At 37.1% G+C, this 144179-nt stretch overlaps 4 protein-coding genes and 1 pseudogene across 6 annotated transcripts; 2 read left to right on the forward strand and 3 right to left on the reverse strand.

Moving 5' to 3' along the window:
- The first annotated feature begins 3815 nt into the window (after positions 1–3815).
- On the forward strand, positions 3816–41772 carry LOC140171850 (uncharacterized). 3 transcript variants are annotated; one of them, XM_072195178.1, is made up of 11 exons: positions 3816–3967; positions 21236–21310; positions 23901–24033; positions 25538–25707; positions 26689–26715; positions 30498–30603; positions 31478–31648; positions 35902–35937; positions 36409–36523; positions 37157–37243; positions 39594–41772. In XM_072195178.1, the coding sequence occupies exons 1-11, from the start codon at positions 3912–3914 to the stop codon at positions 39716–39718; spliced, it is 1101 nt and encodes a 366-aa protein (XP_072051279.1). In that variant the 5' UTR covers positions 3816–3911; the 3' UTR covers positions 39719–41772. The 3 variants fall into 3 exon arrangements, with proteins under 3 accessions (XP_072051279.1, XP_072051280.1, XP_072051281.1); XM_072195180.1 differs by lacking the exon at positions 3816–3967 and adding an exon at positions 18411–18546; XM_072195179.1 differs by lacking the exon at positions 26689–26715.
- A 6788-nt stretch (positions 41773–48560) lies between these two features.
- LOC140171851 (uncharacterized) lies at positions 48561–69992 on the reverse strand (annotated as a pseudogene).
- Positions 69993–72261: 2269 nt separating this feature from the next.
- LOC140171852 (uncharacterized) lies at positions 72262–111941 on the forward strand. The gene is given in 12 exon segments (XM_072195181.1): positions 72262–72684; positions 72687–73712; positions 75071–75114; positions 75601–75705; positions 76226–76315; positions 77444–77622; positions 80096–80291; positions 84711–84891; positions 86056–86247; positions 88894–88992; positions 108172–108656; positions 109444–111941. Coding segments are annotated over 12 exon segments (3216 nt in total). The 5' UTR covers positions 72262–72299; the 3' UTR covers positions 109678–111941.
- Positions 111942–126714: 14773 nt separating this feature from the next.
- Positions 126715–130694, reverse strand: LOC140171053 (uncharacterized). Its single transcript, XM_072194230.1, has 2 exons — positions 127176–130694; positions 126715–127056 (listed from the first exon to the last, which is right to left on the reverse strand). The coding sequence occupies exons 1-2, from the start codon at positions 130692–130694 to the stop codon at positions 126715–126717; spliced, it is 3861 nt and encodes a 1286-aa protein (XP_072050331.1).
- A 4464-nt stretch (positions 130695–135158) lies between these two features.
- On the reverse strand, positions 135159–144026 carry LOC140171854 (monocarboxylate transporter 13-like). Its single transcript, XM_072195182.1, has 4 exons — positions 143803–144026; positions 139161–139301; positions 137459–138268; positions 135159–135405 (listed from the first exon to the last, which is right to left on the reverse strand). The coding sequence occupies exons 1-4, from the start codon at positions 143966–143968 to the stop codon at positions 135272–135274; spliced, it is 1251 nt and encodes a 416-aa protein (XP_072051283.1). The 5' UTR covers positions 143969–144026; the 3' UTR covers positions 135159–135271.
- Positions 144027–144179: the final 153 nt, after the last annotated feature.

Here is a 144179-nt window from a genome sequence, read left to right on the forward strand (position 1 = left end):
AATATTTTTTTAAAAATACACCGGTATGTACCGGTATCTTTCTAAGAGTACTATTCAGATAAAAAATGAGAGAAGCTTAATTAACAAAATGGGAGTATTCGGATGTATCCGGTTACCGTCAGCATTGCATTAGATTTACATATCGAGGGTTGAGAGCCAGAAAGCCTCAGGCCTCAACTTGCTCCCAAGATGAGCATAAAGTCGCCAGGCCACTATAATTTGTATAAACAGGATAAACATGATAAAAGATACAGTCCATATTTAACCATGATAAAATTCAATAGAAAACAAATGACATTGCAGAGAAATATTCATTTTTAACCTGTCACATTATTTTAAACTAGCGGGATACCCGCGCTTCGCGCGGGTCCCCGCTAGATGAGTAAATGGGAGCGATCACTAAAACAGGAGGAATTACTGAAAAGGTAGAATCATTGAAAGGTAAATTTTATTTTTCTAAACCTGTCCCTTCTTGCATTTCCATTTTCTTTTCAGTTTCTTCTGCACGGGCCTAGGTTGTTTCCATTAAAACAAAATGCTATTTAGCTTGTTATTTTCCGTGTCCATGTTATTTATCTATCTAGGCCTAACCCCATTCCCATTTATTTTCTAAATCTATCCTTTCCCTTTATAGCTTCATTTTTATTAGCTGCTTAGCTTGTGATTTCCCGTTTCCTTCAGTTGTTATTTATTTTTCTTATTTTTCCTGATTAGTTTCTAATTTTAACTTCTTTTTCCCTTAATTTTCCTGATTAGTTTCTTTCTTTCTTTCCCTCTTTAGTTTGCTCCCGTTTCATTTAGTTACTGCAACCATAACCCGTATAATAGGCCTACCCGTACCTTTTTTGTCTTCTTTTTCTTTTTTTGTTTTTATTCATTTAGCTCCTTTCTTTCTCTTCAGTTTCTTTTGCATAGGTCTATTTTGTTCCCATGCTGCTTAGCTTGTGATTTCCGTTTCCACGTTATTCATTTATTGAGCCCCGTTCCCATGCATTATTTTAAAATCTACCATTTCTTACATTTCTCCTTTTAGTTTTGGCTTTTTTCTACATTTTATTCCCATTTGTCATATTTCCTGCTTAGTTTCTGATTTCCCGTTTGAATTTTATCGATTTAATTCTGTTCTCATTATTTTAGTTTTATTTATTTATTTATTTATTGATTGATTGATTGATTGATTGATTGATTGATTGATTGATTGATTGATTGATTGATTGATTGATTGATTGATTGATTCTTTCATTTTTAGCTTCCTTCCTTCCTCTCGTATCCTCACGATTTTTTATCATCTTGGCGGGTAATCTCTTAACCGAATCCAGTACCATGCATATAATCCACAACCCGACCCATCCATAGGCCTACCTTTTCAGTTTTGTCTTCCTTTCTTTTCTTTTCAATTTCTCTGGCACGGAAAGTTGGTGCATATTATACACCCCGTATGTGCGCGTCACATTTCTCAGTACGCCGACGTACTAACGCCAACGCGCTGCTGACAGTTAGTTACGGTAGGCCCCTACGCGCTACCACTGAGTTTTGACAACAAAAAAATCCCGGGAAAAAACCCGGTTTTAACCATATTTTCACTGATTTTGAGGCCAATTATTGGTCTTGACCGTTTTGAACCAAATAAAGTGCAATGCTTTCCCCGTATATTCTCCCGTATGAATTTGGCTGTAAAACTAAACGAAGATTCATAGGCCTAGAATAAATAATAAAATTCACGCGACGTAGCCTTAATCTCTTGCCTCCCAACTTCGGTGCAGTGGCGGAAAATGGGGTGCGTAGCTGTGCGTAGGGGCGAAAAGCTCGTAAGATCATTCTTAAAGTACGCGATGTTGTGCATTTAGATAGCCTGAATCATTTCTTGGCCACCTCGCAGTTGGCAGAAAACAGGGCAATATTGCTCTGCGTATGGTTTTGTAATGGAAATATTATTACGCGGTTCACGTTGTCCTTATTACCCACAATGCCACTGCATGCGATTTTGCATAGCAACACGACAGTTTTTTATGTTATTCTCTTAGTTACCATCAATTGGTGCAAAAACTAACCTCAGATGGTTTAATGGCAATATGTACCCGATCAATGTACGAATAAATCAGAGCTGAAAGTGAAAGCATCTCTGAGTCTATTCGCGCACAAGATTTAGCGACTTCCTTTTATTTATATAGATGAGAAAATTTCCCGGGAAATTTTAACATGATAATCCCACGGGGTTTGAAGTTTGATGGAAATGTTATCTGGATGGAAAGCGCCCAAATGCCGGTGCAAGGGCGGAGCGGGTCAGGGTGCACAACACTTAATTCTTCCGTATTTGGCATAAATCTAAAAGTCCAAAGCTCACTACCATTAGCAAGATATGCTGTGAACTACCAAATTGCAACAGTTTAAAATAGTTACCAACCTTAACAACTTAAGATTAGCAACAATTTAAACTGTTACGATTTGGTACCGGTAGTTCACAGCATCTTGTGAATGGTAGTGAGCTTTGGCAAAAATTACATTGATCATTTCATAGCGAGTGTGTAGAGGAATTCAAATATCAAAATACCGGTATGCGTTTGTAGGTCCTGTGGTTCTTGAGTTATGTTGTAAAGAGAACTGAAACAACAACACTTTTGTAAAACGTACATAACTCATTAACAATAATAAATCAATCATGTTTTCAAAGTATATAATTTGTAGAATGAATTTTTGCAAAACATCAAAGTGTTATTTTTCAATAATATATTGATTTAGATACTGAAAATCGTTTTTTTTTTGCTGTTTCGACCAACAGTACCTCGTCTATATAATTGTCCTCGTATATATAATTGTATAAAAGTCTCGCTTTAAAATAGCACCTGAGCAAAATAGAGGATCAGCCTCTCTGAGAGGACATTTTTGTTTCGGCTATACCTATATATCTTCAGAATACGAATTTTGTTCTTTTTATGAGCCTTTAAGTGCCTAAAATGGCCCAAAATGAGGTTATAGCGCCTGCACCCCATCAAGTTTGAAGTTTGTAATAAAATTTGCTCAAAATGCTAATAAAGCAAATGCAATGCACTAGTTTTCGAGAGGGGCTAGGCCCTATACATAATTATCTTTTATGTATTGTAATACATCATCTGTCATGTATGGCTTTACAAAAATGAAATGTCCATAGGTGCTCTCGTGAGTACGTTGTGAATCATACTTGTTTTTATGAAAACGATGGCCTAAGTAGGGCCTCAATATAAAAATCTGAATAGAAATCAAAAATGAATTGATTGTTCATTTGGTGGTGGCGGAATAATATCAAGGCTGGAACTAGACATTTCTTTTCGTAACACGCATGTGGTGAAATCAGTTGATTTTTTTAGAAAATGTTTTTTTGAAATTCGAAAGGGCGTTGTTCAGGTGCCCGTATCTCTAAAGTTCAACTTGATTGGCTAAGAAAAAAACCACAATTTTTTATTAAATTTCATCGTTTACTCTATTTATTTCTAGTAAATTAAATTACTCTATATGCAAATATTTAGTGGTGTGCCCCCTGTAATGCGCCCAAACGCGCCCAAAGCATGTGTTTTCAGCTCCATTCAGTTGGTGTTTGTTCAGTTAATTAATGAAAATAAATTATATTTATTTTATGAGCTTTTAAACAATAATGATAGCGTTTGTAATTCTGGAGTTAATTACATATTAGTTTATGTTAATAGGGATGCTATTGGTTTTAAAATATATAATTTAAAGAAGAAAATAGGTGTTTTTTACAACTATACTATATAATCTTTTCTCATCAACCGCACTATCAAATATAATTGACGATAAAAATAGAGCAACAAACACAAAAAACTTTCTTTATCTTTCACGCTTCAACAGGAAGGGTCACGTTGTTGTGTGCACTGCACCTATAAGGAACTACCAAGGTACACTACTGAAAAACAAGAATGTCTGCAAACGGATCAGGAGAACCTGAGACGAAGAAGGCAAAGTGCAATGTTCCGTAAGTATTACATTCTGATTCTAACATTCTTGAAACCCTCGGTTGAAACCTTGTTTGCATTTGTCTCATCATCATGTACCAATACCTTGTTATACACTAGTGCCGTACTATTACGCTGACTTTCGTATTCGGCGAGGATGTCGATTTCGACGAGGATGTCGATTTCGACATCCTGGTTTGTTTACAAACAGAGAGGTAGACAAAAGACCGTTCCGCTTGTCCAAACACTCAAGTATCAGAAGGATGGTCCACAATAGCGTGATTCACGTAACATGAATAGGGATTAAAAAGCTGTCACGGACGTAGAACCATGTGCTTCTAGACTATTGTCCAATTTGCCATCAAGATTTCATATGGAAACAGTTCAGACCCAGAACAGGATCATGTCAGAAATTAATATTTTGTTCTGGGTCTGATTATTCGGACTAGTTATACACAATGTACATGGTATATCTGTGTTTACGAATGAAGAGCCAATGGTGGATGTACCAAGTCATCACAAATATCCACCAATGCCAGATTTTGAAATTTACCAAGATGGCGTTCAAAAGCTGCTCGGTGACCTAGATGAAAACAAGGCACCGGGCCCGGATGGTGTCCTGCAAAAAATTTAAAAACATTTGCTAAAGAACTCACACCGGCGCTTACACACATCTTTAAAAAATCAATGTCTACTGGCTCACTGCCCTCTGATTGGCTAACCGCCAATATATCACCTATATTCAAAAAGGGTGATAGAGCAACTGCCTCAAACTACCGCCCAGTGTCTAGGTATCCCAGGTAAACCTATTTGCTAGTCAGCCAAATTCGCCGAATATGTCAATGTATATTTACATAGAAATTTAAATCAACTGGCCGAAGAAGGAAACCTACATAAATATGTTTTCTATACTTCACTTGACCCAAATATATGATTTTTTTATGGTGATAAGACAATCGCACATGGAATTTTAGCGGGATTTTGATAGCAGTTCCATTAAAAAAAGCTGCTATCATAATGAGACTAAGATCTAGAAACACCCCAAAATGCCGTTTTGGGGAATTTTGCTAGCTGAATCTTTTTGATGAAAGTCAATCTTTGACAAGATGTAACTTTGCTACGGAAAGTGCTATGAAAAAAAAGGTTGTCAGTTTTGGCTTTGTTTACTCAAGGGCTTTAATTTGATATATAAAATGATGCAGTTTGATGGCAAATTTGAATTCACCTACATTTTTTGTAGCATACCTACAGTGTCATTAACCCCTATATGTTGCAAGTTACTCGAACACATTATCCACAGCAACATCATAAACCACTTCAATAAGCATCATATTCTAACCAGTAAACAACATGGCTTTCGCCAACACCACTCGTGTGAAAGTCAGTTACTCCTCACAGTCGATGACCTTGCTAAAGCCCTTGATGACCAAATGCCTGTTGCCATGGTCATCATGGACTTTAGCAAGGCCTTCGACACAGTACCACACATGAGATTACTTCACAAACTTCAAAATTATGGCGTTACTGGAAGGACACATACATGGGTGTCAAATTTTCTCACAAGGCGGAAACAGAGAGTTGTCGTGGATGGCGATCATTCACAGTGGGTGTCGGTTAGATCGGGCGTTCCCCAAGGCACCGTCCTCGGACCGTTGTTGTTCTTAGCGTACATGAACGACCTCCCGAATAACATCTCGTCGGAGGTCCGTTTGTTCGCGGACGATTGTGTAATGCATCGGCCCATCCACGACAACTCTGATGTTGAAACCCTCCAGCAAGACCTGGATAGACTGGATGTCTGGCAAAAAACCTGGCAGATGCAGTTTAATGTGCAGAAATGTTTCACCCTAAAAATAACTCATTCTAGGAAAAAACAGACCACCAATACAAACTTGGTCAAAATACTCTTCAAGAAACAGAGACTCATACTTACTTGGGTATTCACCTCACAAAAGACCTAAAATGGGATGATGTAAATCACACCGTTGCAAAAGCAAAAAGAGTGCTTGGAGTAGTATGTAGAAATCTACATCCATGTACAACTTCTCTAAAAGCTCTGGTGCGACCGCACCTTGAATATAGCTGTTGTGTGTGGGATCCTACGACCAAAGAACTCATACAGAAGGTGGAATCAATCCAACGTACATTGTGTAAGGCAGCAAGATTCGCATGTCGAGATTATGGTAGAACAAGTAGCGTCACGGAGAAAAAACACTACAATGGGATACTCTCCAAATGCGTCGGCAGGCAACAAGGTTGACTATGCTACACAAAGTCAACACAGGCCAGGTTGCCATTCCGGCGCAAAAGTTTCTCACACCGGTCGTCCGCCCCACTCGTCATAACAACAGTCAAGCCTACTTAAGACCAAGAGCAAAGAAGAACTGCTATAAAGATTCGTTCTTTCCAAGAACAATTCATGAATGGAACGTATTGCCTGAACAATTAGTAAACATCCCAGTAACATCCACTTTCAAGACACAAGTAACAGACCATCTGAGAAAAGAACAAGAATAAGCAACCTACACGCCTCACAACCCTTTAGCGCTTGACTTCAACCTTGGAAGCGTTGCGAAGTATTCGTCAAAGTCAAAGGTACATGATTCGGCAAGTATATATCAGCAATAGCGAATAAATGGTGGTTTTTTACTCTGTTCAAAACGACACATGTACACCAAATACAGCCCCCGAAATGGTCTACTTTTAGCGTGCCTTAACTCCGAAACAATTTCTTCCGTAATCCAATGGTTCCAACTATGCCTGGTCGAGCACCCTCACAGACCCGAACGTAGCGAGGGTGCTTGGTATGTCCGCCATGTTTCAAATCCATGGATGGCCAGCATAATGGCCCGCAAATTTAAGCTTTATGAGAAGCCTGTTTTAGTTGCCAAAATGAGAACACAGAGTGGCTTATCTTTAACCCACATTCTCAATCTCTCATGCCAGAGGTTTAAATAAAACGATCCCTAACTAATTATCAAAAGATCGTAAATGTAATTTCTTGAAAGCGTGCGGTAAACGATTTGTTTACAAGTAACAATCCTTGTTCCGACACCGATACCGTTCATTCGGCTTCATTCGCAAACCACGTGATCACTCAGGTGAACTAGAATTGGACGATCGATTATGTGAAATTTTATCCAGGTTACCGGGCCATGCTTAATGGCGATACTCGCGTCTTGGAAATATTTTTCAACCACGTTGCAAAATGTTCGGAAATACACCATCAAGGCGACTCGATCGGTAAGCATCATTAAAAATGAGCTAATTTGCATAAATGCTAATTAATTATGCAAATATGCAGATTAGGGGGCGGCTTCGCTATATAATACTTTAGTACATATTAGAAACACTTTGACCAAGTTTCAGGGCAAAATTATGCAAAATAAAAGTACCCTGAACATTTATGCATGGATTTTTAGCAAAATATTGGCAAAAATTATATGTTAATGAGCTTCTCCAGTCATTTTAGCTCATTAACTTTATTGATTATTGATAAAAACAATAAGATACAAAGAAAATATAAATTGATATATTTTGAAAACCGTATGTCCGATTGACTCCAAACAAAAGGCATATTGATCAGTGTACTTTGCTCTACTCAATTAATCTGTTTAAAACATGCTTAGAGCACTTTTATAATGCCTCCATAACCACCTTAACCAACTATATCGCTTTTTAAAAAAGTTTTCAAGCAGTGCACTAACTGCACTTACTCTAAAAATGTTGCTTTATGCCATAAAAGTTCGCCGAATTCCATTAAAATGCAGTTCCAACTTCGCCAAAGTGCAGAATTCAACAGCATTGCAACCACAAGGTCGAGTGAAAAAGCAATGCTTTACTCAATAAAAACTGACATTTCATTTCAAATGAGTTCAAGTTTAGGCCAAATATCATTATATTTATTGAATTACTGGAATATTTTGACTATAAAACATAATTCAATGTCAATAGTCGACAGGTTGGTTTACATTTTTCACATTTTCGGGCGTTTTGAAAGCTTCTATAATGCCATTTCTCGCTTTTCAAAATTTTGGATCTCGTTTTTTACTTCAAAAAATTGCGTAATCAGGATATTCTGATTTCACTTATTTATAATGTGTACGAACGTGCTCCATACAAACTCAAAAGTTTCATGCAAGGTGTTATTGCTGACAATAGAAACATTTTTGCAACGTCATTAAAAACAGGTATGTACTACAGACGTTCTTTCGCTGAAACGTGATACAGGCTAGTAAGGCAGTCTGTTGTCAACCATGCAACAGTCAAGCAAACATTAATGATGATATTCATGCACATTGGTTGCACTGACTTGCATGCAGAGTGAAAGTGAAACCATTGACATTGCACAGTGTAATTTACCCATTATTTATATATTTTTTTAAAGTTTTTTTTTTTTCGGTTTTGTAGTGTCCCTGGACCTAGACCTAAATGTTAGGATCATTCATGGTTGACCTAAAAAAAAAAAAAAAAATTTTTTATGTTTTTTTATTTTTTTTTTAGAGTATGACATGAATACAAAGTATCAATTTTCATATTAAAATACAAAACATCTTGAATTTTTTTTAAAATTTTTTTTTTTTAGGTCAACCATTTGGGGATAGACTGCTGCCCTCAGTCGTCAACCGTCTGGATTGACGACTGAGAAAACTACGTGGAAAAAAAGTGACGGATTTTGCAACAGGATTCCTGTGGCATAGAGCATGCGCAGTTGTGTCTAAATTGACCTTTTGGGGATTTGCCATTTGGTCTAATACCATTTGGTCTAATATCCATTTCGTCTACATCCATTTCGTCTAAACCCATTAGGTCTATATCCACTACGTCCAATAATCATTTGGTCCTATAACCATTTGGTCCAATAACCATTTGGTCCGATAACCATTTAGTATAATAACCATTTAGTCTAAAACCATTTAGTCTAACAAACATTTAGTCTAATACCCATTTGGTCTATAACCAATAGGTCTAATAGCCATTTGGTCTAATACCCATTTAGTCTACAAACCATTTTAGTCTTACAAGCTTTTAGTTTATTAATAAATATACGAAATTGTATTAGACTAAATGGTTATTAGACCATACGAGTATTAGACCTAACGGTTATTAGACCAAACAGTTATTAGACCAAACGGTTATTGAAGAAATATTAGACCAAATGGTTATTAGACTATATGGTTAGTAGACACACCGGTTATTAGACCAAACAATGTTAGACTAAATAGACATTAGACTGTATGATTATTAGACTAAGTGGCAATTAGCCTTTCTGGTACAATTGAATATAGACTAAACGGGAATTAGACCAAATGGTATTAGACCAAATGGCAATAGACCGACCTTTTGACCGAGTTTGTTGTTTTTAGAAGTTCAGAGCGCGATCTTGTCACAGCGGCGCGGCACAACGACGCTGGCACACGGCGCCATAGTCAGTTGCGCTTCTGACGCGCACAACCAAAGTCGCATTGAATAGTTTTCAGAAGTCCGTCATGATATGGACTGAAAGATAATCAGTCCATGGCAATAAAGTGAGAGTGCATACCCTAAGGATTGTAGTAAATAAATTCAGCAACATCAATACGGATGAGACTGCCAAAATGCCTAACATTTAAGTTGTTAAAATTAAATGGCTTTATGTTCCGAGCCATGATAAAATGGTCTAATTTTCAGTCTTTTGAGTGTGCAATTTCATATCTAATGATGCAAGACCCTAGAAAAGTTTTTGATTCCTTATTAATATTGAGTCCCATAGATTAAGAATATATAGTTTAAGGCCATGTGTTTTGAACTGGTACACTGATAGCCTGGAGCCGTGACATTGGCGCGAGATTTTTATACGTTCTTGCCAATTTTAGTTCACATCATGATACCCTATATAGGTAAAATACATATCAAATTAAAGCTATTGATGAGCTCTTTGAATTGGTACCATAGGTTTGCACATACCATGTAAACTGTAAAAAAATGACAGGGTGGAGCCGTGGCTCCCACACGGTGGCTCCCACACGTCAAAATTTAGATGGGATTCTGCTAATTTACCAATAGCTTGTTACCTACCTGAAATGATTTAACTCAGCTAATTTAACTTTCATTTCATCATTGGCATGTGCATTATTAAAGATAACTGTATAATTTAGGCCTATAATCAGTTTATTAAAGTTTAGAGGTTGGGAGTTGATGGAGCCCTGGAGCAGAATTACGACTGTTGCCTTGCAGAAAGGCAAAATGTTCACACCGCAAAATTGGTAAAATCATGTCGTATGTATTCTAGTTGGTGAAATTATTAATTAATACTTTTTATTATATACTTTTGCTTGTCCCTATAGTAAGTTAAAAGCAATTAAGTTTTAGAATTGTTTGGGCTGGAGCCTTATAGTCTATAGGCTTACGTGATATTTTTCAAACTTGTCATTTTTTTGGGTAGATTCTTGGCAACCATGTTTAAACACATCTAGAAACTTCACTGATTAAGAAAAAAATGGGTGCCAGTTTTTCCATTAACATTTAGAGCATCCATTTTGAATTTCAAAATGGCCGCCAATATTTTTGGAAAAATTACCAATTAACCATAACTATTCATCCAAATGTCATACAATATTTATTATTTTTTACATAAACTCACATAAAGGGGTCAATGATTTATTGAAAACAAACTAAGCACACTAAAAACACTCTAAATAGCAAAAATCCAAGATGGCCGCCATATTTCAAGCTTTTGACGTAAAATGCCATAACTCTTGAACCAATGGACATAGGAAAATACTTTTGATGACTAACCATATGTTTTGGCATATGAGGATTCCAAAAATAACAACGTATTTATGATTGGAACACTTTTAGTATATATATTCCAAGTAGAGTTTCTTCTACTGATTCGGAGACGTGCCGCAAAATAAGGCCATGAAATATAATGATAAGGTCTTGAAATATAATGCTGTGTCAGACATAATCCTAGAACAAGGCAAAAGTTCATAGTCAGCAAAAACATATGCATCCAGCGATGCTGAGGTATTCATCAGTGCTCGGGCCCCAGTTCTTTGTGTAGAAATACTCGGAGGCTCGTTTCTGACTAGAGCAGACGAGTCACTTCTGCGTTGTGATGTTTACTGCAGAGCTACCTTCGTGATGATGTACAGGAGAGGTGCGGTGGATGAACATGAACATAACTGGAGACGGATGATAATGCTGACCAAAGTTCAGTAAAAACCTGGTGAAGCTTGACTAGTAGTACATAGCAAATAATAGCTTAAAAGTACTGTAAGTAAAGTAGTGGCGGCTACGTCGGCATGAAAGGTTATATGAGTAAGGTTCCAAGTAAGGTTTCTTCCACTGATATGGAGACATAATCCTTGTCCTTGAACACGGCAAGTCTTCAACAAACACAATTATGATAAAACGATTAGCATCACTAAACTCATTAAGGTCTGAAACTGGGACACGCTTCAAGACAAAAGAACCACAAATAGACTATGTTACTCCACAAAACCATACAGGGCTACCTGGCCCTGCCGGTGGAACACCTACTCAAACCAAGCCTACGTCAATCTCGGCATTCTTACTCTGATTCATACCAGATAATCAAATACTCATATAGATTTCCCCAGAACTGTAATATACTGGAATCACATACCCCAATGAATCATTCAAATACAAGACTCAACCAGCTTCAAAGCAGCTGCGCAAGAATACCTAAGCAAAACTAAAGGAAAACAGCAAGCATCCTTTCATGCGCACACCCATTCCTGCACGTCTTGTTCCACCTAGAGCGTTGTGCAGTATAGTGCTCGGGCCCAGTTCTTTAAAGCAGAAATACTGGAGACTCGTTTCTGACTAGAAAACATTTGCTTGAACATGTTTTCTAACACGAGTACTAAGCTTGGCGTCCAATCTCACCATAAAACTTTACAGTGGAATGATCTACCTCTTGCCGTTAGAATGTCCATCCACCCCGCTTCCAATTTTTAACAAGTATGTTAAAACTCATCTCTTTGTTTAATTGTTTGCTTTCCATTATTATCTTGTTCTTTGAATTGTTTTTTCTTCTTCAAGTTTTGTACGCACTTTGAGCGTCCTGGAAAAAGTGTATTCTTTAAATGCTATGTAATGTATGAATCAGAGGCGTCAACGTTACTGATTAATTGTTCCTAATTGTCATTCTAACAATGATCTTGTAGATCTTCACCAATCAATTGTGGTGTAATGTTCATACAGCTGTCGCCTTCCCCACCACATTTGCAAAGTTTGGTACAGACTATATTGTTTCCTCTGCATGAGCACCTTCTCGAGCACTTCAGTTTCTCTCTGTTACACCTGACGAGCTGAGAAAGAACCATCAGGTTGTCTAGGTTTCGCCACCCCAAGGTCAGGGTTCAATACCATATCCTGGTGCCAGATATTAGCCTGGACATGGGCACGGCGTATATGTTCAACCCATGCTCCCTGGGTCGGTGGCAGTTTGTCAACTCCTTGTTCATCTTTGAGTTGCTCGAACAAAAACAATTTGAGCATCTTTGCCTGCCCAATGTTGGACAGAAAAGAGAGCAAAGAAACTCTTCACATCCACATAGAACTTCATCGGATGGTTCTTCTCCTTTGCCAAGACCAGCTAGTGCTCTTAGAATTGCGGGGCTGCATGGCCTTCAGGAAAGTTGTAAAGCATTCCTTTCTCCCCTTCTCTTGGATATGTCCTGTCGTATCACAGCCTGTGAGAGCATGCCAGTTGATCAAAGCTGCTGATCTCTCTGGGCCAAGCTTGTCATAATAGGCTGCAGGAAGACTTTGCGTTGTCTTTCGTCTGTTCCCAGGATTAGCACCAAATGGTTGCCAAGTAGTGGTGTTCTTCGTAGGGCCAAAAGTAGCACATCTGTGTCTTGTGAATAAATGTGGACATTCATCCCATTGCTTGCAGCTTCTATAGCATAATAAATCATAAGAGTGTCCGCCTCTTCCTGAGTGCTGACACTGGTCATTGTTTCACATTCATAATTCGTCATGACTCCCTTCCGTGTTGCAGTCATAACCTTGACGTAACTGTAGCGGATGAGCTGACGGGAAAGGTAGAGAGTTAGCGAATCCTTTGTGCTGCTGCTGGCGAGAAACATCTTTTTGTCCATGCCATTCTCCTCTGTTGCTAGGATACTCTGTTGAACTTCGTCAGGGATGATCTCCTTTGACATGAGTTTGAACATGCAGCCTTTATATTCTGAGTTCTCGCTACCAGCCTCCGTTTGGAATAAGTTGCAGGGCACTAACACTGCCTTCAGCTGTGCAATGGAGCGTTCTTGGCGATCAATTTTTGACTGAGAGAGATGATGCTGCTGTGGTGGTGCAGTTGTGTTAGTAGTAGCTACAAGTTGTTCGGTCTCATTAGAAAGCCGTGCCAGCTCCGGAGCAGTGAGACAAAACTTCAAGAGCGTTGCTGGAGATGTTGTTATTCCAGAGATCCCTCTTTGGCGTTTTGTTGATTTGTTGAGGTGTTCCATCGCTTGATCAACACCAATTAGTGTGAATGGAATTATGGTTGCTAGTATTTACTGCAAACTCGCCGTCGGTGAAGCTATGCCATAGTTCTGGATCAGATGTTTTTATGGCAGCCATGCGTGCGATGAACTCTGGAATGCTTTGAGCATAATCTAGCCTAGAATAGGCAAAGAAGTTCTTGCAAAGATGCTCCAGTGATGCCAAGTAGAGGTGCCAATTATATACCTTCCCGTATAGCCCTTTGGAACTATAACAGTGTCATTACCTGTCGCATGTACATCCTAGCCCATTTATATTGGGTCTGTCTTACGATTAGCGTCGAACTCTCGTAGCTGTTTCTCAAGATTCAAGGATTCTATCTCCATTAAGAATGCCTGGTGTGCTTCAGCAACGCCTGTTCTATCTCTGCATGCTTCAGTCAGCTGCTTAACGTTGGCTTCCAGGGTGTCACGTACAACGGGGTGATCCTCAAGGAATTCCTCCAACCAGCGATTGAAGAGAACCTGATATGATCGCTCTGTTGTAATGAATGCCATTTAAAATCTGTGATACAGTCACGCTACTCATGCATCGTCAAGACCGCTACCTTCAATTGTCCTTCCCAAGCAGCTAAGTGCACAGATCACTGTGTGGAATGCTCCTGGGCTGAACACCCACTTGTTCTTGAACTCTGGATATAGATACTTGAGTTTCACAACTCTCTTGCATAAATCCATGTCTAAAGTCACAACGATATTACTGCTTGCTCTAGACACAACTGCGTTCAATTTAGTCAGCTGATCCAAGGCAGCAACTAACGTGGGCCATTCGGTAGTAGTCCACAGTATGCCAGCTACAAGATGGGCGTATGTGATGAGATGTACGATGCTTCACAAGTCAATGACCTTGCTTGGATGATAGCTCGTTACTGTAACAGAGGAAACTTCGTCAACAAACATCAACTTACCTGGCGTTGAATCTGAAGTTCCAGATTTGTTCGATTCAAGCACAGATGAATTTGCAGAAACCACCCAAGAACCTGAAGGATTGGTAGCCAATCAACGCATTGAAATGCAACAAGTGCATTTGTGGTCAGCTTATAACTCGCTCCTACACACCTCAGATGATGCGGATGCCTTGCCAGTAATCCCCAAATGCCAAAACATATGGTTAGTCATTAAAATCATCTTCATATGTCCGTTGGTTCAAAAGTTATGGCGTTTTTACGTAAAAAGCATAAAATATGGCGGCCATCTTGGATTTTTTGCTAATGTAGAGTATTTCTAGGGGTATTGTTTTGTTTCCAATGAACCGTTGACCCATTTATATGAATTTAGATTGAATATAGTCAATATTGTATGACATTTGAATGAATAGTTATGGTTAATTTGTAATTTTCCAAAAAATTAGCGGCCATTTTGAAATTCAAAATGGCGGCTCTAAATGTTAATGGAAAAACTGGCACCCACTTTATTCTTAATCAGTGATGTTTCTAGATGTGTTTAAACATGGTTGCCAAGAATCTACCCAAAAATTTGCTTTCTTTGCACAAGCCAACAGACTATTAAATGCGAAGAAAAAGAAGGACAAAAGTGCTGAGCAAAATTTGCAATAAAAAATCAAATCTGAACTGAACACTCTGGTAATTATTTTGGCAAAAATCACAACAGAGTGAATGTGACACTGACCTAGGCCTAGTTTACCATGTGTAAGATCAATAATGCCACCATCACAGGCTATGTGGAACCCTTTTGTTCCATCATATTTGGAACAGATACTGAAGAATTTGATGATGACAATATGGGCATTTCTGAGGAATTGATAAAGAGACAATGATGCGCTTACAAACTTAATTTGGAAAGACTCTGTTGTAGCACTAACGCCATCATCAGATAGTAACAGAGAATATTTTCTCTTTCATGTTACATCTGATGGTGTCATCACTCATCAAACTAACTGAAACTATCCATGTTTCAGAATATGGACACACCTAATTTCCCAGTGCAAAAGTTATTGAAGGCTATGGGCTCTATACTAAAACCACCAGAGAAGATTGCTTTTATAAGAAACTTATGAAGGAAACCATAGTGCCCAAGGAAAGTGTTCTTTATGTAGGTGTGGATTTACAAAACAGAGGAAATTCACCAGAGTTGTACCTTCTGAAGTCCGTAGATGAATGCAAGATCATGTGTTCCATTTCCGTGTAACATACCGGTACTAGATTCTCTCTTTAAACTGCCCCATTATTACAAAAGATTGTTAAATTTTCCTTTATCAATCAGTTAGAAAACATTGTACATGTGTTTTTGTGCAAAATTGTGTCTTGTAACATAAATTGTAATTATTTGTACATGCATTATCAATATCATTAAGAGTTTGAAAAAAATTTGTACATTTTTATGCGTTCCGACAAAATGTTCGCGCCATGGAAAATCTATAGCAGGTAGCATAGTAAAAGTACACATTTTCTGAAAGCTCTAGCTCTATAGAGCTCAAATATAATGTTCTTTTTGATGTGGGGTATAAGATCAACAAAAAAATATCACACAAAATTCAGAAAAATTTTCATAAAAAATCTCACTTTCTTCTTGCAATATCTCCCTAACCATTAGCCCCCATAAAAACAATGTCATTTTTGGATTCCTTGTGAAATTTCCTTGCAGAATATGTATACTTTTCCTGTAGTAGCATACACAACCACTGAAATAATTAGTTTCAAATGAAAATTGGCGTATTTCTCGGAACAGAAAAAGTGAACTTTTCATGTCACGCGAAAATCTACCAGTTCAAAACGCGTGGCCTTAAACAAATCTACCACCTATCCCACATTGCATTTCCCCCCCCCTTGAAAATGGTTCATTTTTGGTCAAAAATGGGCTGGAGCGATATTGGGTGTAATTTTAGCAAGATTTTTGATGCGATCGCCTATCATGATCAGCTGTGTTTACTTCCATTGCTTTACACGGTGTCATGCTTCAGCGAATCCGACTAGATTTTGAATGCAATGGTCTCTAGCTTAGAATGTGCTCTATCGGTGAGCAAATTCTTGGCTAGACTTCTCAAGCAAAACTGGGGGGCCCTGAAATTTTTGAGACCTGAAAAGGGGGGCCCCAAAAATTTTTGCAATTAATTTTTTTGCATCAGCCCCCCCTAACAAGTGTTTGTGAACGGTCCCTTCTTGTTTATATTGTATACAGTACTGTACACAGATAGATGAATTGATAGAAAGTTCATACATACGCGCTATATAACAGCAATAGGCGGGCATAAAGAATTATGCCTGGCTTTCTGGTCGTAAACAAGCCCGGGGGGCCACTCATGATGAAAGTTGTAAGCATCAGCATGTAGCGTTGGGCGATATCGCGCCCTGCGATATATCGCGATATTAAATCCTTATCACGATGACGATATGTAGAAAAAGTGACAGGCGATATACTTATACTTGGGTCTCCCATCCCGCTTCTGTCCACAGCCGACTTAATTTTCAATGCGTATGAGGGCAGCAGTCTAATTGTCTCCCATCCCGCTTCTGTCCACAGCCAGCCAACTGTTCATGCACAATATAAATGTTTTGTAGGACTGTATTGGCTAGAAATTTCTTCTTTGATTTTAAGCGATTATTACTTCGAAATGAAATTTTGAGAGGAAAGTCCACAATTCTATCAACCCACATTAGAGTCCGAAGTTTTCCGTTTTACGGAAAACAGAAAAAAATCAGGGAATCGGAGGTACAACACGGAAAATTACATTTTTGTATGATGTGACAAAATTTGTTTAAAAAGATAAGAGAAATAAATGTTAAAAACAATCATGAGTTCTGTGTGTACATTTTTATTATAAATATATTGTTTAATAATACCGAAATAAAGGTATATAGGCATGAACCCACTATATCCCTCCAAACATCGTAATAGGCGGCCTATTATTGTGAGAATATTCCAATCAGAGCATATCGCGATATTGGACACTTTTAATGACATTAATATCTTTGTGTATACATTTTAAGCTTTATTCATGACACAGATTTACAAATTCTACAACACGGATTACAACACGGAAAATGGATTTTAGAAAACGGTAAACTTCGGACTCTACATGAACGGCAAGGCAGCACTCTGATTGGAACTGACTGCGAGATCCTTGACATCACCTGCGTCTGCCCCACAATTCAAATGCCGTAATAAGCGGATAATTGAATATATGAATTTTTGCCTCCACTGTGGATCAAACCAGGGACCTTTTGTACCAGAGTCCAAGACCTTTAAACCACTCTACATGCCAGTCTCACATGTGTGTCCTTGTTTGCAAGTGTTTACAAATGCACACATATGTACACACATAACAAACAAGGATAAAAAGAAACATAATTGCTGATGATCATAACAAGATAAAAAATTGGAGATCTCTTTTTGTATGAAGATTTATACATTTCAAAACATTACATCCAGTAGCGTAGCCAGGGGGGGGCAGAGTGCCCCCTGACAAAAAATGAAAGAAAAAAGTGCCCCTCTGACAAAAAATGAAAGAGAAAATCAGGAGGGCAAAGGAAAAGAAAAAGGGCACAGAGCCCCTTTTCTAGCAAAATTCAGGGCCAAAATAGTATAAAAGACAAAAATTTTCAGGCTCTGCCACACATTGTAACAATAAAGCCCCGCTTAGCGGATAATAGGCGAAAATAGTGTAAAATACCTTTTTTTTTTTTCAAGCTTCTGCCACATCATCATCCAATTACGGCCTTTTCGGAAGCTCGTAGATATACAGTCTCTATGTATTGTATGATACAACTGCAATTTTTTTTCTGGGCCCCGAAATTTTATTTTGCCCCCCCTGACCCAGAAAGCTGGCTACGCCCCTGATTACATCTTTCAAAATCATGTCTCTCCCTCCCTCCTCTGATCAAAGTTACTAGAGGGGGTAGTTCTGTTTGCCTGTACTATATAATATTACCAGGTGCTGGTTCAATCAAAGGTCAATCCAGCTCCCATGTATAATGCATGTTCATACTGGTATCATCAACAGCTGTGCTATGCATAATGCTTCTAGGCATCAGTAAGAGTTGCCGATTGTCAATGATTGTATAGTCTTGGTACAGCTTGTGCACTTATAAGTGGCACTGAATTGAAATCAAAATGCCAGCCAGGTATGTATGTTGCATGAATTTCAATCTAGGAACCGTCGGAATTAACTTAAATTGTACTTGTTGATACATGGTACTTTGAAGTACTGGCTCTGTATGATACAATTTAAAGCCCCATTCTGTGAAGTACAAGTTCAACAGACAACTTGTGTATAGAACGGATCCAGAACTTGATAGTATACGTAGCATTAAATTGGTATGTGATTATATGTACCTGATGGGATTGTATTGTACCTGGGATTGTACCGTTATGATTAAATTTCATAAAATGTAGCAATTAAGGTTGACAGCTACAACAAACAGCGTGCCAAAAAATTGCTTGTCCCTCCTCTTGGCATGCCAAAAATTGCCTGTCTTGGTCTGCTCAAAAAACTTCGCTCCACCCCCTCACCCTTGCAAATGCCAATGGAAAATTTTGCATACTGGTATTTAAACGTTTAATACTGCTGTGTTTTACTGCCTTTTTAGAGCATATTTTATTTAAACAGTGTCAATATATGTGCCAAAAGCGTGCTTGACCTTCCTCCTTTTCTTTTAAGTGTTAAAATTGCTTGCCCCCTTTTTGGCTTGTCAAAAAATTCTTACTTTCAGCCCCCCCCATTTTACCCTCCACCAGGGCTCATAATTATTGAACAGCCACTAAGCCGGTCGGGGCTAAGGCGAGAGTGCTATAACAAGTTACACCAGCTATATAAACCATGTTGCGCAATGCGCACATTTGCAAATTTTTATGTCATAAACGTAATCGTAGCCACACATGAAAACTGAGACGAAAATACCAAAGGTATTTTCGTCTCAGCATGAAAAAGAGTAAAACACATACTTTTAAAACAGTGGCGTGTAATATCACTCCCCAACGGATTTAGACAGTAACATTTTGCTTGATATTCAATAAATACACTTTGGAATTCTAATAAATAAATTAAGTCAATCTTGGCCAGCCCCCCTGCCTGTACATGGTGTTGTATGCGAAGTACGCCCTCAGTTTGATGTTGCATGTATCTTAATCATATCAAGGTGTGATATCTAGGTATTAATCAACATGATCAGTGCACATGTTTTGCAGGTGACCTGCTGTATGTCCATGATAAACAAATAAAGCATTTATCTGATAGCTGATTGAGTCCATTTGTCTTGTTGCACTGGAAAGAACTGGGTGTAGTTGTGCATTAGCTCTTATTAGAAGCATTGATTTTGTTGGAACTAGGAAACTATATAACACATAATTCAGCCATGCTCATCAAAAGGTATGTCAAATTATAATTGATAAGTGAAATATGGTTTCAATAGGTAGATGCAGATAATAATTGTATTTTCCGTTGGTGGCAACATATGCCAGTGCCAGCCACATGATCAAAATTGGTCGAGTAATTAATACTGTGAAATGTGATACACTGTATTCTAAGCTGTTGCGATGTGAAAAAAACGTTGATCATTGACATCAAAATAAAAACATTCAAAACATTGACCATTTTTGTGACAAAATGTTGGTTAGCTAGCTAAGACAATTGTTAGTATATGGTTACGGCCCGGGGGGGGGGGGTACTCAGTACAAATGACCATACGGGGACGTGCCGCAAACATGGGTAGCATTTTCAGCCTTCTGGTATATCATTGACCCTTTTTCAAAGCCTATTTTGGTATATGAATGGGTCCTTTTTTCAAAATTTCTCAATTTTTTCGGACAACAGCCCAATTTTTCCGTAATCGAGCCAAAATTTTCCAAATTTTCCCAAAATTTTGGGAAAATTTGTAAAAACTCGACAATTTTGGTTAAATTTGGCGAAAATTTTGACTTTTGGTATATAAATGGGTCCAAATTTTTTGATAAATTGGTATATTTATGGGTCCACTTCCAAAATCTCAGCGGCACGTCCCTACCAAAACCAAACTTGAGTACCCCCCCCCCCGGGGTTACGGTATAGACAAATCCGACGAGCCACATTCCTACACCTCACTGGGGGCCATTTATCCATTTTATGCGACACCAGTATCATAGGCGTGCAGCGTTTAGCGCTCCCGTGACGCGGCGCAAGTGCTACGCGCTCTGATGCGATAGTGGGCGTCTTGGACCGCAATCCAAACGAACTATAATCTAGTTTGACGCGGATGGCCCCAGCTATGGCCGACTTAATCCTGATTATCACTTGGCTTGTTGGATTCGTCTATACATGTATACCAAGACATACATTGTAGTTCAGAAACCCGATGTGTCATCATCATCACCAGTGTTCGAAATATGCCTCAAAAAGTTACAGGCCAGCCGGGCTTGACCTTAAAAAGTTACCGCCCAGCCGGGTCGGCAACTAGATGCCAGTCAGAAAAGTTACCGGCCAGGCCAAAAAGTTACAGGCCAATGGCCGGCTGACCGGCCCTATTTCGAACGCTGATCATCACATAGTATGTTTAACCCCATGAGAACTACCTGCTGATTGGTCAGAATGGATGTTGTTTCAATTTATTGAACCTATCAGTGATCTTGTAAGAATAATGCCATCATTTAAAATGAATGAGGTGAAATATTTTCAAAACTGTATTCTTATTGGCTATTCAACTGAATATCTCTTGTCATCAACCAATCAAAGTTGTTGTTAGAAAGGCAGTAGTGCTCAGGGGGTTAAATTTAATATGTCACATTGCAGTAAACTAACTTTGCTACTTTGTTTCTTTCTATATATTTTTCCATCTGCAGGGAAGGTGTATTACTGGGCATTGGAAACCCTCTGCTGGACATCAGCGCAACAGTAGATGAAGCTTTCCTCAAAAAGTAAGTTGCTTATTCCAAGAATCACCAGTGTTTGCAGATGGTCCGTAAAGTTAACATCAGGTGATCACTAAAATTGTTGTAAAATGTGTATTCATTTGTGATGCAGTACTTCAAAATGGGGGACTTTGCAGGTGAAGTTAATTTTGAGTTTGGTATTTCTGCTTTAAAAGCATTATAATTGCAAGCTTAAAATGACGCTTCAGTTGCTCAAATTGATCAAATATTCATATTTTATAGGTGGAAAAAGCATCCCAAATTCTAATTATTTTCTATTTTAATATATAGCTTGAAAAGCACCTTGCCACAAAAAAAGTCCCTCCTTTTTCTTTTAATATGCTGCATCACATTTGTATTTATTGGGACATCCCCAGTTGGAAAACTAGGGCTCTTTATGCTACATATCCCCCCCCCCCCCGCCATCATAAAATATCGAAAATTAAATTAAAAAGAGGGACACCATGGTATGGGGGCAGTATTGAACATACCCCAGATATCATTAAAAAAATATCAAAAATCTGCTATTTTAGTCCATATGGTCATGTTTTTTGAGGTGGGACCCAATTGTGTCACATCTTGCAATTTGTCAAAAATCAACTCCTTTTTTGTATTTCTGATTATATATCAAAAAGTTTTCACCCGAACTAGTAAAAGTATACATTTTTAGAAAGCATATATTGTCAAGATTGCAAATCTGTAAAGTTTGAGTGGATATACAGGGTGTACCAAAAAATATACAGGGTGATTCCATTGAAAAATACCGAAAAAATTAAATTTCTTTACCACTCCAATATTTCTACATAGTATATTAAATTGGAAAATGAACTTGATATTTGGAATGTACATAGTTAGTCCTTTCATTAAATATATAGTTTGCACTATATTTGTTAAGCCCATTGTGTTATACAGGGTGTGAAAAAAAGTTGTAAATTAAATTGTTTAATTAATGTAAAATTTCCGTAAGTGCCATTAAATTTGGAAAATATATTCAAATTAGTTTACAGAATTGCTATAATATCAAATTTAAATATCCAATTCCTATATAGGGTGTTCCAAAAATCAATATACAGTGAATAATTAGTATTAACAAAGGTACATGTACATGTAGGCATATGTACACTGTACATGCACAATTAGCTTACATCAATAAACTATTTAACAATAACCAGAGATCAATATGTCATCAGATTAAATCCTTTGACTGTAATAATCTCTTTTGAGAAGATTTATTTTATATTTCAAGATAAAACAATATTGAAATTTATTTCATATGCATGCATGCAGAATTAAAGCCCATTGTATTTTATGACCCACATTCCACTGCATCAATTAAAAGCTTGTTAAATCCTTAATTACTAAGTTTATTAAGATTAACTAGGCAATTATAGCTAAAGAAAGTTAGAAAATAAGATTACATTATGCAAATGCATTTTTACTTCTACTAGGCAACAAAATGCATACATTTTATTAATGAACTTCAACTTCCCATTGGAATTACACAGAGCTCCTCCGCTTCCGGCTCCTCCACTTCCGGCACCACCCCTGACTAATTAACTTAATTAAGCTGTTGTAATTAATTAATACATTTGTTTAATTGTATTTGTTATTAATTCATTAGATTAATAATTTATCTTCAAATTAAGACCCAAACCATTTGTTCATGATGAATTTGAGCAAAAATATAGGAATAAGTAGACAAAATGATTTAGCAAAATGTGACAGCACCACCTTTTTTAGGGTCCCAGTATAAAAAACATGACCATATAGTTAGTTGGAAAAAAATTAGTCAACTGTGTGCTGTGCATCCTCATGGTTGTCACCCAAAACAATGGGTTGGATGTAGAAATGTATTTTTGGTAGAATGATGTAACATCTTTGATAAGTATATTTAATTTGCCAGGTAAGATACACATAATAATTTGCACATCGATAAGATGATTAGCAGTGTTAACAATTGCTGCAGCTTAACAATTTAAAATCTTTCATAGCATTACCAATGACTCTGTAGCAATTATAGGGAACAAACCAAAAGTTTAATGACGTCCTATCAACAAAATCTGTTCAGTAGGAAGCTGACATAATCCACTCCCTGAATGTAGTGTGAAATTTATGTTCAAAATTCCAACCCGAAAGATCAGCTTTGACCAATATTTTATCTAGTTTTTGTTACAAAATTTTTTTAGAAAAATTTTCATATGATGGCCAGCTTTTCCTCCCAGCTACATACAATATATCATTACATTTATAAAGTTTACTTCGAGGACTGTTACATGTCAAAATTACCCATTTGTAATATTTTGCCGTATTATATCGCGAAAATTTATAAAAATTAAAATTATTTAATATCATCAGGACATTCATTGTATTCAGAATTCAATTTGATGTGTCTGATGTGCTCTCATGTCCCACAAAAATACTGTGCAAACATTGCTAACCAAAAACACAAGTCGACCATACAATAATGAATGCTGATTCAATGCTCACAGTAAATACTAGAGCAAAGTGGAGTTGGGGGACATAGCTCAAATCAAGTTCAGTTATAATTTTTCAGCAAAAAATAATGATAACTTTTAAACTTTGATGTGTGTTGCAGGTATGAGCTGGATGCAAACAACCAGATCCTTGCTGAGGACAAACACAAACCAATGTTCCAGGAGCTGGTAGATAACTACAAAGTAGATTACATACCAGGGGGAGCCACACAAAACACAATACGGGTGGCATCTGTAAGTATACCACCATCCAATATGAGGTCAATATAAGGAGGATAGTCCAATCTTCTTCCAGGTGCAGAAACCACAAAAAGAGTATACCGTATTGTTTGTAATAAACGCTCCCCCTCTAATAAATGCCCCCTCCAATTTTTCCTTGAAAAATTGACTAAAATGTAGACATTTTCATGCCATATCTTGTGAGTAAGTTTAAAACTTGCATCAGTCATGACAGTGATGATCGCTATTGCATGGACAAAACCTATTATGACTCAAACTTCCATCCATTTCATTGGCTAATTAAGGTAGAATGTCACCAGATTCTTGCTTGATGATGCACTTACAGGTGTAATTTTGTTGTATTTACCACAAAAATGTGATTTCTGTGGGCTGCGCCATGGTAGTAGCATTAGTGTAGTTGTAAATTCCTCCTTTCTACAGGAGCACCATTGGGAAATTAAAACCGATTTTTTAGTTTTTTTCATTGACAATTCACTTCCAAGAAATGCCCCCCCCCCTTTGAAAAAATGCAACGCCCCCGTGGCATTTTCAAATAATACGGTAATAGCATATTTCCATGATAATAGATCAAAACTTTTGAAATTGTTTCGCCAAGGGGTTGACAGTGATTCGCAGATTCTCCAAATTTGGCCAAATTTGCACGCTACGGTATGCTATACAGAAGTTGCCGGGAATCACAAATTTGGTACCAGCATGGGCGCCGCCATCTTGGGAAAAGGGGGTCTGGCGACCGTCGAGTCGACGGTCGCCAGCACCCCCGAACGCGCCCAGCAGCTCCCAGCACCATGACTACGCGTAACAGTACGCGTTCCCGACTGTCAATCATCAAGGGTCAATCACCTCGAGCTTGACAACGATATCTGAATAGACTATTGCCAAGTCTTACGTGTAGGCGCGAAATTAAAGTTAATTTTTGTGAATAAAACAGTATTTTTCTTGTATAAATCTTGGTCTGGAGAGTGGGATTGTTGGTCGATTTGATGTATTTAATAAATTAAGTTAATGGATGCGCTAAAAATATTATTAAAAGTATTAAAAACAGCTATTCAACATTTGAAAAAAATACGCTGTTGCAGGCTTGAAAAGGTCTAACGTTGCAGCAAGCCGTGATTTTCATGGGTAATTTTATTTCTTGAACGCGGAGCATGGGCGCTATCCAGCCGGTAGAAATCGCGGTAGTGTTCCAGGCCTACGCGATGGCAGGGTAATGGCGGCATCCATAGTTTTATTACATTTATCTTCGAGTGACGCTTCCCAATCTTTATTTATTCCCTGGTTTCGCCAAGAGGTATTTCTATTATTGCATATGATTTCCACCAATGGGTGCAACAGTAAGCATCCCCTTCATGTCAGAGGGTGCAAGATTGAACAGTCAAATCCTGGCAAAAACAACCAATGGGATAAAGCGATGTATCACGAGTGACGTCATGGCTACCAACAGAATACAGGAATTAAGATTTGTAATTCATGTTCACAACCCTTTGTTTTTTTTATGCAGTGGATAAACAATGTCCCCAAGATGGCATCTTTCTTTGGATGCATAGCCAAAGATAACTTTGGTGACATCCTGAAGACGAAGATGGAAGAGTTTGGCGTACATGTGGATTACCGCTACGATGAAAAGGAACCGACTGGCACATGTGCTGTAGCTGTCACAGGCAAAGATAGGTGAGATGAGTATACTCAATTCTTGTTGGCAAGTTAATTCATTAGTATTAGTAGGGTATACATGTAGGCAGGCTGCAGGACAATGGTAGTTTTGACAAAAAAATTGAGAGTGAATGTACATATTGATAACTTTATTATTTTTTAAACACTGTACTTCTAATTCGCTGGCGAAGTGATGTTATAATCGGATTGACTACCATAGCAATAGGGTAAAACAATTTTTGATTATATCGCGCTGCACTAGTACGTTCACCTGGTACCTCTGCATTGAACCATATCATGTTGATCACTCGCACCTGTAAGATTAGTATCTTTGAAAAGAGCGGTATTGTATTCAATCTATGATTGCAGACATACACAGGTGATGAGTGCAACCTGCTTGTAGTGCAACGTGATGTAAAAATTGTTTTACGCTATTGCTATGGTAGTTATCCGATTATTACATCACGTCGCCAGTGAATAGGAACAAAGTAGGTAAGTGACAAAAGTGATGGTGTCCGATGCCAGGTATCTCATCATATTCACAAAGCCAGACCTGTACCGTATACTTTAAACAATGCTGCGCATTGTGAAGTATAAACGGTAAGATCTCTCTTGCAGCCAGTAAATATTGTGATGTTTTGTGTAGACATTTCTCAGTATTTCCAATTTTTTTCCATGTAATTTTCAGGTCAAATTATTAGCTGCTTTCTTTTCAAAGTTTTATTGCTGCAGCAATTTTTTTATTGCAGTGAAAAACACTGAACAGCTAGTTTGCATTGCATTTGTCGCTATGGCAAATCGCACACAAAATATCAAATTCTATACAGGCCATAAGAGTACATAATTTATAATGGATTTATTTTAACTTGGAATCAATGTACACTGAAATTTATAGACACTGAGTACAGAAAATGAATATCTTTACATTGAATCTTGTAACATTTTCATGTAAAAATCTGTTAAGAATTGATATGCTAAGGTTGTATTGAATCATTGCAGGGCTAAAGGAGTTGTAAGAGGAGCTAGGTAATGAACTGGCAGTTTAAGTTACTATTAACTTATGGTTCTAGCATAGCCCCACCTTTAAGGTGGTACTACACCCCCTGATAAATTTTGTGACTGGTAATTTTATGTATATTATAGGGGCAAGGAATCCAATTACTTCACTAAAATTTCAGTGATTCAAGACAAGTGGTTCATTATATATATGTTAAGAAATTAGGTACATTCTAGCGGTACAGTCTCTTTTTTTATCATCAAATAACATACAGCTCGTCTTGAGTCTCTGAAATTTCACAGTAGTAACTGGATTCCTTGCCCCTATAATATACATAAATTTTGTTACAAGTGTGTTTTTGAGAAAAATGCAAAAATAGTCACAAATTTATCAAGGGGTGTAGTACCACCTTAAATGAACTGAAATTAATGTGTCTGAACTGAGAAAGGTTAAAGTATTGTAACATATCACTTTCAAACAATCACACTATCAGGTAACACAAGGAGTGAATTGCACCAAGTGATGCATCTAAATAATGGTATTTCACATTCAAGTTTTAGAAAGGGGGTTTGTATGGAAATTGGCAACTTTTGTGCCTACATGTAGAATTCTATCCAATTGGGGTGGGATTATAATTGCGAATGGGACTAGACTAGGACCATAAGGTGCATGACTTCATTACGGGGCAAGCATTCCTGTTTCATTTTCATGGGATGTTTACAGGGTTGTAGCTACAGTGGGCGGCGGTGGGCAGCAGAGCAGTTTTAGAACCCACCATTCAACTGCTGCAATTTTGGCATTGGAGCCCACCACTCACAAGTCCAAAATTGCACAATTTTGTTGAATTAGACAAGAATTTGATCAATTTTGACAACAAATGGCCAAATATGCAAGATTTTCACCAAATGCCGCCCAGCACTAAAAATGTCCTAGCCACAACCCTGGATGTTTAATTATAAACATCTCAAAAAAAGTAACTAACCCCCTTAAATAATGACCATTATTCAAAAACGAGTGATTGTATTACAAATCTGTAAAATGCGCTGGAAGCAGAATTTATTTCTGCACATTGTGACATCGCATTTGTAGTAATTGACTAAATATTGACGTCATTTAAATCAATGTAGCCCAAGATTTGAAAGTTGCAGTAAATTCTATTAATTTTGCATTCAGTGTAATGCAAGGAAATCTGAGTGTTTTTGTATTGTAAAAATTTGTATGTAAGTGCAACTTTCAAATTTTTATTGTTTTCTGAGCTATCGTATCAAATGAGGTGTCAAAATGTGCAGAAATAAATTCTGCTTCCAACGCATTTTACAGATTTGTAATACAATAGCCCTTTTTGAATAATGGCCATTATTTAAGGGGGTTAGTTAACTTTTTTGAGATGTTTATTTCAAGCTGTCATTTTTAATACCAAGGTTGTCATTATAATTAACAGTAATTTACTCATAATGAGTTTGTTTCTTAATTTTTCTTGTCTATTCAGCAAAGAAATAGTAACGATATTGATTAAAATTGTAACATGTTGATTGATTTATTGATTGATGTAGGGTATTTTAAGCACTACCTAGGCATGCCATTGAAGTGAGACTGCAGTGTTTGAAATGCAGGATTAATTACATTATAAATACTAATTTAACAAAAAGCCAGCTGACCGTTATACATTTTGCCATGCCTTGACATTAATCTGAAATTTCAGGGGGGGGGGGCTGTTGCTATTTGTGTGTTAACATTGGCCATAAGGGCTTGGATCATGCTCTTAATTAACCCTTCATAATAATTTCCAATCTGTGGTCTCTTTGAATCACTCTCCATGGGTAGCCTGTGCACATAAGTATTGATATTCACAGCAGCTGGGTTTGCAAGGTATAGATAAAAAGCTCCATTTAAGCATTACACCGTCTTTTTAATTGTTCTTATCTCAAGTTCTACATGTAGGAGGATCTTAAAATAGATTGTCTCATAGTACATACCCTAGGGGTGCCTCCAGGACAGGGGTTACATACTTGCGCGTCCTGGGACCCTGTACTTTGTGTTTTGAACGGTTTGGACCCCTTAAGTTGAAATTAATCACCAGGTCCGATCAAAACTGCATGTGGACCACTTAAATTTTAAGATGCACGGAAGCTTAGATTATGTAAATCCTTTGCACAGTTGCTCATAATAAAATTTTGTCATTGTTGATATAAAAAAGGAATCGATTATAACACAGAAAACCCAAATCTTCCGAATAGAGCAATCCAAAATCATGAAAATAACTGGTTATTTCAGTAACAATGCAATAACATTGATCTTCGGACCCCTTAAAATTCTCATTCTGAAGGAGGGGGCTCCAAGGGGTTGGGTTACAGACATGGAAAGACAGATAATGACAACCTTATACATACCCCCCAAAGCCAGGTTATCCGCCTATTCAAGAACCGCTACAGCCAAGTATAATCACACTTGTAGCACTAACATACCAGTAGCCGCAGAGAATATTATGGTGCAGCTAAATAGTCCACCTACATAGGACTAAAGTATGCATTCTTAAACACTTGAGAACGTTCCTGCAATCTCATTGGTTCTTACCCGTGTGATATGACACGATATCACACGGGTCAGCGCGTGTGCATCAACGCGATACTCGTGCTCGCTATTTGAACCAATCGGAGGCGCATAGCAACAACGGGACTGATCGATTTAAAGCCCTAGGTATAGTTCTTTATAAAATGTAGGATTTAATTTGATTAAAATTTATAATACTTATGATATTTCTATTTGAATTGAAGTGTTTAAGAATAAGAATAAAGGTATTGTTTTTAGCTGCTGTCGTGCATCTATCGTCTCATATAACACGGGCGACATCATTATTTTTTTGGCGTAAAACAACTCGGCTTCACCTGTTGTTTTACTTAAAATAATGATGTCGCCCGTTATATGAGAAGATTCAAGATATATGCACTAAAGTGGCTAAAACCAATACCTTTATTCTCTAAGTATTGTGTAGATACCTTGCCCTGCACAACCATAGTACATGTATCTAACCCTGGCAATAATAATTATTCTACCTCCTCAAAATAGTAGTCCTTATCCTAGCCCTAATACTTGTATCATGCTTTTAAACATAATGTGGCTGGCTATGTATATATTTCAAAATATACTGTAATCTGATAATAAAAAAGTATGGTCTACGAAAATTAAGTGTAGAGTATGGTACGATAAGTATTCAGCACCAACCAACCACTATTCCTGATTATTGTATAAGGCTGCGATCACATAGAAGTATTACTTTATACTGTATTCGCTATACGATATACGCTCATTCGATCAGGCTGTGTTCACATAGTATATACTCCTATGTGAACTCAGCCCGATCAAATGAGCGTATAGCAAATACTGTATACAGTATACTTCTATGTGATCGCAGCCTTAGAAGAACATGCCTGGGTCACACGGTGCTACACACTAGCTTGTTCAGCAAATGAAGTGTCGATAGACAGTGAGAATCCCACTTCTGTCTTTACGCTGTAAACAGCACCAAACAGGCAGACTGCTGAAGGACCTTGGGGCTTGAAAAATTTTTAATTACCTGCGAAGCAAGCGAAATTTCCCATAATTTATAGCATGTTTTTTTATACAAAAAAGACATAATTTCCCTCTAATACCAGAATTTCCCTCCAAACACCACCATTTCCGAATTCCCCACTTTTTCCAGCCATGAAGGACCTTCCCGAATACTATAACAGTACAGTCGGTTTGGAAAACAGATAAGAATTGAAGAAACTTTTGACCATTTTAAGACATTTTTTTTTCTGTTCATTTGCAGGTCATTGGTGGCTAACTTAGCGGCAGCCAACTGTTACAAGAAAGATCACTTAGTGCAGCCCAAGAATTGGGCAATGGTAGAAAAGGCAGCCATATTTTATTGTGCTGTAAGTATATTGTTACCATAGACGAAAGAGATACAGACCGTGTGCAATCAGTCTCGGCATCACCCGATAATGAGGGCCGATTGTTCCATGAAATATGACAGACGAGACTGCTACGCAATTACTGTGTATTTTCACGGTTAATCGCGAAAGCATGCAACACTCTACCACGTATGTATACGCGAAGGCACGCAACACTGAAGTGACAGTTAGACACAGCACGATCGAAAAATCGGCCCTCATGAATATGCAAGAACTCACATCATATACAATGCACAGGGACATTGACTGGTTGTACACGGTCTGTTACTCTTTCGTCTGTGATTGTTACATCCTGTGTTCTTTCCTGTGATCACCACTGGTACTTGTTCAGATTTAACAGGGTTTTTTACATCTAGCTGCAGTCCACCCTTAAATGGTGCTGGTCTGAAAAATTATTTCAGTGTCTATAAGGTGCCAAGTACAGCTCATGTTACACCAGAGAGCATAGGACCCCAGAGCTTTTAGGGCCATTAAATAAGTGGGCACTGAAACCCGGCAGTATAGGGCTAGGCCCTCGCAAAGTGTGCTTATGCTCCAAATGAATATGTTGCTTTAGTATAACTTAAGGGTGCCTTGGTAAAAAGAGTGGGCTGGAATTAGAAAGGGTGGTGCAGAATTGAAAAGGGTGATGCAGAATTTAAAAGGGTGGTGCAGAATTAAAAGGTTGGTGCAGAATCTAATAATTATTTCTGACCTTCCAGTATTGACAGGTTTATTCTGTTATAGCCATTAGTATTTCAATTCAAAGCAATTAATGTTGTGTGTTATTTTTACATTTTTTGAAATGTTGGGTTCGAAACTGTTAAATCAAGTAAAATTTGTTGTTGCGTTTCAGGGTTTCCATTTAACAGTTGCACCTGATGCCATGCTAGCCTTAGCTGAACATGCCAAAGAAAACAACAAGATATTTAGTATGAATTTATCAGCACCTTTCCTCAGTCAGTTCTTCAAGGATCCTCAGATGAAAGTGCTACCATATTGTGATTATGTTTTTGGCAATGAGACTGTGAGTATACATCCACATGTTAATACTTTCAAAATGTATTTTACTGTTGTAATGTTGTTTTTCTTTAGGCTATGTCAATGCTATTTAATATACAGACCACTTGACATCACTGTTTATCAACAATGACCAACTGAGACAATTTTCACCAAAAATCATTGAAAATACTCAATTTTGCAACAACAAAAAACACCAAAAAGCCTGATTTTTAGTCCAAATTTCAAGTATTTTTGATGGAGTTGGTCAAAATAAAAAATAAATAAAAAATGGGTCCTAGATATTTTTATGTAGTTTTTAAATAAGAATAAAAAAAAAATTTTACTCAAGAAATTTTTTATTACGGTGACCAAAAAATTTCGCAAAAAAATGTTTTTTTGGATTTTCACCAAAACTGAGCATTTTTGTCCAAATTTGACCTCACCGATGGATTCATCAAGTTATTTCTTTTCTAAATATGTATACTTTTATATACTTCAGACCAGGCCTTCTCAACTAGTTTATTTGAAGCGCCAACTGGAAAATTTCTGTGAGCGTGAAGTGCCAAAATGTTTAAGGCGCCTGAGGACTTTTTGAGTTAGTGCTTGGCGCATAGCGGTACAGTGTAGTGATGAATTTTATCGGGGTCCAGGGGCAGCGCCCGAAGCTCATGGATTTTAAGGTGTTTTTTTAAAGGCCCAGATTGAGTATTTTCACCTCTTCTTTGTTCAAGATTTATGTGAAAAAAATATTAAGATTAATGTGCGCCACTTCGACTGACTCCAAGCGCCACAAGTGGCGCACGCGCCGCCAGTTGAGAAGGCCTGCTTTAGACCAACAATTTAGATGTTATGAGACCCCGAACTTTGCATAATTCCAGGGTTACGAACACCCTTAATTGGCCCTAAGGTAGCCGTAAACCCAGATGGTCTAGGTACACATGGAAGCTGTATTCAAAATATCAAAGGTTGTTTCAGTCGGCATACAGAACATGACCTTGATTTCACATGAAAGGTTATGTAACACCCGAGACAGTTTATCATCAGGTTAAATGATCCAGAGATAAAGTGTATAGCGAGAAATTTCGCGAGGGTTTAATTTCCGTGAATTTTTAACCCCACGAATGTATTTATTACACATAGTACTTAATGTGAATATAAATGCGAATTAAACACCCGCTAAACTTAGAGTTTCCAGAATTGATAAAATTGTGAAAAATGAACCCAGTGAAAATATCCCACTATGAAGTATGTAACGATGCATGAAATTAATATAAGAATATGAGTTTATTTTTAATTCTGAGTATGATTCGGATCAAATATTACTGCTATGAATATATATTTTTGCTGAACCATGAAATGGTATCAGCCTATATTAGTGTATGTTACTTACTTGCTTACTTACTTCCTTACTTAGCAACCATTTGGTCTGAAATGGACATATCTTTAAATGCCATGAAGGTATGAACCCCCAAGTGGTGTCAAATGAAAGAGAAAGGAGTAAACAATGTAATAAAAATATTTCCTAACGTCTGAGGTCATCCAAGGGGGTCACAGGGGTCAAAAAAGGTCATTTTAACCGAAATGCTCCAATTGAGCTGAAATTTATATGGGTAACTTCACAATAAAGGGACATAAGCTGTATGCTCAACTTTGTGAGATCAGAAAAAAAATAATAAGATCATTCTTGGTATGAAGTTATGTTTTTTATGTTTGTAGTAGGCAGATCTAATAAAATAAACAACTTTATATAAATTGTATGTCTCGTTTCTTTTTTATAGGCCTTCAAAGTCGGAAAATGGGCTATTTTGAGCCATAGAATTCTGACACAAAAAAGTATGGTTTTATATTTGACTGGGGCATTACTATAATCAACCATAACTATCAATTTGCTGCATGCAAGTTATGAGGTATGGTTGTACCAAAAAATGTTAAAGTCTTGTAGGGAATTTCATAATGCTTCAGGGAGAAAGCACAACTGAAAGAAATCAATAACGGTCGAACATGTGTATGTCAAATAGTTCTCAAAGTTAACAACAATAAATCTTCCAAAATTCATCACAAACTTGGCCTTTTAAGTAATAGTCTAGTTAAATATGCCCTATTTTACAAAATAGTGGGATTAATTTGGGCAGTTAAGTCGCTAGAGGACGTTGGCGATTCGTCAAACTTCGTATGTCAAATGTATGTCAAATTTTTGTTCGACCGTGAACGAAAGAAATGCCGTCTAAAAATAGACACGGGAATCCCGCAGCCTCGATCTGAAGGTGATGCCTGAGCACTTCCTGGGCGGGAGTTACCACGTACCTTTTACACCAGTAGCAGCCTACACTGCCGAGAGACGAGGCGAAGTCTCTTGTATGTCAAATTTGTTACAACCGTTATAATCGTTCAACCGTGAATATGTTTTAGTTACCTTTACAGAGAAATATGTAGTGTGATGTGTTTTACTTTGCAAATTACTGTAATCCATGAAAGAAAGTAATGTGATGTGATTCTGTGTTGTGATATTGAAGGAAAACATCATTAAAAATTGTATGTCAATGTTCAACCGTTATCACATACAAATTTGATAGTAATACACTAAGGCTGCAACATACTTTTTGTGCACCAATGCTTGGGTTGAATGTTTACTTTGCAAATTACTGCAATCCATGAAAGAAAGTAATGTGATGTGATTCTGTGTTGTAATATTGAAGGAAAACATCAATATAAGATCATTGAAAAATTGTATGTCAATGTTAGAATCCGTTATCACATACAAATGTGATAGCAATACACTAAGGCTGCAACATACTTTTTGACTGTTGAATGTTTTTTTTACAATCTAGAATGTTTGAAGTATCATAAGAGGTACTTTTTATTGGGACATTTCCACAATAGAGACATAAAAAAAATCTTTGACAGTGTGTCTGAAAATTACTCAAATACAAGTGAAACTTCATTGAATATTAAAATATGCTGTAAGTCCAGTATTTTTTATCGTTTCTTATTGATGGGATTGGTAAGTGAAAATAAAACAAATTAAATTTACCCAGCAAACACTCTCCTTTGTGTCTCTTTTACCACCATGTGTATGTCAATGTTACAACCGTTATAACATGCCCCTTGCTTGAATTAAATCAATGATAACCAAAATTGGGAATGATAGACTATGTTGTCATTACTATTTTTTAAAGTACAATAATTTGCCACTTGTTACACAACAAATCAACTGGAACAACTGAATTTGAATTTTTGATAGTCATGTCAGGATTTCATGTCCCTTTATTGTGAAGTTACCCATATGCAATGATCCTTATGACATTCTAAACATGTTCAAAATATTTTAAAATTCAGTTAAGGTCATTAAGGGGTCAATAAAGGGGTCAAAGGTCAAGTTTTCAAAATGGTCCAATTAAGCTGAAATTTAAATGCAATGATCCTTATGACATTCTAAACATGTTTACAACATTATAAAATTCATTTAAGGTCATTCAGGGGTCATAAAGGGGTCAAAGGTCAAGTTTTCAAAAACGCTCCAATTGAGCTGAAATTTAAATGCAAAGATCCTTATGACATTCTAAACATGTTTAAAATAATTTAATATTCATTTAAGGTCATTAAGGGGCCATAAAGGGGTAAAAGGTGAAGTTTCCAAAAATGCTCTAATTAAGCTGAAATTTAAATGCAATGATCCTTATGACATTCTAAACATGTTTAAATATTTTAAAATTCATTAAAGGTCATTAAGGGTGATACATGTACCACAATATACTGCCAAAGCCCATGGTTCAGCTATGGTGCGGTAACCGCTCTAGTTGCCTCATGTATACAAAATACTACTTGATATATGCACTGTTTGTGCATTCATCCCACGTGTTGTGATGACGCAATCATCCCAAGTGATTATAGGCACAGTTTTGCTGGCCAGCGAAGCCCAACACCTGTGGCAAAGTGTATGCGAGGGGTCTCGGGTTCGAATCCCACCCAGAGCCAACAACTTACTTTGTTTTCTCTTTTTATTCATTCCTTCTTTCCCTTCCCGTCGCCAAAAAGACCTTAGGCGGTTAGGGTTAGAACACAGATTTTGATTTTGTTCCTTCCTTGGGGTTGTCGATCACTGTTTCTTTAATTCTCAACCGATTTCAACAAATCAGAGCTACAGGGTACATGTATTGGCTGTTGATTTTAATTTTGACATGTTTGTCTTTGTTCAGGATATATGGGGAACATAACTGGAACCACAAATATAGACTTGCCTCTCCTTTAATTCTTTTTCAATTTCTGTTCATTTTACAGGAAGCTGCCGTATTTGCTAAAGAGCAGAATTTTGGTGTAAGTAGACCTGTCATAGTAAAGATGTCAAGTTTATATCAAAGTGGAGTTTTAGGTGTGAAGGTGTTTAGTTAAGACCAAAAACATAGTTGGTGGTTACCGCCCCAGATCGCGGAAGTCTGTTGTGTATTCTGTTATATGGGCCACTGGAGCCATTTAATTCAATGTAAGGTAGATAACATCATGGGTAACAAGCAGACCGCTACATAGAGTGAGCCTTACATGGTACAAACATGGGATCAAATGTTAGACTGATCATGCTCTTCTGCAGATGGTACTGATATTACTAAGAACCATACACCTTAAAATCTGTTTACTTATTAATTCTGTAAGGGGATGGTCAATGCTAGCCTTATTGGCCTTTTGATCATCTCCACAATTGTCATTGTATTATTTTATGTTTCAATGTTTTTGATTGTGAAAATAAAGATACATTCATCACTCATATGTATACATCATTTAATATTACAGACAGAAGATCTCAAGGAAATAGCCCTCAAAATTGCTGCACTTCCAAAGGAGAATGACAAGAGACCTTGTGTAGCCATCATCACTCAGGGAGAAAAAGCGACACTTGTTGCACAGGGTTAGTACATGGCTGGAATGTCCACATCTTTGTGGTTTCCTTACAACAATGAAGTCTCTTTACCTTTCTTTTATATCATGGGATCATTTTCAAATACTAACATTACTGTCATGGTCCTTGGAAGACTATGTAGCATTTTGATAACAATATACTGCTCCAGTGTTAACATCTCCTGGATTGTAAATAATCTGGCTGTGAATTTTGTTCATTTTGAACAATTCCAAGTAAAAATGAGGTGATTTACTCATGTTTTTAGTGACGTTTCACCACTACACTAGTGGCTTCATAAGACTGGCAACTCATCACATCTGACTGATTGCTTTTATAGGCAACAAGATGCACCGTGGAGGGCGTGATGACCTCGTTTTTACTTGGAATTGTTCAAAATGAACAAAATTCAGTTGATATCAGCATTCCTAATGAACTTGTTCAAAGATAATCTGGCTGGAAACAAGATGATCTTTGGAAGCTGGGAGTTGGAGAAAGACTTATAATTACTGAGTACAGCAGGAGGAAGAGGGTCCTTATGGTTACGACACCCATGGACATCTAACAAAACTGCCATGCTAGTAATACTTATCTATGAAATCAAAGCCAGTGAATTGATCAAGTATTTATCCTTTCTGCTTGCAGGTGGTAAAGTTCATGAGTTCCCGGTAATACCTATCAAAGATGACGATGTTGTAGACACCAACGGAGCTGGAGATGCCTTTGTAGGAGGTATGTGAGCATGTTTATTTTCCCCCCATTTGTTAAATGAGATGTGCAGCCAAGCAAACACAAGTTGGAAGCCGACTATATAAATAAAAATGACTTCTACATTTGTTATGATTCAGAGATGCCAATTTTCCGATTTTATTCGGAATCCAATTTTTTCAGAATTTCAGAAATTGTAAAAAAAAAAAAAATAATAATAATTTTTTCGGTTTTGGAGTGTCCCTAGACCTAGAGCTAAATGCTAGGATCATTCATGGTTGACTTATTTAAAAAAAAACTGTGTTTTTAATATGAAAAGTGATCATTTGTATTCATGTCTAGACTGTCCCACAGTCTGGGTTCCATCTGTGGGTAAATAATTAGAGCTAAAACCACCACCTCCTTCACTCCAAAGATTAAAACAACACACCACTAAGCCCTAATGATAAATGACAACAAAGTTATAGTGCTCCTAGAGCACTGTGTGTCGACAAAAACTCAATTAATCTACAGACCAACTTGTTTATTTTTTTTATAATAGCTCTCCTAAACCCAGACTGTTCCGCTTTGATAGTAAACTCCCTTCCAAATAATTATCAAGCTATGTAACGTGACTGTGGCGTCAATTATGATAGCCCCGCCTCATTGTCAATTCAAATATGGTAGGCACATAACATGCATGACCCAGTTCTATTGTCATTTTTGCTGCGTTGGTTATGATCAATAGACTATCAATGAAAACATATTTCAAATATCGCCTTGCTTGCTGAGATCTACATTGATTGGTCAGGCTAAGTAGCCGCTTACATAAACGCCCGCACAAACGGCAAGACAGTGAGACCACGGATGTGATATATAGAAAACTTGTCTGACCCAGAATCGGTAAAAGTGAACTCCCACAAAATGCTGGGAGCTGGAAGGCAACTTGCCTACACATTGGAAGGGTCCATGTATCGGGTTTATTTAATGTTGTATAATCTACATTACCAGTCGTTCTCCATGGACCCGAGGGAGGGTCTAATTCATGTCATACTCTATTAATGACTTCAAAATGCATTGAATTTGTATCCATTTTGAAATCATTAATAGAGTATGATATGCAAATTATCACTTTTCACTATAAAAACACAAACTGTTTGTGTGCACATAACAGAAATAGGGTAAAGTTTTGGCTACCCTAGTGTCTCCAGTGCATGAAAGTCTGTATAGGTTACAAGATTTTTTTTTTCATTTTAAATTACTGGATATAAACTCCTCAACAAAAGTTTGGAAAGTTTTTTCAAGCATCTGTATCTCCAATTATTTGTGACATATTCATATCGTGTTGCATATCACTGGATAGCTACAATACTCCCCTTTACAATGACACCCCATTTGAAACCATAACATTTTTCACGGCTGAGTACATGCCTTGTGAATGTAGTGGGGTCTCAAAATGAATTTGCCAAATTGGCCATTATTCTGTGCAGCAAGCTGCAATCCCATAGCTTCACAATCTGGGACCTAATGCAATCCTCCAAGATGACACCACTCGCCCCACATAGCCACGGTAGTCAACGACTACCTACAGAATATGGGAGTAGAGTCAAAATGGCCTGCCATCAGGCCAGACCCGGGGGTTAGACCTCAACCCGATTGAACACTTGTGGGACCAGCTTGGTCGTGCTGTGCGTGCCAAAGAAGCCCATAGGCAACCACATTGAATGAGCTGCAACGAAACCTTCTCCTCATGCTGCTCACCGACTTGGAGGAGAAGGTGCCTGACTATTGTGGCTGCTTGTGGTTTTTCCACCCGCTATTGAGGTTAGTGGCTAGCTTTGTTTGAGCACAGAATAATGGTCAATTTGGGAAATTCATTTTGAGACCCCACTACATTCACAAGGCGTGTACTCAGCCGTGAAAAATGTTGTTGTTTCAAATGGGGTGTCATTGTAAAGGAGAGTATTGTAGCTATCCAGTGATATGCAACACGATATGAATATGTCACAAATAATTGGAGATACAGATGCTTGAAAAAACTTTCCAAACTTTTGTTGAGGAGTTTATATTAACCCCAACTCTGTAAAATCTTACAAGCTAAACCAATGCACATACTTGCATCCCATGTGATGCGATGATGCAATTAGCCTAATAAGTCCTATATATGCACGGTTTCATTTTGTAGCAAAACACCCATGGCTACTGGTTGGCAATGGCGTGCTCGGCACACGATGGGCACTCTGTGGTTCGAATCAAAACTGAAACTATCAACTTCTTTTTGGAGGCCGCCTTTAATATCCGATGGCCTAAAACCACTTTTATCGGTAGGGTTAATATGATTATGTGACGTCTAAACAATCACAAATATCCCAAATATATTTCTTTATCTCCATAGGATTCCTTGCTCAGCTGGCTCAGGACAAGAGCTTAGAAGAATGCATCAGGTGCGCCCACTTTGCAGCAAACTACATCATACAGAGAAATGGCATCACAATGGAAGGAACATGCAGTTATGAATGAAGCGTGTACTTAGGAATATGACCTGCATCTGGGGATGATTTGATTTGCTCTCTTCCCATAATGCACTGTGAATGGGGTATTACACCCTAATCAGGTTGTATTAATAGTGGCAATTGATGTCTCTATACTGCAATGTATTGTGGGGTGGAATTGCACCAGAATGAGATTGTGTGACAATACATAGTTGCCATGGATTTCCTTTTTTGAGTAGTACTTATCATATTTTGATAAATAATTTTAAATTTTAATTTCTGCTAAGCAGAATTCTTATTGTATATATGGTCACTACATGAAAAGAGGATTTTGTCACAATCTTCCAGCAAAAACCTGCAAGGTATAGGGGACCTTTAACCTGTTTCTGTTACTCAGTGTAGGTTTTGTACATTGCATGGAATTCACAGTGCTTTGGGGGAACATTGCAAATCATCTTAGGGATAGTTATCTGATACATTTGTATATACACCGCAGGATTCTTGGTAGTTTGTTAACTAGCCCCTCATAGGAATCCTCTATATGACTTACATTGTTTGTACGCACAAAAAAACAAAAGTGACTGATATGAGTACTGTCGGTACATCTTGGAAAGGTTGTCCAATTCACATTTTACCCATTTATTAACCACTAAGCTCAATTGATGTATGCGTACCTGTTAACAAGCATTGCACCCCTTCCTTCGTTTTATACATTGTATAGCTAAGTGTTGGTAAATGCTTGTTTGTTCTTTTGATGTACTTAAGATTGGTTCCATTTCTGAACTTTCAATCTGCAGAAGGTTTTGTCTAGATTGGTTTATCCCAGTTGAAATCCAAACAACCTATGGAAGACGTGACCTTAATCTCCCACACAGGGAGTGTGAATTTCAAATGGGGTTACCTGCTTGGGTGACTCCTGTTGAAATCTTTACCCCCTGTGTGGGAGATTAAGGTCATGTCTTACATAGGTGTATGGATTTCAACTGGAATAGCTCATTTCTTGTATTGTGAAATTGCCTTTACATGTCAGCTGTTGCAGGAGCTGTAGGTCAAAGAAATGGTCAAATAAATGGGTGAAAAGTACGTTATATGCAGCTGTTCGAAAGTTGAGAAAAACAAACACTTCAGAAACATGTATTCAATAATGGAATTCTTTGTAAATCCAAAAACAGGCTGTTACCATTTAATTTATGGTAGTACTTGAATGACATTTCATTTGCAGAACATTCATTTTCACGCTCAAGACAGCTACAGCAGAAATAAGGTGCAAATAAAGTGGGTTTTTTTAATGTATATGCTATGTAAGGAAACTCAAAATGTTGGATTCAAAAACAAGTGATGTACTTCAAAAACAAGTTATGTACTTCAAAAACAAATTATTTACTTCAGAAAAGAAGTCATACTTGCAAAAATATCCATTTTGCAGGATTGGGCTGTTCCAGTTTACCATACACCCCTTATTGAAGACCTAACCTTAATTTCCCACACAAGGAGTGTGAATTTCAAAATGGAGCTACTTCAATGGATTACTTCATTTGAAATCTACACCCCCTCTGTGGAGGGAGATTAAGTTCATGTGTTCCATATAGGGGGTGTATGGATTTGAGTAGCCCATTAAATGAGGAAATTAATATTTTTAATACATTAGCATTTCATTTAAACAATGTTTATAAAATGCAGGTTTTCAATTCCTCTTTACATCTTTATTGAAGCGGTAGTCGGGTTACTTGTAGTCCGCTTTTTATATTTATTTTCTTATCTGTTTATTTTGAATTCTTATAAATGGCTATTTCACTGCTGCAAACACACTTTGCTATAATTTTTATTTAGAAACTGAATTTTGCACACATTGATAAAAAGACAAACCTTGTTCAAGCCGTTTATCCGCCAAGCAGGTTTCAGTTCATGCATATTGTGATTTGCCTGTTACAACTCTACTTCAAAAGTCAGCCTTTTGTCTAGGTTAGCAGAACAACCCCAAAATATGTGCAAATTTTGTATTCATGTGCATAAGTTTTAAAAAAACCTTTTGTCAAATAGTGTGCACAACTGGCAATAAAAGTTATGCAAATCATGTGTGAAGAGTTGTATCATATTTGTCTATAATAAGTCTTCTTCCAGGGTCAAATATAATCTGGACTCAAAAAGAAACTTAAAATTTTTTCACATGGTCATATCTTGAAAATCTGTCTATCAAAATGAACCAAAATTATATTATAATTACACACAGGATTGCTTCAATACTCTACTCTAATGACATGTCAATATCCAAACGGTTACCTTACTGGCACAACTGAAAAATGCACTGGCATGGAACCGCTTGCTGTATCACATGTAACAGGCTGGAAATTTTAGCAACATAGAGTTAGTTTAAAGGCATGTGACGAAGTCAAAACCAATGAAGGTCATGAGTGTCAGTGTATTTTGCTGTTATGTCAGTTGGGCAGCTGATTTTTTACTGACATGTTTATAGTAGAGTATTGAAGTAATCCTGTATGTAATTATGGTTCATTTTGATGGACAGAAGTTTAAGATATGACCTTTTGAAAAATTATAAGTTTCTTTTAGAGTCCAGTTTACTTGCATAGATGTTTAGAGAGTGTTGTTGAATGTAATGAAATTGAAATGATTGTTTAGTTTGAAAATTTTTGAGAAGCAGGAAGCCCTTCTTGCATTCATTCCACCTAATCACGGATAATCACACAGCGGTAGGTGTTGCCACATTTAGGAGCATGTGACAAGTTTAAAATCAGAAAATTTCATTTCATTACAATCAAATAGAGGAATCAATACGGCTAGGTTGGTGTATAGCTTTCTATTTTCCTGTGCATCAGTGGTGCAATAGAATAAGTTATTCTACATAGGAATACTGAGGAGCAGATTATAATAAACACACAAAATGAAAAAACTTGTCTTTTAGTGAATGTATGATTTGATGTGTTGGTTGTAACTCTTTGAAAATGCACATAAATGAGAAGCCTTTTTTGGTAATCGGATCTAGTTTGGAAAGAATTACAGCCGAAGTTGCATTTAACTTGTTTAAGGTCGTGCGTTATGAATTGGGGTATTGGAAAAAGTGGAGGCGTTACATTTTTTTCATTTTATTCAGGATGTTCTGTCCTAGATCTCAAGAATGGAGAGGGGTACTGAACTAGTTTTGGTCTCATTTTGTTGCTTATTTATCGAGCTCAAATTGTGGAAAGAAAGAACATCACACTTTATTTACTTCTTGAGATATTGCAGTTCCAATGATGTGAAGCCAGGGGTGGAGGATCCTACGGTTGAGGATCCTACGGTTGAGGCATGTGTTAAAGTATAGGGAATGTTGATTTTTAGCGCCTCACAAATATATTTTTTACTGTAACTTCATAACCCAGTAAGGTATTGAGATGGATTATGTACCATTGTTTTGGTATTTATGTCTAGTTTGAAATGTGACCAGTTTTACTCCAAGCTAAGTTAATTTGTTGCAAGTGTGCTGCATTCTGTGTCATGGGTTCTAGGCTTTTCCTATACGTTACTGTGTTAAGTATTCATTTATGCTCCGAAATGTTCCAAAGGTCATATTTCTTGAAGGAGTTACCCTACTGCTGTAAATGTTTACATTTTTTGGATGGAAATTTGATGAGGAATTCAAATATGCCATTGTTTTTTGTGTAGGTCATGAAGGAAAAAAAGTTTTGATTTATTATGAAATAAAAATCATAAAAATTATGTACGACTTTTGAACACCCTGTATCTCAGTTGGGCAACATAACTCATCATTACAAGTTTGCTTTTTTTGGAAGCCTACAATGTTATTAGCACATCTAAAAAGGTTTCAGCAGAACAGGAATTTTTGCTAGTAAATAAGAGAGGAACAAATTTGTATACTTTTTGAACCAAAATTTAACTTTTCCACCCTATATGACATTTGTGGCACCCTGTATATTGACCAATTGTTTGTACATGTGTATTCCTGGTACCCTAAGCTTTACAGTGATATATAATTTTATAGGGTTTTGATGAACAGTTTATGAATTAGATCAGTCTAAGTACAAAAACATGCAAATTGTTCAATTTTTTAGTATGTAACGCATTTGGCCCCCAATTCATGGCGCACGACCTTAATGCATGAAATGTTTATTATTCATCTGTGGTTTCTTGATATATGAAACAATTTGGATCATAGAGCAGCACTTGGTATAGCCAGGGGACAACTGCCCCTTCCTCCCTCCTGGATGCTCATTTTACCCCCTTGAAAGTTTCATTTCCCCCTGGATCACTGCCGTACATATGTATCTACCTAGCCTTCCATTCCCTATGAAGTTATGCCTATAGCAAGGACAGTACTGTTTATGATATTATTCATACTAAACTCAACAAAAGTTTGGGAAGTTTTTTCAAGCATCCATATCTCGGATTAATTGTGACATGTTCATATCCCGGTACCCCAGGTCAACATAAAAAGTGGTAACCATGTGTGTTCTTCCTTTTTTCAAAACCCCCCTTTTCACTGATTTTTCATTGATTTTACCCCCTTTTTTTGCCAAATCACTGACAAAATCAGGGTAAAAAATACCCCCTTTTTCAAGGTTTTCAATGAGAAGATTTCCAGACACCCCTTTTCAATGACTCCAAATATTTGAATATATTAAGTACAAAATGTGCAAGTATGAACATTACTTTGATGGAGGCTGAAGACTCGGGCTGAAGACATCGATCGAACGAACCTGTGAAATACCCTTTTTTTAAAATTTCATGGAGACAATGCTCAGAATACCCCCCTTTTTTCGCGATTTGGCAGGTCCATGATTTCAGTCAACAAAATACCCCTTTTCTGCGAAATTTAGAACACACATGGTTACCACTTTTTATGTTGACCTGGGGTACCGGGGTTCATATTGTGTTTTATATCAATATATGGATAGCTACTTTATTCCCCTTTACATGACACCAATTAGAAACAACCACCTTTTTTTAATATAGTGGGGTCTCAAACAGAATTAACCATTATTCTATGCAGCAAGCTGCAATACCATGTCCTCAACAAGCTGGGATTTAATGCAATCCTCCAAGATGACAACACTTGCCCCACAGAGCAAGGGTAGTCAATGACTACCTACAGAATGTGGTAGTACATGTAGAGAGAATGGAATGGCCTGCCATCGGCCCAGACTTCAACCCGATTTAACACTTGTAGGACCAGCTTTGTCATGCTGTGCATGCTAGAGTAGCCAATGCAACTACATTGAATGACTTGCAACGAATCCTGGTTGAAGAATGGAATGTCATCCCAACGTGTGACCAGGCTGCATGAGCAGCAGGTGCCTGGCTGACGTGGCTGCGTATGGTTTTTCAACCCGCTCTCGAGGTTAGTGAATATTGTTGTTTGAGCAAAGAATAATGGTAAATTTGGCACATTCTGTTTGAGACCCCACTACGTTCACAAGACGTGTACTTAGGCGTGAAAAAGGTGATTGTTTCAAATTTGGTGTCATAAAGGGGAATAAAGTAGCTATACATTGATATACAACAAGATGTCACAAATAATCTGAGATATGCTTGAAAAGACTCCGCAAACTTCTGTTGAGGAGTTATCTACGTTTTTGTGGATAGATGTCAACATTTGGGGCAAAAATGCAAACTCCCAAATTTTTCAAGGGATCGGCACACATTCATTACCAAAAGAATTGCAAAGATAGGACAAAGGTAGCTGGGGCTCGCAACATAAATAATGAGGGGGGATACTTGTGTACATATTGGGAAGTGTCGCTCCAATGAGTCACTTTTTTGCAAGAAAAATTTGGGTCCCGATTTGAGAAAAAAATCCCAAAACAGGTCCCAATGTGAAAGGAATTGTCAATAACTGTTAAATCAGTGGTTTTTTTAACATGGAGTCCTGGGTTGAAAGAAAATGTCAAAAACTGTCAAATCGGTATATTTCCATGAACTGTCAGCTGAAATTGGTTTGGCTTAAAGGGGGGTAACCCTATTGGTTTTGGATATGGATTGTCTTTAAAATTACATAATAATATCAAATATCTCCCCCTTTATGCTGCTTTGTGAAAAAACGAGAGCATTTTCACCGTAAATGTGAATAAATAGCCAAATTTGCAATCCAATACCTTGTATACGTGAATTGCATTCTGGGTAGGCATGCAACAACAACAATTCCCGTTCAGTATGATGAATGCTGACATGCTGCAATGCCCGGCCCGTATTGAACGGAAAATATTTGGTTTTTTTGGTTTTTCGTACCGTTTCAGAAAAAAGGAAACAAAATATATTTCCCCTTGCAATATGTACATTTCAAATGAATATAAAAAAGTTTGGGTTAAAAATGGAGAGGAAAAAAACCTTCCGATACCGGGTTTTGAACCGGGTACCTCTAGGGTAAAAGAACGGTAGCGCTAGCCAATTGAGCTATTTCACCAACTGAAAAAATCAAGGAATTGTTTTAATTATATACGGCGGACCGTCTCCTCAGCACTTAGCGTAGTCTCGAGCCAGACTGTATGTGGCTATCGGCGAGGATCGACGAGTGTCAGACCGACGCAAACTGGCTGTGTAGGAGACTACACTTAGCGTGAGTTCGCTTTTTCTCTTCCCATGATCCGAAGTAATTTTTATTGTTTACAAACTGGTTTACCTGTAAAAACCGCTGTGATTCATGATTTCTCCGAAATACATCGACTTGGAGCGTCAAATTTCAGGATAGTAATGAGAAAAATAGTATCTATTATGTGATACCAAAACCTCATCAACAATGAAAAAAATCGGGGATGATGCTGTCGATCGGGTTACGGACCTTTAAGAACCCACAAAATTGTCAAAAACTACCAAATCAACCATGTTTTTAGGTTAAAAATCCCTAAACATGAGTAGGTGTTTCAGAGTTCCAGCAGCACATCCCTGTCAAAATGTAATTCGAGTACCCCTCTGTCAAAATGTGATTTGAGTAATATTTGCTACACATGGCAGCTATTGCACTTACCCACTTCTGGCACTGAGCAGTCGATATAGCCAAAAATGATACAATTCTTCAGACATGATTTGTATCTACATGTAGTTTCAAGTCCACATGTATTTTATTTGATTATTTCAGTTACCCTCAATAGGGTGTATATGTAAATATACAACACATAATTTATGACATACGATGTGTCATTAAAAAACATGTCTTTTTCTTGAATACAATTACTAATACATACCACATAAACACTTCCAAAAAAGTAAGTTCCCCTTGACATTTGACCGAAAATACTTGGGTTAAAAAAAAATAATGCGACGTCTCAAAACCCATGGCAGTTTAAAAAACGAATGCGGTATGAGTCTTTTTCCTGATTTTTTTTTTTTTTTTTTAAAGATTTTTTTAAAAACAAATTTCTGAATTAACAGCATGAAATTGTGGTTGATTTACACATTTGAAGTACAATTGTTGGGTTCAAATTCTTAGTCAGTGTTGGTATGATATTAAGCCTGATGTGTGCTATTTCATAGAAAGTGAAATGGAACAATACATCTTTCACCAAGTGAATATATTTTGAGGTAATACAAACTAAAATTGTGTTAGGAGCATAATTCCCTGCACATACTCAACATACATACCGTGTCTGACCAAGGCGCTGAGGCTTGTAACATTGAGTGGCATATGCGTTGTTTGGATGATACAAACTATCACACGGCATGAGTCGTTGATAATAGAACTATCAAATGAATACTAACCAATGATCTGTCTAGAATTTATGTATGAGCGATACAAAAATTTAAACATTATTGCTTGTAACTAGTACTAGTAACACATCATTTTAATACAAATTTACACATATTATTCTTACTTAGGTAAAAATTTGCAGAAAACTTTTGAAGTATACTGCAGAGTTGTATTATACAAATCACAATACATGTATATATGAACTGAATTCTGCTCAGCAGAAATTGCCAGCAATTTTACGTGATTGCTTGTAACATTTTGTGTAACAAGATAGAATATTTCTTTTTAACACATCAACAGTTTAAAACAAGGTTCATATTAAATATGATAATACTCTTCAGACATGATTTATATAGACACACATAAAAGAATAATTATGACACGATCAAGGAAAATGAGTCCGATGTCGCTAATATTGATTTTGAGATATTGGCAAATAAAGTCTGAAAATTCTTTTGTTTTATACTGTTTTCAGCGATTGACAAATTGATGTAATTTTGCAAAGAAAAGTCGTATCAACACGGGGTTTTCGGTTTCAGAAAGCTCTAAATGTCTTCTTTAGAAACATATGTAAAACTCATTTTCGACCAGGGTCGACATGTGACTCATTCCCCTTGATCATGTCACAATTATTATTCAACAACTCTTCCTATACCTTTGTACAGGAGCCAACCGTTGTTAAACCGTGATGAACCCACACTTTTACTGTAGAAGCGTATCGCCGAAGCAGCGAGACTACGCGTTCGCGAGAGCGCGTAAAATTCGTCATGCCTGGAACCTTTGTGCGTATGCCATCAGCTTACAAGTTGAATTCAATATTTTTCAGGTAGCGGCTAAACATTGCCGTTTTATTCTGTAGTTTTATTGCTGATATCAAAAGAGAAATCATCGAAGTTTTTGTAAGGCTGAGTGGCAATGATTAACTGACATTCCTCGTAAAATAATCGTGGATTATACGATATTTAGCCTCTTTTCGTTGTTGAAAGGGATTCAATCATGTTTCACTGTTGTTCATCACCGTTTAACAACTTCGCGTCGTCCAGCAGCGTCTGCGTGGTTTACTTAACTCGGGCAGCTAAAGCTGCCCTCGCAAATAAACCACGCAGACGACGCTGACTGCATCGTTGTTAAACGGTGATGAACAACGGTGAAACATGATTGAATCCCTAAATCTTATTCTAATTCCTAGGCAAAATGCTAGGCGTCAACGCCTTAACCAAGGTTCAGCCTTTTGCCTTTTATCATTTTAATTACCAACTGTAAGTTTAGATAATTGAAAAATTTCAACTTCCTTTAATTTTGGGTTTATCCTGCACAAAATTAGCCTAGAACAGAAATCTTCTATGTAAAGATTACACAGCTGTCTATCCCAAGCTGCTTAATTCCTAACTACTGAACTCATAAATATCTTACACCCAATGTTGGCAAAAAATCATGATAGCAAATTGTTTGTCTTGACATAAGAATCAAGAAAAGGTAGAGTACTTGCCATCTGAAATGTGTGTTTTTTTACTTGTTATGTGCAATGGAAGTCAAAGGGCAACACCCATGGCCAGCCAATGACTGTTGACCTCGTTCACCCCTATCTTAGTAGGTTAATGCAGTAGATATGCTAAACTATTCTTCTTCTGATTCCTGTCAGGAAAACAAACAATTCGTCAATATTTTTATTTAAAAAATTGGAGGAAGATGAAAATTTTAACCTGTACAATAAATGTGACATTTTAATTTGAACCCAAAATGAGGTTTCTGTAGAATATAGTTCATGATAGGTTGCACATTGAATAAACGATATGTTTTTGACATCTATTTGATCATTAATAATTTGTATAAATAGTTTCTTTCAAAAACTTAGATAATTTTTACATTTTACCCCTCCCTGAAAGGAAAAGAAAGTGATACAAAGAGAAGAGAAAATAAAAGGGATAAAAAGAAAAGAGAAAAAGTATAAAAAAAAAGAAGTTATAAATTTAATATTTTTTATCAAAATATGATTAGCACTACTAGAAAATGGAAATCCATGGCAACTATGTATTGTCACACAATCTCATTCTGGTGCAATTCCACCCCACAATACATTGCAGTATAGAGATGTCAATAGCCACCATTAATACAACCTGATTAGGGTGTAATACCCCATTCACAGTGCATTATGGGAAGCGAGCAAATCAAAGCATCATCAGGTGCAGGTCATATTCCTAAGTACACGCTTCATTCATAACTGCATGTTCCTTCCATTGTGATGCCATTTCTCTGAATGATGTAGTTTGCTGCAAAGTGGGCGCACCTGATGCATTCTTCTAAGCTCTTGTCCTGGGCCACCTGAGCAAGGAATCCTATATGGAGATAACAAAAAAGACATATATTTGGGATATTTGTTACAACAGAGATACAGCTGATACCTGTTAACCCCATGAGAACTACCTGCCTATTGGCCAAAAAGAAGTTTTCATTATCAATTGTCCCAATCAGCAACATTGTTAGAATAATTTCACCACGCAAACAAAAAAATTGGGGTGAATTATTTGCAAAGCTCCATTCAGATTGGTGATTAAAGTGTGAATATCATGTAATTGACCAATCAGAGGCAATGTTAGCTCGACAGGTAGTGCTCAGGGGGTTAAAGGAGGATGGTCTGATCAACAACATCATCCTTAGGCCTAAAAAAATTGTTTGATTGGCGTAACATAAAAAATATTTTAGGGTAGATAGGTCGAGATTCTTTTTTTTTTTTTTTTTTTTTTTTTACTTTTTAAGCTGTAAATTTCGTTTGATAAAGGCTTTGGAACTTTTTTTCTTCTTTTTTTTTTTTAAATTTATTTATTTTTATTTATTTTTTTTTTTATTTTATTTTTTTTTTTAAGAAGTTAGGGTCGGGCCTAATTTTAGGGTAGGTTGGGTTGCGCCAATCAAACAATTTTTTTTAGGCCTTACTTTATCCCGTCCATCATTTTGGTTAGTTGGAATCTATATGGAAAGCCCATATTTTCTAAGGCTAAGCTTAACAAAATATTGCATATGGCATGGTTGAAATCTTTGCCTTTTAGAACAGCGCATAAATGGATAATGTATACATCTGTCATTTTGAATAATATAGTTGGCTTCTAATTTGTTTTATTTGAATGTAATCTCATTTATAACTAACAAAGAAACAAAAAAATGCAACAAAACAAACCAAAGGCCTAAAAAAAATTGTTTGATTGGCGTAACATAAAAAATATTTTAGGGTAGATAGGTTTAGATTCTTTTTTCTTTTTTTTTCTTTTTTTACTTTTTAAGCTGTAAATTTCGTTTGATAAAGGCTTTGGAACTTTTTTTTCTTCTTTTTTTTTTTAAATTTATTTATTTTTATTTATTTTTTTTAATTTATTATTTTTTTTTTTTAAGTTAGGGTCGGGCCTAATTTTAGGGTAGGTTGGGTTGCGCCAATCAAACAATTTTTTTTAGGCCTTACTTTATCCCGTCCATCATTTTGGTTATTTGGAATCTATATGGAAAGCCCATATTTTCTAAGGTTAAGCTTAACAAAATATTGCATATGGCATGGTTGAAATCTTTGCCTTTTAGAACAGCGCATAAATGGATAATGTATACATCTGTCATTTTGAATAATATAGTTGGCTTCTAATTTGTTTTATTTGAATGTAATCTCATTTATAACTAACAAAGAAACAAAAAAAAATGCAACAAACAAACCAATCAACATTGCATACCTCCTACAAAGGCATCTCCAGCTCCGTTGGTGTCTACAACATCTTCATCTTTGATTGGTATTACCGGAAACTCATGAACTTTATCACCTGTAAACAGAAGGAAAATACTTGGGTCAAATCACATACTGGCTTTGATTTCATACACACATATGTGACCGTACAGCTCGAATGAGCCGTAAATTCCCCAAATTGTATTCTGAGTTATAGTGTAAAATGTGTATGCAGGTCGTATTCATCGGCATCTCTAGCTGGCGCAACATCTATCTCATTTTGATAGTCAAACACCAATCAATAATCCTTTTATTGAAGAGGATAATAAGCTTCTACCTTAGATGGCAATTTTTAATAGCTCTGGTCTTTGTTAGCTTTGCCTAAATCCTGTTCAAGTGGTGGGTTACCAGGCATTGTATTTTGTATGGGTGTGTATAACCAACAATTAACAATGAGAGAACTTTCTTCAACCTCGCTGACTTGGGGATGATTTGATATGACCGCCAATTATCAGGGCTGTCAACCCTCACGCATTGGCTACTTTCTCACGGTCTCACGCCAAGGTAGTATAATCTCACACCTAGGTAGTAAATCTCACGCAAAAAGCTGGAAAATTAGTAAAATCTCACGCATCGTCATGAAAAATTTGTTGCTCCTTGTCGCAACTTGTCGCAGCGGTACAGGCTCTAACTCGCAATCAGAGGGTTGTGAGTTCGAGCCCCAGCGGCCACATTGTGAAAGGAAAACTAAATTCTGAATGTCCTGTAGAGTAATATTTATAGTCTTCAAATGTACATTACGGTCATTCTACATCTGTTTCAATCTGTTACAAGAATTCTACATGTAGTATTTGAAAATCTAGCTAACCTTGTGTACCAAGTGACAGTTTATCTCCCTGGGTGATGATCACAACACGAGGTCTCTTGTCATTCTCCTTTGGAAGAGCAGCAATTTTGAGGGCTATTTCCTTGAGATCTTCTGTCTGTAATGATACACAATTAAACATACAGGATCAGCTTTGATACATTGACAAGTGTAACATCATTATGTGCTCCAGGGATGGATAAAGCTTTTGAATGGTGAGGGTACATGACAGAGCTCCAGGGTGGTACCACCATGTTTTTCATCATACCGCCTGAACTGTTAACATACTTCAAGCCTAAAATGTCACTGGGGTTATGAGAAAATATGGCTTTCCACCTGATACCAAAATCAGCATTTTGATTGGGGGTAACATGGGGGATGAAGCTGTCAATCAGGACACACACCTTTAATATAGGTCTGTCATATAATTTTTTTTATCTTTCATGCCCCAAACGGGGCTTTTATTTCCCTGTGCTCAAAGAGGAAAAAAAACATACATAAAATACAACAAAGACAAAACCATACATCACATGAAATTGTTTTACATTACATTGATCAAGTAAATATATTGATGAAATACAAAAAGGTATAGTTTACATTATATACATGTTAACATATACTATGAACTATTCGGTACAGAAGGTTTCCAAGACACCCCACTTGTTTATAAAGTTTGACATGTTATTATCAGTGTTCGAAATTTTGGTTGTCCGGTTGCCCGGGACAACTAAAAAAGTCGCCGGACAACCAAAAATACTGATTCGGTTGTCCGCCGGACAACCATAAATCTAGCCAAAAGTCACATTTGTAGGCCTACGGACAACCAAAAACTTAGACGGACAACCAGAAATTGTAATCTGGTTGTCCGTGGGACAACCATTTATTTTTCCTAAATTCGAACACTGGTTATTATAATGTCATATAATGATACAGAGATCACCAGGCTGAGTACAGGATCATGGCTGACCTGTTAATGTTTCAAACATTTACATGTAGAGTATATCATAGCACCATAACTTGGACATTAAAACATAAGGATCTGATAATAACAAGCAGCTATCATTTGCTCATATTTACCCCTGGTGACCCTGATTTTGCTTTCACATAACTGATTATGAAACCACTATTGATCTCTGTTTTAGCCTAATGTGGGTGCCTACATGCTTTTGCCAAACATTTGACAAACATTTTGCGATCAAAAACATTTACCAAACGTTTACCAAATGTTTGACAACCGTTTGATAGGCCTATTTTGTACTTACACCAAAATTCTGCTCTCAGCAAATACTGTGGCTTCCTGTAAAATGAACAGAAATTGAGCAGGAATGAAAAGGCAAATAACCTTTAAATATCATATGTCTATAATAGTATATTCTTCTGGTTTTCACATCCTGATGAACCAAGATAGACAACCATGACACCTCAAATTAAGGCGTATCACATCACAAATTTACATTGCCTGTTGAAATGTACCTTTCAGTGGAGTGAAACATTTAGAGAATAAATGATAGGATTTTGTCTTTGCCTATCAATATCGTGTCATAATGGATGGGCTGGCCAATATTTTGAGTAGTGGATGCCGCGTAGCGTATCCACTACGATAAAAATATTGGCCAGCCCATCCATTATGACACGATATTGATAGGCAAAAGACAAAATCCTATCATTTATTCTCATTCTTATTCAGTTTTAATGTAATTTTTGCGAGAAAAACTGCCTTTTTCAGACAAAAATAAAGTTACTTTTGTGAGGACATCCCGTTGTTTTAAATGAACGAAACCATCACGAACATCTAAGCCGCCAATCGCGTTCTTAGTTCTCGCGACGTGTATTACGCGAACGCATTATCGCGTGATCATTGAGGAGCAACAAAGCGCGCCGCCGTTGCGTGGCGGCGCGCCTGACTAATATCACTATCAACTATTGTGAGATATTATACACCAGAAAACCAATCAAATTACGTGAATTCTTTACAAGACGCACCCATTGAATAAGAATGAGATATAACATTTTAAACAACAGGCACTCTATTGCACTTGCACTTCATATTGCCATTCTCAATATGACATTGCATCAACTCAAAATGTTGTGATGCAAACATAATTTTGGGGCCTGTAAACCATCCCTTTGTTAAAGGCCCATTCAGTGATTTGCTCATCCGGACGATCGTAAAAATCATCAAAATTCAGATTTTGGTACCTTTGTCATCGTCATAGATGTGCAAGCATATATAGCCTGTGAGTGGTTCAGCCGAAATGTATTTAAGACAAAATAAGACATTTATACGAATCTTTAATTTACTGGCTACATGTATTTGAATGGGGCTTCAACTTTGTTAGTATACTGCTGTTTTCATTGTTTTTTGCCAAATTTGCCATTTCAAAAATACCAAATGACAATTTCAATGACTTATCCTTCACTTTTAAGCAATTTATAAACAATAATTTTTGTACACTTGCGCTGGAATCACTGAATGGGTCTTTAAATAGCGACTGCATCATGTTGCAATACCAATTGTGTTGCAGTGCCAGCCTCTCTTTTGCCATGAACTTTTCAAGATATGGATAATTTTGTAAATAATACCTTGATATTTGTGGAGAATTGCTATTCTTAGTAATGGACTAATTAGTTTCCTGCCTTACACAGGATTGAATATGGATTATCATTAGTTAGTGATTAAATAAACCTATTTTAATAAGTACTTTCAAGGATTTGAAAGTCCACTTAGTCCCAAGGTCAAATACCATGAAATTAAGAATTCCAAAATTTGATTTTTTTTTATGGGAATGTCATATCTTTAAAGGCCTACATTGTATAACTCAAAAACATGCCTGGCGACTTGTTCTGGGTTTTGTTGGAGCTGGTCACATATATCGTCAGCTTGCTACGCTAATTGCCTAAATCATCTTATGTAATTTTGAGAACAAAGAACAAAATGTGGTTTAAGCATGCATTGATTACATAATCACCCTAATTATTTTAGATTATTCCTTTTTATTAGTATCATTATCATTTGTTCTTGAGCAAAGATTGATGCTTGAACCATATTTTGTACTTTGTTCAAAAAATTACAAAAAATGACTTGGGCAATTAGCGTAGCAGGCTGACGATATACTGTTAATGCTTGGATTTACACTTACAGTTTCATTACCAAAAATGTAATCACAATATGGCAGCAATTTCATCTGAGGTTCCTTGAAGTCCTGACTGAGGAAAGGTGCTGATAAATTCATACCAAATATCTTGTTGTTTTCTTTGGCATGTTCAGCTAAGGCTAGCATGGCATCAGGTGCAACTGTTAAACAGAAACCCTGAAATATAACAACAGCGCCCCGGCCGGGCAACAAGTTGGTAGTTTTACATGTAGGCTACAAACAAATCTTATGTCTTCAAATTTTCCGCAGTTTTTTTTGTATTTGTTCTTGTGTGCATTTGTTCTTGCGTGCATTTGTTCTTGCGTGCATTTGTTCTCAAAGCTCACATATCCAAACCATGTAACCTGATTTTTATGCAAGTGAGATATTGCAAGTGAATCATTCTCGGAAATGTCTGATAATACGAGATTAAAGTTTGTTCGGTTTATATAAGGCAGAAATGATTCGGCTTTTGTTACTGCGCGTGTCAATAAAGTCCCAACTCATGCTCGCGTAAATTCACATAAGCTTGCGCTAGTCACGCATTACCCAATTCACTTCTAGCGTACGCATTGCACCCAACAGCGTGCACGCCATTCTACATGTATATCAATACACAGTGTTATGAGTCTTACTTTTTCCGCCTTATAAAAGCCGAACTAACTTTAGTATAGATGAGTTGACCTCAAGGTTTATCAACAAAGGCAAGGGACTGGTATATCTTTATGCTTGAGTGAGCCCCATGCAACCACTCTACAGTTCAATAGTTTTATTGTGATGTGGCAGGAGTTTTAAAAACATGAGCCCTGAACAAAATATGATGCGCCCGCATACTGCCAGGCAAAAAACAATGGAAATTGTGATGATGCGTGCACATACTGCCAGGCATTGACATCATAAGTCACCTCATCTATATTTTTGAGTTTTTCTCCTCATGGCTGTTGGTAAAATTTGGTTCAACCAAGTGGACCTATTTCTTTTCAGTGTGGATCATAACAATCAGGATGGGACCTTTGAGATAAGAAATATTACATAATTCAAAGTACACTTACAGCAACATAGAATACAGATGCCTTTTCTACCATTGCCCAGTTCTTGGGCTGCATTAGGTGATCTATCTTGTAGCAGTTGGCTGCGCCTAAATTAGCCACCAATGACCTGCAAAAGAACAGCAAAATTATGGCTTGAAATGGTCTAAACTTTCTTTGATTCTCATTTCCAAACAGATTGTGCTGCTAGTACCATATACCAAACTAGGCATAGTTAACTTAGCAGACCACACATTTTTGTATCAAATATAAGGTATATTTTGAAATGTATTATTTACTAGTGGAAACCCAACCAGCCACTTTAGGTTAGGATTACAGTACTAGGATAAGGACTTTTGTCCTATAACAGGTGCACGGCTGTTTGATGTATATAGAATTGGCTTCATTATTAACTAAATGCAAACTATAGATGGCGCTATTTATCCTAAATCATATTTCTTTATTTGCAAGGGTTAGGTGATTAATACCGCCATTAAAACAGCTGGAATAGGTGAAACAAGCAACAAGGACATTTTATAAACATACCGTAAAACCCTGTCTACAAGCATATATGGTGTTTTTTATGAAAGCTAAATTAATTCGAAGCAAGCGTAAATATACCAATAAAATAGATTAAAATAATACTTGTTTGTATATGCTTGAATCCGTAATTTATGTGCTCAAACTCCATAATGGCGCCTGGATTAATGTAGCTTTCATCAGAAGCACTTTATATGCTTGTACACAGGGTTTTACAGTATTTTATAAAACTATAAAAGGAATTATTTGTATTAAAAGCTTGAAAGGGTAATTTCCAGTAACTAAATAGCGCCACCAATTTTGTCATTAAAGGCCCTTTCAGTGATTTCACAGGAACATTAAAAAAATGGAAATTTGTCAGAGTTGCTTAGAAATAAAGAATAAGTCTACAGAATTTCATTAAACCACTTTTCCCTGAATACATCGACAAATTAGTCAAAAACAGAAGTTTTAGAAAGGTTTTCTACTTCAACTCAGATCGACTCGAGAAAATCGAGATTTTCGATACACTGCGCCACCAATCCATCTAAAAACTTGCCTACCCGACGCTCTTCCGATCTACCATCCGTAGATGCGCAGTGTAAATTGATTTAAAACAGACGCTTAATTTTTGTAGTAGAAAACAAAATAAGCAATTAAAGGTCACCGAGGCAAACTAACGGTCAATTCAAATATGAAAAACAGTTAAAATTGTGTATTTTGTTTAAAATAGTAGCTACTGATGTAGTAAGTAGTAGAAACAATACATAGCAACGCGTGTTGGTGCAGTGGAGAGTGAGCTTCTTTCGATCTCGAGTCGGACTTTTTGTACTGTCAGTATCAAAAGTCCAGAATCATGCAAATGCTTTATTTTGTCTTAAATACACGGCTTTCGACCGAACCACTAGCAGGCTATGTTAGCACATCTATGCCAATTACAAAGGTACCAAAATCTGAATTTTGATGATTTTTACGATCGTCCGGATGAGCAAATCACTGAATGGGCCTTTAAATGATACATTTTATATCCAAAAAAGCTTTAAAAAATACTATAAAAGTGAATAATTTTGTAAAAGAGGGGAAATTAAAATTGAGAACGACTCAAAAGCATCTGTATACATTAGCACAATATCACTTTTAGCTGTTTAAGCCTAAAATTTGGTTGTACATGTTTTGTTTGAAAAACTAATAAATGATCCCATCAAACAACCGTGGGTGCAATTCCTTAACACATCACCCTTTAGTTTCTTTTTCAAACTGAATTAAGGATGTTTCATGCTATTAAAGTCAGTGGCTGTGGTTAAGCTTGTAACCCGGGGTGGGGGGGGGACTCCCACTTTGGAGGTAACGTATATGTAGGGCTGTTAAGACCCCTTTTTCACAGTCGCTGTCACCCAAAGACCCCATATTTTTTTACGAGCACAAGCTCTGTCACTGCACTTAAAGACCCTTACAAGTTGAACAGCAACTTTCATTTATCACTGATTTTGTTAATTATTTTGAAAAAAAGAAATTTGAAGTCATTTAGAACTAGAAATTTGAAATTTTGAGGTTTCTGTGGTACTGTTTTGGATCTCACCCAAAGAGTCCATTTAATAAAGAGGTCATGTTCTCACCTAATGACCCCATATTTTTACATTTTCCTCTCACCAAATGCCAAAAATCATGCTCTCACCCAATGACCCCATATTCTTTACATTTTGCTCTCACCTAATGCCCCTTAGTGCGAAAGTGCCAGCCCTACACCTATATCCATTTCATATTGAAGTGCCCCCCCAGGCTTGTAAGCGCTGAATTTTCTAGATGCCGTCCATTATGTGGTTGACAGCAGCAGCCATGTCATCACAGTACACGCTTGCCAAGTATGCAGTGTGTTGTAGAGCGTATTACACGAATGAGATAACTATGGTTACAGTTTTGATCTCGCCTATATGTGACCTGCTACCACGAACTCAGCGTAAAGTCGCCACTCGCCACAATTTTATACTCATCTTGTTGAGTTGGTAGTTTGAGATATTTGGTCTGAGTAAGTTGATGTTCTTTGTTTGCCGCCACCTGTACAAGCCAGTAGTATTATCCTTCGTGAATGGCCCATTGTGCCCCCATTCACAAAGGAGATACAGACACACTTAGGGACCGATCGTTATTTACGACAGGGGGGGGGAATGGGTGTTTTGGCAAAAATATCGACAAAAAATTTCGCGTTCCCCCTCGCGTCCGCTCAAAATTTTCGCGTTCCCCTTGTTTTCCCAATTTTCTCCATTTAAAATTTAACAATCCCCCTCCTGGTTCAACTAAAAATTTCAGGTTCCCCCCTCAAGACCACAAAAAAATTTCGTGTTCCCCCCTAAATTTACCCATTCCCCCCCCTGCCATAAATAACGATCGCTACATGTAGTGGCTTTAATAGGTGAGTGAACACCAGCGGAGCTGTCAGGGCATTTTGAGTGACTAACACCTTGTGACTTTACGCTGATTTCGTGGTAGCAGGTCACATATTTGCCTGTTATCTCACCTATATTTGCCTGTAATAGCTACAGCACAAGTCCCAGTCGGTTCCTTTTAAATGGTCAGTGGCGGTAATCCACATGTACGCCAAACTCTTCCATCTTCTTCTTCAGGATGTCACCAAAGTTATCCTTGCCTATGCAACCAAAGAAAGTTGCCATCTTGGGGACATTGGATATCCACTGTAAAAACAAATGTTGGACATACTCACACCACATCACACCACCTGGGCAGCATTTTAGAGACATTAAGGGGGTACTACACCCTTCGATAAATTTGTGGCTATTTTTGCACTTTTCTCACAAACTAATAACACACTGGTAACAAAATTTATGTATATTATAGGGCAAGGAATCCAATTACTACACTGGAATTTTAGTGACCCAAGACAAGCGGTTAGTTATTTATGATAAGAAATGAGGTACCGCTAGGATGTACCTCATTTCCTATCATATATACTGAACCGCTTGTCTTGAGTCACTGAAATTTCAGTGTAGTAATTGGATTCCTTGCCCCAATAATATACATAACTTTTGTTACCAGTGTGTTTTTAGTTTTGAGAAAAATACAAAAATAGTCACAAATTTACCACAGGGGTGTAGTACCCCCTTAATGTTACAAAATCTTAACAAGTCATCTTTCAGCACTAAAATTTCAGAGTAAAATGAGTAAACAATTTTGATGTAGAAAAAGTAGGGATGAAGTTATAGACTGGATTATCCTCTTTTAAACTATTAATCTGATATCGATAGAATGGTGCTATACTTACAGATGCCACCCGTATTGTGTTTTGTGTGGACCCCCCTGGCATGTAATCTACTTTGTAGTTATCCGCCAGATCCTGGAACATAGGTTTGTGTTTGTCCTCAGCAAGGATCTCATTGTTTGCACCCAGCTCATACCTGAAACACACACACAGATGTAAGTTTATCAACTATATATTGGGCTCAAAAGAGCATAATGGATCAAAGAGTCAATTCAGATCAGGAGGAGGGGCCCGGGGGCGAGGAGTGATGAACAGAGACGAGGGGGTCTACAATCTGAGTCATGTTTATGATCCACTTTTGGAGACTATGAGTAAGACTAACATCACTACCGGAAGTGACATAACTTCCCGCCAGTCATCAGCTGTTGGATCATCAACAAGCTTCGATAAAGTCAGCGGTTCACTGACGAAACTCTTCACTGGTTTTGACCAATTAAAAACCTGTTTATTTAATTATATCTTCATCTTCATCTTCATTGGGTTACACGGCTACAGAACAATTGGTTCCATGATGCCGCGGGGTGCAGACGAGCAAATTAATTGCTTAGGGACGCTTTAAATTTCTCCAAGGTTGGTTGCGTGGTGGAAACCAGGGGTAGTCTATTCCAATCACGAATAGTTCTAGGAAGGAAGGAGTTCTGATATCTGACAGTTCTTGTTTCAATAACTTTATATGCATCTGCGGTGAAGTGCCTACTGGAATGATTGGTTGGGAGATTCTCCTTGTGGACCAAGTAAAATTGACATAGTCTGGCAGTTTTTCTTCTCTCAACCAAGCTTTCCCACTCCAGCTCTTGAATCATTTTGGTTACACTGGACCGGCGATGAAAGTCGCCAACAACAAATCTAGCAGCTCTCCTTTGGACTCTATCTATTAAACATCTGAATATATTTGGACTGGTATGGGTCGGTGACTGCCGCCGCATATTCGAGGTGAGGTCGAACCAACGCCTTGTATGCTTTAGCTTTAGTTTCTTTGCTGCACTGGTAGATATTTCTTTGAAGAAGCCCGAGAATTTTGTTGGCTTTGCTAACGGTGCACTGGTAATTTGAGTTCCAGGTGAGGTCTTCAGCTATTGTGACGCCAAGATATTTGTGTTCTTGAACTTGAGCAAGGGTTTCACCAAGCATGGTATAATCATGGTGAGATTTGGTCCTCTTTAACCCAACAGACATGGTGTTACACTTTTTGGGGTTAGGCGCATGAAAGTCGATTCCGAGTTTATCGTCCCCGCCAGCGTCACTTTTGGACACCAAAAACACCAGCGTCAAATTTTCTAAAATGCCAAAATAATTCATTATTTTCAAAGTATCAGTGTTTTCACCAGTTTTAGCAATTGGAAACATATATTTATGTTTGTAAAACATACATTTTTGTATAAATTTATAACTTGGAAGCAAAACCAGGCTCTTTTCTAACTTTTCTAGTCCCTACCCATATAAAAACATGTTTATAAATAACATGTATGAGTGTGGCTTTAAATCAACACGCACTTTAGGTCAATAATGAAATCTGATGAAATAATGAAAAATGAAAAATGAAAAAGTCACCTCACCAACCTGGGAAAAAAAAGGGACGATAAACTCGGAATTGACTTTCATGGGCCTTAAGGTCATCTGCCACTTGGATGCCCATTGACACACATGATTTAGGTCCTGCTGAAGCTTGATACTATCCTGGTCATTTGCAACCGTTGTATACAAGATTGCATCATCAGCAAATAAGCGTATGTTGCATTGAAGACCCTCAATATTGGGCTATTTGTTACGTTGAACTTTAGATATGTTTTAAATTTAATTTATGTCTTTTAAAATACCCGCGAGCATGTCTTATACCTGTTGGCTTCATACCGTGATAAATCATTATTTGGCCCTGCGCCCTCAATTTCACGAGTATGTCACATGACTCTCATTTCTATTCATAATTCCCGCTACATTTTATTAGCAGTTTAATTCAATTGATCAAATTCACTTGCGACTTAACATCTTACAATATCAACGTGAAAAACACCAGCGCCGCTTTTACATGGTTTTATGGGAAGCTAATTGTGTATTATAAGCATAAAACCGATAATTTATAAGATGGGGGAAGCCTATGAAAAATAATAGGCCCATCAACGTTTAAAAGAAAAGTGGTGTCAAAATGTGTTTTTAATCGTACCATCTGAGACGATATTTGTGTCACAATTTTATGTGATGTGTGATTGTGGGGCCGATGGAAGAAATCCGACATCATCTGTTGAAACCTAAGATCTTGAGCCGAAAGACTTGATTAGAAAACGTAAGTTCTATAATTTTTCTTTGTGCAATAATAACTTTTGGAAATATTCAGAAATGTGAAATTATTCATTTGACAAAGCCAATATTTGTTAAATGAATAACATGTAAATAAAACCAGTGTTTGGGTTAGGCCATAATTTCATTTTTTCTAATGTATGTGATATCAGGCGGGGACCTTGATCTCCTCAAATTGTCGGAAAAAGACAATCCCGAGATATCGTGTCTTGTAAATTTATTGTTATCCAAATCTTTAGTTTATTGTGAAAATTTGGGATTGTCAAAATTTGTGTGGTTGTCAAATATTTTAACGTTTATTATCAAATATAATTTTCACGTAAATTATTTTCATATTTTCTTTTATGTGAAATAGTCCGGCATGGTAAAACAGTAGGTTTTCCATATTATTGTAATTAACGCCGGAAATATATAAAAGTAATTTTTGATGTATTTATATTTTATAATGTGAATTATGTGAAACAAATTCCAATGGCGTTAAAATTAACAATGACCTATTGTGAAGTGATATAATACTAGCATCGTGATTATGCAAATTAATAACTTTGTTTTGGTCTTAGCCATTCGAATATGTTTTATGTTTAATATAAAAGTAATGATTGGTTCTTTTAATTAAAAATCATGCAGTAGTTATTGAAAATATTTTGTTGGACATGTTTAATATTATCAGATATAAAACCCTAAAAGTATTATTTATTATTTGCAAGTTTGTTATCAATTTTATTTATTGCAGCGTGTCTGGGCTGACTATAACTCGAATGAATGTGAATAACTGTAAACTGCTGCAAATGGATACTTATGTAACATAATCGTCATAATGAAGGAGAATTAACCAGTATACAACGTCATCAACTACGCATCATTATACTAATTGGATAAAATTACAGGACTTGACTTTAAGGTTGTTAAATTTTTAAATATAATCATCATCACCTTGCTTGAAATTAAATGGAGAAATTGAGTCATCGATTGGAATATATGGACTGAACTTTATGTTAAATCATCAATCTACAATCAATCATCAATCTATCAATATGTATATGTGGCTTTATCAGTATTAAAATTACTATAATTATATATATTATTTTGTCTTGATATTGTTGTTGAGTATAGTACTTATTGTTTCAGGTATTAATATAATTGTTTTTGTTTGAACTTGGTCTCTAACTTGGAAGTTCAAGTTAGCAATTTGGTGCCGAGACCCGGTATTCATTTAAAGTTACCTGAAAATTCTGTGGTTCTAAATAAGTATCGTGACGATTCAACAACAATATTGATATTGTTTATTAATTGTTTATAAATATCTCACATTGTATTTTAACATTATAATTCTCAGGTATTCAACTGATGTACTGGACCCTCTCGTCGGCCAAGCAACACACATCCGTCGATTATTTTGCAGTCATGTGTATCTTTTACAGTCAGCTCAGATACGGATAGTTGGTGTTTTACAAAAATTAAAACACTAGTAGTGTAAGATTTACCTTTTTGACACCATTATTTTGTTTATCGCGGTTGTATGTTATAAATAATTGTCGCCAAATTATTTTCGCGATCAACGCATTTTGCTGTATATATTTACCTAGTTTATAATTATCATATTTCGTATAGCGCGTATAAATTTGATCGTGCATCATCAATATTTATTAATGGTTGTTTGAATAATTTTCGTATAACAGTTTTGTTATTTGCTCTGCGTAATTTAATATTTTGTTGTTATATCTGTTCTTATCATGCTCAAAATGTCTGCCGAATATTATAAAGAATATGAGCACTTCATGACTTTAGGAAAGGAATTGGGTTTGGAAGGAGTTGATTTACGAGATTTTGTGATTCAAGAGAGAAAGAACTTAAAAGAACAGCGATCAAGAAAGAGAAATTAGAGCAGCTGAACGCAGCATGAAAAAGAACAACGCGATCAAGAAAGACAAATTAAAGAAGCTGAACGCGCACATGAAAATGAACAGGTAAGCATGGCGCATGAAAGAGAACAGACCGCAGCACGCATGGCATATGAAAAAGAACAAGATGAAGCACGAAGGGAACATGAAAAGGAAATGTTTGAAAAACGCTCTAAACATGAAATAGAAATGAGAGATACCCAAATTGAAGAATCAAAACGCGCTGATGCGTCTAGACTCACTGAACTTGAACAGGAAGAAAAAACTTATGCTGTACAAGCACACATTGCAGATGCTACTTTAAAAGCAACCGAAATTGAAAGTGCTGCTAAACAAGAAGAACTAAACACCAAAAGTTCAAAATTAAAGAAGTACAAACCTTTAAAACTTCCTAAGTATGACGAGACCAAAGATGACATGGATGCTTATATCAATAGATTTGAAAGGTATGCTAAAGCACAAACATGGGATGAAGCAGATTGGGCCCTGAATTTGGGAACATTGTTATCTGGAAAAGGGTTGCAAGTTTATGATTCACTTACTCCAAAAGATGCCGATGATTATGAAACTTTGAAGAAAGCACTTTTGCAGCGTTATAATCACACTGAAGAAGGGTTCCGTGATAAATTTAAAAACTCCAAACCAGAAACAAGTGAAAGTGCGGAACAATATGTCACTCGCATTTGTAGATACCTTCAAAGATGGATTGAATTAGCAGGTACAGTTAATTCTATCAATGATATGATTGATTTATTTGTCAGGGATCAATTTTTACATAGTTGTCCAAAAAGAATGGCTAGTCATATCATTGAATGTGAACCAAAAACTACAGAAAAATTAGCCAAGATTGCTGATCAATATATTAGAGCACATGGAGGCTGGTTTGAAAACAAAGGGTTTGAGAACAAAGGAAAAGGTAATAATAAGGAACAACAGACAACATCAGATCAAAATACAGGTTTGATTAAAATTGCTGGTCAATCTCAACGAGTGAGTAAATTTTCTGGTCAAACCAACAGGCCAAACTTTGGTAACAATAGCAGAACAGGTACAACTCCGATCACGTGTTTCATATGTGGCAGAAAAGGTCATAAGGCAAATGATTGCTATAAAAAGGGCACGCTTGCTTTTGTTTTAGATAGTGTGGAAGCGCAGCAAAACTACATTGAGCACACTCAAAATACATGTGACCATAGAAACGTTGGTGGTCAAAGTCAGCCAAATTCTTATCAATCCAATAGTCAACCGTCATTTGCAGCTGCGATGTACAGTAATCAACAGCAATTGAATGATACTAGTCAGGGTTACCATAGTCTGAGTTCAAACAATGGCATTGACAGATCTACTCAGTTTAATGGAAGCAACAGCAGACCTAGAAGTACATGGCAACATAATAACACAGAACATGGACCAAAGCATATAACGCTAGGACTATTATGTTCAGAACCTGATGGACATGGAGAAAGAGAACTCAAGCCATTGAAGGAAGGTAAAGCAAATGGTAAGACAGTCCAAGTATACCGTGATACAGGATGCGATGGTATAGTGATACGCAAAAGTTTAGTCAAGCCACATCAATATATAGGTCAAACAGATACATGTTATCTCATAGGTGGAACTCAAAGAAATTATCCAGTCGCCAAGATAGATATTTCGTCACCTTACCTTGATGGAGAAGTTTATGCATTCGTAATGGAAACGCCAGTTTACGATTTAATAATCGGACAATACCCAGGTGCACGACATCCTGATGTCAATATTTCATCAACCAAGACTGTTGGAGTACAAGTCGATTGGTGCACTGAAGAACTGGAAATGGAAGAACATATCACCATTGCAGAAGAAACAAATTCACAGAAGGTAGATTGTTCAAAACCATTTAAGCAGTTGTTAGAAGTCACGTCAGAGAAGGAGGAAATTACTCCAGAAGTTATACACCAACACCATACCCAACAAGAAGATTGTACACATGAGAAAATAAGAACAGAGACGTCTCATCAAGAAGGTGAAACCATGGACACGCAGATTGTCGACAAATACATAATTGACTTGCAAGACTACACACAAGAAATATGGCAACCAACAAGTCAAGAACTAAGTAAAGTCTGTGTCAAGCAACGCATCCACTACAAACGGAAGTCTCGAAATAGAACTTTCCAGCAGAGTAAGATATTAAAAAAGTGTCACTACAGACCAGAAGTTAATAATGCTCTGAGAAAGGACATAGACGATGAGACTAGATTTGAAGCAAAGGAGTCTACAAAAGATGGTCATCAAAGGTACACAGAATGTTGGAGCAGATTTCATGAGCAGAGTAGTAGCCGGTTAAAGCATGGAAGCAGAAGTAAAGTAAGATTCATGGAACCAGATGTAAAGTAAGATTCATGGAACCAGATGTAAAGTAAGATTCATGGAACCAGATGTAATGTAAGATCCATGGAAGCAGATACTTAGATAAATATATTATATATATTTACCTTAAGTGGGGGGATAATTGTTACGTTGAACTTTAGATATGTTTTAAATTTAATTTATGTCTTTTAAAATACCCGCGAGCATGTCTTATACCTGTTGGCTTCATACCGTGATAAATCATTATTTGGCCCTGCGCCCTCAATTTCACGAGTATGTCACATGACTCTCATTTCTATTCATAATTCCCGCTACATTTTATTGCGCAGTTTAATTCAATTGATCAAATTCACTTGCGACTTAACATCTTACAATATCAACGTGAAAAACACCAGCGCCGCTTTTACATGGTTTTATGGGAAGCTTGTGTATTATAAGCATAAAACCGATAATTTATAAGATGGGGAAGCCTATGAAAATAATAGGCCCATCAACGTTTAAAAGAAAAGTGGTGTCAAAATGTGTTTTAATCGTACCATCTGAGACGATATTTGTGTCACAATTTTATGTGATGTGTGATTGTGGGGCCGATGGAAGAAATCCGACATCATCTGTTGAAACCTAAGATCTTGAGCCGAAAGACTTGATTAGAAAACGTAAGTTCTATAATTTTTCTTTGTGCAATAATAACTTTTGGAAATATTCAGAAATGTGAAATTATTCATTTGACAAAGCCAATATTTGTTAAATGAATAACATGTAAATAATACCCGTGTTTGGGTTAGGCCATAATTTCATTTTTTCTAATGTATGTGATATCAGGCGGGGACCTTGATCTCCTCAAATTGTCGGAAAAAGACAATCCCGAGATATCGTGTCTTGTAAATTTATTGTTATCCAAATCTTTAGTTTATTGTGAAAATTTGGGATTGTCAAAATTTGTGTGGTTGTCAAATATTTTAACGTTTATTATCAAATATAATTTTCACGTAAATTATTTTCATATTTTCTTTTATGTGAAATAGTCCGGCATGGTAAAACAGTAGGTTTTCCATATTATTGTAATTAACGCCGGAAATATATAAAAGTAATTTTGATGTATTTATATTTTATAATGTGAATTATGTGAAACAAATTCCAATGGCGTTAAAATTAACAATGACCTATTGTGAAGTGATATAATACTAGCATCGTGATTATGCAAATTAATAACTTTGTTTTGGTCTTAGCCATTCGAATATGTTTTATGTTTAATATAAAAGTAATGATTGGTTCTTTTAATTAAAAATCATGCAGTAGTTATTGAAAATATTTTGTTGGACATGTTTAATATTATCAGATATAAAACCCTAAAAGTATTATTTATTATTTGCAAGTTTGTTATCAATTTTATTTATTGCAGCGTGTCTGGGCTGACTATAACTTCGAATGAATGTGAATAACTGTAAACTGCTGCAAATGGATACTTATGTAACATCGTCATAATGAAGGAGAATTAACCAGTATACAACGTCATCAACTACGCATCATTATACTAATTGGATAAAATTACAGGACTTGACTTTAAGGTTGTTAAATTTTTAAATATAATCATCATCACCTTGCTTGAAATTAAATGGAGAAATTGAGTCATCGATTGGAATATATGGACTGAACTTTATGTTAAATCATCAATCTACAATCAATCATCAATCTATCAATATGTATATGTGGCTTTATCAGTATTAAAATTACTATAATTATATATATTATTTTGTCTTGATATTGTTGTTGAGTATAGTACTTATTGTTTCAGGTATTAATATAATTGTTTTTGTTTGAACTTGGTCTCTAACTTGGAAGTTCAAGTTAGCACTATTCCACTTGATATTCATACTACCCTTGTGAAAGATTTTGGAAATATCTTCAACAGGGGGAGTATGTTTTTCAAATGTAATTTGTCAGGGTTAATCACCTTGTATACTCCCCCTGTATTTATGGCCTTACCTATCTGTCACAACAGCCTCAACAGGTGTGTGAGTATTTCAAATTTGGAAGTTACCAAAATAAATTCTATTCAACCACCTCCAATATTGTGCTACATGTGGGTTTCTGACCAAATTAACCTCATATTTGGCCACTTTAGCCTCAAAAGTGCCCATTTTTGTGTGCTTCGCATGAATTTATTCCACTTTTGCACCATATATCTCATCAGTTTATCTTCAATATGGTAAAATTCTTTGCATGCTTTTGTACCATAAACTAATTGTATAGCTAAAAGGTGCTGGATTCACTATACTTCAAAATAAAAATATCCCTACTCATCCCACCTCCCCACCCTACCCCCCAATGTTAAAATGAAATCTACGCCACTGGATTCTTGGAACAAGCTGAAGCAACTTACTTTTTGACAAAAGCTTTGTCTGTTGTTGCACTAATGTCTAGCAGTGGGTTTCCTATGGCTAGTAATACACCTTCACTAGTAGCAAAAATAGAAAGATACAAAAGTACTGTTACTAATACAGTAACAGTGTTAGACTACATCATGTAGTACAGACAATTTGAAACAATTTTATACAAAAACAATACTGCACTGTCAGATATGAAAAATACTGAAGCTGCAGATGATGACCTTAAAACAATATTTAAGCTATACGAGTGGATATTCATTTCATACGTAGTCATGGTAGTGGTATGAATTTAAGTTTTAACTTCAACACTAGGATATCTCTCACTGATGATATCATGATTGACAGTATTAGTCTTTTTAATTTGGTCTTCAATTATAGAATAGTAAAGTGTCATTAACAATAACATGATTAACATAACTAGGCCTAAAATCAAAAATGGGACAAAAAATTGACAATAGAATTCTAAATACTAAATAGAATTCATATTTGTTGTAAATGTCGGGGAGTTTACATGAAAATTTGACTTTCCCCCTCACACTAAAACAAAGAGTGGCTACGCTGCTGGGTCACAGAGAGTAGTACTGTAATAGTGCATTAGAAAAACAAAATCATGCACCAGTTGTTGCTGTCACGGCCACGGCACATTCAATGCAGCTCAATGCCTGTGGTCGCCCCGTTACTTCCGGGTATACATGAACCAGACACTTCCGCTTCACGCTTGATGTTTGTGTACAAATGTCTGACATCACGTACACAACGGTAACAGTTTGCTCCTCGTTTTGTTCGTTGTTCGGACTGTATAACTGGTAACATTGTTGTATCTTCACTACCTAAAAAGCAGAATCTATTATAATCTCACGGTGGCATGCGGGTGGGTATCGAAGCCCAGTTCCGAATCGGGGTAACGTTGAAAATGATGTTGTTGAAGTTGCAAACCCGTGTCATCGTTATTGACAATATTGGTCGTATTCTAGCATATAAGACAGCCATTTTGATGCTAAGAATACTGATTATCTTGTACTAAACTACTATCATCAAGTTCCAAAGAAATGTAGAGTCTTGATGATCAACTTCCCCGGGTCAACTGTCCATGTTTTTATGCTCCTTCCGGGGCTCCTTCTTCGGCCAGTAGTGTTTATTTTTGTTTTGGACGGGTATTCACCGGTATCACGTGTGTAGCACTTTACACCACCATGAAGAGTAAGTTATTAATATTAATTAAGTGACGTCATCACTCACTCGAGGGCGACATTTTTTTTTTTTTTTGCTCAAATCGCAAATCGGTCTGAAACTTTTGAAAGGTATTTTTTGTACATTTTTTTTCTAACTAGCCCACTTAAGTGAACACGATTAAATTTTCCTGATTTCTATATACCTGCCATTATTTGTCTTGTATGTTCATTATGTTTCCATAGGCCTATTTATTCTGATGCTGCGTTAGACTATGCCATAGTCGAATTTTATTAAAAATATGTTATTATTAGTCATGATGAACCCATTTCGTTGCTCAAAATTATACTGATGTTTATTAAAATTAAAGTATTCACTAGTAAAATGGTCATAAAGAGTTAAAAATATCAGATGATTAGTGACAATAAAAGTAATTGAATGCAACACTACCTTGCATATTTAGGCCTATAATGGCCCCCGGGGGGTACTCAAGTTTGGTTTTGGTAGGGACGTGTCACGTGCCGCTGAGATTTTGGAAGTAGACCCATAAATATACCAAATTTTCAAGAAATTTGGACCCATTGATCATGTTGATATACCAAAAGTCAAAATTTTCGGCCGAATTTATCCAAAATCGTCTTAGTTTTTACAAATTTTCCCAAAATTTTGGGAAAATGTTGAAAATTTTGGCTAGATTAAGGAAAAATTGGGCTCTTTTCCGAAAAAATTGAGAACATTTTGAAAAAAGGACCCATTCATATACCAAAATAGGCTTTGAAAAAGGGGTCATACCAGAAGGCTGAAAATGCTACCCATGTTTGCGGCATGTCCCCGTCAGGGTCATTTGATGGTGCGTCCACATCAATATTACAGTACATAAAAAGTTTAAACATAAAAGATAATAACCATCACAAAATAAGTGGACTGCGCACTGTGAAATTTGTCCGCAATCGAGGCTAAACTGCAATTTTTGATCATGTGAACTCCCTCTGTTTGTTAGCTTCCTAGACTTCTCCGTAGTCCACTTGCCCATTTTGCATACTCTGGCTATTACATTTAAGCATAAAACTCTGATTTATAATTTATATTGATTTGTGTGCAACTGATATTCACATCTGTATCTGATCTTTTCAGTCACCGCACTCCCTCTGTTTGTTAGCTACCGTAAAATGGGGTAACTTTGGGCACTTTTCAGAGTTTTTAAACCACTGCTTCCAAACAAAACCAATTATATTGCTAATTATCTCTTTTTTATGACAATAGGGTTCCCTTCTACACCTTGAAGTTGAAAAAGATTTTCTAATAATTTTGTATTGGTGCCCTAGGGGTTCAAAATAGTCTGACCAAAGTTACCCCGCATTTGGGGTATACATTCCATGAAGAAAAAAAAAATGATCTTCGCTGTATAAGGGCAAGTTGTTGTTTTTTATTACATTTGACCCCTTGCAAATTAATTCAGCACACATCTTTGCTCATAAATATCGATTTTTATTTTTTCTGAAAAAAATGTAAACAAATACTCATTCATTTTTGGTCAAACAATATCGCTGTACAAAAATATGACCATTTAAAAAATATATTTGACCGACCAAAGTTACCCCGCTGACCGAAGTTACCCCACTTTACGGTATCAATAAACTGGTAGATTCCAAAATCAGAATTGTTCAGTATTAAAGTGATCCATTATAATAATGCAAGATAATGTTGCATTCAATTACTTTTATTGTCACTAATCATCTGATATTCTTAATTCTTTATGACCATTTTACTATTGAATACTTTAATTTTAATAAACATCAGTATAATGTTGAGTTCAACGAAATGGGTTCATCATGACTAATAATAACATATTTTTAATAAAATTCGACTGTGGCATACTAGGCTATGCTATGACTTGGCATTGTGAAAATAATTGTCATTCAGTGTTTATTACAAGTTCAACCTTACAATTCTTTTTCGTATCATTTGATCTTGTGCAATAATTGAATAAACAGTATCAATAAAATTTGAATTAAATAAATTTCAAAATAAATATGACACCCATGCTACCTGCATAATATTTTGATATAAAGGAGCTCAAGCAAAACACACAAGATTTTTGACACTTCGCTGGGATTGGATCACCCTGGAAGTTCAAACAAAATATCATAAACAACGGCGAATCGCGAAATGGTATTCTGAATTCAATTCAATTCAATTCAATTCAACGCACTGTGAACTTTGTCCGCAATCGAGGCTAAACTGCAATTTTTGATCATGTGACCCGTCCTCACCCTTTCTTGATGGCCGAGAAACCCGTGTGTGTGGAAATGAACGGGGATACCAAAGTCGGCAATCAAGGGTCCACAACCGGTCCAAAACAACATAAACCATCATCTCTTGCATCTGAAAGTGTTGATGATCAAGGAACAACTAAAACATTGACAGAAATTAATCAACAGGACTCTACAGAGGCTTCTGAACTTGGTGATAGTACTAGTGAAGTACTGCGAATCCAAAATGGCCGTCTTATATGCGAAAATACAAGCAATATTGCAAGTGACAATGTCGACAATGATGCGGACTTGCACCTTGCACAACAACAACATCAAGTTACCGATTCGGAATCGCAATTATTGGACTTCAGTAACCAAAACCCTCATGCCACCGTGAGAATTACAATAGATCCTGCTTTTTAGGCAGTGAAGATACAACAATTTTACCAGTTATACAGACCGAAGAAAACGAGCAAACTGTTATCGTGTATGAAAACCATACACAACATCAAGCGGAAGTTTCTGGTTCAGGTAACCCGGAAGTAACGGGGACCGCAGGCACTGACGGTACCGTGACCGTCTCAGCAACAGCGGGAACAGTTGAAAATCATACCGTTGATCAAAACGGCACTGTCGTATTAGAAACTAGTAACAATGTCCCATTTAAAATTGTATCTTCGTGTAGCGATAAAACAGAAATAGGAGAAGGGGAAGCTGTAAATGTGATAAATATTCCAGAAACCGGTGAAAATGTTTCGGCTGGATTTGCATTGGTTAATAATCTCATAACGACTGAAGACTTGGTGACGATGACTTCAGACTCTGATGTAGTCAATACTGCTGGCCCAGCCACAATCATTCCTGTTGCTGTTAGTGTCGCAGAAGGACTACAAACTCAACAAGTTATAGCTCAAGTTGAAGCCAGCACAGACGACGCATCAAACTCTGTTACAGTTCTAAACGCAAGTTCTGCGACATCTGCAAGTGACGCACAAACTGAACCTCAACTGAAGCTCGCCGATGAAACTGCAGCTGCGGTTACTGAGATTGATCTGGGTACAGCGAGTTCAGCATCTGGTGCTTTACAACTCAATATAGCCGGCAGCGCTACCACAAATGCCGGTCAGCAAATTGTGTACATGGTGACAAGCCGGGACAAAACGACAGGCTTGATGCAAAGATTCCGTGTTACCGTTGACCCAGAAAGTGTAACTCACGTGCCAATTGGTGCAATAAATTTAGGGGGTGCATTGCCCGGACTTGCCATTGGAGCTGGTGGTCAGATTATAGCTGGTGACCAGGTGGTTACGGATGTAGGGGGCGCTTTGTTGGCAAGCGATGGTTCATCAGTAGGTGTGGGTGCTTCTGCACCAGCTGGCACAGCAGATGGTGTTCCTGTTTCAATTCAAGTTACCAATAGTGAGCCCTCGGTCGCGGCAGGTACATGCAAATTATCATTTATATCAAATTCATTTTTTCTATCAAAAATATACAACAAAAAGGCCAAAAAAACAAACAAGTTTGTTTCCTGTATCACACACATTACGTTTTTGACGGCTTATTTTGCGCATAAGAAATTTTTTTCACTTACAAAGAAAAAAAATCGCAAAAAATCGCAAAAATGATACAAAACACTAAGTCTCTAAGAGTAAACATTTACACATCGCACAACAAACTACATGTAGTGTAGTGAAACTACTGGAGAAAACATCACACATGTTATACCTTTTTTGATCTGCAAGTTGAAAGAGGTTCATAAATTTTCTTGAACATAATGAAGAAATATGTTTTTTTGTGGGTGTCGTAAAAAAATAGGTGTTTTTTTTTTTCATTTGAAGACAAGGAAATATAAAAAAAAATTAAAAAAACGCATTTTGCATTTGACTTTTTTGACCTGCTACAGGAAACAAACATGTTTGTTTTGGCCTAATCAGAGAAGATGTAATAATAATCTCTGATGGACAACAATAACCTACTGGCAGGGCTGTCAACTTTTTGGAATTGCTTGGCGTGAGACAGCTCTAGGCGTACCGGGATTTGCCGACTCCAATGTTCATTTTGTACCATGATTATTTGAGCCACGGCGCCGAGAATGTGAAAAGCAGGGGGGGTAGGAGCAACAAATTATTCATGACGATGTGTGAGATTTTACTCATTTTCCAGCTTTTTTGCGTGAGATTTACTACCTAGGCGTGAGATTATACTACCTTGGCGTTAGAAAGTGACCCAATGCGTGAGACTCGCGGCCAATGCGTGAGAGTTGACAGCCCTGCCTACTGGGGATGTTGCACCCCCTGTATAAATTACCAGTACACAAAGACAATACAGGGAACTGTACATTGTAGCCATAAACCTTTTCAAATACCGGTATTTTTCAAATGAATCATTCAATTTAAATACCATATTAAAATTTTGCACTGGTCATAATATTTGTAAACACTAATAACCCAATGTGATGAACAACTTGGAAATGACTATAACACATCCACAAAATTAATAATTTATTAGTACTATTAGTCCAAAAAAAGAAGAAAGTTTGGTAAAAAAAGCTAAGTGCTATTTTTTTTTTTTTTTTGTGGAGTAAGTGTTGGATTGTCATCAATCATTGTACATTACTGAGCACGGAGCTAGTGCTAAAAATATCAACTAAATTTGAATTCACATACCAATATGCACACTGGTACCTGAGACCACAGATATGTGTTCCAATATCTGTGCTGAGACAGACTTTGTCCTCTTTTTTTTTTTGCCTTATTTTATGTACTTGTAATCTTCATGTTTTCCTTTTTTTATTCCAGCTGCATTGAACATAACAGCACCAGTACCGAAGGATAAATCACAGGTAAAGGTGTTTTGACTTTTCTTACCAAAGTTTTGGGGTCAAGAGAAAAGGGCGGAGTGGAACGCGACGATGTGCCTAGATAAAGTTTCAATTGGTTTTATTATGCAACCATAATATTCAGGGTTGTAGCTATATGGTGGGTGGCAGAGCTCACCACTTTACAAAGTTGATAAATTGGAATAGAGCTCACCACTCAAAAAAAAATTTTAATTGTATAAAACATGGTAGGTGTTGGCACCAACACACAATCACACATCTACTAATTTGTACCAAATTTATCCTTAAAGTGTCCACTTTCAAATGTCGAAATCTTGCAAAATGAAGCAAATTCTGTTAATTCCCACTGAGTGTAGGCTGGAGAAAGGGATAAGGAAAAAACATGGTGTAGGTTTTGATATGTTTTAATATTATTTTTACAGACATAATGAGCAGCAAATTATTTTTATACTCTGTTATTACTTTCAAGTTTCTGACTTTTTTTTTCAGACTGAAGTTTTACATTGTCCAGAAGAAGGATGTAATGCCACATTCACTCAACGCATCAAACTCAAACTACATCAACTCACTCATGCTGATGATAGGCCTTTCAAAGTAAGACATTTACCTGAACAAACCAAAGGAAAGTGCTTTCAAGCTAGAGCGAATGCTTGTGATTTGAAGCTGAGGCCAATGAAATTAGCACTGCATGATGTCACTGTCTCGCAAGCGATTTTGTGTAAAAATATACTTCCTTGGCAGCACCTAAAATTTGCACGAAATTGCTGCAAAAAGTGGACATTTTTGTAATTTTGGGTTTTGGAAAGAAAAATATATGGGGGGGCAGATGTCCCGGATGCCTTTTAATCAGTCAAAACTTCCTTGCCCTCTCTTTTTGCCCAACGGAGAAGGGGACAGATAGTTATTACACAGCTCCTTAGTACTTAGGACTGTTTTTCAACATTTTCAGGTGGCAGAACCAGGGGTTCAAGCTTTCAAAAGTGGACTAAATGAGCCAAATTTCCTACTTTTTCCAGAGATTTTCGCAGAAAGATATTTAGTTAGATTTTGATACCCTTATAATATTACTAAGTTGCTAAAAATGTAAGTTAATACTTGTCATTGTTTTCTTCAGTGTGAGTATGAAGGATGTGAATGGGCCTTCCAGACATTATACAAACTTCGGAGGCATGAGGCTGGTCATACAGGACTTAAACCATACCAGGTAAGTAAGTTTATTTACAATTGGTCAAGTGATGAGGTCACTTTGATCAGGGCTTTGATTTGATGTGTACAATGTACAATTAAAGGTGGGTAACCTGATTTACAACCTCATCCCCCCCACTTTACCCCATCAAAATGCAGATTTTGATATCATATTTTTCTCATTAACATTGAAATTAGGCCAGGGATGTAAGCTTTCAGGATTTTTACAGAATTCAGGTTTTTTTGTAGTCCAGATTTACGCAATTTCTTTTATTTTCAGCCTGTTTTGGGGCTTTTTAGCCCGAATTTACACGCTTTTCCTCAATTTTCAGGTTTTTTTCTTCTGGCTTACTTGCATCCCTGTTAGGCATTCCAAATCAGTATATTTCCGAAGATATCGTCAAAAAACTGTTGAATTAGTCTAAAATGTGCTACTGTCGAATTAGTCTAAAATGTGGTATATTTACCACATTTTAGACTAATTCGACAGGTTTTAATGATATCTTCGGAAATACACTGAGTTGGAAAATAGGGTCTTTCACTTGAAATCAATGTATTACATGATCATGATGAGAAAAATAAAAAATACTGTAGACTACCAATATCACGCTATATAAATGTCAGTATAATTCCATAAGGAATTAGTCACATTTACAAAAAACATTTACATGTTCCTTTTGCTTGAATGCTTGAAAGGGACAACATTAGATACGTACATGTTGTCAGGTAAATCCAAAATTCAGTATTCAAGTTTATACGTACATGTGCTATTTTAGTGCTTTATTGTTGAAAAATCCATCAACTATGGACATATACAATGCCAAAGATATGGTTATTTTAGTATGCAATAAACTAACCGGAACGGTATAATAAATGAAATGGCAGCCATGTTGGGGGACAGTTCCAAGATGACAGAGAGACAGGAGACAGGTCTCAAGTTCGACTCTACAACCATTCATACATATCACCTGTGTTTTACTGTATTATCATGCGAATTACAATGTGGATGACACTGTCATGAGTGACGTTTTCTTGCATACCCTCTATTGCTCAGAACCAGTCATAACAATAAAATACAAAGGAAGTTGAGCACTACTATTGGAAAAAAAAAAAAAAAACCCAACTTGTTCTGCTTTTCTGTCCTCAGTGCTGTCATGAAGGATGTGCAAAGACATTTTCAACCATCTACAACCTGAACATCCACATGAAGCTGCACAAGCAACTGGAGTATGTGGCCTGCGAGGTGGAAGGCTGTGGTGAGGTGTTTCCATCCAAGATCAAATTAGAAATACATCAACGAAAACATTTTGAGGATAAACAAATCAAGTAAGTGCCAACTAACTTAAAGGAGTATTTCGTGATCCTAGCATCCTCTATTTATGTCATTTTTCATTAGATATCCACGAAAAAAACCTATTCCCAAAATTTCAGTTGATTCCGATTTTGCGTTCGCGAGTTATGCATGATTATGTGTATAACACTGCTCCATAGACAATGCGTTGTAATTTCGTTCTGGTGCACCAGAACAAAATTCAAATTTCACGATATCTTTGCTAAACGAATTAATCTGCAAGAAATATTTTGTACATAAACATTACATTTGTATGTAGCCAGAGGTTTCCAGTGATATAAAAATCTCAACTTTTTTTTTGAGAAAAGTGGGGGGATGAGGCTGTGGATCACGAAATGCCCTTTAAAATAAAAAATAAATGACTACACATCAGTTTTTTTAGGGTGTTGTGAAAAATATAACATTTTGCTCTTGGGACCGAGGAATAGGTACATATACATTGTACATGTATTCCGAGGTCCAAGGAAAATAACTGCATGATGCAAAGTCATAACTAACCTTATTCATAATCATTACTTCTCAGCAGTTTTTTATTCCATCTAGATATAATATTATCATACTTTTAAAAAAAAATGAATAGATGACCCACTTGGGACCATCATGCAATGTTCAGTTTACATTGTAGAATCTATATTCACGAGGTTGTGAATATTGCAAATTAAATTGCCATGTCGCCTCGCCTTTTCAATGGAAATCCAAGGCAATTATCAACTTGCCCTAAAAAAGTTGACGTGCCCCTTGAGATCCTTAGTTCAGCGCTGATGAGGTCTTAAATCCAAGCTAAAAGATGCAGCTAATATTGGTTGCTGGTTCCAATTATGAAATATCTGTCTTTATTTACAGGGTTCGTAGCGGTCATTAAATTCATTAAAAGTCAGTGAATTTGAAGCAAGGTCATTAAAAGTCAGTAAATTTTGTAGAAAAGTAAAAAAAGTCATTAAAAGTCTTTGAAATATATTTGTATGAAGGAAAAAATAAAAATACGATGTATTTTAATAATTATTTTATTTAATTTATCCCGACATTTATCAATGCTACCAGCATAGTCTTCAATTGCCCTATTCCATAATCATATCCCGTATTTGGAGCGTTCAGAGCGTAGGTTGATGAAGCGATATTTTATGTCCGCACGCCTCTGAGAATACAGTGATTTTTGTAGTGTCCGCTATGTGAATCAAAACGGTCAACGGGTAGTGTTGCCGGCTCGCAATGTTAGCAAAACATTGTGTGTGACTTCACACGAAAAACACGAAGCTTTGTGTTAATTTGTTTTAATAAATAAAGCACGATGCCTGGGAAATGTCACTTTCAAAAGTCGTGGAAAGATCAGAAAGATTTCAAAGACTGGTTAGATGAAGGACCTCAGCCATTTGAGGCACGATGCCGGATTTGCAAGACTTCTTTCAAACTTGGGACGATGGGAATTGGGGCACTGAAAAGTCACATGGGGTTGAATCGCAAGTCAACAAGATGTACAAACAATACTGTTCAACACATCCGAGGTATGAGATTTAATAAAAAGTCATTGAAAAGTGTATTTGAAAGTCATTATAAGTCTTTGATTTCACTGTGGTCTTGACACTATGAACCCTGATTTAGGATATTATACAAATATTTACTGCTCATGAGGGATCTGGTGGAATCTATTGGTCCCCGAGGTGAACTGGAGACCGTGAGCCTACTATTTTCCTACCAATAGATTCCACCAGATCCCGAATTTAGAGCAGTAAATATTTGTTTTATATCCTTCATTAATATATTCTTTGTTCATTAAACACATGGCATAGGCATAGGCATAAATGTAGGCTAGGCCTAGGGCCTGAGTCAAAACTACGCTGGCCTTGCTTTGTTTTGATTGAATGCACAAAGCACGCACACAGTTGAGTGACTAAAGCTTACCGTGAAAACGTTGTAAGCTGTTGTAACCTCTACAATACCGCCGTGAAACGAGTAACCATGTTCTTTGTTATTTCACCATCAATATAAGATATTGATCCTGATGTAAACTCAGATTTATGCCATTAAACCGCCGTATTTTAGCTGCACTTCTGTGCTGCTTGTGTGCTTCGCAAGACAAAACGAATTGCAACACATTAATACCCCGGAACCGGTACTGATATCCCGTGTATGTGGCGAGTTGCACTGACCACTAGGAACTGCGACGCGGTTATGAGGTCATCGCGCTCGGGGCCGCGCTCAGAGGGAGATAGTAAAACTATTTCCCCGGGAGATAGTACTTTGAATAGTACCCGTTCCCTCCTCAATCGGCTTTTTAACAAGTTTGCAAAACTATTTTTGGTCACATGATACTCGTTTAACCAATTAATGAACGAGAATATATTAATGAGGGATATAAACATATATTGTACAGGAGTGAAAATAACTGAAACCGTAATTCTTTTGTAGTCTATATTGTATGTCCAAATGCTTTTTTCTTGCTCATCATAGGTGTCCTTTCCCAAACTGTGGAAAGTCATTCACCACGTCTAGTGCGTTTGGTTCCCATCAGCGAATCCACCAACGTGAAGAACAAATGTACAGCTGTTCCGTACCAGGATGCGGCAAGATTTACGACAAAGCGTGCCGCCTGAAATTACACATGCGATCACATACAGGTGAACGCCCTTTTAAATGCACATTTGAGGTAAGTTTTTAGGGGGTTCGCCATCGGACAAGTTTAGAACTGTCAAGCTTTCATCAGGAGTAGCTCTGACTTCTTCAGGACAAAGTACCTGAGAGTGAGACATCTAGGCCGCCCCTTCTTGCCTACTGGTGACTCTGAAAAGAGCCTTTCACTGAAGAATGTCCCTTGTCAACAGAAAACAAGCAGACCTCGCTTATCTGCTAATGTTAAGGTTTGGTGGCTCGTTCACTGAAGACTGCCCCTTGTCAACAGAGAACAAGCAGACCTTATCTGGTGCCGTTAACTGAAGACTACCCCTTGCCAACAGAAAACAAGCAGACCTCGCCTGTCTGCTAATAAAGCTTTGGTGGCTATGAAAAGAGTCGTTCACTTAAGACTGCCTCTTGTCAACAGAAAACAAGCAGACCTCGCTTTATATCTGCTAATGTAAAAAGTTTGGTGGCTCTGAAAAGAGCCGTTCACTGAAGACTGCCCCTTGTCAACAGAAAACAAGCAGACCTCGCCTGTCTGCTTAATTTAAAGGTTTGGTGGCTCTGAAAAAAGCCATACCCGGAGGATTTAAAGCATAACGAGATCTGGGCGACCAATCACAAGCCAGATCCATTTAAAGATGCATTACATCATGGCCAATTTTAGTAGGCCAGATTTCCGACAATCTCATCCATAGAAGCTCATAGACAGCCGTGTAAAGCATGTAAGGCCCTTCGCACTTGATTATTAGTTTCCTGTTTAAGATTTTGAAAAAGGGACGAGGTGACTTTTAATTATTAATTATTAATTATCTTTTATTTTCTTTATTTGGTTTGAACTATTACAACCAATATCGACTCGTTTTGACAAGGGCGGGCATTTAATTATTTCACAACAATATTCGATTTTATAAATAAGTGAAGGTGGAGTTGTACTCTTTGTTCATTCATCATTATTGTTGATATTATTAAAGTCAGAAAATGTCAAGTAGAAGTAGTTGAAAGTTATTTTAAAGGAGAAAATTGGAAATAAAAATAAAATAACTAATTATTTTGAGATTTTCAATTTTGGACGCTGAGGCGGTAAACAGGAAACTAATAATCAAGTGCGAAGGGCCTAAACTGCAATCCAAAGTCAGTAGTACACTTGGGAAGCTAACACACAGGGGGAGGAGGGTGACTGAAAGGATTCAATGTGAAAATCTATCAATTGTGCACACATTAATTAAATCAGAGTTTTAAGCTTTAAAAAAAAATCCAGAGTATGCACAATGGGCAAGGTGGACTACGGGGTAGTCTAAGTATGGTAGGGATTATTAGTTTTTAGATGAGGTTCTATGGTAGGGCTGCTAAGAATACGCAATTGCGTTATTTATGCACAATTTATGTATATTGTTTTTTGACATTTTGAAAAAACTATAAAAAAAATTTTTTTTTTTTTTTTTTGCCATTTTTAATTTTTTTTTTTTTTCGCGGATTTGGAGAGTCCCTGGACCTAAATCCGCAGACTTTTGTGTTTTTTGGAAAATCGGGGTGCTTATTTTTTGGCCTCCAAAATCGTGTATTCTTAGCAGCCCTATTCTATGGGATATGGATTACATACATGTATATCTCTAGTCAAGGAACTTATGGTCGCATGTCATAAGTTGGGTATGCAAAAAGGGTGGAGGGATTACACTTTTCTGAAAATTTTGATACAAATTTGATTGGCTTTCCGTAACCCCATATCCTACAGCAGTGGTTGATACCTCATTTTAAGCCTAATGTTATACTCTTTCAGTCTACTGAAGCATATAATTATACATTATTCAGTAAAAAAATCACATCAGTTGAAATGAAAAATGCCAGGGGTGGAGGAGCAGGCGGATGTGGAGCAGGCGGATGCGGGAGTGTGCAATAAGGCCTATGTGAAAATTCACATGTCAGCATGTCAAAACTACTGGTTACTTTTTCAAATCTAGTGAGGGTATGATGTATTGACAGCTTTGAATGTTGAATTTGTACAACTAAAATAATTATTGACTACTTAAGGTGGTACTACATCCCCTGATAAATTTTGTGACTAATTTTGCATTTTTCTCAAATAAGTAACTACGTAAAGACTCTGGTAACATTAGTTAAATGTATATTATAGAGGCACGGAATCCAATTACTTCACTGAAATTTCAGTGATTCAAGACAAGGGGTTCATTTACTCAATATATGTTAAGAAATGAGGTACATTCTAGCGGTACCTCTTTTCTTATCATAAATAACATACCGCTTGTCTCGAGTCACTGAAATTCCAGTGTAGTAACTGGATTCCTTACCCCTATAATATACATAACATTTGTTACCAGTGTGATATTATTTTTTGAGAAAAGTGCAAAAATATTCACAAATTTATCACGGGGTGTAGTACCACCTTAAAGGGTTATATGTTCCATTTTTTCATTTTTAATGAAACCCTAGTTGAATTTCAGTATTTTTAGCAATATGCTGATGTACATTTCTCTTCTTGATATTCATTTCCTCAACAATAGAATAACTATCTCGCTAATTATTCGTAAAAAGGTCATTGACCTCCACAATGTAATTAACATACGTACTATTATTTTAAATAGTTCATTTCAAGCATTAATGCATTGAGAACATATCCTCCAAATCTGATGACATTCTTGCATAAAATAAAAATTTTACAGTCATTTTTGTAATTGAGGTCCGATTTGAGAAAAATGCATTTGAAAATTGAGATTTACATAGACGCCTGTGTATTAATTAATTAGTAATTAAGCATTATCTCAAAAATTAAGCATGTGCTAAGGTTAAAAGTGGTGTTAATTGTTAGAGGTTGTCAATATATACAACATATCAAAAAATACCTTTTTTGTCATTTTTGACCATGTAATGGAAATTGTACCCAACTTATGACATGCGACCTTATATATTGTGAGGCTGTATGATTGGTACTAACCCATCAGTTTTCAATGATAATGGACGAGTCTGAAGCATAAAGATTCAATATTCGATCAAAATAATTTGGAGATTTAATGTGTAACAAGTCATAAACTCTACATTTTGGATATTTCAAGCGTATCCAATGTTGCATTTGGAAGCGAACGTTTTTCAAAATTGATGGGTACCGTACCAATCATTTTGATACAGCTTGTATGAGTTCCGAGACCAACAGCAGTGATGCATCATATTCCATCGTAAGTCCAAGCACATCACAACTTAATCTTATATATTAATCCCAGGATATTAATCCTATGCTCTGTGCTAGTGCTCTGCTCGGTGGAGACTTTATGTAATTTGGAGTTATCCTATAGAAGATCAGAGATGCAAGACTTCCGGAAATTTCTGGAATTCTGGAAATGAGGCCCAAAAAAAAACCCGAAATGTTTTTAAAAAAATTATAATTTTTTTACATTTTCAGAATTGGATGATGATAATTTGTCACAAAAAGAGCAAAAAAGAAAATTTATAGGGGGTGAACCCCTGCCAGGGGACCCCCATTGCACACCTTTCCTTAGGCTCGGCTGCTCACCTTCGGCTCGCATGATTTTCAGGAAGTGGATCACTACCTCACTTACATCTCTGAGAAGTGTTATGCTGTGACTCTATGATGTAATCGGGACTTACGATGCATCACAGGTGTTAATGAGATATTCCATTTAAAATCCAGACTCCCCCTGTGGAAGATTTAGCGGAAGTCTTCCACAGAGGGATTATGAGTTTTGATTAGAATAGATAAATTGGGTAGTCCATTTGAAATTCTCACTTCAGTTGTGGAAGATATAGGTAAAGCCATAATACAAAGGGATTATTCAAATGAGGTCAATTTGAGGTCACATTTTACAATGTTACTGCATGCAGTAACATCTAAAACTATTAAAAAACATGGCTGCCAAGAGTGTTACCCTACCAAGTAACACTTGTAAAATATTGGTCATAACTTCCTCTTTTCAATTGGCTGTGGCACCTACAGAAATGAGAGTTGCAAAGAAATTAACTATGTAAACATGATCTCAAAAAAAGGTAACAGATTATCCAGATACAATTACAATCATTTGATTTCTAAATGATGTAATAGACCCCTGCAAAGAGGAGCATTATCACACCCAATTATGACTGTTTTCAACACTTTACAAACCACACGTCCATCTGACCTTGGTCAGTGTCCTATGTTTACTTGGGGAAATACTATTCTCTTCATCCAGACACACAACAGTCACTTACTGACATGATGCATTAATATTGTTATTTAGCTCCAATAGGTGTGAATTGCAGAGACTGTTCATATGTCACTGCTGCAGGTAACATCACCTAAACATGTTACTTGCACCAGTAACACACCCATGTGTTACTGCTGTGAGTGCCGGGAGAGACTGATAAATACTGTCCAAACGTTCATACCCCTTCCCTTAAAATGTTCCACATATTTTTCATTAAATTATTACTTCCATTACAGGGCTGCGCGTGGGCCTTCACCTGCCAGCAGAAGTTGAGTCGTCACATGGTGCGTCACACCGGGGATCGCAAGTATCAGTGTGATTTCGATGGTTGTAATAAATTATTCACACGATTAGAGCATCTCAAGGGTCACAAGGTGTCACATAGTGGAGAGAAGCCTTATGCTTGCAATGAACCAGGTAGGTTGGGGCAATGGGGGACTTAGGCTATCTCAAGGGTCACAAGGTGTCACATAGTGGAGAGAAGCCTTATGCTTGCAATGAACCAGGTAGGTTGGGGGCAATGGGGACTTAGGCTATCTCAAGGGTCACAAGGTGTCACATAGTGGAGGGAAGCCTTATGCTTGCAATGAACCAGGTAGGTTGGGGCAATGGGGGACTTAGGCTATCTCAAGGGTCACAAGGTTTCACATAGTGGAGAGAAGCCTTATGCTTGCAATGAACCAGGTAGGTTGGGGCAATGGGGGACTTAGGCTATCTCAAGGGTCACAAGGTTTCACATAGTGGAGGGAAGCCTTATGCTTGCAATGAACCAGGTAGGTTGGGGCAATGGGGGACTTAGTCTATCTCAAGGGTCACAAGGTTTCACATAGTGGAGGGAAGCCTTATGCTTGCAATGAACCAGGTATGTTGGGGCAATGGCGGGGACTTAGGCTATTCCAGTTGAAATCCGTACATCCTGTATGGAAGACAGGACCATATAATCTCCGACATAGGGAGTGTGAATATCAAATGAATGTTTTAGTGGAAGCAACGTGTCTGGAAATGTAGCATGTTTGAGTCCATTAAATCCAGTAACATTATATTTATGAGGACAGATTAGTGACATTCACCCACTAGATGGGGATTTTGTTACACCATATCCCATAATGCAAATTGATTTGGGTGACCGTCAGGAACAGGTGGTGTTAACTTTGTACATTTATGTAGAATAAGTGCAAAGTCCTAGTGCATGCATGATGGGATATTATCTGAGATTAAGATTTCTTGCTATGTGGTAAGTATAATGTTACAACTTTACCACAGATTTTGTCCAAAGTTGCACTGGCCAACGATGTTAGACCTTTAAGTATCAAGCTTCAAAATTTCTGCACTTTTACCATTTGGATGTAACACTGTGACTCCAATGCTAGGTCAACTGACTCGCACTTTCTTTGTGACGAACCACTGATCGAAATGGTCGCAACACAATGCCTGTGGGATATCATAATTCAGAATAGGTGTACAAACCTAGGCTTGAACTAGTAACCAATGGATACTAATGTGCACTACATCAGTGAATGGTGTGTTTAAAAGTGAAATATTGACATGTTATTTGTTTACATTGTGATTTCGTACATACAGATTGCAATGCACGGTTTTCATCCCGCAGTAGTCTCTATATGCACGTGAAGCGCCACAAGCAGGGCAAACCGATACGTGAAAAACTGCTCTTCAGCTGTCCTTTTGACACGTGTACAAAGAGTTACAACACAAAACATGGTCTCAAGAATCATATGGTGAAGGAGCATGGTATACAACTACCGTCTGGTACATGTAAGTCTGCTGTTTGATATATACACATTTTTTGAATTTTGACCAACTTTGAGAAATTTGCACCAAAAATGCTCAAAAAATGCTAAATTTAAAAAAAAATCATAAAAATTCCTGAATAATTTTGGTGAAGTTGGTCAAAATTCAAAAAAATAAAAAAAACCAGTTTCCTAAATATTTTTATCTAGTTTAAAAAGATTACTTTAAAAAAATTAAGAAAAATTACCATTTTGGGCCAAATCTGACCTCGCAGATGAATTCATCAAGTCTTTGCCATTCTAAAATTGTATACTTTTATATTCTTTAGAGCAACAATTTAGCAGTTATGAGGCCCAAAAGTTTCCATAATTCCAGGGTTAAGAGAAGACCACCCTTAACTCAAACACACTCCCTGTTGCAACTATAGCACTAATTGATATTGCCACATCCCATAGGGCAAATTTTCTGTTGGAACCAGAAAGCCTTATCTCCAGTGTTCGAATTTAGGAAAAATAAATGGTTGTCCCACAGACAACCAGATTACAATTTCTGGTTGTCCGTCTAAGTTTTTGGTTGTCTGTAGGCTTACAAATGTGACTTTTGGCTAGATTTATGGTTGTCCGCGGACAACCGAATCAGTATTTTTGTTGTCCGGCGACTTTTTTAGTTGTCCCGGGCAACCGGACAACCAAAATTTCGAACGCTGCTTATCTCATCCCTTATGTCTTTCTGACGCTAACTGGTTGTAGGACAGCATGGTTGTTACCTTCCAGCGGGTGCTAACTGATTTTTAAAAAGTCCTGTTCTCAAAATGCCATACTGTATTGTTTGTATTAAATGCCCCTCTAATAAACGCCCCCTCCCCCCATTTTTCAATGAAGAATGGACAAAAATGCAAACATTTCCATGCAATATCGTTGAGTAAGCTTAAAACATGCATCAGTCATGATCGCTAAATTGCATGGACAAAACTTATTATGACTCAAACTTCCATCCAGTTCATTGCATAATTATGGTAGAATTTCACTTAGTAAATCATATTCTTGCTTAATATGCACATACAGATGTCATTTCGTAGTATTTACAGCGAGAATTATCGTATAGTATATTAGTATAGGCGTAAATTCCTAATTCCTCCTTTCTACAGGAGCACCATCGGGAATTTATACCCGATTTTGGAAGTTTTTCTCACTGACAATTCACTTCTAATAGTAATAAATGCTTCCCTTTTGGAAAAACGCCTCCGGGGCGTTTATTACAAGTACGGTACGGTATTGTGACTTACGTCTTTCTGGTTCTCAACCCTTGACATGTGAAATTAGAAAGCATGAGATTATCAACCAATCCATGAAATTTATACTGCACATAAAACTAAGAAAACTTGCCCCAAGGTGCTGGACACACAAACATCGAACAATAAAATCAAAGCAAATGAAAAGAAAATACATTTGATGTATAATAATACCGATCAGGTGCTATTTTAATGTGTCTCACTGTCACGTTCGTGCCGAGATAAAATATTCGTGCAGTGACAATTAACAATCCGTGTAGATATGCTTTATTCTTATTCAATGGGTGCGTCTTGTAAAGAATTCACGTAATTTGATTGGTTTTCTGGTGTATAATATTTCACAATAGTTGATAGTGATATTAGTCAGGGCGCGCGCCGCCACGCAACGGCGGCACGCTTGTTGCTCCTCAATGATCGCGCGATAATGCGTTAGCGTAATACACGTCGCGAGAACTAAGAACGCGATTCGGGCGGCTTAGATGTTCGTGATGGTTTCGTTCATTTAAAACAACGGGGATGTCCTCACAAAAGTAACTTATTTTTTTCTGAAAAAAGGCAGTTTTCTCGCAAAAATTACATTAAAACTGAATAAGAATGAGAATATATGATAGGAGTTTATCTTTTGCTTATCCAATATCGTGTCATAATGGATGGGCTGGCCAATATTTTTATCGTAGTGGATACCGGCTGCGCGGCATCCACTACTCAAAATATTGGCCAGCCCATCCATTATGACACGATATTGATAGGCAAAAGACAAAATCTATCATTTATTCTCTAAATAGTAGACAATGGTAGAGCCTTTCTTACGGTCACATTCAGGTAAAAATGTCAATTTTTTTATTTTTGAAACACACTCTACTTCATCAACACTTCTATCTCATTGCACGAACGTGACAGTGAGACACGTTAAAATAGCCCCTGATACGGATTCAAAAAGAAACAAATTTCATAGAAAAAGTTAATGGCAATGCTTGCATGTACATGTCTAATTCTAAACAGATGATGTTTCATACGGTTCTTAAAAATGTGTTCAGGCAGTTTGTTCCTGATGCGGGGTCCATAACAAGAGACTGACTTGTCCACAAATGCCGAGTCATGGAAAACGCAAAAATGAAATTTCGAACATTTGAAGTGTGACCAAAAATAGGTCATTTGATTGTTTCAAAAATTTGATTATTCTTTTAATAAATAACATACGATAATAAAATACGATTTAAAAAGAAAGAAAAAAAAGTAGGTCCCATCATTCAAGTCTGATGAAACTGAAGTAAGATGTACTAACTTTCAAACAGTGAATGTGCCTTGTGCCTGCTTAACTCAGGGCAAAAGGTCTACATGTATGACTGAGTTTTTATTTTTCTATTTCTATCTTGTAGCGGAGGACATGGTATACATTCCAACAGAGCCAATACATATGGCACTGGAACAGTTTGCTGACATAGGCGGTATGTCTGGAACTACTGGAACTAAAACAGGTATTTAAACATGATCTTTTCGTGAACTAAGGCCCCCCAAAAAAATTGTTTGTTTGTCCACGTCCGACCGACCGTGTACCCTGGTCCCGACTGTGTCTTTTTTTTTTCTTTTTTTTTGGCATTTTTTTTTTTTTTTGGCATTTTTTATTATTTTGGGACATCGTATAAAACAGTGGTTAGTACAAATTTAAAGAAAGAAAATGTAAAGAAAATGAACAGTATAACATGCAGAACCATCTCAAGAGTTAAACCAGTGAAGTGCTGTGTGTTTTGACTTATTTACCAGTCTTCAAATTGTCAGTTTCAAGTGCAATATCTGTAAAAAAAAAATAAAAAAAAATCCGACCTACCGACCCAACTGTTTCATAAGCCTCTATGGACAAACAAACAATTTTTTTTTGGCCTAACTATTGTATGACATACTCTATGTTTGACAAACATTATGTGCACATTTTATAAAAAACTAAAACTCATTTTTGATTTGTTGGGAATTTTGTAAAATGAGGTGTTTACATCAGGGTTTACTGGGCAAAAAAATAGGGAGCAAAAAACAAGAAAATGGGGACATTGGCAATTGTAACTTTGCAACCTATTGAACTATACAGTACGACAGCAACTTTGTGACCTCTTTTGTTCGACAGAAAATTTATACGGGTTGGTGAACACGGGTTACGTAACACAATGTTAAAATTTTAGCCGCAAACGCTTTTTATCAAAATAGCTCCAGAAATGGAAGACACGGGTCGATATTGCTCCATTTATGTACCCTGACCACAGATAAGATATCAAACATTTGTGTAAAGCAACAAATAACGTGTTAAAGTTGAATTAAATGGAAAAAAAGAAGCTTGAACATTTATAAAGTAGCTCGGAAAATGAGAAAAATTGCATGTCACGAACACAAAAATGTTCATATCATCAAGCAAGAACACTAGGAACCCCAAAAGTCCGGAAAGTACCAATTTTGTCCGGAACAGGCGAGGTCTGTCCTTATAGTCCAAAAGTCCAGATAGCCAACACCTAAGAAGATAATTCAATTAACTCTGGTTCAGAGTTTGGTCACTTTGTCCACAAAAGTCCACAAGAGTCCGCAAAAGTCCGCAAAATCCTAGAGCTTGTGATAGAGTTGTAGACATGAAGTCTGAGCTGGTCAAACCAGAAGTCTCACCCAGCTCCAGGCCATTGTTAAACTATTTATTTAAAGGGTCATACAAATTCTGGCCCTGTTGGCTGTGAGCAGTAAAGTATTGATTGGAAATGGTCATGGTTGGTGATCATGATATATGACAACTCACAAACTACAGAATTTGAACAAATTCAGAGATGTTTTCACACATCTTATTACTTATTATACCTTAAGTCATAGCAGAGAAGATGGTCATAGTACAGTAAGGATAGGAATAATTATGTCACAATGTTTTGATTATGGTCTTAGTGTGTAGTGTTTTTGAGTTGACCATACTCAGGAGTTACTTTTGTAAGACATCAAAACAAGAGTTAGTAAACTTCCGTAATCTTCACTTAGGCGACAAAAAACAAAAACAAAAAACGACCCAGAATTTTGCAGTTTGGACAACTTTTTTAAAACTTTTTAGACTGAAATTTTAATTTTTTTTAAATTTTTCAGTTTTGGTGATAAAAATAGTCTCCAGGAGGGAAACCAAAACAAAAAATTACCAGACAGATCAACTGTACTTGAAACGTTTGTCCCCCTGTAGATCAGTGTGTTTTTTCCGTCGCCTTATTTTAGTTTATCTTTCACAAAATTCCTAATTCTTCATTTTCTTGGGTTTTTTTACCTTTCCACTCATTTGATCTTGATTTATGTGACCTCATAGTATGTTATGTGTACTTTTAAATGACTTGAACACACCTGAAATGTTATCATACTGATTTCTGGCCAATGTGTTACCTAAGACAAGAATTATTACTGCTCTGTAGGCAATTACAGAGTAAAAGCTATTGTTTGAAACAATTACATGTATTGGATGGGCTAGACTATGCCATAGTCGATTTTTGATAAATAAAAATGTTATTAATCATGATGAACGCATTCAGTTGAACTCGAAATTATACTGATCTTTATTACATCAAAATACTAGTATAAAATGATTATGAAAAAGTTTATATAATTTTAGTGACAGTAAAAGTAAAGTATACGTAGGCTTATATTATTGAATGCAACATATCGTAATGGCATAATTATAATGGCACTTCAATACTGAACAATTCTAATTTTAGAATCTGCCAGTTTATTATCCGAGTTAAAAATCGACTATAGACTTTCACTTTTAAGCAGAACTTTACCCGGGACTTCGTTCTCAAAAACACACTGACAATCATTCTTGTTTATCAATCAAATCTAACCACAAGACTAAGCATGGTGGTACAATGCGCGCTAGATGCGTACGTTCATCCACCAACTTTCGCGCCAGCACAAAAGCGCCGCATTCCCTAGATAGTTGTGTACCATGTATAGTTAATGGTACCAGTACATGTCGGGAGGATTTAAACTAGATCTGGGCGACCAATCACAAGCCAGATTCAATAAAGATGCATTACATCATGACCAATTTTAGTTAGGCCAGAAATTGGCCTAACTCTCCATAGAGTCCCGTGTTAAAAATGTTAACCGCAATCCAAAGTCAGTAGTCCACTTGGGAAGCTAACAAACAGAGGGAGTACGGTGACTGAAAAGATCAGATGTGAAAATCTATCAATTGTGCACAAATAATTGAATCAGAGTTTTAAGCTTAAATGTAATAGCCAGAGTATGCACAATTGGCAAGTGGACTACGGAGAAGTCTATGGATGGGCTGGCTAACTCTTGGCAACATGTAGACATGGATTTAAAAATGGTTTTTAATTACCATGCAATATTCTTGCCTTAATCATGGAAAGGGTTACTGATAAGAAGCAACAGGTACTAAATAAAGTATTTTCCAATGCTCTATTTTCCAATGCTCTTTCAAAGTTTGCCTAAACAATGACCTTATTAATTATTTAGCTAATTACTCAATCTTAAGGGCGTACTACACCCATATATTGGTTTGATTGGTCTAAAAAAATATTTTATCATTTCAAGCAAGGCGATATATGCACTGATCATGTGAAATAAAAAAAATATGAAAAACATCGTGAAAGTGTCCTTTTCACCTATTTGTCTTAAAGTTGACTGGTTGTTAAGGGCGCTACCACGTAGTCTCCGTCACAACCGGTTTCTGCCGTTTCTAACATTCATCGATATTCACGTAGACAGTATTAGACTTGCTACCAGTCCAAAATACGACCTGCCTATGTATAATAATAATAATAATAGCGACAAGGCACATATCCACTCAATTAAGAGCGCTCAAGGCACTAAAACAAAACAAACAAACAAAAACTAACAAGACAAAGAAAACTGGAACTAAATTAAGAAACATAACTTAAGAATTACAGAATGTCTCTGACATAAGATGAGTTTTTAACAACTTTTTAAACACAGTTACATTTTTTGCAGTTCTGATATAAATAGGCAGTTCATTCCATAGACGTGGAGCTGCGATTGCAAATGATCTGTCACCCCATGTGCGGTTGGATTTTCTTTCTTGAAGAAGCTGCATGTTTCCAGATCGAAGCGTCCGGGTGGGCACATAATGTAAAAGGAGTTCAGATAAATATAACGGAGCAATATCATTAATACATTTATATACAATCAATATAAGTTTAAAACAATTCTTTGTGTGACAGGAAGCCAATGCAGTTCCTTTAGGATTGGCGTGATATGGCAATATTTTCTGGTGAAAGTAAGAATTCGAGCAGCAGTGTTTTGAATTTTCTGAAGGCGATAGAGTTGGTTTGCTGGTAATCCATAAAGAAGTGCATTGTTGTTATCCAAACGAGAAGAGATGAATGAGTGAATAATTTGTTCAGTAGCATCGCGACTTAGGTATTTGCGGATCCGGCTGATGTTACGTAGTTGAAGCGCTGAACAACGAATGACATTAGAGATATGAGGTTGCATGGTCATGTGAGTGTCAAAAAGGGTTTGTTTAGGGCTGTCACGTCAATTTGTATTACCAATAGGAAATACACAGGTCAGACATTTGAGAATAATAATTCTTTAAGATTTGGTAAAAAAAATTGTAGCCGCCTCATTAATATGCTACCTAATCAAAATTTTGTTGAAATAAAATTAAGGATCGAATGCGTTTTAGTGTCAAAAAATGCAAAATTACCGTCAAACTTTCGCCGAATTCTGCACCCTTGCGAAGCCCTCCGGCGGTGGCACAGTTAAATCGGGAATAAAATATCCGACCTTTGCGATCAAAAACAACAAATTACAACATTGGACCATGTTTGGACATACTATAGGCAAAAAAAACACTATTGCCAAATAATATAGAATAGAACATTTGACATCAACTTGACAAACTAATGAAGAAAATGTGCTCCATAAACATTAGGTAAGTGCGAAAAACAATTCCTATTCAAATGCGTGTATAAAACTGAACAGGGCCGGACGGCTACAAGACTACCGCATAAGTTCAAAGTTGCCAGATTCAAACATGAGCATGTATGCCTAGCACCTTCTCTTGGTAAAATCCCTGATAAAATCAAGATTGTGACCGTCGTGTTATTAAAATTGAATTTTAAGCGTTGGAACTTAACGCAAAAGACCATACGGGTATGCTCTCCCGGAAAGACCCCCCTCCATTTTTTGGATTCCGCAGCTCCAAAAGACCCGTGACCAAAATAGAGCTATAGGCGCAGGCGCAGGCATACGTAAACACGGAAACTTGACAATTTCAGCTCTAAGACCTACATCGCTCGATCATTCTTCACATGTCTGGTTTTTTTCAGGCGTTATTCACCCAGAAAGCCAAGAAAGACCCAATTTTGACTATTCGCAGCTCCAAAAGACCACCTTTTATATTTATTGGCAGCTCCAAAATGATCCCTTTCCGGCATGTAGGCCTACCCAGTGCACGCCAGCACCCCGGGAGCTCAGTCCCCGGACCCTACTAAATTCTGGGAAGCATACCCCAGGAGCATACCCACCAGAAATGTATGTTGTGCCCCCCCCCCCCCTCCCCTTGAAGTGGCGTCATGGGGGATCATGGGCGAGCTAGGACTTTTAAGGGGGGGGCAAAGGAGTGAAAGGGGAAACCCTCATTCAAGGGGGAAATCTTTAACGAAACAAAATAGGCTCAAAAGTACAAAAAGACCCTAGTAAAATTCTTCAGGGCGACCGCATCCAAAGGGGGACTTTCCACAGGGGTTGGGGTAGCTTCCCCATTGCCCCCCTTATGTACGGCACTGAACGTATGAGAAATTTGCTCATTTCCGCAAATTAAGACATTTGAACAATTCCGCAATTTTAGACATTTTAAATGGTAGGCCCTAATAAAGTGAGTAGAAAAAGTGAATAATAAATAATAGTAGACCTATTACACCCCATAGATATTGGCCAATGTCAATGCACATGTGCACATGGCATCACTCTGCTACCGGTATTTCTTTTGTGCCAGAAGAGGCATTTTAAAGGAGTATATTAATACTTGGCTTTTGCAATAATATAGGCCTACGTGCCAAAACTTGCTTGCCCCTTCTCGGCCTGCCTAAAAGTATACCGGTTGCCATGTAGGCCTAGGGGACAATGTTTTGGTAGGCCTATGTCGATAGAGGGGGTTGGCATGTCAAAGTGGGAGGACAAAGATTTGTTGGCATGGGGAAAGAAATTCACCACCCCAGATGGCGAGTTGCGATAATATAAACTTAATCAGCGGTGAAAAGCACAGTATAGGCCTACAATTCCATAAAATAATAGGCATAGGCCTACAGTATAAAGGTAACACGGAAAAATGAAAGTTAAAGGTTATAGCCAGGGGCAGTCATATAATTAAAATATTAGATGATGAAATAAGCATGATAAGGGGGCTCACTGGGGATTTCCAAATGGTGTAGGCCTACCAACTGAATTTCTTATAATCTTACCCCTTCCCCGGCCTTCATAATTGCCTTTGTTGTCCCTGTTTGTTGTTAGGGGGCTGGCATTTTCTTCGGGAGGGGGGGGGTCCCAAAAATACTGGGCGGGTCATAGAATTTTCAGACCAAAAATAGGGGGTTATAATTTTTTAACACCCAAAATAGGGGGTTATAGAATTATTAAGGGCTGGTGACTCAAAATTTTCGCTTCTTGCCATTCTTCTTTATCTTTGCAATCGAAATGTGCATACAATCTATGCAAAATTTTTACACGCTCCGCGCGCCTTCTTTACACTTACAATAAAAGTTTTAACGCGCTCCACACACTTTTTTCACTTTTAAGTTTTGACGCGCTCCGTGCCTTAGTTCCGGCAATGAATAATTTTTCTTGAGTCTGTGTAGTTGGAAGGGGGGGGGGGGGCATACAATTTTTCGACCCGCGATAGAAGTCGTAAAAATTTTTGCTTCATGATGGGGGTCATAAAAATTGACTCGGTCACTGACATATTTGTGACCCCCCCTCCGAAGAAAATGCCAGCCCCCTTATAGTAGGCCTATTAGTGGTTTAGCCAAACGCTGAGTAGGCCTATTAAAGACAAAATCTCATCCCGGGAAAAAATCATCAGACATTTTACACGAATCTGATTACTAGCCGGGATAAGCCTATGATAGGCCACCTACATTAGGCCTATATCGGGCTTCAACTTTGTCAATTGGCCTACTGCTGTTAGGATCCTATGCCAAATACATTTCAAAAATATTAAATGACAATTTAAATGACTTATCCTTAACTTTTAGACATTTATAAACAATTTTAATTTTTCACACTTTGCTGGGATCACTGGATAGGCCTTTAAAATTGTATAGATGGGAATGTCTAAATTGAAGCGTAGGGCCTACGTTATAGGCCTGAGCGTGCGGATAACGTGCAGGAATTTGTTCATGATTTTGACTGCGTTTCTATTCTGTAGGCATACCCGTGACGTGATTCCAAAGCCTTGTGCGTGTTATTTAAAAATCAGTCGTGTCCCATTTAATGTGCGCCAAAATTTCCCCCCTTCGATCTGCCAAATTTTCCCAAATTCCTGTGCCTCGGCCCGCCCGTCTTGGCTTGTCTAAAATTTGTTTTTCCTTCTCCATGGCTCCGTGATTTGATCTTAAAAATACCTAAATATATACCAAAACTCGCAACTCAGTATAACGCAATGGATTGTGGGTGAACACTTGTCAAAATTGTCGTAATGTCAAAATTCGCCACCGTATATCGTGCAGAACTCTATGGAAATATACACAATATTTGATTTTTTTTTTGCCTTGGATAGCGACAATCATAGGTAAGTTACAAATGATACGACTCGCTTAAAATATGCTATCACTGTATCAATTTTGGAGTTCCTAGTTGAAATGGGTTAGAAAACAAAAGGTAAAATAGTTACCAAAATCGCAAATATAAGCTTAACGCACTTACGAAATATGGTGGGTATAGGTGACGAGAAATGCAATTTTTTCAACATTGCTGTAGTATGGTTGTGGTAACCTGTTACCTATGGCTTAATTAAGTTTCAGTGAAATAATGTCGCTAGTTAAAAATACAAAATATAGCTCAACATTGAAAATAGAAGCATTTTAACCAGTTCGTTTTTGATAGATGTGGAGCGCTGAAAATCACCAAGTTCATGAAGCCATCAGGAACCACTTATTCCCATTTTACATATCAACATTATTTCTCTAATGCGTTAGCAACACATATCCAAAATTTTAACGAAATCCGTTGATAGCAAACTTTCCAAAATGAAGTGAATTTAAAACATCAGTGATGTACCACCTTTTGGCTTCTACCTTCAAAAGCATGTAAGCTACATTGATACCGATGCCACCAATAGAACGAGAAGATTTGCCCCTTCATTTTGCATACCACTATGTCCAATTTTTTTTCTCATTTCTTCACAAAATGCAAAAAACCCGTAAAAAAATGCGATGGGTGTAGTACCCCCTTAAGTGATATATTTTCACATATTATCTGTGCATTCTTGATACTGAATCCAAAAAAGTAACTTAATTATAAACATTCAACTGACTTATAAGACACTTAATTGACAATACACTTGACTTAATCTAACATCACTTGACTTGATCTGATCATGTTAAGTGGAATACAATATAGTGGACAATTGATTTTGTGATCTAGTAAGTGTGCACTGCAATGGACCATTGTAATATCACTTGTCACCTTGTATCTCTGAATCTACTTTTTCCATGGTTTGTGCAAGGTGCTGTGTGAAAGAGTGGGGTTGTATGAAATTGGTCAAAAACAATGGTTTCTAACAATCAAAACAATTTACAATGATAATGTATAGAGGGTGATTTTTATAAACACCAGATTGAAATGTGAAGTTCATGATGCAAGGGAGATACAGCTGGTTATTTGGTGTACATCATTTACAAGTAATTGGTGTTTTGGGTTCATCATATTATTTGTCATCATTGTTAAAATCAAGGGGTGGAAACTTGAAGACATATTTTGCAAAATTGATACTAAAATGGTAATTGTCTTGGAAAAGGTGTAAATCTATTTATCTCCAACATACTTCATTTGTTTATTTTACCTTGCAAAATGTTCAGTTCACTTGTAAATAGTAGAGGCAAAATTTTTATGGAAATTTAAAATAAAAAATGTGAACACCAAATACCATTTTAGATATTATTAAGCATGTTCAGTGATTGAAACAAAACCTATTCCTGTCTTATTTTTTATTATTTATTGGAACATACACTTTTATATCAGTGGCACACGCCTAACCAGCGGTATGATGCGTTCAAAATAATATACATATAGAAACTAATTTAAACACAATTGAATATACATGCAAAATTATAACATATGTAAAAATAAAAGCAAAAGTAATTGCCTGTCTCCAACCCAAGTTGACTTGAAATGGGTTGTAAACAGGAAAATAAAACAAAATATAAATATATTCAATTACACAGTTTAGCTAGCAACGCAGAATTCATCACATACAAATAAATATATTAAATATCAGTATTATGATTCTTACATTCACACAAAGAAACACTATTAGTTACATCCCAGCTAACACAAAACATTTTTGTTGTTCAAGTTTCTTGAAATATTTACACAAAAACATGATCAGAAACATTTATTAAACATTTTGAAGATGTTTTTCTGTAAATATTTATGAGAACATGTTTTCTTAACCAATCTAAAACCACACATTTAATAACATTTAAAAACAAAACAAATGTGAAAATGTTTTGCATTTGCTAGGATATCATGATACACCACTAACATTTTGTCATTTTCACTGAAAATAAACAGAAAATTTAAATCAGAAATTTGCATTTAACCATGGTCATAGTAAAAACATGCAAAAATATTCTTGTTAGGAAAAGATTTTAGACTCAAACTATGTTCACTAACCATGACCATTCCCAATCAATACTCTACTGCTCACAGCCAACAGGGCCAGAATTTTATGACCATTTAAATCAATAGTTAAACAATGGCCTGGAGCTGGGTCAGAATTCTGGTGTGAACAACACAGACATCATGTCTACAGCTCTATCACAAGCTCTAGGATTTTGCGGACTTTTGCGTACTCTTGTAGACTTTTGCGGACAAAGTGACCAAACTCTGAACCAGAGTTAATTGAATTATCTTCTTAGGTGTTGGCTATCTGGACTTTTGCAGACCAATGCGGACAGACCTCGCCTGTTCCAGACAAAATTGGTACTTTCCAGACTTTTGGGTTTCCTAGTGGAAAAAGCGCCGGAATCAAAAATGGGTGTCATGTTATAGAATAACTAAAGTTAGCTTGCCTGAAAATTTCGTGATTTTTGGTTGGGGTATATTTCTAGTCGCATATTGAACATGTTGAAATGTTTATCTTTGTGCGTGACTACTGTCACGCCATATATTGTACGGCCGATGTTTTTCCTGCAAAGAAACTTTCATTGTCAATTGTCCATTGTTGGTTATTTAACTTGAAAATAATACTCCCAACGTTCAAACAATTTTAAAAGTCAGCATAAAGGTTTGTGTTACATTATTTGGACGGTGTTAATTCATTCCAGAAATAGAATCACGAGTGAGCCAATGAGTGGGTATAACATTGCTATTATTGCCACCGAATTAATCATATCTCTGGCATGGCTTAGTGGTAAATACATGTATTTGGAAGTTCGATCTTGGTTCGAACCCCGCAAGCACCTCTCTTTGATTTTTGATTTGATTTTAACTCATATTTTTAAATCCTGGTTGTCATATTTTTATTAAAGCCATAATATACAATTTCGGGCAAATTTGAAGTTTTGTTATTCCAAAAATTATAACAATAATTATATTAGTAGTAAATAACTGTCAGGAAGGATTTCACGTTACATTTGAAGCAGAAGTAGCGAGATAAAAATGAAAGAAAACACTTAATATCTTGACCGCTTAACTGTGGTGTTCTATGGGGGATTAGTTTTAATAAGACATCAAAGTTAGTTGATCTATCTAGACAACGAACTTGGCTGATTCCAATTAGGTGTAATCCGAGGTGTAAGTTGGACATTGTGTAAAAATTACAAATATGCCAAAATATTAGGTTTGAAATTTGTGCATCTCATGATTTGATATGTATGCATAAAAGCTCATAAAATATGTTGCCGATAGGGGAGGGGTCTAGTCCAATTAAAAAATCGTGAAAATCTGTGTTGACGTTCCTTTATTTGATAGGCCTATATATATTCTTGAACTTTTAAAAATTACGTAAGTTTGACATGCTTTATTTCATATTGAAAGCTACTGAACTTAAGGAGGCCTCCGTGTAAAAACCACCAGGTCATGGGAAGATGAAGGTTGGACAAATCCTTTCATATTTGGTATATGCCTCTTGGTTGATGATTCCTTGCTCATGGCAATGAATTTTTTTGCCTACCTCGTATCAGTGTTTCTAGACAAAAAATCACTAATTTTGCCCTAAATGCAAAATATTGACAAATAACGAATACATTGATTTCTATATTGTATCCCATAACTTTCAAACGATATTGACTTTGATACTGATACTCCTACATAGTTTCAACAACATTATAGGGCATACCCATCATGCATCATTTTGTCCCTGTGTTATTTACTATTCGCAGGATACCTTAATATAGACCATAGTTTTGCTAGTTTTTGTTAAAAATAAGCTTAATTTCAAACAGATTTTTATTACAGGCAGTCACTTGAGAAAAAAATTTACATGTCAAATGGGACCTTGAATATTGTTTTCAAAAATAAATAAAATCACCATTGTGTTTTTACTCCTTAGTGTACTTCTGCGACATGTAAGTCACCCCTCTTTTGCAGTGTTTCAATGGAGCTGGCAGCTGGCAATGATATTGTCCGGTATCTACCAGAAGTTAATGATGACCCCCACAGGACTCTACCAAACCAACTTTTTTAGCTTTCTTTTATGGTCCTATAACACATTCAAGATAATTTAGTGGTTTAAACCTTTGGGGAGTGGTCAGTTTTTTTGGCCACACAGGGGCCAAAAATTAAAAATGCTCCAATTTCAACGAAATTGGTCTCAAATTGCTTGTCATGTAAAAACGAGTCAAATAAGGAATGGTTGTAACCATGTAGGATGTTTCGTTACCTGGGAAACATCACAACAAGGGTTGTGGTCAAATAGGCTGTAATGGGGACTGACCTTTATTGGCAAATTTGGTCAATAACAAAGCACTTTAGACAGTGCAAACGATTACTTGGATTTACATGACGATCAATTTGAGACCATTTTCGTTGAAATCTGAGCAGTTTTAATTTTCGCCCCCTGAGTGGCCAAAATAACAACTGACCACCCCCCAATAGACCTTTTTGCTTTATAACTCAAGAACGGTATGTCACATGTACTTTATCTGAATCCTTACAATAAGAGGAATAATTTGGTGTGCTTGTTAACCAGATTTGAGCAACCTTTAACCTTGAAAATGGCTGGAGTGCCAGGAATTATTTTTTGTTAACATCTTGAATGTGTTATAGGACCATAAAAAGGAAGCTAAAAAAGTTGGTTTGGTAGAGTCCTGGGGGGGGAACTTCATTAACTTCCCGTAGATACCGGACTAATACCAGCCACCACCATTGTGCAGCATACTCTACTCATTGGGTCATGAATAACAGTTAAAAATACATTGAAATCATTATTTCAATTCTCTGAAAGAATTAGTTCATTCTTTATTAAAATTAAAATTGATTGCAATAATCGCTGAGGATTTATGCATTAAAACGTTATTTTGCTCAATTCTACTATTTCTTTCAAACCATGTTTTGTTTGCTTCAAGCATACAGCCATGCACTCCTATTTCAAATGATCCATGCTGACACAAATATACACATGGAATAGCACGAGGTGCACAAGCCCTGTCTGATGGAAGCGTGACCTATGGTTAAATCATAGATTCTATTCATAGACTCTATTCAGAGTATATGGTTAAATTAAAACAGAACATAGTGGAAAAACATTAGTTCTAAAAATTAGACTCCAAATATAGTTTTGCAAATGTTTTGTCAGCGGCCATTGCAGTTATTATATTAGAATGCGGAAAATGTAATTATAATGAACATAAAACAATAAACATAAACTCATCACATCTTGTATTTAACATGGGCATATAGGCCTATAATATAGAATATACCGTGCAAGTAAATAATCGAATCTTAAGGGTAGACGAGGTATTGTTGGTCGAAGCAACCTAAAAATTTATTTTCATTATCTAGATCAATATATTATTGAAAATTAACACCTTCATGTTTTGCAAAAGTTCATTCTACAAATCGTATACTTTGCAAACTTGCTTAATTTATTGTTGTTAATGAGTTATGTACGTTTTACAAAAGTGTTGTTGTTTCATCCCTCTTTAAACGTAGCTCAAGAACCGCAGCACCTTTAAAAGTATATCTGTCATATTTGAATTCTTCTACACGCTAAGCTATAAATTGAGCAATGCAGTTTTGCTATAGCTCACTACCATTCGTAATATGCTGTGAACTACCAAATCACAACAGTTTAAAATAATTAATAACCTTAATATGAAATTATATATAACAAGTTTAGCATGGGTCACCAATCAATGCCACTTGTATCATTGTATGCCAAAGAGCCCTATGTTGTCAGAAGTGCTGTAATGGAACTTTTCTTGCTGCTCTTGTAAATTTTACTGTCTTACAAGTAGCTGTATAGTTACAACTGACCATTGAAATAGGAAAGAGGAGAAATCTATGAATTATAACATGAATACTAACTGAGTAATCTGCATTATATAAAAATAATAAAGATTTAAAACCTAAATAAATACATTTTATCATGATTTTTTATTATTTCTAATTAAGGTCAGATTTCCATGCCTATTAATATGGAGAGAGGGCTAGGACATGAAGAAAATTAAATTTTAGTGAGAAATGAAGCTGATATAATACAACAGATAAAATGCATCTTATGAATTATGTTAATGAAAAAAGTGTACGTGTAAGTGGCACAATGGGCGCAGGCATGGATAAAGTATAATGCGCCTTTGGTGTTAAAAATTAGTAGTTCACTAAAACCATGCAACTTAAATTGTGTGTATCTAAGTAAGTAAATAAAAACACAACGGTGAAAATTTATATTTTTTAGAACTGTTCCTCGGCTTTGTAAATATGTACGATTTGTGTTGAAAAGTTACTGCCCATGAGAGAAATACAGATTTAAAAATGACCTATTTTTGCTTAAAACATCTTCTTTTTAAGGTATTTACATAATATAAAAACTCACAAGGCACCAAAACTATGACTTTATCTTTAAATATATTTGTGAACCCAACCATTTGAAATGTTTACTCCAAATATTAACTTTCTTGTACACTCAGATCTAGAAATACATTGAAAACATGAAATATAGTCGATTTTAAAAGTCTGACAAAATTGCGTAAATGGGCTCAATCAAGGGTTTTTGTTCTAGAAACACTGGCACATGATACAGCAAAATTATTTCACCATGTGAAATGTTTCATCACTATATGTCCATAAAAAAGTATGAAGAGATTTGAAGAACCTCCATCTTCCCGCCTCAGCAAAATTCAGGAGGTTCTTAGAAAAAGGGCTCCTTAAATGCATTTTTTTTAAAAGATATGAACTCGAATGTAGGATTAGGCTTAAACATGAACAAGAAATAAATCATGAAAAAAGTGGGCCTTCAAGCTGACATTCATTTAGGCCTATATTATTAAAGACAAAAGGGAGAGGAAAAAAGAAAAGAAAAAGCGAACCGAAAAATTCCACATCATCGACAAGATAACATGGGAATCGAACTCTCAACCTTCCGCACTGCAAACATTCGCTCTGTCCACTAAGCCATCGCAACTTGTTCGGGCAAAGGGTATTCTTTTGCTATCTTATTTCTCGTTCAACATGTTCAAGGATCTCACTCAACAACAATCTTTTCAAAACTGCTTGTACTTCAGTTAAATGAGATGATACTACCTTTTTTGACGACTACAATATTTTGTTACACAATAGAGTATTTTGCATTTATAAAATATATAACAATAGACGTTTTTAATTGCTATATTAATCAATATAACATGTATAATAGACAGCGCCGGCTGGGATCCATTTCGTGAAGCATCGTGACACTTGCAACGTGCACTTCACGACACGAAAACTCAAAGAACGCAACTTTTCAACCTACGACTAGGTTGTTCCACCGCTCATTTTCGCTGAAATTTTAATACAAGCTGTGGTTAATTAATGTTTATCATAACAGAAAAGCATTAGACCGGCGTTTCCTCAAAGCTGTAGATATAAGCATTTTAGTGATCGTGACATGCATTTTCTCTCATTTTTGTCTCGCCTGATAAGGCAGGAGACTATATAATCACTTTTCCGTATGTAGGGGTGGGGGTGTGTGTGTGTGTGCGTGTGTGACAAATTTGATTAAAGTTTTGGTTTTCGCCTATTTTCTCGGAGACTAGGAGTTGCACTTTTCTAAAACTTGGTGGGTGGGTGCATCTTGACCCGAGACAAAACCGGTTTGTATTGGTTAGTGGGTCAAGGTCACTGAGGACCTCTAGCGGTCATCTGAGGTCAAATTAGTAAAAACTGTCGTATGGGCATGAAACTTGGTAGGTACAGTCAACATTTCAAGCCAAATCTTTTGAAGGTCATTTCAAGGTCACCAGGGGTCATCTGAGGTCAAATTAATAAAAACTGTCGGATGGGCATGAAACTTGGTGGGTACAGTCAACATTTAAAGCCAAATTTTTGGAAGGTCATTTCAGGTCACCAGGGGTCATCTGAGGTCAAATTAGTAAAAACTGTCGATGGACATGAAACTTGGTGGGTACAGTCAACATTTAAAGCCAAATTTTTGGAAGATCATTTCGAGGCCACCAGGGGTCATCTGAGGTCAAATTAGTAAAAACTGTCGTGTTGGTATGAAACTTAGTGGATACAGTCAACATTTAGAGCCAAAGTTTTGGAAGGTCATTTCAGGGTCACCAGGGGTCAAATTAGTAAAAACTGTTGCATGGGCATGAAACTTGGTGGGCACAGTCACCATCAGCCAGATAATCGTGCTTAGCCGATAACCGCCAAATTCATTTACCTCTACCAAAAGTAATCACAAAAGCAGGCGGTTGCGAAAGCAGGCGAGACTCGTGGTTCGAGAACCGCCTTGTTTAGGCTACTTCGCGCACCAAAAGCATTCATTTTTTCCACAATAATTCAACTTTTACACGTTATTCTTTGCCTTATACGCATGTTTCATATCTTATCTATGGGCTCAATATGGAAATGAAGGAGAAAGCGACTTGTGTATTCCATTTTTTGATGTTTTCTGAAAAACCGTATTTGCCACCTGATTTTCAACATTGCGTTACGTAACAGCAGAGGTCACGCCAGTAAAAATTACCGGAAGTGAGCTAAGTTGCTGTCGTACTGTATAGTTTAGTTCACCTCATGTTTGGTAGTGATGTTGTTACGAGTCGTACTTGACTCATAAGGCCAAAATCACCTTTTACCCGAACTCACACGAATGCACAACACAAATACACTGTTTGGTTAAGCTAACAAAATCTAAGTCTTTAATTGAAAGCACGTTATGATTGGTATAATATATGACAACAAATGCACATACACAATATAATCACTCTTTTATCTATTTAGTACTTGGCCAGCATTCTTCTTCTTGGTGATCATAAAGTTCTTGCAATGTTCTGGACGACTGATGTAATATATCCTTAGTCACTTGTCCTGCGAAAATCAGCGAAGTCCAGTGTACACTTGAGTTTATAAATATCCTTGCGTATGAAATCCTCACACAAAACTGGTGTTGCTTTCTCCTTGCGCTGCTTTCTCCCAACTTAACTCCTTGCGCTGCTTTCTCCAAAAATGGTGCTATTTCCACCTTTCACACAATATCTTCAGGAAGCAGGTCTGCGATGCAGTTGTCCCCACTTATTTTGACAGTTGTGTTGCTCCTTTAAAGGTCCGTAACCCGATCGACAGCATCATCCCCCCGATTTTTTTCATTGTTGATGAGGTTTTGGCATCACATAATAGATACTATTTTTCTCATTACTATCCTGAAATTTGACGCTCCAAGTCGATGTATTTCGAGAAATCATGAATCACAGCGGTTTTACAGGTATACCAGTTTGTAAACAATGGTAAATACTTTGGATTTCTGGGAGGAATTATGAGCGAAATATCAGTCACCGCAACAGCTACTTTGGTTTCACGTCATACCCATTCTGTGAAAAAGCGAACCACACTAACTGCTGAGGAGACGGTGCGCCGTATATAGTTATGAAAACAGCGATAGTAAGTGTGGTGTGCTAAATAGCTCAATTGACTAGCGCGTTTGTTTTTACCGAGAGGTACCGGTTCAAAACCCGGTCTCGGAAGGGTTTTTTTCCTCTCCATTTTACCCAACCTTTTTTTATATTCATTTGAAATGTACATATTGCAAGGGAAATATATTTTGTTTCCTTTTTTCTGAAACGGTACAAAAAAAAACATTTTCCGTTCAATACGGGCCGGGCATTGTACAGTATGTCAGCATTCGTCATTGCCTGCCCAGAATGCAATTCACGTATACCAAGGTATTGGATTGCAAATTTGGCTATTTATTCACATTTACGCTGAAAATGCTCTCGTTTTTCCCAAAGCAGCATAAAGGAGGCGATATTTGATATTATTATGTAATTTTAAAGACAATCCATATCCAAAACCAATAGGGTTACCCCCTTTAACCAGACTTCAGCAAATCGGCAGAAGAATATATTTTCCTTTCTTGGAAGAAGTACGTTCCTTGACGTATTCTAAATCTTCTCCGACAACACTGGCAGGTAGTAGTGCATTGACTACTTAAAATTAATTCTGGTTCGCAATTTCCTTTCTTTGAAGCAATTGGACTGTAAGCATATTAGCTAGCTAGCCCAGATCAACACTACAAACTGTGACAATAATAAAGGCTATTGCAGCCTATCAGATCTGTATCCAGATGATAATAATTTAACCTTTTCCATAAAGTCCGACACAATCCGCAGTAGACCCTATGCCTTACCGTGGTCAATTTTCGTAGCTCCAAAATAATAACCATAATTTCAGACGAGGCTGAACTTGTAGCACTGTAGGAATCCTCCATGGCTACACTTTGAAATACTCCCTGAGTATCCAGAATAACTGGTTAACATTAAATGCTCTCTTTTTGAGAGCTATAGCTATATCCATTCACATTACAATCATATCGATACAGGTCTGCCTAGAATTATTGCAAACATGTTTTGAAGCAAATCTGGGATTTTCCCAATGTTCTAATAATAGACATTAACATTTCACCTTACATCACTTCCTGTGGGTTTTTCCCACTATTATGTCTATTTCACAATCTCAGGGGATTTTCCCCCGTGACATAAATAGTCTTCATAAATGATGTTGTTATTGCATTCATCTGGGTTTTCCCCTAGATGTCATAATAAACAAACTATTTCATGATTAGAAAGGTAACTTCCCCTTTTTCATGATACACAATTATACAGGGTACATCACAATGTCAATACTTTTTCATGGTTGCGCCTCAAGCGTGCCGACAAACAGCCCCTGTACATGTGCGTGTACACACAGCGCGTTTAACTTTACGCGGACACAGCTGGCTGTAGGATCCAATTTTCTTGACAAATCGCGAAGTCACAACTAAATTACATCAATATTATAGTAGATATTTATGATTCTTGTTGAAAAAGTGTAGAAAGTGCACAGAAACAATGATGAGAATGGCTAAATTAGTGAATTTAGTTTGCAACATTTCCTTCGCCGCGATACAGCTCGCCGCTATTGTTGTTGTTTTTCGTGAATGGAACTGATGACGTTGGGTCATTTACATATTATCAAACCATATCAATCAATCAAATGGCGTGGCTTCCTTTATCGGCCAATGAAAAAGTCTCGTTTTTCAATCATGAATATATGAATAACCAGTGCATCTTACATGGTGAAACTCATACCGTATTTGGTTTACACCTTTATGAATATGAATAAGAAGGTTTTGATCGACAGGTCCCTCTCAAACGATAGTGTTACGTTATAGAAAAGACGCACTTTCGGAACAGAAATATCTAATTTACTCAATATTAACTGAACATTATGGATTCTACTTTGGCACATATTTATAATATATAATATATATATAGGAAAAACCTGAAAGTTTAAAGAAGATTGAATGTAATTTACGCGAGAAATCTATCAAAGAGTATTTTGACACCATGGACTTTAACGGTAGTTGTGAGGGAAGTAAATTCAAATTAACCGGGCTTGTGCATAGCGTTAATCCCCTTAGCAACCGGAAGACTGTTAGTCCAATAATTTACTCATGTTTTAGATGTTTGTACCATGCGCCAATCTAGCAACACTCCCACTCTCATCTCCTGAGTACACGATCAGCTACTACAAAGAACAGGACACTCTGGAGATGAGAGTGGGAATGTTACTAGATAGGTGCATTACTGATGAAGTTTAAATGATCGGAAGATGAAACATCTAAAATGTGAGTAAATTATTGGAATTGTAAAACATATATTTACCAACAATAGTAAACTTGGTCACTGGATAATGATGACATAATTTGTTTGGCCTATACTAAATTTCATTACTTTCTCATTTCACCTTATTTGTTGTAACAGTTGTTCACATCAAGTCAGCAGTTGGTATGGGCCCTGGAGGAGACGCGGCTAGCGTCGTACCAATCCTCCAACAAGCTGCAGAGTCAGCGGAAAAGTCTATGGAAGCTTCTACCAGCTTGGCTACCGATCTCCTCACTCCAACCTCCACGCCTATGGTCACTCAAGGCGGACTGATAAACGATGTACCGCCTGGCTTTGCGCCCCCGCATCTGGCGCAGAATAACGTGTCACCACAGACGAGTCTCGCCGGGGCGTGTAAGGTGCACCAAGAGAATCACAGTGGCTCGGCAAGAACAGACTTTATGTACAGGGTAGGAGGGATTAAGAAACCCCCTAGTCTAGACGACTTTGATTCGGACGATGACGAGGGCGCCATGATATGTACATCATACACGTCTACGACATTTACCAATACGACCAGCGCATCACTGATGCTAAGGGACCCGGCCACGGGGGCCAGATTTGTGCAATCTCAGCTACTTCAGGTATGTTTATTTTAAAATAATTGGATATACATTGAGTTGGTCACCAAATTAGGAAACTTAGTCAGAAGGTTGAATAAAATATGTTCAGATGTTGCAAACCTTTGAAACATAACAAAAATTGTTACAAGGACAGCAATCTTACAACAGTAAATTAGGCTATTCCAGTTGAAATTCCTACACCCCTAGGAAGACATGACCTTAATCTCCCATGCAGGGGGTGCAGATTGAATGAAGTCAGGGAGATAAGTCTTAATTTGTAATCCACACTCCCTTCATGTCTTCCATAGGGGGTGTATGAATTTCAATTGGAATAACCTGTTGTTTAAAGTAAACCCACAATTAGTGTAAAATACAAAAGTTTTGCGTGCTACGCATGCACATCGTCCTAATTAAGTATTTTTTGGAAGCTCAGACATGTACACTATTGTACAGTACATGTTAAAGCAAGCATTTATTGTCCACGCCAAACACAATTTTTGTCCACGCCAAACACAGTTTGGAAGGCAACTATTAAGTGAGCCCCGATGTGTGTCTGTGCATAAAATGTTGACCAAAATTTGTAACCCTTACCCCTGGCTTCCTTTATTGATTTCTCCCACATGCTTTGATGTAATACAATGGGACTTAGAAACATTGACATGTGTGATGTTAATAAAGATCATCTTGGGGTCACTCGAGGTAATTATGCAAATGAAAGAACCACGAAAGCCTGAGAACCACCAGTTCGGTCATACATACATTTTGTGCACCGCTTAATTTAATAATCTCTCTTTTTATTTCATTTCAGGATGATCCACCTGATGAAAACGACATGGTATTTAGCCTAACACCACCACCCAGCAGTTCGGATCAAACTGCCCTTGGAGGTGACCTGCCAGTGACGGCCATCTTGCACGGCAGCGACACACCTACAGAACAATGCAGCCAATCTAATCCCACAGACTTTCTACAGACGGAGTCAACTGGGTCGGAAATTGAAGGGTTTAGAGAAAGCACTATTAATCTGCAAGATTTAGAGTAGACCACAGCAGCTGATAGGTCCATCCCATCATGCTCTGCGGTACCATAGTATAAATGCACATGCCATAGAAAGTGTACACAAAATCCCCCACTACAACGTTCTATCAGAGAAGCTTAGACTTTTGTTTGAAAAAATATGATCTTTTAAATATTGTGAAACTATCCATAGCTCTTAATATTTAAGTGGCTCTTACTTAAGCTTAAAAAGTTACCTTTTCAGAGTCTGAGTTGAGCAAGGACATAGCTTGCGACGCCATCACGGCGTCCTCATTCAGCGCAGTGATTACACTCCTCCGGTCACCTGACCACCCGGTGGGAGGTCAAGTGGCAGCAGATCGTCATAGACTGCAATACATGATGGGATACTCTCTCGAGCTGCTGTGGTGTAGACAAGTTTGATGAAGGCATTGTTTCCCTTCTGATACGGAAATCTTTGAATCAGATGCAATGATTTTTTTAAATCTCTTAAAATTAGAATCCTTGAGGATAAGCGGTCAAAATTTGCAGTCGGTTTGCCATTGTCGAAAAATGCCATTGTTATCCTCAATTCTCTCATGAGAAAACTTTTTTTGAGGATCAGAAAATGGGCTATTCCAGTTGAAATCCATACCCCCTATGGAAGACATCACCTTAATCTTCCACACCACACGAGAGTATGAATTTCAAATGGTATTACAGATGATTATCATTATGTTTTGTTGAATCCAAGTGTGTGAAAATATTGGATCCATACCAAAGCATGATATTATTAATAATGATAAAATTACTAATAATTCTTAATAATGATAAAATCCTTTACGCCCAATATTTATTGGTCTCATAACTAGGCCAATGAATGAAAAAACCTGTTGAATTCTGCATTTGAAGATGAATTTTTTGCAATAGATAAAGTGGCATCATAGAGGTATTTTAATTGTACCCAAAAGTTGTAGAAACATGAGAAATGAAGTAAAATGGTCAATTCAACAAAGAAATAAACTTGTAAACAAAGACTCAAAAGTGATAAAAAATTAAATCATTGATTTTATTTTTGAGAAAAATCATGCGATTTAAATCAATGTGATTTCAAACAATCCTGTTGTGGTATCAGATTTTTTTTGAGGGGCCAATAAAATTTGACAAATTTATTTTTGCTCTAAATTTCATTGACTTGTTCTGGTAAAGCTCAAGTTTGCGAGAACGGCCAGTTAAGAAAAAAGCCGGTTATAAAACTAGCGGACAGGCAAAATTTCAAATACTTAGTGTTGATATTTGAATCAACAAAACTTAACATATTGTGTAGATGTCGTGTATAATTCTGGATTTCCAGATAATTGCAGATCTTATTTTGTTTCATATTGAGGCGTATTATAAATGTACATGCTTTGTGTACACAGCCACCAGCCCAGTATGTACAATCCTGGAACCTAGGCAGATATAAGAACCTGGGCTGATCCCCCTTCTCTTTTTGAATAGCTCCTACACTTAATGTGTGCACATGGTTGATGTGTTGGAAATATGTTTTACTTTTATTTTGATAAGTTGCTGTATATCAAAAACAATTATGTATACATGCATATTATAACAAAACTTGTATCGCTTTTGTTAAAGAAAATGGATTTCAATGTTTTGACATTTACTTATTATAATTTATATTTTTTACGTATACCGTACCACAAGTTTTTAAAAAGATCAGTAATTTATTCTATTTTTCAAGCACAATTGTTTTAATTGAAAAAATTGTGTACATGTAAAGTTGTGACCTATTGTACTTCTGTATTGCAAAAGTTAAATGGAAAATAAAGGGTTTGTAAGTTATAAGTTCCCCTGAAGACTTTTTAAAATGAATTGAAAAATCGTTGTCAAAATGAAACAAATTATAGGAGTTACTGGTAGCACATGTTGTTTTGCACAAATGGTCCAATTTGCAATGTCATACATTGTTGCTTTCGGTTCATTATGCAAGAAAAGATGTAGTTTTAAATTCTCACAAAGAATGCAGTATATTCTAAACTGTAGATTATATTCTATGCTTTGAGAGAGTTTAATCGGAGAAGATGAGAAAAGAAGAGATCGCTCGAACCTATAATCCGATTGCCCACAGTTAAACTTCATTCACTTTTCTTTGTTTGGGGTACTTAAAACACCACTTGAATTTTCCTTTGTGGTAATCTGTTCATCTGCCACATGCTCAACCGATTCGGTAGTTCTCTTAGTGGAGAAAATATTCCACACACAGAAGTACATCGTTAAATTCCCAATTCGGCAGTCAAATCATGACTTTTTTTTTTTTAAAAAGCAATACTAACCAGGGTGACCATGATTTTTAAACGAATGAAAAAGCATTATATATATCGCAACTCCCATTAAAAAAATCAAAAGTTTTGTTAAGTTATGGAAAGTCAAGCATAATTAATTTTCCAGTAAAATTAATATAAGAGAATTCTATTTAAATGAGAATAAGTGACCTTGTATTCGATATGGGTCTTTATTGATAATACTGAACTGCCAAGAATAGAGTCTATTTAAGGGGTACTACACCCTGTGGTAAATTTGACTATTTTTGCATTTTTCTCAAAACTTATAACACACTGGTAACAAAAGTTATGTATATTATTGGGGCAAGGAATCCAATTACTACACTGAAATTTCAGTGACTCAAGACAAGCAGTTCAGTGTATATGATAGAAAACCGCTTGTCTTGGGTCACTGAAATTCCAGTGTAGTAATTGGATTCCTTGCCCCTATAATATACATAACTTTTGTTACCACTGTGTTTTTAGTTTTTGAGAAAAATGCCAAAATAGACACAAATTTATTGAGGTGTAGTACCCCTTAAGATGATACTTTTTCAAAAATGTGATTTTTGAGAAAAAATAAATATCCGAGTCCGAAAGACACGCTTATGATGAACTGTAAACTCTATTGTTGTGTTATTTTTCTGCATTTATATGAGCTTTTGAAGTAAGTATCTCGTTCTTTGGAAGGTGTGTGTTGGGATGCGACGCATATTCAGGTTCATTTTTCAGGCTCTAGGATGAGTCGGGGTCCCTGGGTCAGGTCGCAAAATTTAGAATAAGGGTTTAGAAAGGTGATGCTTTTCTCAAAATGTTTTCCTAAAAAATTTTCAAAGCAAAATTTGTGAAAATTGTTCCTGCATTTTTGCAATTGTATCTTAATTTTAAACAAATCATGAAAATCCAGAACTAATTATAAATTTTTCGGTCTCTTTATTTTTATCAAATTGGTTTAGTTTCATGGCCAGTTTTCCCAGTCGCACCCCCTTACCCAATCAAAATACTGTGTATCACCTGCCTTAATTAGTTCGTAACATGGGCTTGCCTTTTACCGACTAGATAGGTACATTTTCATAGGCCAGGACGCCCAATGGGTGGGGCGAAAAAGACCTTTTTTCTCGTATCGACTTGGAACTCTCGGAGAATTTTACTAGGGTACATATATACTACTATTGTGCTAAAATATCAGTAACATCGGAGCAGGTTTCGCCCAGGCAGTAGATTTTCACAAAATCCCTACTTATTTGCTATTTCTTGCTGTATAACTATAGAGAAATCTGTAGAAACAACATGGGTAAAGTAGGCATTGAGATGACATCCTAGCCAATATTAAACAATTTGGGTAGTTTGTTTAGTCCCTCCAGAACATCGCCAAATAGCAAGCAGTCGCCAATTGGTTACCATCATTTTTTTCTAAAGACATGTATTTAATTAAATATTGATGATATTTGAGTTGCTAAATTAAGGCGTAGGGGTAGCATTTAATGTAATGTACGTTTTCCTAGGTCAGGACAACCATTGACTAGAATGTAATTTATTTTTTTCATGGGCCCGCGTGCCCATTGACTTGCATGCATTGTACGCTCGCCTCGCCCACGATCCCCATAGACTAGAATGTAATGTACGTTTTTCTAGGCCAGGATACCCATAGACTAGAATGTAATGTACGTTTTCGTTGGCCAGGATGCCCATTCGCCACTTGCACGGTTCCGCCATTATACACTATGTGCGGGAGAGCCTCGAACTGGCAGCATACATGAATGGGAATTGAACCAGTCATATAACATTCTGTGTAAGGTTACGTAATTCTTCCTTTCATGTATGCTGCCAGTTCGAGGCTCTCCCCTCATATAGTGCATAATGGCGGAACCGTGCAAGTGGCGAATAGACTAGAATGTAATGTACGTTTTTCTAGGCCAGGATGCCCGTAGACTAGAATGTAATGTACGTTTTTCTAGGTCAGGATGCCCGTTGACTGGAATGTAATTGTAATGTACGTTTTCATTGGCCAGGATGCCCATAGACTAGAATGTAATGTACGGGATGCCCATAGATTGAATGTAATGTACGTTTTCCTAGGTCAGGATGCCCATAGACTAGAATACAATGTACGTTTTCATAGGCCAGGATGCCCATAGACTAGAATGTAATGTACGTTTTCCTAGGTCAGGACAACCATTGACTAGAATGTAATGTAAAGTTTTCATAGGCCAGGATGCCCATAGTCTAGAAAGTAATGTACGTTTTTATATGCCAGGATGCACACAGACTATACAGTATACATGCATAGGCAGATAAAATCATTCAATGCACGCGTTTTCATCTAAAAAATTGAGCCATGTTCCGCGTATTCCCCGAAATTCAAAATTCATGACCATATTTAGAATCAGCATGAAAAATGAACTATAATGAGTACAAAGCCATTGGTTCACTGGTTCTTGAGCTCACGGTTTAATGGCATGTAAAACCACGTTATTTTTAAGTAAAGGTGAACACTGATGGCGCTATTTAACTTAAATCGTGTTGTCATGTTTACAAGGGGTAGACACAGGTATAATTGCATTAAAACATCAGGAAAGGAGTAACAAATATCAAGGAACACAATTTTTATTTGGCTGAATTAAATTCAAAATAAATGCAAATAGCGCCCTCAATTTGCACACAAATATTCAGTTTATAGAATATCATCCACAGTGCTATTAGAGGTAGTTTTACTTCATCCGAAGTGCTATCAGTGGTAGTTCTACTTCATCTACAGTGGTATCATTGGTAGTACTACTTCATCCACAGTATTATCAGGGTAGTTTTACTTCATCGAATACAATTAACACCATGACAGTATTATGAAACACCGCAATTCATGTCAATGTCCATATCGGTACATAAAGAAGGGCCGTATGTTCGCTATCAAATCATAAATTATGTCAATGAAAGTTACGAATTCACATGCATGCCTGCCATTCAAAACTGAATGTAGTTTAATTGTTGACAAATGTGTACTGAAATAGACACGGTTGAAAGAAAGATCAGATTCGAGGGGCGATTAGAAGGGATTTATACTTATATTTGTCAGCTGTCATGTGTATATTGTGTAGTCCAAATTGATTTATTCAAAGGTAACTTTTAACGTTTTCGCTAAGGTTCCTACGAATACCAGAGACAACAACGACTGTTCTTATTGTCTCGTGATCTAGACAACACCGTGGCCGGACCTTGATATAAAGCTAAAAATCATCAAAAAGTCTCACCAATTTCTTTACTGTGTGCAGTTATTGACAGTTCTATTCTAGTCTTAGTCTTTCACATGGCCACCATTCTTCTGTATGCAGATTTCGGCTCTTTTCAACATGGCTTTCACACCTCGTCTAATGAGATGTCTGTCCTGCCTGAGATTGTCAAATTGCGTAATTATGCCTCTCTGAAGTTAATCAATGTCTGCAGAAGGACTTGTGAAAACATTTAATGCAAACCATGCTTCATCGCCAATGATCTGCTTGCTGAAGTTAGTTGATGTTTCCTTATCATCTGATAGGGATGAAATCACAAGTCTAAACGAGTTATTGTGTTAAAAGTTGCAGATGGTATTCCAAGTCCATTTCGACGACAGCTAATTTGACCTCCTGCTTACCCGCCTGCAGAGTGCATGCTGCATAGATATTAGCAGCAGATCTTCCAGTTCGTGCGAACACAATGTTCTCCGTTCAGATTGCGACTCCTTACAGTTATCTGATACTTCGCAACATTTTTGTAAATAGCGCCACGTGGAGGGGTCGTGCATTTGGGTACTGCTGACGGAATATCCGAAGCACTTCTGCTGGACTTTGGTACGATGGTACTCTGCAACAAGGAAGGCCCTTTACTGCGGAGTGTCTTTTTATAAATTGTAGGACTACGTACATGATGAACACAGTTTTTCGGGGAGTTCAGATGTCATCAAATCCTGTGATTCTCGGATAGATTTGCATTGCATTGTGGATTTTAGTATTGTAGTATTTTCTTAATTATTAATGTAGTAATGTAGCACACTCAAGAAAAGAAGAATAAAAAAAATATTTGTGAAGCGATTCATCAGGTTTGTAGATAATTATAATTTGGAGTTTTCACATTCAAAACCAACATTTTGACACTGACCTGACAGTTTCAGTATGTTTCAGATATGGTCCAAGGGATGGAGCTGTGTTACCACCAGCAGCACAGAGGATGATGGGATATACCAATCACTCCGAAGAAGTATTGCCCCAAAACACCATGTTTTGTATTTGAAATATGGTAACATCGCAAAATTTGGCGCGCTTCGCGCGCAATGGCATTTACGTAAAATTTACCTTCATTTTGGGCTAACATTGACTGAAATTGGACATTTTTATCGCACTTTAGCCAAGAAATTAGTAAGAATTATGGCCATAAATCATTTCTATTTAGACGAAATTAGTAATAAAAAGCAAATTTTTTCTTTCTCGTGGAGCTGCAATTTCTTGAAAAAGTAATAACCCAGTTTACCATTTTCCCTCTTGGGCCACTGTATTGCAAAATTAAACTTATTTCCTTTGTTTTTTATTTTTTTTTTATATTTTTAGTCTGCAATTACACTTTCTTTTCGATGGGGTGTGTCACACCACCGCACCAACCCCATTTTTGTTTGGTGGATTTGGGCCCCCGTTTCTTAAAAAGGGAATAGATGTGAGCCGATTGAAATGATTGTTTTGGTTTATTAAATCTAACGAATGACGGTTTCTTTTCATACCAAAATATATTTGATCAACTTATCAGAGATGGGAGAAAATGAGGTCGCAATGAGGTTTTGTTTTTTTGTGGTTTTTGTTGTTGTTTCTTTAACACCCTGTATTTAAGTTCTGGGGTCTGACAGGCTAAATGCTAGTAAGCACCCCTTTATTATGCATTTAAATGAGGCTTATAAATAAGAAAGTAGCTGTTGTGTAATGCCCGTGCTTTTATATGCATCGTTTGCCTATGAATAAATATATCCTAAATCGTTAAATATTGCGAAGTTCATTGGTGAACATTATTGTATAACAATAAATAAGCGGCAAATAAAGAAAAATAGCAGCTCAGTGGGTGAACAAGTAAGAATAATTTGTGCTCATTTTCTAACAGCCAATTATGGTGATGTTAAAAGACAGAGTATTTGTCTCTTTTTGCAGAAAATCCGTGTCTCACTTGACTACTCCGTATGGTCCGACAGCAAACATGATTCGACCATTGCAGTACTTGAACCTGGTTAACAGGAGATTACTCCAGCAAAATCAATCGATAAACTCTAGCCCATCCTCCACATTGAATGGTGGACTGCACTTATTCCCAAATATGGCACTTGCCAATCAATAATCACCCATTTGAAATCCCCTGACTCTCCCACTAACCAAAATTATGGACAGATATGGGAGCTATTTTTGCTGTTATCTGTCATTTCATATCAGGGAAGTACGAACATTTGCAGATGCCCACCTACTCAGGTTTTAGCCTACATGTAATGTATACATTATTCTTGATTGACAGCAAGTACAAAAAATATCTGTCAAGTGGTTTAGCTTTAATGCCCTTCGAAAGAGAGCGGTCCACAAGTGAGTGATAGTCACTAAAAGTTACATTCGATTTACACAGGGAATTTTGCAGGCCATGCCGTGTCCTTCCTTACTAAAACACCAAAGTGCGAATATTTCTAAACATCTAAATTAATTAGCTAAAAATTCAGGACTATATTTTCTAGAATTTCGGAGAGTACAAAAAATATTGGCCGGTTATTTTTCACACAGTGACGTTAACTAGGCAATGCCCTATACCTCTAACATACACTGTTTGTAGAGGTCACACGTCAATGGTGAGAGCACTGTGTATTGTATACAGGAAAATGAACAGTAACTGCAGTATGGTTTACTATGCTCAAAGAACTAGCTAAAGAGGGCACTGTACACATTCACCATCCTTTTTCGTACTATGATACTTATCAAGAAAGCGCTCTATTTAAGTTACTGTTAAGACTTGAGTTCGCTCCCATTTCGTCAATCGGTCATTGGAATGGGAGCGTTTTATGGACAAAGCTTGATACTTGAATTAAAAGTTCTAACATCGTTGGCCAGGCCAAATGGCCATGTTTGTGTAGTAACCATGGTCAGGGCGGATTTACCTTTTGGGGCCCTGGGTCAGGCCAAAGGTCGGAGGCCCCAAACTCAACGTGATAAAGGCATATGCACTGAAGTGGCCAAGCTATTTGGTTTAAGTATATGATCGACAGTTGCGAAGGAGACGAGCATAGATTTTGCAATGACATTGGTGCGAGAAAAGAGATAAAAATATCAACTTCTAACTATTTTTGCCCAAAATGAAAGTGAATTTTGCTAATAACGTTACTAATGCGTGCAATTTGCAATTTTACCCTATTTTGGTCAAAAAGCGTGGTTTTTCGGACTAAAAAGGAATATTTGGGGGGGGGGGCTGGCCCCTGGCCCATCTGGCCTAATGGTAAATCCGGCCCTGACCATGACAGCTAGATACCAGCAATTACTAAATGTTTCTACTAGACACTGTGTATACTTTCAGTCATCTGGGATTTGATCAATTGTGTTTTATACGTCACGGTTGTTTAACTAAATGCAAACTATAGATGGCGCTATTTAACCAAAATCATATTTCTTAATTTGCAAGGCGTAGGTGATCAATACTGCCTTTAAAACAAATGGAATAGGGGAAACAAGCAGCAAAGAAATTTTATAAATATATTTCATCAAAAAATAAAAGAAATTGTTTGTATTAAAAGCTTGAAAGATTAATTTTCAGTAACTAAATAGCGCCACCAATTTTGTCATAAATAGATACATTCTATATCCGAAAAGCTTTAAAAATTCTGTCAAAGTGAATAATGTTGTAAAAGAGGGGAAATTTAAAGGTGAAAATGACTCAAAAGCATCTGTATACATTAGCATGATATAAGCTTTTAGCTGTTTAAGCCGAAAATTGGGTTGTACATGATGTTTTGTTTGAAAAACTAATAAATGATCACATCAAACAGCCGTGATACTTTTTCAAGATGTTTATTTCAATTCCTCGTAATTTCCCTCATAATATAATATAAAAAATGGATTATGAAACCCGCATAAAACAAAGTCAAACATAATAATCCACTTTTTTGAGAAGCTTATTTCCATTCTCATTTTTTTCTCATAATACAATACAACACAAAAGAAATAGATTTTAAAACCCTCATAAAACAAAGTCAATCATATACAAAACAAAAGAAATAGATTTTGAAACCCTCATTGTTTTATGAGGCTTTTAAAATTAATTTCCTATGTTTTTTTTATTATATTACGAGGGAAATTGTAAGAATTCATTTGTTCAAAAGGCTAATTTCAAATCTTCACACTTTCACTCATATTACAACATAAAAAAGATATTGATTTTGAAACCCTCATAAAACAAAGTCAAATTTAAAAATAATATTGAGACGTTTAATCCAATTCCTCATAATTTCACTCATACAGTATAAAACAAAACAAAAGAAAATTTTGAAACACTCATACAACATAATAATTGAGATGCTTATTTCAATTCTCATACGTTCCTTACACTACAATACATATACAATATAAAACAAACGAAATATATTTTGAAAGCCTCATAAAATATAGTCAAACAAAAGAATAAGTTTGTTTGCGTTGTTTATTTAACATCTTCCTAATTTCCCTTATAATCCAATATCAAATTAAAACTAAGCTTATTTTTATGTTAAAGTTTGTTTTATGAGGCTTTCAAAATAATATTGATTTCTTGTGTTGTTTTTATTATATTATGAGGGAAACAATAAGAATCCACCTTTTTTTTTGTTTATTTCAATTTTCATCAAAATGCAATAAAAAATAAATTTTAAACCCTCATACTGAAATATGAAAAATGTCCCACCAAATTTCTATCAAAACCATTTACACGTCTCCCTAAATTGTACTACACAACTATGACATCGCCATGTAGACGGATTTGGTGATGCTTGCCAATGTCATTGCCCACGCTTCAGCGAATTGAATGTCTAGTTGTTCTATATATTGTCTTGTATATAACTGTTTGTACAACTCTAAAATATCTGAATTATCATTTTCTGCAGATGAAAGATAATCGACCAATTGTTTACTCTTTTGATACAAATCTAATTCTGCATTAAAATCTCTTAAAAGCGAATGAGCATTTCTGTCTTGAATCACATATGGCGGCGAAAAGGCTAGCGAATGTTTTTCTGTTCAGAAAATATTAAGCTATATAACTTCTCCAAATATCACTTACACGCCCATTTACACTCATTGGTAATGCCATATAAGCAAACTCTGGGGCAAACCATAATGTTGCCTTGGCATTAAATGGTGCATATGAACCTCTTGGCAAAGCAGTGGCCGATGAGATGTTTGTGTTCTTGCGCGAAAGCTAAAAGGTGCGCCCGTGTCAGTCTGTAAACAGCATCTACGTCAGGTTCATGATTCGCTAATAATTGCACTATGCCAAGCTGAACATAATCTGTTGAGTTACATAGCTTAGGTTGTGTTGCATTGTTTTTAATGTATTGCAGAGGAAAACCTCTTGGCCATGTATGGGTTTCTGTAACCTCGAAATAGGGGTAAGGGTTCAGAAGTGTATTGCTGATGTGATGTGCCCGGAGTAATTTAATTTGATGATTTATCTTTGTTTACAAAGTTACATGAGTGATGACATTTTGGGGGAATTCCCCTCTCAAATTGAGCAAAACAAGTTGAATCATATCTAATTGGGAATATTTGGAAACCCCCTGAGATTGTAAAGGGAAAGTGATGTAATGGAATTCCCCTAAGGAAGTGATGTAATGAGAAAGGTTAGTGTTATAATTAAGACTTTGGAATTCCCAGATTGAACATAATGTGAAGGTAGTAAATGGCCCATAATAGAATGGGGTTTTCCCAGGCTTGATATATAAGAAATGTAAACACAATTATTGTCACAGTTGATAGTGTTGATCTGGGCTATGCTTACAGTCCAATTCCTTCAAAGAAAGGAAATTACAAACCAGAAATATTTTATGTAGTCAAAGTATCAATATTTACCAGTGTTGTCGGAGAAGATCTAGAATACGTCAAAGAACGTACTTCTTCCAAGAAAGGAAATATATTCTTCTGTCGACTTGCTGAAGTCTGGTATTTTGATTCAACGCAACTGTCAAAATAAGTGGGGACAACTGCATCGCAGTCCTGCTTCCTGAAGATATTGTGTGAAAGGTGGAAATAGCACCAAGTTTGGAGAAAGCAGCGCAAGGAGTTTAATATTGGAGAACGCAGCGCCAGGAGTAAAGTGATTTGGAGAACTGCGCAAGGAGTTACGAATGTGTTTGGAGAACAGCGCAAGGAGTTTAGTACTGGGGAGAAAGTAACACCATTTTCGTATGAGGATTTTAAAGACTTTTAGATTTTATTAGCTTAATCAAACAGTGTATTTGTGTTGTGCATTCGTGTGAATTTGGGTAAAAGGTGATTTTGGCCTTGAGTCAAGTACGACTCGTAACACTGAACAGAGACGTAGAGAAAAAGAGGATCTGGGCAGACAGATGGAAGGTGACCTTCGAGCCCTCGAAAAAGGCAATGACAATATCAAGAAAGAGGAATCTAACCAAGCTAGATCTTTTGTGTGGTGCCACCAAACTGGCTTAAAAGGAGGAGCTGGAGATCCTGGGAGTCTGAGTCGACAGCAAGATGACCTGGACAAAGCACATTTATAACGTCTCATAGACAGGCGCTGGGTGCTCTAAGAAGAGTTGCAAATAAACTTGATGTCAGAGGCAGAGCAACCGTTTTTGTTTTTTCAATGGGACTTTTAAGTCACTTTAATGTCAGAGATGTTAAGTTTGAGAGCAGCTTGCGAAGAAAAAGGAGTAGTCGCGCCGGCAGGCAGATCGCCAAGAGCCAATATGGTCTCCCCAATCACCCAGTTTTTAAAATCATTAAGATAGGGTTAATATCTTGAACTCTACATTTATAAATAAATATTTTCATCAATAATAGAATCAAGTTAAAAAAAAAAGTGGCATATTTGTCAGACTCATCATAAATACCAAAACATACTTCCCGATAGGTAATATTCACATTAATATTTAATTCTCTCACCCAGCGACGAGTATGACTCCACATTGCTTTGGCAAATTTACATGACCACATCAAATGCTTCATGGTTTCTTCTTCCTCCTTACAAAAGGAGCATTTATACTCATTAATTAAGCCAATTTGATAGAGAAACTTATTTGTTGAAAGGATTCTATGAATAAAACGAAATTGTAAATACCGTGTTTTGGTATCCAGTGTACATCTATATGGCATAGCATAAATCAAATTCCAATTCATATCATTGAACTCACAATTCAACCTTCCACTTCTGTTGTGCTTTAGGAAATGGGTGTTGAGCTGTATGACAAAGTAATTGATATGCATATGAGGTAACTTTCTTTGCATTCCTGAGTTGGGACATCAGCTGTAGCTCACGGTTGTGTTTACTTTCAAACAGCTGACTTTTAAAAACTTTTGAAATAATATTTATCACGCTCAGATACTTTAAGAAATTACAATTGATATCATATTTATCTTTGAAATTTTCATATGACATCCAATGCCCATCAATGATTAAATCAGATATAAAATTAACACCTTTATTACTCCAGGACTTAAAATATAAAGTTTTTCGGTTAATTCTTATGTTACAATTGTACCATAAAACTTCATCTGTTTTTTCATGAGCCATATTCCTTAATTTAAACCAAGATTTCAACACATCACACACAAAGGTGTTACAAATTCTGTAATAGCTGAAGTTAATATGACATAAAACATAATACATCTCCAGTGACTGCCCTGCCCATAGCTAAGCTGTTGAATCAGAACAGGAATGATGAGTTTTCCATGGTCAGGTCAGAGAGATTTAGGGAATGATAAATTAAACTGGTCTACTACAGTAGACTATGTTCGCGAACGCTATGTGTACAAATCTTCCTTGGGTTTTTGTATCCTCGTGTCTTTATTTCTTGAACAATGTCAGCGAATGAGGTCTTAAATTCGAGCTAAAAGATGCAGCTATTGGCTGTTGGTTCCAATTATGACATACGAGGGGGTATCAAAATGTTTTTGAAATCACCTAGAAGTGAAGGAGCTATATCGATGAAAATTTGTCTGTGTAATCACTGGTCCTTATGTACATTATGGTCCAAAAATTGTCTCATTCGTATGTCTAATTTTTAACAGGTGGCGCTGGATTGGCAGTAAGCGCAAAACCTTTTCAGGTTAAGGGATGGGGTATGAACGTTTGGACAGTATTTATTGTGGGACATTAGAGCACATCAGACATATCGAATTGCATTCTGAATACGAAGAATGTGATTCTGATATCATATAATTTTGATTTTGAAATTAGCAATGTAATACACATTTTATGGCAAATGATTAAAATTTATATTTTTGATATTTAACAGTACTTGAAGTAAACTTTATAAATCTGATGATTTATACTTAAAGTGTGTGTAGGTGGGATGAAAAGCCGACGATCAATTGAACATTTTGACCTTTCAGTATTGAAGATATGGATTTTTTCCTAACACACACAAAAAAAATTAGGTCTTTTTGGGAAAAATCCATATCTTCAATATGAAAGGTCAAAATGTTCAATTGATCGTCGGCTTTTCCTCACAGCTACATACACTTTAAGAATATATCATTAGATTTATAAAATTTACTTCGAAGACTGTTATATATTGAAAATGTGAAAAATATCTTTCAGGTTAAGATCCTCCACTTTCTCCACTGTGGTCGCATCATACCCAAGTGATGGACGTTCACTTCTTGGCTTGGTGAGGGACATGTGGCCAGTTTGGAAATTCCTTTTTCAAAAGTGCCACACGATGGGCAAACATCACTGTAGATGCCCATGGGCTCCACAAACTGATGTGTAATTGATGCTGTTGATAGTTACCAAAATCCACCGATTTATACTCCTTTTCTAATTGCTGGCTTAAAATAACTCACTCAGAAGCTTCTCTAATTCATTGTATACTATATTCTTGGTTCATATTAGCAGACGTGGCCATAATGCGGTAGAAAAAGATTAAAAACTTGGTTCCTCTAGTAACTCAGCATGCCATATTTAACACCGAAGGGACAATACATCGATCAATGTCAAAACAAATCTGAATATCGATAGATTGACAATCAAAACAAATCGAAAAACTTTCTGAACGCCGGAGGGCAGTATAACCACAAAAAGAATAGTGAAAGCCCAAATTTGGCATTAACATTCCGGCCCCTAATTGATTGTGTCCACAAGTCAATTCAACTAAAAATGACACTATTTTGCATGCCGAATTTCTTAATGGGAAACTGACAAAACTGAAAAAAACAGGTTTTTGCAACTACGAAACACTATCTAATATAAAATGATTGCATAAAATTTTCAAAACTCACAACCATGTTTTTGGTTGTGTTGCAAACAACAAAGTGCAATCATGCCAAATAATGATTGCCAAAAGGTTTAGAATGCACAACTAAGTTTTTGGGTTGTGCTTAATCTGATATTGAAAAATCCCTTGAATCAATGAAGTAATAACTATAAAACAAGCAATCAAAATTCTCAAAAGGTCTCCAAATAAAATCTTTGGTTTGACAGAAAAATGAATGTCAAATAGTTAACATGTTTCAAAAAATGTCTTGATTTAGACAATTACTGATTGCTTCACTGGGAAATTTTACATGTGGAAATCACATGGTGTTAATGTTCTATTTGTTCACAAAATCACTGAATTGGATGGTATAATATCCAATTACATATAATGCAGTCATTTAAAGTCAACAGACATCTCAATGTTCAGCACATGAGAACATGTACAATAAGCAAAGGTTTTCTCATCTGAAAAAGTGTCCTGACCATTTTTAGCACTTGATAAATTGGGTTCAAAAAAGCGAGCGAGCAACACATCTAGAGAATGCTAATTTTTTTAGCTTCAAATAATGACAGAAATGTCCATCAGCTGCTGCACACTTGGTTCCCACACGCACACACACCGCTGAAAAACTCCACTTGGCACATGAAATCCCAGCCCTGGCTGATTGTGAAGATCCTGGCTCCCAACTTCTGATCAAGTATACATCATGGTGAATCCAACACATTGTTGCTAATTTGCTGCTTTCATTAGTCAAACTTTTATAACTTTGCAGGATGAAAGAGTTCAGACATCATTTGCTACATCACAATGTTTTAAGTTTCAGGGATGAGGACAGTTCCACACATCATCCAAAGGGATGTAACATGGGGACAACTCATTGCGTCACTTGCGAGACCAAATGGATGTAACGTTATGGGGCAACTTATTGCGTCACTTGCAAGACCAAGGGGATGTAACATTGTCATGATTGTGGGAATTACTTATAGCGTCACTTGCTAGACCATAATGGATGTAACATTGTGGGAATTACTTGTAGCGTCACTTGCAAGACCAAAAGGGTGTAACATTGTGGGAATTACTTGTAGCGTCACTTGCAAGACCAAATGGGTGTAACATTGTGGGAATTACTTGTAGCGTCACTTGCTAGACCATAATGGATGTAACATTGTGGGAATTACTTGTAGCGTCACTTGCAAGACCAAATGGATGCATATTTAATTGTCACTTGTAAAACCACAGGCTACACGTCACTTGCTAGACCACAGGTTGCATATTTAATTGTCACTTGTAAAACCACAGGCTACACGTCACTTGCTAGACCACAGGCTACATATTTAATTGTCACTTGCAAAACCACATGCTACACGTCACTTGCTAGACCACAGGCTACATATTTAATTGTCACTTGTAAAACCACAGGCTACACGTCACTTGCTAGACCACAGGCTACATATTTAATTGTCACTTGTAAAACCATAGGCTACACGTCACTTGCTAGACCACAGGCTACATATTTAATTGTCACTTGCAAAACCACATGCTACACGTCACTTGCTAGACCACAGGCTACATATTTAATTGTCACTTGCAAAACCACATGCTACACGTCACTTGCTAGACCACAGGCTACATATTTAATTGTCACTTGCAAAACCACATGCTATACGTCACTTGCTAGACCACAGGCTACATATTTAATTGTCACTTGTAAAACCACAGGCTACACGTCACTTGCTAGACCACAGGTTGCATATTTAATTGTCACTTGTAAAACCACAGGCTACACGTCACTTGCTAGACCACAGGTTGCATATTTAATTGTCACTTGTAAAACCATAGGCTACACGTCACTTGCTAGACCACAGGCTACATATCACTTGCTAGACCACCGGCTGCATAAGCTAGCTTGTCGCCAATGGTTATTGAAACTGGTAGTTGTATTTGTACGTGTACTTGTAGTACATACATGCATTTGCTATTTACATGTATACTGCTCACTAATTCCATTATCATGTGTCTCATTGTTCATTCAAATTGCTCAACATCAGGCCCGTACGCAGGGGGGGTGCGGGGGGGTGCGGAGCACCCCCCAAATCTGGAAAAGTGTACAAAAAGTCCCAACATTTCAGAATTTGCGAGCGTAGCGAGCCAAAAAATGGGGGTTTTTACGCTTTTTTGGACAAAAAAGGTCCAAATTTGGTCCACTTTACACAAAATCGCCCCCCCCCCCCTTGGAAAAAGGTCCACTTTTTCAAAATCAGCACCCCCCCAAATGAAATCCTGCGTACGGGCCTGCTCAACATAGCAAAGTTCTTTACAAATCAAGTATCTTTCTTGGTTTGACTGGCCTTGATCTTAATCTTGTTTCACCAGCTTTGTGATTGATTTCTTCATCTTCCTGATCTTGATTTCTTGCTATTTCTTTGTTGATGTTTGATTTCATTGTTTCATTGACCTGCTGTGTACCATCTGCTTCCAACAATAGGCAAAGCTTGTGTACTGGTCTGGTAAGCACGCTGGTCTTTGTCTTTAATTTCACTTGCCGTACATAACCTTGGTTGTCCGGTAAAGTTTCCACGACTCTTCCAGTAAGCCATGTGTTTCTTGGTGCTGTTTCATTGACTATTAAGACAATGTCTCCTGTCTTCAGATTTCTCTGTGGAAGAATCCACTTTTGTCTTGAATGAAGTTGAGGCAGATATTCCTTTAACCATCTGCGCCAAACGACATCTGCTAGGTATTGTACTTGCTTCCATCGCTTGCATACACATATACCTGTGTTCTCTGGAAGGACAGGGAAAGGTTCTGGTGTGTCTTGAGTAGTAACAGGTGATTGGGAGTCAAAGGTTCTAAATCTTGTGCATCTCCGGAGACCAGTGTCAATGGACGGCTGTTTATGATAGATTCTACCTCACAAAATAATGTTTGCAGACTCTCATCTGATAGGGTTTGTTCCTTGGACAGCATGACCATCAACTTGCGGATAGTTCTTATCTGGCGTTCCCAGATACCCCCGAAATGCGACGCTCTAGGTGGGTTGAACTTCCATTCGATATTGTTCTGTAACAGGTCGTCAGAGATTTTCTTCTGATTCCATTGACTGATTTCTTTACTTAACTCTCTTTGAGCTCCAACAATGTTGGTTCCGTTATCACTTCTTATGATCTTCACCTGACCCCTCCTGGCTACAAATCTTCTTATTGCAGCGATACATGAATCCGTGTCTAATGAATCAGCTTTCTCTATGTGTACTGCACGTATCGCCAAACATGTGAAGACTACACCATAACGTTTCAGGATGCTTCTTCCATGCTTAACTTCAACTGGACCAAAGAAATCCATCCCTACCCTTGTAAAGGGAGGTTCCTCAGGCTGTAGACGGTCTTTAGGCAAGTCAGCCATTTTCTGTACCTGTCTCTTTGCACGCTGCTTTCTGCATATGATGCATCTATTGATTAGCTTCCGTGCTGCTGAGTTTGCACCTAGAATCCAGTAGTGTTGTTGCAAATTTGCTAGCATGTGGTTTCTACCACAGTGCCCTGTGCTTTCATGGATTTGACGCAGAATCAACTCTGACACATATGAGTTTCTTGGTAATATAACTGGATACTTCGCTTCTTCTGTCAGTGATGCTGCTCTTCGCAGTCTACCACCTACTCTAAGCAATCCGTCTTCCAACTTGGGGTCCAATCTGTAAATTGGACTAGATTTCTGGACTGTCACATGTACTTTGATACCATGTGATTCTTGATCAAGTTTGTCTTTGTTAGCTGTTGGTACTTCATTTCTGTTGGAAAGCAATTTGATTTCTTTGGCAAAATACTTGTGCTGCTCAATACGCAGGATGGCTTGTTCTGCGTCATGGATTTCTTGCACTGTTAGATCTTGCTTTGTTGTGAATTCATCACCCTTACTCTCCTCTGTACCTGTCACTGTCTGCTGATGTGTCTTTCTTTGACTAAGAAGCTTCTTCAATCTGAGCAGCCATGCCACAGCTCTCTTCAGCTTGTGGTAATCTGAGTAATGCCCAAAGAATTGAGCAAAAGTTTCATAAGGCTCATCTGGCTTGTTAACTTGTACTGCATGCACTATCATGTTCTTCTTTACTTCAGGATCATCTGGTTCTATTTGTAAGTTTACATCTCGAACTGGCCATTCAGTCTCTGAGTCTTTGAGAAATTCTGGGCCACTAATCCAATTAGAATTGTCAACAAACTTCTTCACACTTTGACCCCGTGAGCAGATGTCAGCTGGGTTAACTTTGGTAGGCACATAGTACCATTGTGACACCTTTGTGTTCTCACGTATTTCTCCAACACGATTTGCTACGAATGTGTGGTATCTTGTCCTTTCATTGGCGATGTAACTAAGCACCGTGGTGCTGTCAGTCCAGAAGTAGATATTGTCTATTGGCATTTCTATCTCCCTGAGGATCATGTTACTCACGCGTACTGCTACCGTGGCGGCTGTTAATTCAAGCCTTGGTATAGACACTTGTTTTGTTGGAGCAACTCTTGACTTTGACATCACAAGTGATGTATGTGTCTCTCCACTGCTATTCTGCAATCGCATATAGGCGACTACACCATAACCAAACTCGCTGGCGTCAGAAAAGTTGTGAAGTTGTATATTGGTCGGTTTTCCAAATTCTGCTGGCTTGAGACACCTGCTTACTGAGCATGTTGACAGAATAGGTAACTCTGCCAACCATTGATTCCACCGTTTCTGATGCTCCAATGGGATTTCTTCATCCCAGCCGAGTTTTAGTTTGCACAGATCTTGGATGATCTTCTTGGCAGGCAACACTGCAAGTGAAACGAGCCCCAGTGGATCATATACCGAACTAACAATGGATAAGATGCCTCTTCTCGTAACTGGACGGTCTTTAACAGCAATCTTGAATCCCAATGTATCGCACTCCAGGTTTAACTCTTTCACTTCTTTAGCTCGCTCCTCCTTTGGAATTGACTCCAAAACTTCACGATTATTTGAGATCCACTTAGTAAGTCTAAATCCACCTTGCGCACAGATTGAGATGAGATCTTTGGCCAAACATACTCCATCACTCACTGTCGACACAGATTGTAAACAATCGTCAACGTAGAAGTTACGCCTCACTGTATCACAGGCTTGCTTACTATAATGCTGCTGATTGTCTGCTACAGTTCTGTGGAGTGCGTAGTTGGAACAAGCTGGTGAAGATGTGGCACCAAATATGTGAACTTTCATCCGATACTCTTCTAGAGGTTGGTTCGTAATACATCCTGGCCACCACAGGAATCGTAGATAATCCATATCTGCTCTGGGCACTCTTACTTGCGAAAACATTCCCTGAATATCAGCCATTAGAGCAATTGGTTCTTGCCTAAATCTCAGCAGAACTCCTAACAATGTGTTTGTAAGATCCGGCCCCTGTATTAACTCGTCATTGAGACAGCAACCTTTGTATGTGACAGCACAGTCGTATACCACTCTAAGTTTTTGTTTTGCTGGGTGGTACACACCATGGTGTGGTACATACCACTTCTTTCCATCTTCTACTTCTAACTGCTCACTAGGGACCCTTTCTGCATAATCACTGTTTATTACATCTTCCATGAAGTTCTTGTAATCTTCCTTGAACTGTGGATTCTTATCTAGCTTCCTCTTCAAGTGCTCGGCTGTCTTGAGTGCTTGCACTCTGTTATCAACCATAGCTTTATTTCTATCTCTCAGTGGCAGAGCAATTTCATAATGCCCATCAACCAGCCTTGTGGACTCAGTTACCATGCCCATGAAGCGCTGATCTTCAATGGAAGGTTCTATCATGTCTTCTTTACTTCTTTCACTGAAATCTTGATTGAACATGCTGGTCATCTTCTGATTTAAGTCTGCTCTGTCTTCTGAACTAAGCACACAAATCCTGTGTACTGATTCCCTAGGTACAGTTACTCTCTTTATAAGTCCATGTATTTCCCAACCAAGTGAGGTTTGACTGGCGAACGGGCCACCATCTTGGCTATGAATGACTTTAATTGGCTCCAATGCTTGTGGTACATTGTTTCCTATTAGCAGCTCTACTTTGTGTTTGACTTCAGGAACTTTGACTGCACAAAGATATGACCATGGTTCAAGATCTCTCTGAGTCACCAAGTCTTCTGTATTCACTGGTATATTGTCTTGTATATATGCTTCCGGTAACTCAATGCTATTATCACCATTCTCATCTGCTACTTCCAAGCCGTGCAACTTGATGGTGTTCACATTTTTCACACCATTCATTGTCTGTATACTGAATCCTAGATTTTGTTCCATGTGCACCAAGTCTGTTTTTCAAACTTTCAGCACAGAACACAGCGGTGCTCTTATTGTCAAGAAGAGCATATGTCGAGGTCTCTTTACCCGTCACCTTAGACTTTACCATTACGGGTACAACTGACATGGCTGACGTGAAACCTCCGGCACCAGTTAAACCACATGATGTGGAAGCATCAACAGGTTTTTCTTCAGGTTTTTTCTCAGGTGGTTTCCTTTCCTGTGTAACACAGTAGGATGACTCCGTTTGCAAGTCTTGCATTTCAGCCTTTTCGTGCAGTCCTTGGCTTGATGAGAAGCTTTCTTTAGACATCCGAAACAAAGACGCATTTTTCTAATGCTTGTCATTCTCTCTTCGTATGGCTTCTTCTGGAGAACTCTGAAGTCTTGAATATTGTGTGATTTGTTGTCACAACTGTAGCACCAAGTAGACGGAGATTTCTTGGCTTCATCGACATGTGTTGCCAAATTTATGCCTCTCGCCTTGCTGGTCTTAGATGGCTGTTTGGGAGTGCTTCCAATGTTTCCATATAGTGGATTACTCACTATCCTATTTTGTTTATCTATAAACTTCACAAACTCTCCAAACCCTGCTACTCTGGCTTGTTCTTGCATCACTTTGTCCGCCAAAATTCTCCATTGATTCCTCACACTATACGGCAGTTTGTTCAGTAGACATTTCACTGTACCAGAGTGGTCCACCTCATGGGCAAAATTCAGGTCTTGCATTGTATTCAAATATTCTCCCAAAAAGATGGAAAACTTTAACCAAGACGGAGCATCATCCTTCTTCACATCTGGCCAATTTTCAGCTTGCGTTTGAAAGCTTCTTTAATAACATACTTGTTACCAAACTTCGCAGTTAATGATTGCTTGGCTTCTTGATATGCATTTGGACCTCTATTTAAGAACCCCTTAACAATCCTGTTGGGCTCTCCACTTGTATACTGCTCCAAGTTGTATAGTCGGTCCATATCATTGCTTGTCTTACCCTCTACACTGTATCTAAAGGCCTGCATAAAGGTGCAAAATTGTAGAGGATCTCCGTTGTAGGGTGTCAATTCCCTTTTTGGCAAGGAAGTCATCATATGCTGCTGTAAGAGCATACTTGAAATAGTGTTTATTATAGCATCATCAGTACTATTTGGTACTTGTTGCCACACTTGTTGGCCTGGTACTTGTTGTTGCCACAGTTGTTGTTGGTCTGGTACTTGTTGTTGCCACGCTTGTTGTTGGCCTGGTACTTGTTGTTGCCACACTTGTTGTTGGCCTGGTACCTGTTGTTGCCATGCTTGTTGTTGGCCTGATACTTGTTGTTGCCACACTTGTTGTTGGCCTGGTACCTGTTGTTGCCACGCTTGTTGTTGGCCTGGTACTTGTTGTTGCTGCACTTGCTGTTGTTGCTGCACTTGCTGTTGTTGCTGCACTTGTTGTTGGCTTGGTACCTGTTGTTGCCACGCTTGTTGTTGGTCCGGTACTTGTTGTTGCTGCACTTGCTGTTGGCTTGGTACGTGTTGTTGCCACGCTTGTTGTTGGTCCGGTACTTGTTGTTGCTGCACTTGCTGTTGTTGCTGCACTTGTTGTTGGCTTGGTACCTGTTGTTGCTGCACTTGTTGTTGGTCCGGTACTTGTTGTTGCTGCACTTGCTGTTGTTGCTGCACTTGCTGTTGTTGCTGCACTTGTTGTTGGCTTGGTACCTGTTGTTGCTGCACTTGCTATTGTTGCTGCACTTGCTGTTGTTGCTGCACTTGTTGTTGGCTTGGTACCTGTTGTTGCTGCACTTGCTGTTGTTGCTGCACTTGCTGTTGTTGCTGCACTTGTTGTTGGCTTGGTACGTGTTGTTGCCACGCTTGTTGTTGGTCCGGTACTTGTTGTTGCTGCACTTGCTGTTGTTGCTGCACTTGTTGTTGGCTTGGTACCTGTTGTTGCTGCACTTGCTGTTGTTGCTGCACTTGCTGTTGTTGCTGCACTTGCTGACCTGGTACCTGTTGTTGCCATGCTTGTTGTTGGTCCGGTACTTGTTGTTGCTGCACTTGCTGTTGTTGCTGCACTTGTTGTTGGCTTGGTACCTGTTGTTGCTGCACTTGCTGTTGTTGCTGCACTTGCTGTTGTTGCTGCACTTGCTGACCTGGTACCTGTTGTTGCCATGCTTGATGTTGGCCTGGTACGCTTGTAATGGCAGATTTTTCTTCTCCATCATGAACAACTCAGATATGGCCTTTGCTACTTCCAGTTCTGCAGTAATTTGCATTTCCTGTCTTTTATATTCTTCTTCTTTTAACTGCCTTTCTAGCTCTTGTTTTTTCATCTCATACTCATGGTTCTTCTTCAAGACAGCGGCTTTAGCGGTTAGTTCTATTTCTTTCTTCATTGCTTTAGCCCTTTCTGACCTACTAGTACTCGATGACACACTACTTGCATTTCTATATCTTGTTCGGTTTACCTGGGAAACACTATCTTCAGGTTGTATATCACCGGCGCTGACGTTACTGTCTGTTTTCTTCATTAAATATTCACATCTTTCTCTCATGACAGCTGCCTTAGCGAGTACCATTAATTCTTTATTTTCGTCCATTACTTTTGTCATTTCTGTTTTTGATACCTTACTTTGTGGTCTTTTCTTTGTTGTTGGCCGAGTGAAGACACTGTCCTCCGATTGCCATTCGCCATCAATTATATCTGCACTTACTCCCTTTCTAATTGGCGGAACTTCAGGCCTAAATTCCTGCCTAGGACTAGGATGTCCCCATACGCTGTGAGCTCCACCAACATTATCATATTGATCATCGTAACCTTCTGCCATAACTGGATTTAGGAATTATACGTGCTAGCTTTTGATGCTTCAACTTGTACCAACTGACTCTTCAGTTCGTCTTTTTAGCTTTCATGTCCTAATGCATGAAGCTTACTGGCTCACAATAATTTTTGTACTGCTACTGGTACGGTACTAATCTCAATATCATAAAGTTCACGTATACGGTACATTCTTAATTGCTGAAGTCAATTAAGTAGGATGTTTACTATAAATCCTGTCTGGCACCGTCTGGGTTGGCTGTGTGAGCAGCGCCACCAATTGTTCATGCTCAAAGCACGTTTCTGGCTACACATAAGGCTAATGAAAGTTAATTCCCAGTTTCCCGTTACATTATTTTTCATGACTGTGTAGGTGACCATTTCATTATTCATTATTCATTATTTTATACCATTTCATTATTGCATCTGTTACAGGTGTAAACCAATAACTACCCATGTATACATGTGATAAATCACAGTTTGTAGTTTACAGATGTAGTTTACAACCACATGAAGGTGATTGTACAACTATTATCAAAAGTTTCACAATATTTTTACGGGATGAGATCAGAGCAGATCAAAAAGTGCGGGACAGAGAATTGAGTAGGTATTCATTAATAATTCATTATTAACCATATACCATGCTCCTACTGCAAAGAAAAGCCCTGAAAATCAACAGAAAGAGATTCATGATATATTTAAAACCACAATTATTTATTTGTATGTTAAAGTTTGTTAGAAATCAACATTTTATTCAAAATAATGAAATATTTGGCCAGCAAATTGTTTTGAGCGGAGTAGGGTAACGGGAAACTGGGAATCGACTTTCATTAGCCTAATGGCAATTTATTTGACATTTGCCCGGGAATGGTCCATGATTTACGGCCTCGTTTTTCGTGACTATGGTACGGCTGTTTTACATCATACGAATACATTTCATGGTCCACACTGTAACGTACATGTTCTGGTATTCAGTTAATAATAACATGTACCAACTGGCAAGTCCCTTCACGGCGAATTTCATTAAATTCATACAAGTTTTTAACTTAGAATGTAGATGCCCATGGGCTCCACAAACTGATGTGTAATTGATGCTGTTGATAGTTACCAAAATCCACCGATTTATACTCCTTTTCTAATTGCTGGCTTAAAATAACTCACTCAGAAGCTTCTCTAATTCATTGTATACTATATTCTTGGTTCATATTAGCAGACGTGGCCATAATGCGGTAGAAAACGGTTAAAAACTTGGTTCCTCTAGTAACTCAGCATGCCATATTTAACACCGAAGGGACAATACATCGATCAATGTCAAAACAAATCTGAATATCGATAGATTGACAATCAAAACAAATCGAAAAACTTTCTGAACGCCGGAGGGCAGTATAACCACAAAAAGAATAGTGAAAGCCCAAATTTGGCATTAACAATCACCATATAGACGGACTTTATTTCATCATAGATTTTCCGGCCATTTTAGGCCTATAACCCTTCAAATGCAGGAACTTAATAACACCGCGTGCCTAAATATTCTCCATCTTGCAGGTTATGCGCATACCGCCAATCTAGCGCCACCTATAAAGAAAGTAAATGTACTAATGAGACCATTTTTGAACCATAATGTACATAAGGACCAGTGATTACGCTGTCTTTTTAGGATATACAGGGGTGAACGTAACTGGTACCTTAATTTTTTTTGGCTTATTGTATTTGGTTGATGCACCACCTAACATAATAAATTGAATTGAATTAATATCAAGGGCCATCAACTCTATAAGCAAATATTATTTGCTAAGCGACTTTCGTTTGCAGTTACTGCCTATTTCCAAGAGGAACTGAGGACATATTCCAAGAAGAGATATCGCACTCAATGTCAAAAACGACAGGACGTAATTTCCAGTTAGGTCGAAGAACCAGCCTGCAAGAAATAAGTTAATTACACATGTTAAAAATAAGTCCAAGGGAAGATCATGATGACATCAAGATGACGGTGATGTAAGATACGTAGGAAAATAAAACCGAAAAAGGTTTTACTTGGCATAAATGATCCCTTCACAATTTGTCATATTTTAATAAAACGTTTTGGTGCGTGAATTAACAACTCATTCATTATCTGGCTAAAATGATTCAATCATGACACCTGGCACCAACTGTCAACATTTGACAATCAATTGCCTCAGGCAAAGGGCACTTCCTGGAAAGCTGGACTTAATAATGTCATATGATGGAACTGATTGCCCATCATGACACCTGCTACCAACTGTCAACATTTGACAACCAATTGCCTCAGGCAAAGGGCACTTCCTGGAAAGCTGGACTTAATAATGTCATGTGATGGAACTGATTGCCCATCATGACACCTGCTACCAACTGTCAACATCTGACAATCAATTGCCTCAGGCAAAGGGCACTTCCTGGAAAACTGGACTTAATAATGTCATATGATGGAACTGATTGCCCATCATGACGCCTGCTACCAACTGTCAACATTTGACAATCAATTGCCCAGGTAAAGGACACTTCCTGCAAAGCTGGACTTAATAATGTCATATGATGGAACTGATTGCCCATCATGACACCTGCTACCAACTGTCAACATTTGACAACCAATTGCCTCAGGCAAAGGGCACTTCCTAGAAAGATGGACTTAATAATGTCATATGATGGAACTGATTGCCCATCATGACACCTGCTACCAACTGTCAACATTTGACAATCAATTGCCTCAGGCAAAGGGCACTTCCTGGAAAGCTGGACTTAATAATGTCATATGATGGAACTGATTGCCCATCATGACACCTGCCACCAACTGTCAACATTTGACAACCAACACACATGCAAAGGTCATTTTCTGGTAAGCTGGGCTGAACAAGATCATTCAATGTTGTAACTGATGATGTATATGTACTACACCTACCCGGCCGTGTGACAAACAGAAATATGGTAAAACTGTAATCTCAGTGTTGAAATCATAAATTAAAAATTCTTTTTGAAAACTAAAGCTCAAAGCTGTGAAAAGCATTTGGTTAGAATTTGAAAGCTTTTAAAGGGAATGATAACATAATGGGCAACACTGAAGGCTATAATAAAGGTGGCTATTATAGCTGTGTATGTTCTTTTAATACTCCATTTGTGTCATTAGTCCAATACGATTAAAGAATTACAAGAGTTTTCATTTGTCAAAACCAACTTGAATACTAGTTTTTCTTGCTGACAGTTTCGTCAGTGAACCATTGACTTTATCAACAAAAAATATAATACGATTGTTGTTGTTCCTTTGAATGAAAACATATGCAGATTACAAAGTTGTGCTAGGTTACTCGACCGATTACATCATGCCATTCTCAGCATGACTCAACAGAAACAATGCTTTTAACTTTGGAATCGGCATCTTTTTTCGTACAAATGGTCACTAGGCCGCTATAGTAAAAATTTTGGATTATTGACACAAATGACTTATAGAAATGTGCAGACGATATCTTGGAGTTCTTTTGGCTATAGACGAATCCAATTTCACGCATTCCTACACCTCAATGGCAGCCATAGCCGCGACGGGGACCCAGCTATCTCACCTGAAATGTGAAATGATGCGGTCTTGAAGGGTATTTTAAACTGCATTCTATCACCCAAAAGAATGATGACAGTTTACAACACAAAAGAATCTAACATCGAATTTTAAGCGGGTTTAAGCCACCAAATTGGGTACTCACAACACCTGTTTGGTGCATGCGGGGACCCTATAATGACCAAATCCTGACCATGACTTGGCTCGTTGGATTCGTCTATATTTCAGTCTTAAAATGTAACGCACAGATTTTGAGTTTTCCAAGAAATGTAGGCATCATTTTTCAGTGTGATGATTCCTTTCATGTGCCCGATTTGTTTCGCACATAGAGCTTATGGGCAGACATGAACTTTTAAAAGCAACGATTTAATCGAATTAATGTATGAATAATTACATTGGTACTTACCTGAGAAAAATCCACTTAGGATTGAGCCAACACTGTACCCCACGTTTATCCAGAGAACGGCATTGGTCATTTTATCTTCGTCAATGACATTTTTTATCACTTTCATCACACTCAACTTGGACATTGCTCTCCAAAAGCCAAATACTACAGACAGCAAAGCGAGTCCCATATAAGAATGAAAGAGTGACACTACCGGATCCATTGCCAATGACGCAGCAACCATAACAGATGCGATATAAAGAAGTACACTAGGCGATAAGGTTTTTGCCATGAACGGATACAGGATGCAGGCGATGAGATTGCCAATACCTCCAGCAGTCGCGATAAATGAGGCGTGGTATGGTTCAAAGCCAAGATCTATTGAATGAGGTACTAGATAAATCATCCACCCTGTTAAGCAGTAGCCGTGTGAGATGTAAATACTTATCAATGACAGGAAGCTAGCATCCGTAAACAAAGTAAGATCCAAATAATAAACTACATTTGCAAGGAAAGAACCGCTGTTTGACCTCCTTTGCATTAACGGTGTATATTCGCTTTCAGGTATGTTTCCAATGTGGGCGTCATCATTTACTGTTGAAACTGGTCTAAGCATAGCTCCAGATACTATGAAATAGAGATTGATACCAGCCAATAAAAGAAAAGACCCTCGCCATCCGTAGATATCAAGAAATAGTTGTGTTAATGGAGGCATAACCATAACACCTATGGCCACTCCTGTCTCTGCAAAAGCATTTGCAGTATCGTAATACTTATCAAAGTAGATAACCATTTGGCTTATAACAACACACTCAGCTCCGATCGAAAAACCTTGATTAAAGATAGAGGCAACAACATTATGATTTCTCTCTACAATATATCTGCCAAATTTTCATTAGGCGGAGACGCCGTATTTAGCGTTAGCTTTTGATATTTAATTATTTTCCTTATTTTCAACCGGCTTAATCGGGTGAAAAGCCAGTAAAATAATTCAATGTCCAAAGCTAACGTTAAATACGGCGCCTCCTCCTAATGTTTTTGTATGACTCGTACAATACTTATATTTCAAAACGATTAAAGCTTTTATTCAAATTTTAACGCTACAGACATTCCATATCAAAAGCAGTTTACATGTATCTGACAAATGACAAGTGTTTTTATTGTTTAAGGTGGAATCCCCCGGTTGTGGGCAAAAATATTAACTTTACAAATTGGAATTAAGGAAAAAAAATACCTTTCTTTTGCTTTTTGTTTGACAACAATCGGAGCTTCCATTCAAAAGTTATATTCAAAAATGTAACTTCGCGAGGCAAATTTTGTAAAATTAATTCTTATGTATTTTATTGTTTTCTCAAGCTGCGATATTTAACGTTTTTCCCTTTTAAAAAAATCATATCTAAAAAAAAATCAAGATTTTGACCTCTAATCTTCACTATTATTTGTGATAATTCAAGTGTGTCTTTTCCAAATCAAAATTATAATCGAACAGTGTTTCTAAAATATAAAAATCCTAAAAACAGTGTTTCTAGACTAAAATTCACTAAATTGCTGATATCTCGAAAACTTTTTTTTCGCGAACGCATGTCCGCACGGAACATGATATCTCAATTTTTTTATCTATCAATCTATCTTCGTCTGTTGTCCCGCCATTTTGGAACATGTCTTACTACAGCATTCGAGAGATCACTATAATAATAAACTAATAAATGTGTGAAAAAAATACCTGTCAAAAGTAAAGCTATCAACAGAGTGGGAACTGATGTCGACACAGACGCAATAATCAATGCAGTCGCTGCCAATAGGCCAAACACCATCACGGTAGAACGGGGTGACACACGTTTGCTTAGAGCACCAGCTAAAGGACCTGAATAGAGACATAATTATATACGAGGGTCATTCAAAAAGTTCTACCTCCATCATCTCATCTCTGGTATTTTACGTGCAAGGATATTGAAATTACCCATGATTATACTCTTACATCAAGCCTACAAAATAAAAAGTTATTTGATGAAAACGTAATTTTTATTGTTAAGATATGTTGGTTCAAGCGAATACAGATTTGGTACATCGGAAATGGTTAAAACTGAAGCCAACAGTTTAGTAAGCATCATATTGTTGCTTTGGATAATGTCCATAAAAATGTTTTCAAGGTGTGGTTGTCCCACTGCTTACTCAGGATAAATATTTTGGTCCTATTTGAGCTCCCTGAAACATGTTTTATAGGAGGAGAAAACATCGAAGGGTTCAACAGACACACAAATGTTAGTGAAATTTGCCAGATTTCGACTAGACCACGTATAAGGTTAATTTGTAATTACGTCCTATTTTAAGCAATGGGTGCATCTTGACGTGGAAATAATAATAATAATATGTACACCTATAAAGCGCGCAGATCCGCAACAATCGCTCGTGGCACATACAGAGCAAAACAAAACATACCAGCAGGGATAATGGAAACAAGGAACAATTGCAATCAACAAAAGTACATTTCAATAACAATATACATGGAGCAAAATATAAACAAAAAACTACACATTAATCCAGCTCAATAAGCAAGCTCGAAAAATTGTTTCTTGAGTACGGATTTGAATGACTCGATTGAAGAGTAACTGCGAATAAAATTGGGAAGATTGTTCCGTATGCGAGGGTCTGCCACAGAGAAGGCACGATCACCCAGGCCATGACCGAGATGATTTAGGTTGAACAAGGAGAGTTTTATTTGCAGAACGGAGACCGGGGTGAGTTGTAAGTTCATATATCATATGTATGGGGAGCAATTCCATTGACAACACGGTAAGCGAGCAGCATAAGTTTGTATTTAAGCCGGAAGTTAACAGGGAGCCAGTGTAAATCAAACAAAACTGGAGAGATATGTGTTCAGAAGGTTATGTGTGGGTGACCAGTCTAGCAGAGGTATTTTGTTTAAGTTGCAGTCTGTGAATCTGATCTTTTGGAAGGCCAAACAGAATGGCATTACCCATGTCCAAGCGAGATGATACAAAAGCGTGGACCAACTGTTCTGTGGCTTCGACATATCGCACGACTCTTAATATGATATTTGGTTAAAAATATGAATAGAGGGTTAAGTGCACAAAGTACAACAAATTGGTTTGTGACCAAATGCAAGACATCAATGCATCTAAATAAAGTTAAATGTTGCAACCTTTTTTGTACATCAATTATACAGGGTTCGAATTGGCATGTGGGCGAATTGGTTTGGACTGAATTGACGATACGTGACCAAATTGGTTTGTGACCCAATTTACATTAGAATTGAGACTAGATTCTGCGCACGCGCACGGCTATGCTCCCGATACTTGTATTCAAATAGACAGTCTATTACATCAGCTGTGGTCCGTTTCGTTGCTGCAAATAATATTGATATCGATATTGATATTTTTACAGATCATGTGATCATTCGATATGATTCGAATTGTCATATGATCGTCAAACCTGTATTAGAAGGTGTCAGTTCTCCAGGAACTGACAAAAAAAACCCGTCAAAAACCAGCATAGTACTGCTTTTGAGCAATTTTGAAATTTGACCCCTATAAACTTTGATCTTGAAGTTTATGGCTCCTACACATGGCTAACGTGACACTGTAAAGTCCATTTCTGTTGCTTGCATCACTTTGAGCTCAATATTGTGACTCCAAAATTGATTAATCTGAAGTACTAACAAATAGTAACGTTTTAAGTAACGTCTTAAGGGATGGGGTATGAACGTTTGGACAGTATTTATTGTGGGACATTAGAGCACATCAGACATATCGAATTGCATTCTGAATACGAAGAATGTCCTTCTGATATTAAATAATTGGCACATTCTCCGATAAAGTGTCCAAAAAGCCAAATCTGTGTCGCCCATAGTGTCAAGTCGTATTCAGACTTGTTTCGTCAGAAAGAAATGACTTTTATTAATATAACTAATACTTAGGAGTTGCTTTCTAAAATGTGTGGGGCTGGAGGTTGTAACATGCCTAGAAAGTATAAAACAATAAAGCTGATTATGCATGTCCATTGTTTTCCTCCATGTCGCCAGCCAAGGTACGTTCCGTATAATGTGTCCCTGTTCGTTAAACATGCGCGAATAATAATGGATTATAGGTACTTTTCATTAGTGGTCTCATGCCCTAATTATAAAGTATAAAACATCACAACGCAAGTTATTAAATTTTTCCAACAGGTCTTTGAGACTATGTCGCCAAAATTGTTCACAGATACGTTACCATATTTCTAATGAATAACAATCTGTCAAAATAACTGGCTATATGAATGTTCCCATATGTTATGGATCAAGCAGGCTCTATAGTTATATTATATATGTGGTACATAACACAATGGTTTCAAAGTAAAAAATCAGGTCTATTAATGGCAAAAATCCTGACGTTACGTTCATGCGTTCACAGATACGTTACCTAAATTCTACTCCCTCGGAAAAACGCTGTGATAAATGAAGCCAAATACCATACCAGAATTCAGTACATTGGGTGATGACTGATCAAGTATGGGTATTAAGTCGGTAAGTTTTACACTTGCACGATTAAGACAAAAGTGGGAAAGGGCTTCACAGATACGTTACCACTGATACGTTACCCCAATGCGTACAAGTAATATTGCTCAAAAATGAAGTATTGTTGAAAAATCACCCATGCATTGTTTTGTGTTCTGAAACTATTAAAGTTTACGATTCTGAATGATTTTCACGAATTCTTCGTGGTTGGCATTTTGCAATTCCTGAGCCCAAACTTGGACGCTTTATCTGAGAATGGACCAATTATGATTTTTTTTAAATTCGCAATGTAATACACATTTTATGGCAAATGATTAAAAATTGATATTTAACAGTACTCGAAGTAAATTTTATAAATCTGATGATTTATACTTAAAGTGTATGTAGGTGGGATGAAAAGCCGACGATCAATTGAAAATTTTGACCTTTCGTATTGAAGATATGAATTTTTTTCCCAAAACACCAAAAAAAATTAGGTCTTTTTGGAGAAAAAATCCATATCTTCAATATGAAAGGTCAAATTTTCAATTGATCGTCGGCTTTTCCTCCCAGCTACATACACTTTAAGACTATATCATTAAATTTATAAAATTTACTTCAAGGACTGTTATATCTCAAAATGTGAAAAATGTCAAATTTTAATAATTTGTCATAAAATTTGTATTATATCGTGAATTTCATAAATGAAAATTATTTGATATCAGAAAGACATTCTTCGTATTCAGAATGCAATTCGATAGGTCTGATGTGCTGCTCTCATGTCCCACAAAAATGTTGTCGAAACGCTCAAAACGCTCATTCCAGTTCCCTTAAGTAAATTTGATGCTGGAATAAAAAAATTAGGACCAAAGGTTTTTGGTACCGTTGGAAACATAACATGTACTTTCTTCCTATAAAATGCTTCAAGTCCCAGATGTGTAGGGAGTGTGTGGGGGAGGGGGAGTAAATGGTCATCAAACTTCACACAGGGCCAGATTCCAAATTTACTCAAATTGTCTTAACAAGCATGACAATGTATTCCTCTATAAGGATTTAGAAAATGTATAGTCTTACTTAGGATGTCCCGTTTTTGGAGTTAAATTTAAAAAGGTCAAAGGTTACATTTTTGGGTCTTTGGGGGTCAAAATGTGAAAATGCTCCGATTTTGACAAAAGAGATGTCAAAATGTTCTTTTTCATATTGAGTGATCAATCAATAGACCTGCAAAATGCAAAGAAAAGATACCTTATATATTGAGCCCGTAAAAAGGCAAAGAAAAGATAACTTAATGGGCCCGTAAAAAGCAAGGAAAGATACCCCAAAGATACCTTAATTACCATTAGGGTATATCTTGTTTTTGCCTTTAAAGGAAGTTAAGGTATGTTTTCTTTACTTTTTTACGAGCCCCCTTAGACCCCGGGTCGGTCGTAGACTGCGGAACTCAGTCTTCAATGATAGTCAGTAATTTATCTTTTGGTCGTTACATGACTATCATTTGAAGACTGAGTTCTTATGATACATATTCCGAGGAGCAGTTTCAGACAATAGCTCGGGATTATTGGGGCAGAGGTTATCTTTTGAATTCTTTCATGACCACTGACGCATAGTCACGCCTGTCAAGGACACTCGGCGTGAATTGAAAGACCATGTCACTCGCCACAAAAGAATGTCAAAGGTCATACGACACCAATTTGGTGTCTTTCCGCGCCTCGAAATATGATGCTTAAGGTCTATGACTGGGTCGGTCGGCGGTACCGGTGTTGGGGTGGATAGCGGGTTGCTGTAACATACACGGATTCATAGATCATCAAAAAATATAGATCGTCGATGCCATATAAATCATAGCCTATGCTCTTTTACCGTTTTTACTTACTCGTTATTGCTCCAAAGCCAGGAGCCAATGATATACCTAATCCGATGACCCATGTTGGCGTTGAAAACTGCTGACAAAGAGTTGGTAGCATGACTCCAGAGCTTTCACCGTACCCGTCTCTAGTGTTTGTACTATAAAGGTAGCTATGCATATCATCCACGCCCATCCACTGTCTTTTTTAACCGCCATTATGCTGTGCCCTGAAATACAAATTAATGACAAATTCAAGCTATGCAAAACTAGAACTAGCCCTAGCTCGAGATACTCTAGCTAAAATACAGGTTTACATTTACTATCTTACATTATCTTGCTGTATTTCAGCTAGAGCTCCAAACGACAAGCTTCCGGTTTTTTTGGTGAACAATACTGTTACGTAA

Source organism: Amphiura filiformis, chromosome 15 (assembly GCF_039555335.1).
Source record: "Amphiura filiformis chromosome 15, Afil_fr2py, whole genome shotgun sequence".
Classification (NCBI taxonomy): Eukaryota; Metazoa; Echinodermata; class Ophiuroidea; order Amphilepidida; family Amphiuridae; genus Amphiura; species Amphiura filiformis.

Coding starts and splice junctions, on each gene's coding strand:
- LOC140171850 (XM_072195178.1), top strand. CDS start 3,912: ATGTCTGCAAACGGATCAGGAGAACCTGAGACGAAGAAGGCAAAGTGC. Junction 25,708..26,688: donor GCTGTCACAGGCAAAGATAG/GTGAGATGAGTA, acceptor GAATCATTGCAG/GGCTAAAGGAGTTGTAAGAG. Junction 31,649..35,901: donor ATGTTTTTGGCAATGAGACT/GTGAGTATACAT, acceptor TTCATTTTACAG/GAAGCTGCCGTATTTGCTAA.
- LOC140171053 (XM_072194230.1), bottom strand. CDS start 130,694: ATGGAACAAAATCTAGGATTCAGTATACAGACAATGAATGGTGTGAAA. Junction 127,057..127,175: donor TGTCCTTCCAGAGAACACAG/GTATATGTGTAT, acceptor ATTCTTCCACAG/AGAAATCTGAAGACAGGAGA.
- LOC140171854 (XM_072195182.1), bottom strand. CDS start 143,968: ATGGGCGTGGATGATATGCATAGCTACCTTTATAGTACAAACACTAGA. Junction 139,302..143,802: donor TGGCTTTGGAGCAATAACGA/GTAAGTAAAAAC, acceptor GTCTCTATTCAG/GTCCTTTAGCTGGTGCTCTA. Junction 138,269..139,160: donor GATAGCTTTACTTTTGACAG/GTATTTTTTTCA, acceptor TCTTTAATCAAG/GTTTTTCGATCGGAGCTGAG.